This window comes from Anomalospiza imberbis, chromosome 6 (assembly GCF_031753505.1).
Source record: "Anomalospiza imberbis isolate Cuckoo-Finch-1a 21T00152 chromosome 6, ASM3175350v1, whole genome shotgun sequence".
Classification (NCBI taxonomy): domain Eukaryota; kingdom Metazoa; phylum Chordata; class Aves; order Passeriformes; family Viduidae; genus Anomalospiza; species Anomalospiza imberbis.
Genome location: NC_089686.1, coordinates 4,824,841 through 4,969,019, shown reverse-complemented (window position 1 = coordinate 4,969,019; position 144,179 = coordinate 4,824,841). Strand labels below are relative to the sequence as shown.

At 44.0% G+C, this 144,179-nt stretch overlaps 2 protein-coding genes and 2 long non-coding RNA genes across 7 annotated transcripts; 1 reads left to right on the top strand and 3 right to left on the bottom strand.

Annotated features, from left to right (window-relative positions):
• Positions 1–22,812: 22,812 nt before the first annotated feature.
• On the top strand, positions 22,813–26,294 carry LOC137475127 (uncharacterized). The gene is made up of 2 exons (XR_010999701.1): positions 22,813–24,140; positions 24,185–26,294. It is a non-coding gene; the product is annotated as an uncharacterized lncRNA (long non-coding RNA).
• DACT1 (dishevelled binding antagonist of beta catenin 1) lies at positions 25,486–35,339 on the bottom strand. 4 transcript variants are annotated; one of them, XM_068192106.1, is made up of 4 exons: positions 34,782–35,339; positions 32,282–32,414; positions 30,546–30,701; positions 25,486–28,254 (listed from the first exon to the last, which is right to left on the bottom strand). In XM_068192106.1, the coding sequence occupies exons 1-4, from the start codon at positions 35,334–35,336 to the stop codon at positions 26,396–26,398; spliced, it is 2,703 nt and encodes a 900-aa protein (XP_068048207.1). In that variant the 5' UTR covers positions 35,337–35,339; the 3' UTR covers positions 25,486–26,395. The 4 variants fall into 4 exon arrangements, with proteins under 4 accessions (XP_068048207.1, XP_068048209.1, XP_068048208.1 ...); XM_068192108.1 differs by having other exon boundaries at positions 25,486–28,140; XM_068192107.1 differs by having other exon boundaries at positions 30,639–30,701.
• A 26,307-nt stretch (positions 35,340–61,646) lies between these two features.
• Positions 61,647–62,261, bottom strand: LOC137475133 (uncharacterized). The gene is made up of 2 exons (XR_010999703.1): positions 62,182–62,261; positions 61,647–61,827 (listed from the first exon to the last, which is right to left on the bottom strand). It is a non-coding gene; the product is annotated as an uncharacterized lncRNA (long non-coding RNA).
• A 12,421-nt stretch (positions 62,262–74,682) lies between these two features.
• Positions 74,683–141,588, bottom strand: KIAA0586 (KIAA0586 ortholog). Its single transcript, XM_068192113.1, has 30 exons — positions 141,470–141,588; positions 140,834–140,903; positions 139,682–139,748; positions 139,287–139,476; positions 138,660–138,893; positions 137,853–138,021; positions 136,887–137,066; positions 135,975–136,095; positions 134,881–135,010; positions 133,466–133,507; positions 131,930–132,156; positions 130,966–131,038; positions 130,345–130,596; positions 129,996–130,170; positions 124,206–124,388; positions 123,145–123,332; positions 121,940–122,047; positions 120,720–120,800; positions 116,325–116,521; positions 116,009–116,130; positions 115,240–115,421; positions 112,296–112,455; positions 111,499–111,715; positions 110,661–110,902; positions 110,171–110,247; positions 108,384–108,518; positions 106,601–106,781; positions 103,121–103,257; positions 99,441–99,528; positions 74,683–75,091 (listed from the first exon to the last, which is right to left on the bottom strand). Exons 1-30 carry the CDS (start codon positions 141,485–141,487, stop codon positions 74,946–74,948), a joined length of 4,392 nt encoding a protein of 1,463 aa, XP_068048214.1. The 5' UTR covers positions 141,488–141,588; the 3' UTR covers positions 74,683–74,945.
• Positions 141,589–144,179: the final 2,591 nt, after the last annotated feature.

Sequence of the window (144,179 nt, the reverse complement as noted above, 5' to 3'; positions counted from 1 at the left end):
GTGTGATAAAAAAGATGTGATCCGCGACAATTTAATGCCCTAGCTAGCTGCTGTTAGACAATGGAAATTTCTGAGTTATACCTTAAAAAAGCCACACCCAGCTCACAAAGGCTCCAGCAGCTGACAAGCATCTTCTCCAAACTATTCAGTGGAAACATTTTTTGAGAGCTCTTTTGGTTTTTTTTTTTTTTTGGTTTTTTTTTTTTTTTTTGGTTTTTTTTTGTTTTGTTTTGTTTGGGTTTTTTTGTTGCTTTAAACTTGGCCCCAAATATCAGCTGCAAAAGAACAAAGCCTCAAACTTGTGCAGTTGGTTCGATGAGTTCCAGAAGCTGTTGAATTTCTCACGGCGTTATCAGCGATCTTGGGAGACCCACGGAGGTGAATTTCATACAGCGATTGCTGTTAACGTGCTCCGCTCCCCTCTGACATGCATTCCTCCTCCCATTCCCCTCTGACATGCATTCCTCTCCCATTCCCCTCTGACATGCATTCCTCGAGATCCCGGCGGTGGTTTGACAGTCAGCATCTCTCCAGACAGCTCCATCCCATCTCAATCACTCCCTTAGAAGTTAACAACCCTGCGATGGCCAGCGTCGATATTGGCTGCCCATAACAAAGCTATTAGAGCGGCATTTCGGTAGGAAATGGTGGGAATGCTGCAGTAATCAGACAGAGTTATAAAAGGTTAATGAAGATGAAAGGAAAGAAAATACAGAGGAAAAACCCAGGCAGCCAGAGAGATTTTGGCAAGATTCGCTAAGCTGCTGCCTAGCCACACACTACTTCCTTCATTTCCCAATCCAGCTGCACATTTCCAGTAGCCTCAGCAAATCTGTATCGCTGGGAGAAACGCTGAGCTAAGTGTGTAGCTGGCCACATTCATGTCCATTATTGAGGAAAATGTTCAAGTTCCCTAGAGGAATTTGGGAAGAAAGTTCATTTCATCTAAATACGGTGTCCCTGAGGAGGGTAAATTCAGAAGTGCTCCAGCTCAGGCTGGAAACGCATAACTGAAGTATTATCCATGCGTTGCTCACCAAAATAAGAGGTCTTTCCAAGTCACCTCAGTATTTTTGGAAGGAAAATTTTTCACTTAGAATTATCAGAGACCTGTTAAGGACAAGAAATCCTCCAGTACTGGTGGGTAGGACAGGATGTTGCCAGGCACTCCTTCAAAGCAGGGGGAAAGAAGTGTCTTCATTTCTTTCCACCCTCATCACGGGACAATTCCGACAATACAGTTGTACTGTAATACCCCGATTTCACACTATGGAATGCACCCTTCGCCTTAGAAAGCGATTGAACGCCTAATAGGTGTCCTCATCACACTTTTTTTTTTTATTTTTTCTTTTTTTTTTTTTTTAATCCGCTGTGTCCCTCACAACCTAAAATATCTCTTCCTCCTCACCGGCACGTCAGGCTTTCAAATGACTGCGGGCTGTTGCCTAATCTTTGCCCTATTCCTCATCCGATGTCGAGACGGGTGCTTAGCTAAGCTATGCACATCGCTCGCCATCAGCATCGCCACGTCAATCAGCCTCCCCAGCTCCAGCCGCTGCCGGTGCTGTTTTCTGAATTCCTGACACTGTTTTCTGAATTCCTGACACTCGTCAGCCTGTCGCAGTGCCAGGAAGGGGACAAGGACCTGCCGGGTGGCATCAGCTGGGCTCAGCAGAGAGGGACTTGCAGCCCGGCACACACAGCCCAGCCCATCACCCTGCAGGTTTGCTGCTCTGTCCTTGCTGCTCATCCTTCATTCATGATCTTCCACGCAAATTTCTCCACGCTTTTTCCAACTTCCCCATCTCATCAATGAGAAGGTTCTTTTTAGCCATGTTGTTCGGTTTATGAATTTCCAAAGCAAGCTTTGATCTCCTCTGCTGCTCGTTTCTCCTGGTTCCTCCCAGTTCCACAGTGACTGCAGCTCTAACTACATAGAATTTAGCTCTGAGATCATTTATGAAAGTACCACATTTGGCCAGATTTACCATTTATAACCCAAGAGACACCTCCTGCAACACAGCCACACATCCATCCCCCTGTAGTTATGACTGTCATTACTGATGGTAACTGTACAAGGAGGCAAGCAGAGTTTGCTCCAAACTTAGTCTCCACACAGCGTGGAGACTTTTGGGTCTCCTACATCTCATCCTCTAGGGATTTTTTGGCTGTGACAAACTTTGAGCTGGCTTTCAATTTATTGCAACTGCTGTATTTGTGCTGCTCTGAACCTCCTTCATGAGCAAACCACTCTGACAAGCCAGAGTTCTTGAGGTCTGCAGTCCATGACAGATTTAAATGCAGATTAAAAATTCCGTAGCAAAAATATTACAGAAGACTCGAGATCCTAATTGTTTCCTGCGTAAGGCAGAAGCTTAATTTTTATTTTTAAACTCTCAAGTGCTGACAGCCAATATTTTGGTGTGAAAAAGCTGAAGATGCAACTGCTTCCTCACTGTGAGCAGGTAGCAACTTCCAGAGTTTAATCTTACACCTTAATTTGTTCTTAATATTCAGATCGTGGCAGCAGCCAGGAGGCATTATCAAGCTAAGTGCTCTTTTGTGTCAATTCACAGCGGTAGAAAAATTCCCCGCCCAAATGAGCCGTGATTTTTGTATCGTCTGGAAGAAAGCCACCCTCCCTCTAGTGCTGCACTAATGCACTTCTAGCGACAGAACTGATTAGGATTCCTGCTTTGGATTTGCTCAGATCTAGCCTGGTTGGGTTTTTAATCTTTGGGATAAGCTGTGGATAGAGAATTAGCCATTTAGATATAAGTGCATCTCTGGGAAATGCTTCGCCGCACCCGACGTGAAATGACTTCAGAGTCAGATCTGGCAAGTGCTGCTTGATAATAAAGTGATAACCTGGGGTGTGGGGGCACAGGGGGATTTTTTGCTTTCAAGAAGCACCAGACATATTTGCCTGATTCTGTCTCTACTAGCACAGAAAGTAGAAGAGTGCTGAGGAATGTGTGCTAGGAGTGAAAATAAGCACCTGTCACTCATCTCAGATTTGAAATGATGCCTGACAGGGGAATTACAGAGCCATCACTGACAAGGGAGGCATGGGGCATTGCTTGGGCTGTTTGAGCCCCATGGCTCTCTGGTGCTGTATTTTGGTACAGCTGCCCAGTGAAGCCTGGCAGGATGTGTGTCCTTCCCATCTGGGTGAGGCTGAGAAGCAGCCCTGCACGTGTGAGAGACGCCACGGTCAGGTTTCATCCAATGGTGAGCTTCTGCCCCTCTGAATCTCCAGCGTCTGGCAAAGAGCAGTGCTCCCCATCACATTCTTCTCTTGCAAACAGCAAGAATGTCAGGTATTCTTCCAGAAGGCTTCTTTCTCCAAAGCCATTATTTTTCCTCCAAAAGCCTTTCCCCTAAAAATCTTATTCACCTCCCTCTGGTTGTCCATCGCATAATAGCAAGGCCTCATGAAGCTGAGAAGGACTCAGGAGTGACACAACACCACAATGGACCCTGCCACAGCACCCAAGCACCAGGAACTGCTGGGACCCCTCTCCCACACACTTATCACCCCACTTGCTCTAGGGCTTGCCTCGAATTTGGCAGCAGTATAGACACAGACATGCAGACTGCAGCCTAAAGATCTCAGATCCAGAAGCACTGGCCAAACTCAGCCTGAAATCGTTGTCCTTTCTGATTCTCATGGATGTCAGAGAGATTTATCCAGAGAGATCTTCTTTTACAGCCTGTGTCTTCTGGTGTGTTTGCTCTTTCAGCGCCCTGGGTACGGAAGCTGCTGCCTCCTCCCCAAACCCTCTGTCACCCGTGCTGGAGGGATATAAATTATAGCAGCCTGCAATGCATTCAGCTACGGTCCTGTCCATCATCTGTGCGTGGCATTAACCCTCTGAAATTTGGTCACCCAGATCTGCATTTCCCAAGCTTTGAATCCTTATCCATTGCTAAAGCTGCTCAGACAGCCAAAGAATGAGGCGCGTACGGCAGCCGGCATTTCTAAAGAAAACTTGATGGCTTTCTGACACCCGACACATGCAATTCCCAACAGAGTTAATTGAAGCTAATTCCTCAAAGGCTGAGATGAGAATATCCCCATAAATTATGTTCCTGCTTCATTCCAGACAAGGACGGCATGAATGCATTACACGCAATCCCCCAATTTACAGCATTAAAACCAGCAAGTCAATCAAGGAGACTGAATATAGTCACTCGAAAGCTGAAATTCATTTTCATCCTCTCTCCATCTGTACTGTAACCTGAAAGGTTGATTTTTGAGGGCATATTTCCACGCACAGCCTGACCCATTCCATGAGAGAGAAGCCTTCTCCATGGATGTGACATGTGGTGGGTACACCACAGCTCCTGCTTGGGAGATTGTGCTGGGGTGCAGATTTTCAAGGCTGTTATTGAGGCAACTTTCAAAGCTGTCTCCAGAGACCTTTGGGTTTCCAAGACAGAGAGAAAAGCACCACAGGACCGAGGGCATCATGTCCCTGCTGTTGTCTCAGAAAGCCAGAGCTGGTTATGGTGGAGGGCACACACAGAGACACGCAGGCATAAATCTAACCTATAACACTGCTACTGCCAATCTGCTCTCATTAAAAGAGAGTTATTTTTAAATCCTGAGTTTTTTTTTTGGACACAGTCCTAATGACAAGTTATTTTTAAATGGTACTTTAAAAATATAGGCACATTTTGTGTGCCATTCATGTCACTTTTAGGGTCTGAAATATCACTGAATTGTTCTGTAGAGATTATGCAAATTAAAGCCAGATTCAGTGAAAGAGTGCCCAGCTTCTGTGCTGCTCAAAATCAGAAGGACTGAAAATATATTTCTGGGAATTTTTGCTGCCTTGCAGAAGCTCTAGAGATGTAAAAGTTGGAAACTACTTGAGATATGGTCTATATGCAGTTGGTTATCTGTTGGAAGAGGCAAGAGTGTTTCATGTTGGATACTGGGAAAATAAATACCCAGGTGAAACCAAGGTGAAAAGTTTAGCTCAGAACAAATAGAAACCCTGAGACAGAACCAGGATCTTGAGTCCTACCATGGCTTAACCCCAAAGTCATGCTATAAACTGGAACAGACTAAAAAACAAGACTTCAGCACCATATATCATGCTATATATGACTCTACTATGTACTTTTTCATTTATAAGGTACTTCAGACATGCAGTATTTGGCAATTAAAGTTTGCACCAAGTTCAAGCCCTGCTGTGGTGAACCTGCAGTAATTCTCACTGGAATCTATAGACTTCAAGGGCCCAGGAAGATCTTAACAACTGCCTTGTCTGACCTTCTGCACAAGATGTATCACAGTTCCTGCCTCAAGTCTGTAACTCCTGACTGAGCTATGACCCATCCCCAGGGAAATATGCACACTCAACATAAAGGCTTAGAGGATGGAAAATCCACCTTGTCCTTGAATTGCTGTTCCAAGGTGAGCTGCCTTCCTTGTTCCAAGTCCTCCAGCTCTAATTGACTCTCATTTCCATTGTAACCTTTCCTGCTAACATGCAGCATCACCTCCCATTAGAAATTTCTTCCACACACAGGTACTCCAAGACCACAATAAGTCGTGTCCCAACCTCTTGGATCAGCTAAACCAGGGGGGGTTACTCCACAATTCACTCCTGGCTGCACATGCAAGGATGTTGCTGCCCTGTAATGAGTAGCAGTTACCACAGGTCAGCTGAGGTTCAGGAAATGTCCACACAAATGCCCTTCGCCCAGAGCTAACACGGGATTATCTCTAAAACACAGCTCAGGAACCTGATGAACTCATTTGTATTCTTTTCCTTTCATCTAATTGCTTTGGAGAGAATAATTCATGAATGAAACACCCAACTTGAGAAGTGTTAAATGCATTGAGACAGTATCCCAAGTACATTTAAATAAAGTAATATTTACCCATAAGAAAACACACTGCTGATTTAAACACAGTTTTTAATGATTAAATGGTAAAAACTGTGGTACCAGTTTGAAAATACAGAAAAGCACTCACTTTAGGGAAACACATTTTCATTTCTATAAACAAAAGGTTGGGAAAATATTCTTCATCAATGATGCATGAGCAATATAATGTTCTGTTCCTCTATTCTACCCGAGAGATCATGTTAATCCTTTTGATTTATGCACAGCTCCTTAACTAATACTGTAACAAATGGTATTGACAATTAAACTCGCTTCTGCAAGAAATTCATTGTATTTGCAGCACCTACAGTAAGAAATGCCTTCACGGTTCTGACAGGAGATCTAAATAAAATTAAAGAGCTAAGAACAAAGGCTGCAGAAAAATCAGAAAGGCATAGCTGATAAGAGAATGTGACTTGCTTATGGGGGGATTTTTGTATTTATCTAAGGCAGTATATTACACATAAAAAAAAAGAAGGGTTTATATTCTTCAGTTTAAACACATAAATCTTTAATTCTTTGCTTCCCAATGCAGAGCTGCCTGAAATAGTGACCATCATACAGCACTGGCTTTGAAAAGGCTGGCAAAGACCCAAAGCAATTTAATCTTATTAAAATACAGAGCATTTTAAAGATATTATCCCCAGTGGCTTACTGATGGCTCAATTGCTGCTACAACCTGTGCAAAGGCTTGGAGTGATGAAACTCTATTAGTTCCTGCCTTGTCTCTCCTTTTCAAAACGGTTTCAGAGGCTACTGCTATCACTGGCTCATCAGTGCTTAAAGGAAATACTTTCAGAAGCAGAACTAGAAATGTCTCCTCTTGCATTACCAGTATGTAATTAGGGGAAAGCTGCATTCCTTTCAGCTGTACACACACAGTCACACAAAGCGTTTTCTAGAAATGGACTTAACTAGGGTCAGACAGCAGCAATCAGCAATAACTCACTCTGGAGCATTCAAAGGAATTAATACTGATTACAGGTTATTTAGTCATTCTGAACAAAAAAAAAGAAAAAAAAAGAAAAAAAAAGAAAAAAAAAAAAGAAACAACAACAAAACAAGAAAAACCCCCACTCTTTTTAGAAACAGGCACCTGGCACAGCAGAGCGCTGCCAGCCTGGCCATTACACCCTGTGGAGCCTGTGCAGCAAATCCATGGAATCAGCAATAGCTCAGGATGAGGCACCAGCCCAGAACCAAGCTCGTGCCACTTAAAAACCGACCTATGATTATTCTCAGGCACCAGTGCCCAAAGCAGCCTAAGGTTTGATTGCTGAAAGAACATTATGTCACACAGCTGTGTGACGATGATTATAATGGTCACGAGTTCCCAGGGCTGTGGCAACTTCCCGCTGAGCAAAGTGCTTTAGGAAGAGGCAAAATATAGACTATATCATAAAAAATGAACTCCTCTCCTGCTTGGGGAGTGCAGGGAAGGGAGAGGAGCCTGTGCTGTGCTCTACAGCTGCTGTTCCCTTGATCTGGTGACACCAAGCACGCACAGGGCAGCAGCTCAGCGAGCACAATCAGCTGTGGAAATTGTCAGCTCACAGGATTTTGAAGTATCCCCCAGGCAAACTACCTCATAATGAAGCTATACTTGCTCTCAGCTCAACTCACAGTCCCACACCATGGGGCCAGCAGCAGCTCAAAGTGAAACCCATGGCGGTGGCTTAGCTTTTTAAAGGCATTTCTTCAGTTGTCCCTCAACAAGCACTCAGCAATTCGTGTTCATACCCTGTTATTTATTAAAGCTGGATCAGGAAGGAGGAGGATTCAATGCCTGCTTCCAATCAGTCCCCCTAGAAATGCTAATTTTTACTCATAATGGAAATAGAGGATTCCCACTGCCAGGAGGGCATAGCTCAAGTCAGAGTACTCCCTCCTGGTATCAGCCTGTGAGGTGATGAAAAAGCAGGAGTTTTTCTGAGAAAAGCTGGGGATTCCCAGCATCTCTCTGCCCCATGGAAGACTTTCTAGTCTGCAAGGAGAGGAACAGTTCAGCACAAACAGCATGACAAGGAGCAGTGGGGTTGGAACTAGATAATCTTTAAGGTCCTTTCTGACCTAAACCATTCTGTGATTTTGTGATTCCATACTCACTCCCAGCACATCATGCCTAAAAAACTTGCAAAGGAAGGTTCTCTTACAGAAAATGTTCATGTTTTAGTGAAAGCAAATGTCAGTGCTCACAAATTAAGACCTGCCCAAATTTTTTCAGTCCTTCAGTTTTATTTTGGAAGGGCTGGGATGTTGCAGAAGGCGTGTTGCTGTTTCTAAGGATTGCTACCCGTCCTGCTGAGATGCAAATCAAAATTAAAAAGGAGAGTGAAGAAATATTTTCAGCCACCCATGGGATTTCTCCCTTTGACTTTCCTCAGAGTTCAATAGTCAAGAGAGGGAACAAACCTGGACAGAGAAACTGGGAGATATTTTATCAGGAAAAGTAAGCACAAGCAGCATATGGTTGGGAATTAGATGGTCTGAGGTGTGAAAAACGTGTCTGTGAAGCTAAGAACATCTGTGCTGGGGTCCACTGATCAGCCTGGAGGATGTAACACTTCCAAGTGAGGGGGAATGGCAGGAAATTAAGTCCAGAGAGTTTCCTGGCCACGCCACTGTCACCTCCACACTCAGAGAATGACCTGACCCAGATGTGAGCAGTCACCTTGGGACTAAGTAATGAGTTTACCAGTGATACACAGTGGCAGGTAAAGGCAAAAGCATACCTGTGACTTGTGAGACTTAAAAAAAATAAGAGGGTTGGGAGGAAATAGAGATTATGGTGCTTCAGGTGGAAATATGTTTTGTGGAGCATCAGAAAAAGGGGTCTTGCTTTATGAGGGCTGCAGTCTGCTCATCTCCCCATATTCCAGAAGCCTTAACTCATCTTCTTTCCTGATTTTCATTGGCATCTCAAGGTCAGAGTCAGCCTGTTCCAGTCCTCTGCTGCCACATGCACCCACAGGGTGATTCTGCAGCCAGAGTTCTGACTGCATTACAGTCCCTAGAAAGATTTAGATCATTCCCTACTTTACCTCTGTGAGAATGTGGCAGGCTCTGCTGAGAGGAAGTCTTCAAAGGACTCTGCTTAATGTCACAGGGAAGTTGCAGCAACCAAACAGACCTGGACTGGGGATGGCCCTTGGTGATCTGCGCTGTGTGAGCAGCCCCTGGTTACTCCTCTTCTCTGGGGCTCCATGTGCAGGACCCTGCACTCCTGTCTCTGCTTTTGCTGCAGAAGAGTGCTTGAGAAAACGAGCTGTAGGGTGCCCCAGACCTCCCAGTTCCCAGTCCCATGCCTTCCACAAAAATCTGGAATTTCCAGATGCGTCGTGAAGTGAAGCTGCTGCAACATCCTTTTGCAAGACAAGCACACAAACTCAGATCTGAGGCAGATCAAGGAATCACCCTGCACAGATGCCTCTTTCCAAATACCTGCTGCTATCGTCCAAGCCTTTCAACTGAGTCCAGCGTCCTCCTGGTGATTACCCAAGGCTTTGTTAGACATGCAAATGAGACACTCATCTGGGATCTTCTTAGATGAGGACTTCAGGATGCGCTGCTGCCTTGCAGTGACAATGAAAGACTTTTCTTTTGCTCATGCTGGAAACTTGCTGAGTGTGCACAGGAGAGCAAGCGCTCAGAAACCAAGGTTTTGGGGAGCTGACAGCATTCCCAGCTGACAGCACACCAGCTCGCCTGTTCAGCGAAACCTCGGTGGAGAGCAGAGAGGAGCAGGCAGGCAGCCAGCAGGGATTGCTGCCTCCTGTGCTCAACTTCACCTTCCTTTCATCCTGCAGCCTCACTTGCCCTCCTGGACAAAGCCATAGGCTTCAGTCTGAGGCTGCCTGTCTGTTTCATCATTATTTCTCTGACCTCCTAAAAGGGCCTTTGGACACAGGTACAGCCCAGAGTAAGAAAGTGCAGTCACCATTTAGAATCAGCATCCAACACACCCAGCGGTAGCTCAAACGCTGAATTATCCCAGCACTCCTGCTAAGAACTTGTTTTCCAGGTAATTGCTGATAAATGTTGGCATTTTGAAATACACTCCCTGATGGATTATTGCAATCAAGTTAGGGGCATGGCACTATTTAGTAGCATTTATAAGGTGCTGCAATTTTAAATAGTTTAAACATAACCAATGAATGAAGCAAGTGGTTATTAGGTAACAGTCTGGACACACTAAATAATCATTCTGCCTACAATATTCATTCTCCTGCACTAATATTTTGTGATTCTAAACTTTTTTTTTTTTTAATAAGGGAATGGGAAAAGCATGGATCAAGAGATGTAAGTGGGATAGTAAAGGAGGAGTGAGAGCTCAGTATAATTCAAGTAATTGGCAGATCAAAGTCTGCCAGTTCCATCATGAAGTGAACTTTTGCAAAACAGATTCCTGGGATAGAGCCTTCTCAAGGGCAAACATCACTGGAGAATCCACTGACCTGCCAGCAGCCAAGGAGATGCAGCTCTGGCCCGAGGTGATGAGAGAGCCTGAAATCCCAGTCCTGCATGGGCAGCAAGAGCCACATACCCAGCAGCTCATTTCGGCCCCCAAAGTGGCACAGCCTGGTCAACACGGTTCTGTAATTCGTTATTAGTGGGGAGTAATGAACCTTTCTTGATGGCAGCCCTATTCTGCTCATTCAAGGGCCATTGTCACCACCCCACAGTGCAGCATCTTGCTCCAAAAGACCAAGACTGAAATGCTTACACTTCAGGAGTCCAGGATGGGTTCCCCCATTGTGCATTTGAGCATTATTTCCACATGCTGCTGTGTTTTGCTAAGCCCTTCTGCTCATTTCCAGGAGGATCCCACAGGGTTTAGGAATTAGCCTGGGGCATGGGAAAGTTGAGCTTCATTCCTTGATCTGCCACAGAAACCCCAAGTGCCAGTGGGCATATCACTCAGCACCTCCACTTGGGTCTCCTAACTGTAAAATAGGGATAGGAACCTTAGGAGGGTGTTGGCAAGAAGATAAAACATATTAACCATCTGGGAGGTGCTGCGATGCTGTGATAAGAGGGGCCACGCAAGAAACTTAGATAAACAGTTTCAAAACCCTCAGCTTTTTGTGCTTTCTCTTCCACACTCTGCATGCTCTGTGATTTCACACAGCCAGCTTCAGTCCTGTTTGCTCAACAGCTTCCTGAGCATTAGAGGTTTCCAAAATCCCAAATCACAGGCCTTCCCTCAAATTACAAAAGTTCGTGATCTTCCCAGTTTCCAGCCTGTGTTTTCAAGGGGGTGAGCAGAAATCTCCACAGTGCTTTGACACCCGCTGACATGGGGTTTTACACTTTTTACACTTTGAGCATGAGGACATCTGGGTCGTTTCCCAGTTGGATCTCATCGACCACAACATTCACCCTCAGAGCACACCACCAAGTCAAGCCTTCTCCAGAAATGTCACAGCTCTAATGACTGCGAGCTCTGTTTTGCCCATCAGCACTCCAGTGGATGTTTTAGGAGCATGAGGGAGCATTAAAGATAAATCATCCCCCAAAAGCATGAGAAAAAGAAACCCAGTCCTGCAAATACTTTCTAGGATCAGTGGTTGAAGCTTTCATAGGCACCGAAGAACTAGGAGGTGACATGAAGTCACTGCAGGGAGATGTAAACAACCCATGAAAAAAACATTGCATTTCAAAAGATAGGGCACTTCTAAGGCCACAGCATTCTAAACAGAATTATCTGATGCCAGCAGTGTTTATTTGCTGTCTGAGGTCTCACATGTAGGGCAGCCACAGCTTCTCAGAGCAGAGTTGTCACCTATTTAGAGAAAAGCTTTAAGCTAACAAATTCTTGTGCTCTGGAGATACCAACCACATGTGAGGATGGGGATGACCATACTCATTTTCCACTCGGGAGAACAGTTACCAGCACCACCTTCCTTGGGATTAATGCCAATCAAACTGCACAGGGAAGGAAGAGATAATCCTGGCAGGATCCTGACATCTGTATTCCAGCTGTATCCAATGCACTTATATATACACAACTAAACACTTAATAGATTGAGCAACTTCAAAGCAACACATTACCTGCTGAATTAACCCCCACTTCCACCCTATCACAGGATGCTTAACAAAGTAAGAAGCTTTCAGCAATTCCGTGTTCATACACACTGGGAGGCACTGCAGAAAAAAATCAGGCAAGAAAACGGTGTGAATTATTTTTTCAGTGTCTGAAATGACTTTACTGATGGGTCAGTGTGTTCGGCAGGTCCAGATGACATAAAATTCCCTCCTGGCCCTTTGAGAACCTGTGAATTACTGTCAAACAAGTCCTGATAGCTTGTTGCTTAACATTAACTACAGAATTGTGTTGACACACGAAGAGTGGAAGAGTCAACTCATGTTGTGTTGCTCAGCATTTACCCTGTGCCAGCCGGGAGCATGCTCAGATAATTCTTTCTAAGTAGTTACAAAAACAGCAGAAGTCGGGAGAAAAAAAAGCTCCTGTGAAATTTGGCATCGTTCCAGCTCACCAGCTTAATGATTCCATTTGATATTCAAAACAGGCAGGTGGAAAATTATCCAGAGACACACCACCATGTTCTGCCTGAATAAATGCAAGAGGGACTCAAATACCACTTTGGACAGCAAGTCAATTTAAATCTAAGTGTTTTCCTATCGATCCTCCAATTTTTTCCTGGAAAATGCACATGCTGTTTTGCTGTGGAAGAGACCTGTGTGTCTGAGGGCTTGGAAGGGGGTGTTAATTTAGGTTTTCCTTCTCACTCAGTGGGATTCAAAGGGCGTCCAGCTTGTTTTGCCATGCCAGCCTGTCGTTTTATTCCACCTGGCCTCTTGTGCAAATAAAATCACCCAGTGGGTCTGCAAGGTCTGCTCACAACAGTGTTATAGCTAATTACTCACAGGGGCCATGGTGATGCTAAGCAGAGCATGCCCAGAACTGCATCTCACCTGACATCCAAAGAACAAGCACACATTACAAACCCTGATCCTTGAGCTCACCTCCTCCTGAAGCAAGGTGGGTTTTCCTCAGTACATCCAACGCAGTCCCTGCCTGGTGTGACCTCCAGACCCAACACACCACCGGCCTCACAGGCTGCACAGGGCCAGGGGTCGTGTCAGTGCTTCTGACACTGCAGTGTCCATTAGAAAGATGCATTAGGCTTTATTGTAAACAAACAGGCTGTGGTACAAGGAGCCGTATTTCAATGACTTAAACCCTAATGCCAAACTTGTTCTGTTTCAGAAGCAAGGATAATACAGCACTGACAAAGTATATTATCCTTGCTTTTCAGTAGCCACAGATAAGTATCACTATGTCACTGTGAAAAAATGCGCTCAATTATCCTATGTTGTTATTACTTAATCTGTGTTTCAAAAAAAGCTTTAGACTGAAAAGATGTTAGATAAAGGCTAAGTATGGCAGATAAAGGCATTGCTTCACTGAATATGTGCTGTAAAAGCATGAGCTGTGGTTCCACACATTTAAATGAACCAGGCTCCTCTCAGCACGTTCCAGTACTGGAAGAGTCACAGGCAGGACTGGCTGCTTGCACAAGAAGGTGGTTTTGGAGCCCCAAGAGCAAAATGCAGAGGTAGGCTGGGGAAGGAGCCTGGTCCATGTCAGGGAGAACCTTTTCAAAGACTTCCAGAAGGCTTGGTATGAATCTCCTCCCCAGCTCATGGAGACTGGGTCCCTGCTGGGGTCTGTGCTGGCACCACACTTACAACCAAGCTGTAAATGGCACAGCAGAAGGGGATGGCCCAGCCTGAGGCTTTCTTGAATGAGTAAAGGAACTTTTTGCAGAAGACCCTGGCCACCAGATTCTCATTCTCTACGCAGTCACCAGCAAGAGGTAGCAGGGCTCTGGATGCCCATGTTTGGATTCCAGCTGCAGCCCCCTGTCAGTGCTGTGTACTTTAATGGTCCTAGAAAATGAGTCCAGCACACTGAATTGACGACAAATTGATTGAAACCAGATGTCGTGAGAAAAGCCTTTTCCAAGTTCAATGGCACATGAATGGTCTCAGCCTGCCCCTGGATAATCCGACTTCTGTGCCCCAGCCTGCCACAATAAACTAATTGGGAGGTTAATATTTTGTCTCTGCGCTGTGAACTCCTTGGGGAAAGGAGCTTTTTAATTGCATACACAATCCATGAGCTGGTAGGCTCTAAATCTCATTGGGTGATGGGCCGAGTTATAGTGGGACCTCAGCTGAACACCCTGAGCTCATGTTACTGTCTGGATTAGCAGAACTCCAGACTATTACATCGTCTGTAGTCTTCAGGCATTGCTGGGAGTTTGGTTTCCCCACTGAGCTAAGCTCTTTTTTGGCATAGTCAAAGGAAGACAAACAAAACACTGCAGGTACAAAGACACAGGAGGAAAAGCAGCACCAAGCTGTTGTTTGGCCAAGCCAGCAGATACATGGTGGCAATATTGGCTTTGTAGGAGAGCAGAGGTGGCCAGAGCCTGCACGCCCAGGTCTCACTGCTTTGCAGACCTCATCACAACAGATATATTTACTCTGGATACGCCTAATTAACACACCCTGCCAGACCCAAACTTGCACTCTTCAGCCTGCACATGCAGAGCAAGACCACAGTTTGGTCAGCTTGTGCTCCCCAAGGCAGATAAAAATGACCTCAAAAGCCAAGCTTGATTCATGGACTGCCATCAGAGGGTCCCTGGGAGGATGAGTGATTGATCCTGTTTACCTTTGGCACAGCAAGGCATTTAACATCAGGTTGGGAGAAGCTTTGTAGTTGTTATTCTAATGGGCTTCAAGACAGAACTATTTGTTTTGGAGCATGATAAGAATTTTCAGACCACTGGCTCCCTGGGCAAGGCTCTGAAAGTCTATCACAGCACATGTGAAGCCACAGCACTAAACATGCTCTGCAGAGCATTACCAAGAAAACCTGCCCCTGTTATATTTCCTTGTCGAAATTACAAAAAGCCCAACAAATCCTACAGTGCTCAGCTCACATCTCTTCCAAAAGCTGGGGGAAGAAGCCTGCAGCTGAGGTATGGCAGAGGAAAGGTTGAGAGCAGAGTCTCCTGGTGACTAATGCAGCCGAGATAAGCATCTAGATGCTCGCTAAAACATACAGTATCACACGCAATTAAAGGCTCCTTCCGAGATTTTGCAAGCAGCCAGTAACTCCTACCCAGCCATCTGCCCAGAGAGGGCCTCCGACTTGTCAACCAATCCATTTCCCCCAGTGCCACAGGCTGGGTGATACGGATCTCTGCTGTTTTCTTATGAGAGCTTTGATGTACAATCTCCTCGCAGCAGCAGCCCCCTTTAGGGAACAAAGCCCTGCTCTAGCCGGGCTCCTCACCAGTTGTCCAGGTATTAGGTTCTTTTTTCCAGCTTCGGGGCAGCCCTATCACTAACCTTTTCCACTGACCTTTTGCAGGGAACCTTCTGCTCGTGGCCATCTGCATCCTTTTCTTTTCAAGCATTCACCTGAGCATTTGCAGCAAGCAATTACACACACACACTCTGGTTTGCATCAGTCACAAAAGCTGTGAGCCTCCAATTAACCACCTCATGCCTTTTAATGATACAACGCTGAACAAGGAAGAGAATTAGAGGGAACATCCTCAGAAGTGGTTTGCAGCCGGACAGAGCCGTCTTTATTATTGTTTGTATGAGGGTAGCACCTAGGAAACTCAGCTAGAGGCTGTGAAAACAAATGGAGAACTTGGGGAATTAATTTAATACGGAGAATTTACAGTCTACAGGACAAGACAGAGTAGGTGGATGAGGTGTAGTGCAATGAGAACACAATGATTTTCTAAAGATCAGAATAACCTGTCAGCATCCTTTACTCATCAGTGCCAAGTTCCTGTGTCCTCCCTCCTTGACACCACTTCAAGAATGCTGGCAGAGGGCTCAGTAGCAAAGGCACATGTGCCTTTGACTCCCAAAGCCCCACGCTGGAAGCACAGGGCAATGCTTTGTCTCTGTCTTCAAGAGATATCTGGAGATACTGCACCTGCTCAGAAGGTTTCAGGCAAAACAGCATTTCAGAGGAATTCACCAATTCAGCAAAATCTCAGCAAGGTGAGTCAATTTTGCCCAGGTTCCCATGAAACTTGCACAGGGCTCCAAACATCAGAAACCTGCTGAGTTTCCTGCCTGGTCACCCATCTGGTTCCTCCACCGTTCAGGTTTCCAGGGCCCTGGGGCACCCTGCTGCCAAATAGACTGCTTAGCAAGAGGGGATTTCACTGCTCCTACACTTCTCAGCTTGAGGTGTCTCAGACATTAGACCATCTCAGGCAGGAGAACCAATGAAACCCAGTGGAGAGGCTGAGAGATCCATGGATCAGCTCTTGAGACAACCCACAGTGCAAGCTGCTGCACTATTCCCTTCTGCAGAATTTCTACCTGGTTGTGTTCTGCTCTGCTTTGGCAGGAATTCAGCCTAATTTCATCAAAATTAAACTTTTATCCAAACCATAATCTCCTATTTAAGCCCCTTCCTAGCAGACACCCTCTCAGAACAGCTCATTTTCCTCTCAACAGCAGCCTCTGCACATCAGTCCAGTTCCAGCTGCTCTCAGGTCAGAGGCAGAGAGTTGTACATCCTGTACAGCCCACCAGGAACATTGCAGGGATATACAAATCAGCCAAATCTAAATCATCTGCTCTGGAAGACAGATGATATGAACAATCTTACAGTCCCATGAGCTCACCGTGGGAGGAGAATGAGGTAAAATCTCTGTATTTATCCATCTAATGGAAATATTTGATCTGCCTGAGGACTGCACACCTGATATTGTAACTACAGTGTCATGGGGCTCAGAGCAGTTCAGCAAACTCAGACAAAGGAAATGGGGCAAAAAGAAGGGATTCACTTGGACAAATCACCGCCTAAGTGAAATTTATTCTCTGATTTGCTAGAAAATACGGGGACAGATTCTGGAAAGATTGATATGAAGCAATACCAAAACAAAAGGGACTGAAAGTACTTTAAAGTGTCTTGTTCTGCTTCATGTAACACCAAACATTTCTCACTGCTCGCAGACCAAGTGGCAGCAGCAGCAGCCACTGCGCCAAGGCACCTTTGCTTACCCTGTTCAGCCACCAACAGGCTCCACCGGGAGCCTAAATTTATCTATACTGTGAGAAACATGTTTCTGGAAGCCTGTTGTTCCCAAGACATACCTGCAACGTGTTGAACAAGCACCGAGGCTTCTCCTTGGGATGCAGCCGGACGTGCTGTGAAAGCTGAGAGCTCCTGAGCACGCCGTGGGGAAGTTCTCCTGGGAAACATCTGTGGGAGACTCTGACACCAGCTGAAGGGTTATGTAGGGCTTGAGCAACAAACCATCTGTCAGGACCTGCTTATTAGGATGTTTACTCACAAAAGTGGTCTTTTCATCAGTGCACCAGAAGCAGTTTCTGAAAGCAGCCCTGACCACCAAGAAAACGGCCTCAGAATCAGTCAGCAGGAACAGAAGTGGATCCAGCAGCCAGAGGAATCAGTTTCTAGCACAGGGACATTTTGTCCATTTTGCCATCTCTCCTAGCTCTAGATCAGTAAGTTATTTGGGTTTTTAGATCAATGTCAGTGAGGATATTTTGCTGGGACAAAAGGACTTTTGTTTCCGTGCCCCACACAAATCCATTAACTCTGATATACATTTAGGGAGAGTGATTTATTATTTTCACTTTGCTGTGTTTCCTGTCCATATTATGATGCTTGCTTTGAGTAGCTAATAAAGGGTGGGAACACAACAGAAAGAAAACACAGCTCTCCACTTGCCTTTTTATTTGTTGTAAATATGAAATTAATTGTTTGTTTCGTATTTCTGTAATGAATAATTGCCATCTTCATGAGCCCAAGAAACCTACCCAGGGTGGCAGTGGGCATCTGCAATGGGCCCAGGGGAAGACACATGCTCTGAATCAAGTGTCAGTGGCTCAGCAGCAAAAGCCTCTCTCAGGGCTGAGACCATCCTTCAAAGGCAGCAAGTCTCACTGTGGATCAACACAGGAAAAAGAAAGCAGCAGGAACCACAGCAGAGATCCCTATCTCCATGGCAGGGAAGGGGAGGGGAAGGAAAGGGAGCTTGTCTTTAACAGCAATAATAAACACTTCTGAGTGTGCTTCCTCCTCTCCCTGCATGAGCATCTTCACCCTAAGCCCTGATGGACTTCAGGTGGGATCAGTCAGATCCAAACCTCTCAATCCGACATTCCTGTCAGAGAAGAATATTTCGGGGTAGCTGTGGATTGTGCAGCTATTGGGCTGCTGCAGGGTGTCCCACAGTGTTGAAGACAGTGATGTGTTACCTCCATGTGTTTGTTGTCCCATACAAAGCACTCAGAAGACACCTGTAAAAAAACATGGATATGTTGCAGATGAGAAGAGGATCACATCTCTTCCTTCCAAGCAACTGAACATCAAGGAAAACACTCTCGTGAGGTGTTTGACAGGAGAAACAAGCCAGAGCTTCACTTTCATTCAGTACTCGGGCTTTAATGCCAAGCCACAATTTATTTCACAAGGAAGAAAAAAAAGCAGTAAAGGAAATACTTACCAGGATGAACATGCTGTCTGCTGTGGCCTGGAGGCAGGAAGGTGGCTTAAGCAAAGGCAGGGATCAGGAAATCCAGGTCAGTGGCCAACACTGCCCTTGACCTCACTGCCCACCAGGTGGGATGGCCGCTCGCCTGGCACAGCTCCTGTGGCTCCTGCCATGGCCTCTGCAAGCTGCTCCAACAGGATTTACAGACCTCTCTCTTATCAAACCTGATAGATTTCCTCTCCCACTCCTTTCCCAGCCTTTGCCCTGCACTGGGAGATACAGAGAATTATGCAGCACTGAGGATTGACCTTAGGTCTAGAATGAGGAGACCATCACCATGATTCTGCTCTCCAAGACTCTGGATTTTTAGCAAACACCTACTCTTTCCTGAGTTCACCTTCCCGAGAGAAGAGCAAGTCCAGGAAATCGTGTCAGTCAAGAGTCCAGGAAAGAAAACTGTAATGTGATACAAGTCTAACCCGCAGAAACGCTGGGAACGTCTCCTTTTACAGAGGGCCCTTCCAAAAGAAAACCAAACCACTGTAAATAATGTGTCTGGGAAGAGAAGGCAAACCTCTAACCATTCCCTTGCTCAGTTAAACTGCTTGCTCAGTTAAACTGCATCATTCCTTTGAAGCCAGACAAAGTTACCCTCTCTGCTTTCTTGTTCTGCTCTCTAGCCCAGAGATCCTGCTGTTTTGCTAATCTCACTGCCTGAAACTGGGATTAAAGTTGGATTAGCCAGGCAGATGAATGAGTGGGGCTCCAGACCCTCCACATTTGGTGTCTGCGCTTGTCTCATTTTCCCAGCTCTCCCTGGGCATCCAGGGGAAGGGAAAGGAGCAGATACAGAAAGGGTCATTCTGTCACTTCCCAAGTGCCATTCCCAGGGTTTACAAAAAGTCCTGCTACTGATACAGAGCACAAAGCACATTTATTCATATAATTGAAGTGGTTTTAGCTCTATGTCCTCAAATACAACAAAATTAATTTCTTCCTTTAAAAGCTCTCCTTGCTATTACTGCTTAAATCAAGGACTCAAGGCAGTGCTTCTCCCAAATTCAAATTAACAGTTTGAATCCAGTTTCACCATGGGTGAAACTGGATTTTCAGTCTGGATTTTAAGGAAGAGCAGGGAGTTCCTTCCAACATGAGCCAAAAAAATCATTGGGACAGTTTGTACAAACAGGCATGGGACTCTTGGAAGGTTTAGTGACCTTGATCCAGCATTCCTGAGCACATGCTCAATTCACCCCAAAGCGTGTGCTGAAATGCTTCGCTGACTAAGAATGGGCTTAATCACATGCTTAAACACTTACTGCATGAGCACTTCAGAGATTAAGATTGATTAGGTCCTTCTCCTACCTGTACCTCATACCTCCCCTCTTTGTGAAAATCTCATTTCTGAGGGCATGAAGCTCATAAGAAGACACAGGGAACACATTTTTCAACAGGTTGCAAATTTTCCAGCTTCCTGCCCCTTGACCACAGAAGACTTGACCTTTTAAAGGGGGGATAAAACAATTTACTTCCAAAGCCTGATGGCATGAACCCCATCACGAGGTCAGAGTCCAAGTCATACAGGTTTTCCTTTAGTATTGTCAAGGAAGCCTTAATTCCAGGACTTACAATTCCTTTAGAACAAACAAAATCCAGATTTTCAGAGCTTGGCTCAGTGAAATCAAGTTGTTAATGTTAATACACTTTATTGATCTTAATGGAATACAGCATGGAAACAAAGGCCATTAACTGAGAGAGAGGCTCTGTTTACATCAACAAGTCACACAGCATGAAAGGAATGAAAGGAGCAGATCCAAACTGAGGTCCCCACAAAAACAATGTCCCCAGTGTCACTTGGACTAAGCTTGCCCATTTTTGACTGGAAGCTACTCCAGGCAGCCAGCACTGGGTCATATCCCCAGATCCCTGCTCAGGGGGAAGCACATTTGTCCTGCCTCTGGGTCAGTGTTCTACCAGTGTGCTCCAAAACTGCTCTGCTGCCCCAACCAACACTGGTCAAGTGGAGATGACCATGAGACACACTTCCAGACTGCTCTGTTTCTCCAAAGCAAGACACAAGTGGAGACACAGTGAGATGAAGAGAAAAACTCCCCAAGGACAGCAAATTCCCAAGGCAAAGAGCAGTGGAAGCACTCGGGCTCTAGGATGGTTCATTTGGTTTGTAGGTCAGCAGCTTTCCTGCAGTTTATAAGCAACTGCAGGGTGTAAAACTGCTGCCCAACAGTGACTCCCAAGGTAGATTCATTTATGGGCTGAACTCATGAGGAACACACACAGATTGTGTCCATAACCGTATTTGTGGTACAGGGGATGATGTTCACCATAAGAGAGGATTCAGAGTGCCTGCCTGAAAGGGTGGATGAATTTATCGTGCCAGAGGACAAGAGTGAACAAAACCATGTGTCCATAGTCTGGATAAATGCATGTCACCATCAGCCAAGCGTGGAAAGTGAACTTCTTGGCAAAGCAATGCAAAACTCGCCTTCAGTAGAAGTTGGGAGGGCAAAAACTAATAAATATTAGAGTGAGGAAAATTCAGTTGCAAAGACAACTCCCATTAGTTACTTCAAGATCAGAGGAGCACAGGAAATGGTCTGCTGGATCAGCAGGATGGTGCATCTCCCCCAGCTAATGGTGCTTCAGCAGCTGCAGGAAAAGACAGTCTTGAGGAGGAGCACACAAGCCTGGCCACTGTTTGCAGTCCAGTCACCTCACACTCTTCCTAGCATCCACCATCATTGGTAGAGCACATCCATCCCTACCTTCTCTTTCCCTCTGAACTTGCTGATGTTACATCCATCTCACTATTTCCAGCAGAAACAAATTCCCTGCTGTGTAAAAAAGCACTTTCTAGTATCCCTTTTAAATAGATCCCTCTGTTTTTTATGTGTCTTCCTTCATTCCAGAACTGAGAATTTTCAAACCCCAAAGCAACTCATAGAATCATAGAACAGTTAAGGTTGGAAAAGACCTCTACGATCAAGTCCAACTTTTAACTCAAGCACCACCTTGTTCACCACTAAATCAAGTCCCCAAGTGCCACTTTTTTTGAACACTTCCAGGGATGGTCACTCCATCACTTCCCTGGGATGCTTGTTCCAATGCCTGAACATCCTTTCAGTGAAGAATTTTCTCCTAATATCCAATCCAAACCTCCCCTGGTGCATCTTGAGGCCATTTCCTCATGTCCTATTGCATGTTAATTGGGAGAAGAGATCTTTCAGGGAGTTGTAGAGGGTGATGAGGTCCCCCCTAAGCCTCCTTTTCTCCAGGCTGAAGCTCCCAGCCCAGTCAGCCACTTCTCTCAATACTTCTGCTCTAGTCCAGTCTTTTCATCCATTCCATTGCCCTTCTCTGGATAAGCTCCAGCATCAATTATTTCTCACCACAGTTCTCCATCTGTAATGTTAACCTGAGAAAGGTTCACTTTTTTGTATTAGCAGCTCAGTCATATTTATTTCTGTTTGCTACTCCAAAGGTACATACTCTGAAGGTAGCTACTAAAAATGTATTTAGCTGTTTCTGCTTCCTCAAAAATGCCCTTGTTCCCTCTTGTAAGAAGAACCACGAGCCTGGGGAAAGCCATGCCCAGTGTGGTGAGTCACCTGCCAAATGGCCACCACTGCTCATCAAAGCCTTTTCTGCCCTTTGTGACAGGAAGGGGTGCAGGTCCCTCAGGGATGGCTTTGTTGGGTCCCACCTGAGGAGTGCCTGACCTTCCTCTGAGCCAACAAACAGATTTGGCATTACTGAAGGCACAGGACTGTTGTGAAGAATCTGTTTTCGGTGCTTATCCAGCATGAACCCCAAGCCATGAGAAAAGCAGAACACTTGTAAGGGATGGACAGATTCCTGCTGAAGCCCCAGGACCAGGAAAGCTGCAGAGGGCTGGGACCTACAGGCTCTCTGCAAGCAGGGGCTGTGGAAGGCCAAACCCAGTCCTGGGGAATGGAAGCTCATCTTGTCCCCAGTTCCTACAGGACTTGGTCCGATTGTTTTTCTGGAAGAAATGAGGCAGAGTCCCTAGGAGGACTCCATTTAATCCAGTCTAACTTACTGAGTGAGGTGTTAGGCTGAAAACACCTCCTCTTCCCACTTCTTCTGGAAATGCAGATGAACCAGGATCAGACCACTCTATTTATGGGAATCTCCACTCCTCCTTTCCCTCAGAGCCAGCTGTCTGAGCCCTTGCTCCACAGGCACATTGGATTTCTCACGGCAAGCAGGAGGTCCACAGCAGGGGCCCCACGCAGTTGGGACGTCTGGGCACCACGCCAGAGCCTCTCCCTGACCCCGCACACACCAGACACAGCTTGATTCTTTATTTGCTGACCCACAGCTGCTGGCTGGGGTGAGGGAGCAGAGGATAGACCCAGAAAGCCTGCTGGAAGGCAGACAGCCCAGGGACACACTCAACCCCTCAGTGTGTGGTGCTGATGCCCTCAGTGGGAGTGATGGTTACTCCAGAGGTGTGCAGAAACACTGCATTATCTGAACCACAAGGAATCCAGCTCAAAGGGCTCTGCTCGTGTTCCTTTATGCTCCTGTACTTTCCTGCACATAAGGAGTATAGGGATACCTAATCCCAATCCCTCTACCACCTACCCCCACCTTGAAACAGCTCCCAGTGCAATGAAATGTTCCTGCTTCAGGCTTCCAAAAACAACCATAAACTCCAGGGATAATTAAAAAGCGAAAATCATGAAAAATACACTGGCAAGCTGTGAAGCTGGAAAGCCAGGTAGCTTAAAGAAGTGCCAGATATTCAACTGGTCTCCAAGACAAGCAGATGTTTTTCAACCTAACATTGCAAAAACCTACTGACTCAGATGTGTTTCCTAAATCAGAACCAGAGATGAGAATGTGTGTTGTGTATTGGGACCATATCAAGTACTTTTCCAGCATGTTAAGATCTGTTATTTAAAAAAGGAAAAAAAAAAAGAAAAAAAATGAGGGGATTGGGTGTTGACCGAAAAAACTAGGCCTGGATAAAGGATTCTGAATGCTTACCTAAATCACGTAAGAAAAGGAAAATTCCTTCCCCAAACTGAAAAGACTTGGATGCAATTAAGAGGGAGATACCATCAGCCCATTTCCAAGCAGAATACAGTGGCTGCAGCTGATCCAGTCTTAGTGCTATTTAGGCAGTTATTTTATTTTCTTTTTTTACTCAATTATCTGAAAAGAAACCATTCAGCAGCTCACTACTGGAAGGCAGCCTCCCTCACTCGGTACAAGGCAATCTGCTACAGCACTGCAATTAAAAACTCATCAGCCCAATGCCACTGGGTGTTGGTTTGTCTTTCCACCAGCAGCTCCTTTACAGCCAGAGACAGTGCACGGCTGAGGATCCTCTCTGCTGCTGTTCCACACCTTTGAGGAGATTTACAGGGATTTGCACATGTTTTTCTCGCTCAAAGAGAGATTATGTGGCATGATAAAGAGATCTTCTAGGAAAGAAACTACCAGCTTCCACAAGACATTCTCTTTGTTTGATATAACACCCATCAGTTATTAATGGGATGGCTTTAAGCTGTTGCTTAGCCTCAGTAATGCCATATTTAACAACAAACATTACTTCTCTCCTCTCTCTGTAGTGACAGCCTCCATCCAGCAATTTCTGGATTAATAATTCCAAACCAATATATAATTTTTTATACATACACACACACACACATATATATATGTGTATGTATATATATATATATATATATATATATATACACACACAGGCTGCCTTTCCATGTATAAATTAATAGAGGAGTTATAAGCAGATAATGGGAGTTACAGCTTTTGCTGTTTCATAGGAGGTGGAAGTGCAAAGACTTTCTGGGTCACTGAATCTACAGCCTGGTGATGTACTGCAAAACCCTTACAGAAACTGATTTTCCACTCCTTATAAAAACAAACAAACAAACCACAAATAGGAAAATAATAATATGCGACCTTATAAATAGGGATTTACTACACTGAAGATTAAAAAATAAAATGTGCCTCTTAGGAAAAGTGTTCCCACTGTCTCAGAAGCTGCTCCCTGAGATGTTTAATTCTGAGTGGATCATTCCTTCCCACATTTGTGATGCAAGGAGACCTGGGGGAAAAAATAACCTGCTCTGCCTTTCAGGTGGGTGACAGCAGGAAGGACACAGAGGAACCACAAAGGAAAGCTCTGCTCAGACCTTGCTATGGAATGGACAGGCTGCACACATATCCCTGAAATCCACACCAGCCACAGCACCCACTCCAGTTGTTTGTCCACTGCTTTGTGGATGCCAAACCAGAAGATGAACCTGCAGCAACCAGCTCAACCTGCCCAAAACCTCCAACCTTCCCACCAGGCAGCTCCAAAGCTTTTGTTGTGAATGGAAGCAGTGCTGCCTATGGAGGGCTCCTTTCTTCTTTGCTGCCAGACTCCACTCCAGTCCCATGGGAACAACCTGAGACAGAGATCAGTGGGTGACCCAATTGTCATATTCCATGACCCTGCTAGGGCTATAACAGAGCCAACAGCCAAAGCTACAGAGGGCACCATGGACAGGCAGCCTACGCTCTCCTCCACCCAGCCCAGCTCCCAGAGCACACAGCTCTTGGGGATTCACTTACTGGACATTCCATGGGGACACCTGTTGTGTCCCACAGATCGATTTGGTAACAGAAACCAACCATCTGCCCCCGTGTTGTACTAACCAAAGTCTGCAAGCACCCAGACAGAGAGCAGGATTAATGTTCTACTTCCATCTGCTCTGAAACATGAGCTGCCTATCAGCAACAACCTGATGCCTCAAGATGCCTCTGAGCTCCTAAATCCCACCTTGCCTCGGAAAAATGCAAGCGACAAGAAGAACAAGAGAAGCTGTGACAAGCCAATTCCCTCAAAGCACAAGTCACATCCACAGCAGCATTTTAAACTTGCCCCTTTCCTGCATGGCTAAATGCAAGGAACGGTATCAGGTCACATCAGGTAACATCTAAGTGTCTCCAACACCAATATAAAAGCACTGACTGGGTCTGCACCAACGTAACGAACTTTAAAAAGTATTAAAACAGACTGTTTATTACAGCATATGATGTGTTATATTAATTTACACAATGATATATATATATATATATATATATAAAAACAGCCATTGATGATGTACAGTAAATTGGACATCAACAGGAATATTAAAACTACTGATACTCATGCACGTGACATGCATATGGATTTTTTTTTCTTTTTCAAAAGCAGTTTTACACAATATAATGAAGTTACTAAGCCTTGGTCAGCTGCTCCAGCTGCAGTTTACTCTGGACACCACCGCCGTCCACAATGGGACTCCCAGGAGATCGGAGCAGAGTGCACTCCAGGGAAGGAGACTTAACCTCAAACACAGATTGAACAGCAGCCCTTTCCTGGTGGGGGAAGGCTGGGGGAGGACAGGAGTGAGTTTCAAGAAAAGAATCAACAAGAAAAGAAAAATAAACCAGACCAGAGTACCAGAAGGAAAAAGTTCAAGATGTGGCAACAGCAGCAGCAGAAAGGGACAAGCAAAAACATGAAGAACCACCCTCACTCCCTCCCCTTTATTCCCTAGACACTTATGACCTTAAGGTGTTGATATCCCACGTAAGACCCAGAAGTGGAAAAACTAGGCAAGGAAGATCCATTCCCAGAAACATTTTAGCCTTTTCTCAAAGCCTTCTGACACCACACGCTGGAGGCTGCTCACCACTGAAATGGCAGTGTTGTGTTGTTGGGTTTTTTTAAACAAGTGTAACGGGCTTTTATTTCCACATAAAAGGCACTAGTATCCACCCAAGTTCTGAAGACAAGTGACATAATTTACCTTAAGTTTTAAATATTTGTATTATTAAAAAAAAAAAAAAAATCTGTGGAAATATGTACAAAAAAAAGCACCTTGCTTCCAAAAGCAGAAGCAGATACATTCCACCAAGTCACCTCACTAGACGGTCGTCATGAGCTTCAGGGAGCCTGACCGAAAGCGGAGGATCTTCTTCTTGAGGTTATGGGAGGCTTTGATTTTGACAAAGGCCTTGGCTGCATTTTCATGCAGCTCCGGCGCCGTGACTGTTTGGATGGGGAGCGTCTGGACAAACTGGGACCAAATCAGGCCCCCGCTCTCATCAGAGTCGCTGGTGGTCGTGCTCTCCCCTACAAACTCCACCTCGCTCAGGCTTGACTCGCTGTCGCCAAAGCAGTTCGTGGTGTAGTTGCTCTGCTCATCCTCGCTCGTGTCCACCACGGTGGAGTGGAACAAGGACTCGCACTCGGCAGAGTACTCCGAGTCGCTGGCCACGTAGGCGTAGGGGCTGACATAGGGCAGGGGCACCTGCGAGTAGACCCCCACACCCTCCCGCCGGTTCCTCCTCGCCCTCCGCAGGGCCTCCTCGTAGGAGATCTCCGCTGAGGACTTCCAGCGGCGGTAGTCGGCACGCTTGTGTTTGGGCTTGGCCACCACAACCTCCCGGCCATGCCCATGGGAGCGGAGGGCGGATCTGTGCAGGCCGGCCTGCCGGCCCGGGAGGCTCGGCTCCAGCGGCAGGCCGCTGCCTCTCTTCCCCCGCGACGAGGGCTTTTTCAGTTTCTTATTTGTATCCAATTCCTCAGGAAAGCGGCACTTCTTGCCGACCAGTTTGGCTTTTTCCCTCAAGGTCTGTGAGCTGTTTTCCACCCCGCTGGCAAGGTGGGACCTGTGTTTCAATGCAGAGCTTTTCAAAATCTTGACATTCCGGGTGCCTTTGTGAAGCTTCATGCTTTGCTGCTGGGCCGGGATGTACTGGGCGTTCACCAGCAGCCCATCATCCAGGCTCTGCGAGGAAGAGCCCTCGCTTTTGAAATCCAGCGCAGGCCTCTCCTCGACAGCCGGTGACGAGGAGCGAGCTGCCTGCAAGCTGCTCTTCAACAGGATCTTTTTGGGAGGCTGACTGACCCTGTTCTCTGGCTGCAGCACCACCGCCTTCCCGGGGGTCTCTTTGGGAGATGCAGCAAAGAGCTGGCCGTTCTCCTTGGGGGCATCCCCGGCTGTGGCCGCGGTGGTGCGGCCCAGCTCCGGTGGTGCCGGTTTGACACCCCGTGGCAGGTGCTTGCTCTGGAGTTCCGTTGTTGTGCTGGGTGGGAAAGCTGCTGGCAAAGGGGCCTTCCTACTCTCCAGCTGCTCCCCAGCCAGCTCCCTTGGCCTCTGCTTTAACGGGGAGGGAGCGGTGTGGTCCGGAGCGGGGGCCCCACTGGGAGGCAAACACACCGGCTTGGAGCCCTTCAGGTTCACCACGTTGCCGTGGGCCACCATTGCTGCCGGCTGCCGGACGCACATGCTCCCATGCCTCAAGATCCCTTTGGTGGCATCAGCGTTGAGACTCGTCCGGGGTTTGTTAGTCCTTACTGCGTGAGTCTTTTTCTGAACCAGGCTTAAGATGTAGCTGTCTATCCTCTTGCTGGTGGAAGGGCAGGGAGCCGGCCAGGAGCTCTGTGGGGGGAAGGCATTGGCGGATTGTCCCGAGTCCGTTTCAGATGGGGTGCAAACGTCGCTCATATCGCAAGCCAGCCTCTCCTCTTCTCGCTGGGGGTTCTCAGTCACGGGGAGAAGGAACATGGGGCTCTGCACAGCCACGGCGTGGAGCGGGCTGGGGTAGCGGTAGATGTCGTTCCCGTTTTTAGACACCAGATCGCACTGGTATTTGGGATGTACATCTGCAACGACATCGAGGGAATTTGAGTGCGGTGTGGATAAAGAGCGACAGACAGAGCCTGCGGTCTGGTCCTCATGCTGGCCTTCCTTATTATAGTCCATCCAGCCTATGAGATCTGAAAGGCATTTTAGGAGAGTTTAGAGAGCCTGCCAGGGACAGCTGTGCTACGTTTTTAATGTGCTGCCAAGGACACCGGTCCATCTAGGCACACGATGCAAAGCTTTAACTACAGCGGCAGCAATTTTGCAGCCAGGGGTCCTGTTCAAGCAATACAAAAAGCAGCACTATCCTTCTGTGGGTCTCCCTGTCACTGCATCTATGTGGGATTTACCCCACTAGGACCACATAGTTCAAACAATAAAAATCACAGCCCTAATGAGAACGTGTACATTGATTTCAAACCTGTGCCCAGGTTGTTAAGATCTTCCTATCTTCCTTTCAAGACACCCAGAAGTCAGCAAGGGTCTCTTATTTGTTACACAGTCACCTGTGAAACTCTCTGCAGGCCTCAGCACATATGAATTTTAAATCCAAAGAGAAGCATAAAAAATACAGACAAGAGAACAATTAATTCCTATAGCTTGTTGACAAATTTCACTTCCGGATTCTTTCAAGCATGTGTCAGGTCAGGAAAAAAAATCCAGACATAATTTTATTGTTGTTTTTATTATTGTTACTACTATTAATTTATAGCAATGCTAATAGTAATAACAGATGCCCCTCTTGAATGATAATGATAAGGGGTTAAAGAATGGGAAACAAGCTCATGTTTTCACACAAGTACAAGGGGTGCAGGTCAATCCAGCTGACATCCTAGCCTTGGCTCTGCAAAGAGAGTTCTGCCAGAGAAATCCAGTGCGTTTCATGATGCATGAGTCAGATTTAATGGCTAAGGAGCTTACTAGAGAGGTAAGCAACCTTAAGAGCAGGTCTTCCATCCAAGCACCTAAGATTATTATTATTTTTTAAGCTTAAGTTGCCCTTGTCTTCTTGGGTAGGGGTACAATCTAAATGATCCTCTGCCAGTCCTGTTTTCTGCCCTTGGGCTGGAAACTTCAGCCAGGGTACTCCAATTGGAATGCTCAGTGCTCATCATTTATCTAAGGCTTATTTCAAAGAGGTCTCATGGGCTTTGATGAAATTTGCTGATAGAGATGATGTTCCTGTGTGAGCAGGAGAGGAAGAACAGGGAAGTTAAGACCATAAACTTCCTCCAGATAACCTCTCAGTTTCCCTACATTTCCTAAACTCTGTGTTGGCTTCAAGAAATGTTGACAAAAAGATATTTTTGAAATTTGTAAGTTTGTGAAATTTCATCCACAAAAGTGAGACTGTATGAATAATGAGCGCTTTAGGTTTCTGTGGTGGATACAGAAAAAACAGCAATGCAATCAGCTGGAATTCCTTGTGAGGGTTTTTTTTTCTTTTTTTAATGTATGGCCCATGAAGATCACATACACCTTACAACAGGGAGCCTTAAATTACCTCGAGCTGCTCACAGGAAAACTTAGAGGACTTGTCAGCATCTCAGAATGAATATATTCCAGGCTGCATTTTCTCAGTTCAGAAACAGAAGAGCATGAATTATTCCATCCTTGATTCACAACAAATCACTGTAAGTTAACCTTAAAGAGCAGAATGCAAAGTGGAAATACTGTGGTTGGAATCATCCTCCTCAGCCCAGAATGAGCTAAAGCTTCAGAAAATGTCTGCAGTAACACTGGATCACAACAGCCCTATTGAAGAGTCTCTTCTGGAGAAGAGAGGAGGCTTTCCTATTGAACCATCCCACAAATCAAGGCTTGCATCTTTAGACTGGTGTCCAAGGAAAGTTCACAGCTCTCTGCCAAAGAGACAAAATGTACCTGGCCTGTTCATGATGTCTATCTGTCTATACTACATAAATACAGAACACACCTCACCATGCTCACCCAGGGGTTGAGGACCATCAGAACTGATAAAATGACTGCTAAACGTATGTGCCCTGACCCCCTAAAACCTGTAGCCAGCTCCTTACTCTGTGACTTTAATGATGGCATGGCTAAGAGCTATCGTTAATTATTGCTATTCATTAAAAATGCATTTCTAAAGCAAGAGAAATCAGCTGATTGACGTGTTTCTGTGTACAGGTACCACTGCCCTCTGCTGGGTAGAGCAGCTGTCAGATCTTCACATGCCATTTTTATGTGTTTAGAGTGACACATGAATGTGCAAAGCTGGAGCAGTGGAGAGCAAACAGCCCTGCCTCATGACCCATGTACGTGAGAGGCACTGGGATCTTTTCAGAGCATAATATGGCACATGAAAGGAAGAAGGGTTAATCCAACCCAGGTTCTCCTGAGGCAGTATTTCCAAAGCCAAAGCCACCTCCTGGAGTATGGTGTATTCGACCTGCTTTTACTATACCTGCAGATTTAGGGCGTCCATCTGAGATATTCAGTGTTGCCTCCAAAGGGCTGCAAAAGCAAGTGCTAGAATGGCAACTGGATAAACACTCACTGAAGACAGAGTTAGATGAATTGGAAAGCGATCCGGAAGCTCCATCACTCAGCTCATAAAACCCTATAAAAACAAGAGTTTGGATTTATATTAGTTATGTCTACACAAAGTTACTATTTGTGTCCCTAGAAAGGCAGTCAAGCTGGTGTTTGAGTTGGCTTACTCTAACACAAGTAGTTATGGGATTTCATTCAGTCACCCCAAAAACAGCCAACAATTTAGTAATATCCTTATTGCCATGAATCTACTTTGTGTAAAAGTAAAGCACTTAAAACAGCAGAACTTATCTGCGCATATGGATTTTTTTTTTTTTTTTAACTTTACACGGGTTGGGGTTCTCACCTTTACAGGGATTTTCAGATTTTAGCAACAAGGATCCAGGCCGTGTTTGGCAGCTCACTCATTTAATAGAGTGTTATACTTCCAAGACAGACTCTCCAACTATTACTTAACTACAAAAGTCTTGGGCCCAATGCTATCCATTACTTTCCTCAAAGGAAAGAAGAAAAATGGCAAATAATGTGCAGACACATCAAATTAAATTTCCTGGTAAACTGGGACTACTCAAGGAAAAATGACACACCACAACCAAAATTTAAATTGTTCATTTAGGAATAAGGAATGCAGAGCATGCCTACAGAATGGGGATGCATCCTGGAAAACAATAATCCTGGAAAGGGCTTAGTCAGCGTGGAAAAGCAGCTCAATCAAGCTTAATGATATGGCAAAAAAAAAAAAAACAAAAAAAAAGCTAATGAGATTGTTGGATGTACAAAGAGGCTAATGAATAGCAGCAGGGAAATGACTTCAGCAGTCTACATGGCCCTAGTAAGAAACACTGGAACGGTGAGCCCAGTGCTTGAATCCAGCGTGCTTAAAACAAAGCTAAAAATTGGAAAGAGGCCACCAAGCTATTTAGGAGCTTGGAAAAATGCCCTAAAATGAATGACTTCAAGAACTTGACCTGTTTAGCTCATCAAATAAAAGCCAAGAATTATACCAAGAGAAGGAAAAGCTGGGTATTAGAAAAGACCTTTCTTTAGGGGAGAAAAGGATATAAAAATATCAGTGCTGGAACAAGTCAGATTCAGACTAGAAATTAGCAATGGCTTTAACAATTGCTACTTGGAGGATTCTCCACATTTTAGTGTGTTCAGAACAAGTCTTGGGGTCTCTAGGAAAGGCTCCCCATAGTTAAATACCACTTACTGGCTTCAACACAGTTAGAATGAGATGAAATTCAATATTTGGAGGATTGAATTGTTTGATTCCATGCTCCTTTCTGGCTGACCACTTTTGATACCTTCCTCCTGATGGTGGTGCTTCTTTTCACCATTTTTCCTTCAGCCTCCTCCCTAATATATAGGACAATTAGAATTTTTTGGACTAATGTGAGGGTGGCCTTGAAAAAACAAATGCCCCAAACACTAAAAATCTAATTAAGCTTGAAATGCTCCTCTGAAAGAAGCAAACAGCAGCCTTTCCAGTGGTCAGTGAACTCTGTTAGTAGGAATTAATTATCAGAGTGTGAACGAGATGTAGACGTTTACTGCTGCAGTACTGAAAACTCCAGCACTAAAATCTACAGCCAGTTTAATTCCAGGTCCTGAGGGAGGCTGCATTTTGCTGAGCACTGCCCTTACCTGAACTTGGACGACTGTCTGTCTCCAGGTGTTCATCTGTCGTTTTTTCCACGTCCAGGCGGAGATCACTTATTTGCTTATCCAGCTCTTGCAACTGATTTAATAACCCAGCATCCCTCCTCCTCAAGCAGTTCTGCAAAAGAAGAGGACAAAGAACATCAGCTCCTTCAGTGGGGCAGATGTGAAGGAGTCCCAAAGACCAAGAGACTTCTCTGTCTGAGCCTTGTGAAACACCTCATCGATATTCTTTTAAATAAAAACCAAACAAAGCCCTGACATTTTAGATGGATGCTCTGGATAAATACTTCAGGGAAAAATTATGCAGGCACTTCATCCCAGCCTGCTCCAGCCAGTTCTGCATGAGGAGCATGTTCCAGGGTTCAGGAAGACCAACGGGCTGTGCTGACCACAGCTGGAAGAACAAAGCTAGATTGTGTGATACGGCCCAACCAGACCTGTGCACATGGAACGGGCAAGGACGGCTGTGCCAGCCTAGCAGGGCACGTTCCCCACCACACTGGGGTTACTCAGAGATCACATCTGCTCACACAATGGCACCAAACAGCTCTGCCAACAAGTGCCTGTGGTGTGGGAACCGCCTTGTTCTGCTGCACATGATGAGCTTAGAGTCCACCATCCAGACAGCAAGATTCCCAGGGCTGGGATCACAGCCCTTTTATTAGTTTTGCAGTGCAGCAGGAAGGAAGAGTAATTCTTCCTCTTCTCCCATTATAATTGTATGAAATTGCTGCGAGATGAATTTTAAGGCTATTTATGAAGGTAATTTGATGGCATAAAATAAGCAATAAGAAATTATTTTGCAAGGCACTCATTAACCCACGGTCAACACAATCAGTTTCCCCCTGTGCATTATAATGTTGCTTATCCATCATCTATTCAGCTTCATACCCTTTAATTGCTCTGGCTTTGGGGAAAGGGGAAGAGGCAGGAGGAAGGTTCATCTACTTTTGTTTCTTCGAGTGCATCATTTGACTGGCACCTGGGGTGCTCTGATACATTCATTGCAATGAGTTTTGCTGCTCATAGCTGGACTAGTTCTGAGCCCATTAAATCCAGGATAATCTTTTCCATGGAGTGGACCAGTCATATAGAATCATAGATTCATAGCAGGGTTTGGGTTGGAAGGAACCCTAGCGATCATCTCGTTCCAACCTCCTTGTCATGGGCAGGGACAGCTTCAACCTAGACCAAGTTGCTCAGATCCCTGTCCAGCCTGGCCTTGGGCAACGGGAGAGCAAATGCTAAAAGCACTGGCAAGTACTGGCTGAAGATGTGCTGGCGTTTAAGGCCATCCTTTGGAGAAGCAAAGGGGTGATCCCAAGCCTTCTCCCCCATTCCTGCAGGAGCCAGGGCTGGCTGGCAGCCAGGCTGGAGGAGGTGATGGGTTCAAGGGATGACTTCGCTGCGCCACCTACTGCCACCAGCGCCCCCTCCCCCAGTCAGCACCGCATCTGGTTCCAATCTGCAATGTCAAGTGCACAAATTAAAGCGCTACCACAAATCTCCGACTATTTTTTTTCTTTTTTGAGTAATGATTCCGTGGTCCTTCACTACGGCTCTCGGCTGCCAGCCAGCCCCTTTTCAGCAGAAAAAAAAAAATTCTTTTTATCTTTTTAAAAGGGAAATAGCCCTAACCTAACTAAACCAAAAGAGTAATAAGAAAAAAAAAAAAAAAAAAAAAAAAAAAGGGGGGTGGGGAAAAGAAAAAATCAAGGAAATCAATCACGCAATCCAACTTCTCCCTGGGTGAAAGCAAATGCTGAGCCGCGCACAAAGAGCGCCAGGCACAGCTGTACGCTATTTTCATTGAAAAATGATCTGCCGCTTCATGCCGCCCTCCATCTCTTCCCACACCAGCTCCAAAGCGCGTCCTCCAACAAAAGCATCCCTTCTTCACGGGCCCGATCCTGCCGGTGCCCGAGCGCCCGCTGCCTCCTCTCGGGGCTGGACCCGGGAGCTGGCTCCCAACTTCCATTCATGGCAACGGCGGCGCCTCTCTTGCCATGAATGGAAGTGGGACCGCCGGCCAGGCTCCGGGACCCGAAAGGAACTGTGCGGCCACCGGCACAACGCCGGCCCGACCCGTCCGCCTCCGAGCTGTCACCGGCCCGCCGCCTCACCTGCGCGCCGTGCCGGGTGACAGCGGGCCGGGGGTGCCGCCCGCGGGGGTTCCCAGCTCCTTTCTCGACTCTCCGCCGGCAGGACCCGCGGGTCACAGCGACACGGGGGCACCGAGCGGGCGCGCATCCCTCCCCGGCGGTCCCTGTCCGCATCCCTCCCCGGCGGTCCCTGTCCGCATCCCTCCCCGGCGCTCCCCGTCCGCATCCCTCCCCGGCGGTCCCTGTCCGCATCCCTCCCCGGCGGTCCCTGTCCGCATCCCTCCCCGGCGCTCCCCGTCCGCATCCCTCCCCGGCGCTCCCCGTCCGCATCCCGCGGCGTCCGCCACTCGCATCCCGCGGCGCCCCCCGCCCCCGCTCACCAGCTGCCTCCGCAGGAGGAGGATGTTCTCCTCCAGGAACTTCTCCTCCAGGCTGCGCGGCGGCGGCCCCTCTCCCGGCGGCTCCCCGCGGCCGCCCTGCGCCCCGGGTCCCGCTCCCGCCGGCCGCCGCAGCAGGAGGCTCTTCACCAGCAGCTCCTGCCGCTGCCGCAGGTACTCCAGCTCGCCCAGCCCGGCCAGCGTGGCCTCCAGCCGCTCCCGGGTGCGCTGCCGCTCCGCCTCCGCTTCGCCCTTCTCCCGCCAGCGCGCATCGGGCTCCCGCGGCGCCCCCGCGGGTCCCCCCGCCGCCTGCCCCGGCCCCGCCGCCGCCGCGGCGCTCGCCACGGGGCTCGCCTTCATCGCCGGGGAGGGGGCGGCCGCCGCTGCCAGCCCTGCCCGCGGGGACACCGCGCCGAGCCCCGCGCCGATGCCGCCGCTGCCGCCGCCGGTCGCGAATGGTCCGCGGGGCGCCCGGCTGCCTCCCCGGCTGCCACCGCCCCGTGCCCGCCCACCGCCCGCCTCCATCCCTCCTCCATCCCTCCTCCATCCCTCCTCCATCCCTCCTCCATCCCTCCTTCCTGCCCGCCTTCCTCCCCGCCCGGCCGCGGCTCCACGCCCGTGGTCGCCTCGCTCCTTCTTCATCTTCCTCCTCCTCCTCCTCTCACCTCCGTCGCCCGCTCGCCGCGGGGTGCGGGAAGGTGGAGGATGCGGGAGTGCAAACCGCTGACCTTCCCAAAAACTCCATCCGAGACCTCTGGAGCCCTGCACGGCGTAGTCACGGACCATCAGAGAGTGATGACGGAATTATTATTATAGAATCGCAGAACGGTTTGAGTTGGGATATTAAAAACCACCTCCTTCCAACTGCCCCATGCCATGGGCAGGGATACCTCCACTAGACCTGGCTGCTCCAAGCCCAGTCCAAGCTGGCCTGGAACACTGCCAGGGATGGAGCATCCACAGCTTCTCTGGGCAACCTATGCCTCACATCCTCACAGGGAAGAATTTCTTCCTAATTCCTAATCTAAACCTGCCCACTGTCAGTTTAAAGCCAAATCCTGCTTATACAGACCAGCACATCCAAACCAGGAGCAAAAATTATGCATCTGGGAAAAAAAAAAAAATCCAGGCATAAAGAGATGAGGGTGTAAGGAGAGAGAGAATTGGAGAGCAGAGGAGAACATGGAAATCCTTGCACTGGGGTGTTGACTATGGCATGGGCAGCGGGATCGAAGCACTGGTGAGCAGTTGCTTCAAAGCTTGTGTGAGTAAACCAGTCCAAAAAAGCCATAATGAAGTGAACTTCGCAGCAGCATGCAGACTAATTGCAGCAAAGGATCTGCAATTAGGTTTTCAATGGGCATGTGGTGGAAAGAGGCGGAGAGTGGAATGCAGATGCTGAAGGGGAAAAAAAAAGAAAATGTTAGTTTCAAAATAGAGTGAAAATTGAGTTGCAGGCATGTACTAAGGGGAGAAAATGGAAGAGGAGGAAACAGGCATCAAGGGAGTCCTCCACAATATGGGGTTTGTTTGGGAAAATGTGAGCCCACTGTACAGCAGCTCTCATGGACATTATGAGCATAATGAATGCTCTTTCTCACTATCCATCAGAAGATTATGAATGCTTGTGGTACTGGAAGGTCTCAGATGGAATTTGGCTCCTCACTCCCATGCTGTTTGCAGCACACAACACACAGTGGTGTGCCATACCCCTGCTTTACCTGGTGGGTCCTTGTCCTGAGAGCCCACAGCTGGCAAAATCCTTACTTCACAGTCTTCTTAAACCACTGTAAAGTGCTTTCAAAAAAGGACATCTACTTCCTCTTGCAGCTTAAAACCAGCCCTCCCAAATCCTGGCCCAGATGCAGGTGAGGGCACATGTTCGGAGGATGGTTGAAGCTAAAGCTAACTCTGTTTCTTTTTGCAGCTTCAGCCCACAGCTGTGGGAGTGCAGGGCATCTATGGTCATCTTTTAGTTTGAATTGGGAGTGACTTTTCAAAGGGTCTCTCCACATCATCCCAGGTCACCTGAGGTTGCTAGGAAAAACTGGAAATAAAAAGAAGCCACATGCTGGACCTCTGTCTCTCTATTCCTTTTATGTATCTGGGCCCATAAAAGGCCCAGAAGTAGGTTCAACCCCCACCCCACAGCATTTAGGCCACCCCTGTTGACCTAAAAATCCTCTCCATGGCTTTCCCTCTTGCGTGGATCTTGGCTCACAGCATCCCTGAGCGTGTTGATGCTGAAACTTGTATTGCAATGCAGAGTGACTTTTCCAAGGGCACCAGAAGCTCTCCAGATATGGAAGCAAAGGCTTCCACATTTTCCTTCACCCTTTGTAGCCAGGTTTTGCATATAGCTCTGTGCCTCATATGTGTTTGCACACAAAGCTTCATGCAATATTTATGCAAAGCTATTTCAGCTCCTTCTGAGCTGTTGTGCACTGTACAATGTGTACGTCGCTTCAAAAATAAAATACAGCTGAATAAAATCTGTCTTAATTATATGTTTTTTTTAATTTTGCCACTTAACATCTTGTAGATTTCAGCCCAATTCCTCCCTCCCAAGTCACCTCTTCCACTCTGAGGAGTATAAGGTGCTGTCTCCAGGACACTCTACTGACATTTCTGTGTTCATCCTTCACAGTGCATTAGTTCCAGGAAGGAAAAGAAACACAGGAACTGCCAGAACAGTCAACTTCCTACATCACACAGGAACACACCTAGGGAACCAGATTCACCGTGTGGTTATAGGATCAGCAAAGAGGAAGGGAAGGAGGATCTGATGGAGAGAAACCGAGGTTTTTCTCCATAGAGGAAGCAGTGGGACTGGAGAGGCTGGACAGCATGGGAGGAGGAGATGTGCAATTGAGCAGCCAGCAAGAAATGACAATTTTTGTGAATAACAGAAGGAAAACAAGGCATCACCTAAGACAAAACAAGGGAGGGGAGGGCCACAGACACCCTTTGAGAGCTAGGATGCAGCTCAGCAGAGTGTAGGTCATGGAGACAAGGGAGGAGAGAGCCTGGAAAGGCAGGGTATGAAGGTAGGAGAAAGAGCAAAGAAAATGAGCATAAAATACAGGCCTTTTAATTTACTCAAGAAGCCACTCAAAAAACAGCAAAATGAAGGGCTCATAAGCAGCAAGAGAGGACAATAAGGTGAGAAGATGGAGAACGGGCTAGGTGCCATTCTTTAATGAAATGGGGATTTTAAGCACATGAGAAACAAAAGACTGAGATTGGTTTCTCTCCTCTCAGTTACACTGCAGTCGATCATTCCAATGAAAAAACAATCTGAGAGAAGAGAGAGGCCCCAGTCCCCATATTAGCTCTGACTGGACCTTTGGAGGCCTCTGTCTCAGCAAACCAAACATCTCAAAACTTTTAGCAAGGGCTGAATAATAGGACTCTCAAACGAAAATACATTTGAGTCCAAAATTGTCTTCCATTCATCTCCCGGCTTATGGCAACAGCTGAAGGACTCGCTCTTTCACTCCTTTGGAAAGGTGCTATCTCTTCACCGGGGTATTCAGATTAAATTCTCCACAAATAATCCCAGATTCCTCACTGAATGTGGAAACAGCAAGGAGTGAGGCAGTGAGATGTCTGCAGGTAAGGAGAAGAGCAGATGATTGAGGAGCTCTGTTGCTAGGATGTTATGAGAGATGTAATTCCGTCTGCTACAGAGGCGGTTATGAAATGGTTCATCTCTTATGATTATCCTGCCTCATCTCCTGTGCTTGTATTATTAAGTAGTAGAAATGCTGTGTTCCTTCAGGAGTCATAGATGGGGATGGAGAGATGGTCTCTGCCCCACAGAGCTTACAAGACAAGAAAGAGCTGCCTCTGGTAATATAAAAGGAGTCCTCGGAAAGTAGTGGTTGGCACAGTGAATTCCCAACACACAGGCAAGGGGTGAGAGATTCTGACCCCCATCTCCTGGTCATTTCCTTCCCACTGGGAGCAAACCCCTACATCCCAACCCACACATTTGTCTTTCATCCTGCTGATCATCAAATTCAATTTAGATTGAATGAGGCCAATTAACACTTGTTGCTTTTCCTAGGTTCATTTCTGACCTGTTACACTAAAATGAGTGTAGGGAATTGGAAAAAATTAGGAACATGACAATTCCCTGTTGGTGAAATAAAAGCAAATGCTTTCCTTGCTCATTGAAACACAGCAGGGTGACACAAACACTTGAGGACTATGCCTAAGACCCACAGCTGTCTGATCCTTTATTTTAATCTATTCTAATGTTAATTGTCTAAGTATTTCTTAATTGCATTGGATAATATAATAGGGCATAAATCTTATCAGCAAAAGCCTGGCATCAGCCTGTGTTATCATATTACCATGGTTACATTATTATTACAAGTGAACCTTGTGCTCATTACCAACCACAAACAATTCTAGCAAACAAGCTAAACTGGAGCAAAATATCCTGGCGGTGTTTCCATTTTTTGTCAAACAAAACTAATTTCTCTGGGTGCTAGGTAACAGCAGCATACCTACAATGCATTTTCAACCCACTGCATTTATTTACTTACATTTGTACAGCACTGAAACATTTCCCTGCTGTCAACAAGGTGCAGAGGCCAGATTCTTGGAAAGTGGAATAGAATCTTTAACACAAACTCAGGGTATTCAGATGACAAGCACTGCCCCAGCCTGTCAAAACACTACCACGTTTGTACTGTTGTGACAAAAACTGCTGCATTGGGAACCCCTGCCAGCTTGATTAGGTCCCTCTAAGGCCCAGTTTCTCAAGGGCTGGCTCTCATCTGCTGTGGCTGTGGTCTCCCATCAAAAGACATTTCTCAGGGAGTCACTGTGAGGGTCCAACTCCCCTCAGCTGATGCAGGAGAGGAGATGTGATGGATCCAGCGAAGGCAGAACTGCCCTTCCCTGTTCCAGACTGTTCATTTGGGCATTTTCTGCTGATCCTCTGCTGCAGAGCATTGTTCCACCAGCTGTGCTGGGACTGTGACTGGAAAACAGATCTCTATTCTGGTCTGAGTTAAAAAAAAAAAAACAAAACAACAAAGTAACAACTTCTTTCCTTTTTTGCTGATATTTCAGTGATCCACTTTTAAGGGTGAGCAATTGCACTGGCACGATTGAGAAAGCAGAGCTGTGCAGGAATGGGGAGACAAGAGCAGGAAACCCTCCAGCAAAAACCTCCATCCAGACGGAATGTGGAAGGAAAGATGGACTGTTTTCAAAATAAGAAGTCACCCAGGAGGCCATGGAAGAGGATGCAGACAACAGCTGCTTGTGGGGAAGCAACATTAGAGCTTCTCCAGACATTCCTGTCAGACTACAAGCCATGCAATGACATTCATTTCCTTTTCACAGCAGCAGCCCATCTGTTGTGTCAGGGAAAGGGCTGATTTTGGATCACCCACTGCTGCCTCCAGCACTGTGCAGCTCCCCAAGGCCATGAGAGAGCCACTTCATGCAGACACTGTGGAGTGGTGAGCCCCGAGCCCAGCGAGGTGTCAGTGCTGCTCAGCAATGCCCAGTGCCTGTCAGGTGTCACACTGGCAAAGGTGATGCAAAACTTGCTTCTAGACCCTTGATTAGGGAAGATCTGTGAGAAAATTTGATGGAAAAGTGGTAAAGACTCAAGGGTGACCTTCTTACTCTCTACAACCACCTTAAAGGAGGCTGTAGCCAGGCCACAGGAAATGGCCTCATGTTGCACCAAGGTAGGTTTAGATTGGATATTGGGAAAGATTTCTTCATTGACAGGGTGCCCAGGGCAGCATGGGGTGCTGGAAGTGTTCAGAAGGCATTGTGGATGTGGCACTTGGGGACACGGGATAGTGGTGAACACCATGGTGCTCTGTTCATGGTTGGACTCGAAGATCTTACAGATCTTTTCCAACCTTAACCATTCTGTGATTCTATGAAAGCCAGGCAAGATCAGTTCCATTTTAACCTGTTTTCTAAGGATAAGAGAAGGTCTGATAAGGACAGCACGGGGAGGGAGAAAATGGAGTTCAACAAACCGGTGTCACTTATGATGTTCTCAGCTGACAAGAACCAGAGCTTGAAGCTACCACCCTCGTTGTTCACCATAAAGAAACTTCACCAGCATTTCAGCAAACCACCTAATTCATCATGCCCTGATGCTAACTGATGGGACTGCATTCCCTCCTCAGGCTCATGGGCATTTCAAATAAGTCAGAGCTGGACTATTCCAAGTGACACTTCCTTTCTCCCTTTTTTAAAATTTTTTTTCCTCATCACTAAGCAGACAATGCCAGTTGAGTTCTGCTCCAGTTAGTTTCAATTCATCCTTACAATATCATATTCTTGTGTTTCAACTCCTTTTCTTGTCCTGGACTGGGTTTCATATGTATGTTTTAAAGTGTCTAAATTTGGAGGCATGAACTTCTGCTTAGTTTAATGCCTTCTTACACCCATGCTGCCAGTGTTCATTGAGCACCTTGGGCTGGGGACAGCCCTCAGCAGCATGGATTTTGTGGAAGAATACCTATTAAACTGAACAATCAGCCACTGGGACTTAAATTACAACTTGAGATTTAGACAGCCTGGGAGAAATTCCCAACAGAAGGAACATTTTCAGGGAAAAAAAGACATAACCTGCAGTACAATTTGCATTCAAATTGTGAAGAAGGCACAGGTGGCTGAAGCTGTGCTCTTTGGATGGCCTAGGGACCCCTCAGCTGAAGCTGGCACATGATGGGAGCTTGGAGCTGGGCAAAATACTCAGAGGAAATAACAGGAGTAAGTCTCTTTAGTGTATAACACCAGCAGGTCAAGGAACCACTACAAAAGCCCAAAAGCCATAAATCATTTTGCATGAAAAAGTTCCTTTTCCACTGCTCTGAGGACAACAAACACAGACCTCTTGCTGGGCTTAAGAGACAGGAAGGTGTCCCTGGCCCCAGGCTTTGCATCAGTGAGTCCCATGAAGCTGGGAAGGTCAGGTGTGCAGCCACAGAGCCCAGGGCACAAAAACAGCAGGGGCTGAAAGGGCTCTGGAGGTTCTTGCTGCCAGCCTCTGAGCCTTAACTTAAAATCTGAGCTGAAGAGCTGCAGGTTTTAGCAGGATGACCCACAAGTCTGCTCCATTCTCCTTTGAGAAACCTGTGCAACTCTTTTCCCACCCTGCAGGATGGGAGCAGCTCTGGTCCCTGCTGTGGGAACATTTATTCCTGCAATTCTTCTGTGTGTTGGTGTCACTCCATCCTCCTGTTTGCCTGACTCCTTAGAAGTCTTTTCCAACCTAAATGATTCTATGATTCTGTGGAAGGCTGGGTTTGAAGTCAGGGGCAAACTGACACACAGAGGTACCTGAATTTCTGCTGGTTTTTGGTTTTTTTCAGTATTGACCCTCTTATCAATCTTGGCATAAGAGGGAATAACATTTTTTAATCTTCTCTAATGAAAGCTTTTGTCCTGGTAGAATGCATTTTCTATCAAGCCAGGCACATGCAAACCTGCAAGAGGAAAGAATGGTATTTCAATTTCCAGAAATTATTGGCCCAAAAACTTTGATCTGATTCTCACAGCTGAACTGTTCATTCAGGGCACGCTGCATCTTTTACATTACTGTTTGCTGCATTGCCATCAGATGTGCAGACAGAACTGTTTCTTCATAGAAAAATAGCCTGGTACAGCAAGGCAGCACTGGGGATGTTATTCCACTTCAAAATTGCCAAGCAAAGCCTCTCATATGGCATTGCTTGTCATGGGACAGCAGTGTCCTGGACTGAGCCAGGAGCCCTCCAGACCTCGGAGAGGACATGGGGGAAGGAGGGTCTGGTTTGCCCAGAGAAGGCCACTCCAGCCCTGCAATTTCAGCTCCTTCCAAAGGCAGTTCCTGGGAACCTTTTGGGTGCCCCTGCAATGGGCTGGTATTGTTGCCCAGAACTGTTCCCACTTTTCAGATGATTACCTCCCAGTGCTTCTCAGATTCCAGCTGTTAGTCTCATGCATAATGTATTTCATTTCAAGCCTTTCTTCTGTGCATAAGTTTTCCATCTATTTCCATCCTGGTCTCAGATACTCTTCTACCTGTAAAGCAGGAAAAGTTCTACTTTTCCCACTTATTTTCTGGAGTCTCATTCCTCTCAAACACAGCTCCAGCTTTTTTTGCCACCAAAAGGCTGTTTCAGGGGACGAGGTTCACATCCTCTTGCTGCAGATTTTTGGGGACACCTTCTTTCCAGCAGCATCTCTGCTGGCTGCAAAGCCCGCTGCCTGCAGCTACTCCCAGTTCCCTGCTGCTGGTGAGGGATCAACTGCATTCCTGGGATCACGCCCTCAGCCACAGCGAGCCAGCTTAGCTCATGTCACCCACTCCTTGTAGCCACCCTGACTTCAGGGTCTCCCACAACAAGGGGAAGCTGGTTACCAGCACCAAAAGAGGCCATCAGGAGGCCTGCAGGTTCTCTTCAGCTGGGCCACTACAACAGACATCACAGAATCCCAAAATGGCTTGGAAGGGGTCGGAAGGGACCTTAAAAATCATCTCGTTCCAAACCCTCAGCCATGAGCAGGGACATCTTCCACTAGAACAGGTGACACTACAGAGTTGTTTTGGTTTTAGCTATGCTTTTTCTTTTTTTTTTTTTATTTAAACATTTTGGTTTATAAATTTAAACCTTTACCTTCAGGCAGGTGCCTTAAAAACAGACACAGCTCACACAGCAAATAGATGTTTGATGAAGGAATCCTAGGTGAGTTTTTTCTTGGTCTGAGCTACAGAGAAAGTTAAACTGACCTCTAACAGTCCCTGCTGGGATTGAAGAGGGTCCTGGAGACAAGCAAGCCCCTCAGGCACCAATCCTGGTGTTAAAACGCTGCCTTGGGATCACTGATGGAAACTGCAGGACATCCAGACTTCTCCAGGAGTTGTGCCAGGGCCTGTGTTAAATGTCCATAACCCTCTGTGTTTTCTCCTTAGTCACCTGATGGCAGGGACAAGCCGTGGAGATGGTTTGGAATAGCAACGAGAGCAGATTCAGAGGAGCCAGCCTTCAAAGCAGGAATGCAGGGCTCAGCAGTCAAACACCCAGCAGTATCTGGATGCCACTTCTTTTCCAAATCCTTTTTTCCTATTCAACAAAGCACTTAAGCACATACTTCGCCCCTCTTAGATGGCCCAGAACCAAAACACTGAGTTCTCAGAATATCTTCTTAATTTTGGAGGGACAGGAATTCGAACCTTGATCCATGTTTTAGAGGGTCCCTGTTTGCAAATGAGTCAGACTCCAGCTCCAGAACTACACACCCAAGTGCTGGCACATTCATATTTTGGACTGTGACCTGAATTTTTCAGCTTGTGTCTCACTCTGATCGATGCTTGTGTTGATCATAGAGGTTGAAGTGCAGGCAGGGAGCTGTTAAACCCTGTTTCTATGCAAGGTTTGAGTTGATGATGCTTTCCCCAACTGCACCTCACTGGGATGCAAAGCTGAGGCACCACCCCAGTGTTCAGTGGGTGGATGCTCAGCCCAGGAGTGTGCAGGACTTGCAAAGCTCCTCCAGTTTGGCTGCTCCTCCGAAAATTTCAAGCCTCTGCAGCACAGCTCCCAGAACTGAGTGAAATCCTCAGGTCTGGTTACTATCCAAATGCCATCCAGCACCCACTTAGCTGCAGGGGGAAAGAGCAAAGAGAGTGAGCCCAGCCCACCGGGAGATGCAGCAGAGAAAGGGATGGCAGCCAAGAGGGAGATCCTCCATCTTCCTCCAAGCTGTTGTCTCAAGCTTTCAGCAGACTGAAGCAAACATCACCACGTTGCCTCGTGTACATTTCCAAATGTCACTGCTTCCTCCAACACTTTCTGTTCTTCTTTTTTCCCTGTTGTGTTTTTTCTTTTATTATTCATTTTAATTTGCTTCTAACAAAAGCTGAGATCCTCCAGAGCAGAGCAGCAGGCATCAGGAAAAGTAGCAAACAAATAAATCAAACCCAGAACATCTGGGCCACTTGGCCAAATCCAGGCCTGCTTCCCATCTCACACCAGTGCCGGTGTGTGGAGCGTAACTCTTCTCCTCTCCTGCTTTGACAAGGGAGCTTCAGGGCTGCTGGCAGGGCAGAAGAGAGCTAGGAAATAAAAGGTTAGGCATGTTCCAGGGAGACTGGAAACAAATGGACTGCCAGTTGTCTGGGTGAGCAGGGCAAGTGGCAGTCAGATGTCTGAGGCAGCAGGAAGAGTCAGGAGTCCCTCCACAGGCATTACCAATGGTCTTGAGGGGGAAGAAAATGAACCTGGTTAAAAACAAAAGGCAGAATTCAAATAGCTGCATCTTGGGCCTGCCAATAAGAGCATCACTGAAGGATTTGCCAGAAGATGAGAGGAGGAAGGAGCATCCAAGGGCTATAGGGCCCAGGAGGAGCTGTCACTTGGAGCAAAAAGAGGCCCAGGGAACCAGCAGGCCTTTCCTTGCTGGTCATGATACTGAAAGTGGCTAGAAACCAAACTTTCTGATACAATTTGAAGTCTTAGAAAGCAAGCTTTCTCTATTTTCAGCATGCTGGACATCCAGGGGCTATTTCCTCTAATCAGGTGTATTGTGACATTTACAACAGGGTATTTATTCCATCATGATCCCACACACTCACTACAGCACACTTCCTAGCTAATCCATAAACAGCCTTTCCTAGAACTCATTTGCATGCATCTGTGCCTTACTGGAAGCCCTTTTGTGGTCTTGGAGGGTTATCTACAGGGGTTTCTGGTGGTGGTACTCACTGAGTGTCCCCAATGTGACAGATGACTCTGCCTTGAACGTCTCTTAGGGCATGTGCTGTTGCTTTCTGTTACATGGCTTTGCCACAACAGCCACAAGGTTCCTCACATATCCATGCTCTGGTCCTTCCCAGAGAGCCAGAGCCAAAGGGACTCTGGCACAGAGACTGACCAGTGATGAGGAGAGGCAGGAATGACAACTGCCTTGGGCAACACCTGCCTCAAACTTGCCCTGTGAATGTGCTTTCCACTGTATCTGCCCTGAACCAAAGCACGTGGGCTGCAGACACCAAGAATCCTTCATTCCCGAGGCAGATGAAGAGGGAATGCCCCATCTGACCAAGTGGGAAACAGGGATGGGGAGACCTGCCTGAGCTGAGGCACAGAGATGAGAGCAGAGCTGGCGTCTCACCAGCCACCATCTGGCACTACTGACACAAAATCAGGCTCCTTCACACCCCTGGATGACACAGTGGCACTAGGATTACTCCTGGGAAGGAGCAGACTCGGAAAAGGTAATAAATAATTCAGAGAAGTCAAGCAGCAGCTCCTGGCAGCCCAGCAGAGCTGTGAGAGCTGTCAGGCTGGGCTGGGCACTGTGGGGCTGTCAGACTCTGCCTCTCTGCCTTTGAGGTGGTGATGCTGAGGCCTGCTGGTCCCACAGAAGTTTTCCCAGCTTTGCAAATGGGCCACATCCTGGAGCAAGAAGCTCTCAAAATAACCTCACTGCTCTGCAAGAGACACCAGGCACTGCTGTGATGAGGCAAGAGCTTCACCTTGCATGGGCAGGCCCACGAAGGCACCAACCACAGAGGGCTGCAGTGCTGGGCAGGGCTGGGTGGCAAGTGTTGGTACAACAACAAGGGTTTGGCTCCTGGGTGTCACTCTGTGCCCTACAGGCCATTCCCTGTCCTCTCTCAGCCTCCCTGGAGCTGGAGCAAGATAAAAGGAACAGGCTCCCCAGGAAAGTGGTCACAGCAGCAAGCCTGCCAGAGGTCAAGAAGTGTTTGGACAACACTGCCAGGCACAGGGTGGGATTCTTGGGGCTGTCCTGTGCAAGGCCAGGCATCGATGGTCCTTGTGGGTCCCTTTCGAATTAGGATATTCTATGAAGAGGTGAGGAGAGGTTGGACCCAACCCAAGAGCAACATCCAGCCTGCAGGGTGCTGGCTGGATTGTGCTGATCCCTCAGACCCTCCCCAGCTGTCCCCAGACCCCAGGTCATGTCCAAGGGAGTGCCCCGAGCCCCAGTGTGGGTGGAACCCCGGGTTTACCACAGCAGGGGCTTTGCCAGCACTTCCAGCTTAAGGCACAAAGCCCTGGTGACCCACGCTGGATTAACCACGAAGGAGGGGAAAGCTCCAAAGGCTGTTACCCTTTTTACCCTCTGCTGCCTTTCCCAGCAGCTTATCCAGGTAACCTTTTAACTAAAGGGACCAAAACCATCTTTCCTTCTTTTCCTTAGTGCATACATTGGCTTATTTTCTATCCCACAGCTGCACTGGGAACCTGCAGCTCTCAGAGAGCACTGCAGCAGCCACCCAGGGAGATTTATTGGGGCAGCCAGCTCTTGGTTTCCCTGGTCACCCACTGAGGATTTACAGCCCCTGTGCACTGAGAGTGAACAAAGCCCTGCTGTTCCTCATCAGAGACCTCATGATTGTGTCCATGGGGAGGAGGCTCCAAACCTAGATAACCTTTGGGAGGAGAAATGGCCATTCCTGGATGTAACAGGAGAGACAGGCGGGAAGAAAAGAATCCGCAGTGCTCTGGGAAATCTCAGAAAACGAAGCCGGCGGTTTGCAATATTTGTAAGGGTGGAGAGGAAAGATCATGGGGCAGCAGGAGCAGGTTGGTAGCAGAGTTTGTTCATGTAAATTTGGCTTCTGGGCCGATTTTCTCTTGGTTGTGACACAATTAAAAGTGCTTCTGCACAGGATCCAAGTTCCAGCTCCTTCTTCTATCTACAGAGCCTGGGGTGCCTTGAGACCTGCACCAGCAGCTCCTGTTTTGAGTGGGCTGCACTCTGTGACACACAGCTATGAGGCACCTACAGGCATCTTTTGGAGTAGAAGGGCTGATAAACGTTCAAAGGATTCTCTGGAGCCCGTGCACTTTGCCCTTCCATCTGTGCAGGGGCTCTGATCTCCCTGGAACCAAGAGCACTACCAGCAACACTTCTAACAGACTCTGTGATCTCTGTGGTTTTCCTCTCAGCTTGCCCTGAACGACTGGCATGAGACTTGCACTCAGCCACTGCTTCATCCTGCAGATGGGTCTGACCATGAATGCCACACAGCTGTTTGCTGTACCCTTGGTGTTGGAGTCATCAGCGATGGAGAAAGGAGGGTAAACAATCATTACTATGCAGATTTCAAAGAGAGCTGCATCTGTGCCTGGCTTTCTGCTTTGTTTGGTGACATCTTCACAGGACAAAGTGGAGGTTTTTTTTTTTTTTCCTTAACTCTTACATTAGCAGGGGAAGTATGAATTTGTTGTGATAGCAGTTGTCATATGCACACACACAAAAAAAAGAAGGAAAAAAAAAAAAAAAAAAAACCAAAAAAAACCCCCCAAAAAGCTCCCAAACAAACAGTAACACAATTCCCAGGGACTGAAGATTCTGCATCTCAGCAAGTGGCTTCCTGGAGGAATATATCCACAAAGGATTAAACTCCCATCCTAATTAGAAGGGAATCTCTGAGACAACCTTTTCCACAAAGGAATCAAAAAGGCAGCGCTGACACGTCTAATGCATATATTAACACTAAAGACATGGAAATTAATTGGATTTATTACTCTCACAGCTGCAAAGATGGCTCATTTCTAAGTTTATTTTACAGAAAGTGGCGGGAGGAGTGGGATTTAATAGTCAGCTCAGTTAAGCTAATGAGCCAAAACTAATGGTCTCTTCTTGTTTAGAGAGGCCCCAGCTCAGTGGAGCACCTGAGCTTGTGTGTGGCGCTCAGCTCAGCGTGGTGAGAGTCCAGGGGATGCTTGGCATCTGCTGGAATGTTGTATGAGTAGGACATTCACAGATGCTTAAGGTCTGGGAGGAGGAGGAGGAAGCATCTTTCCCAATGGCAGCCAAAATCAGTGGGATGATCTGTGGGGATCAATCCACGATATCATTTCTGTCCTGAAGAAATGCTCCGGAGACAAAAAGACAAGAAGAAACTCTGTGCATTTCCAGCCAGGTTAGTTTTCTGCTAATTTACCAAGCACAACCATCTTTCCAAGAGGTTGGATCCATTCCAAAAGAAAGCCACAGCTCCTTTGTGATGGCTCCAGCAGGTAGCACACCGAGACAGGAAGGCAGGAGCTCAGCTGCAGCTCAACAACATCCCTAAATCTCAGCCTCTCTCATGTTTTCTAGGCTGCATCACTTGAAAGGATGTTAAAAAGGTTTCTAAAGGAGCTCTCAGAGATCTGTCCTCTCCTGTAGATGAAGAAAAACAGAAGGTTTTTGATGGGAAAACTGAGCGTGGAAATGTCAAGATGAGTGTCGTTTGCAGAGCACTTACCTCAACCCTCCATGAGAGGATTTGGTAGCTTCCTTCCCAAATTAGAAACCAATTTTCTGTGGCAAAGGCAGGCTGCCTTGGGCAGGGAGGTGTTAAACTAACGACAAAAGGGAAAGGTGCAAAGAGGGAACAAATGGAAACTCATTTAACACATAATGTAAGGTGCTGAGAACAAAATTAATCAAAGCAAAGAAGGAAGTGGAGAAAAACGCTTTCATCACCCATTCACCAAAGGTAGGTCCTGGCTAATAAACAGGAATATCTGTTGTACAGCAAAAATTTGGCCTAGATGGAAACCTGATGGGAAGCTCATTGGAGTGTTAAAACCATGGCTTTTAGGGAGGCTGAAGTGAGGATAAGATAGGGACCTGTTAGAAATGGGATCATGAGCATCCAGGTCAATGGACTCAGTAGTAAATGAATCTGAAAATTGATGGCTCAATCATCTAAAATAGAAAGTACAAAATAGACCAGCCAGTGTCTGCAGTGGAGCACAAAATCAAACCCGTGAACCATCTGAACATCCCCCCAAGCAGCTGCCAAAGGCAAGGAGGGGAAAAGGGCCAGATTGTCACAGGGAAACTTCAAATGGAGCAAATCTGCAGGAAAGCTGCCTCCAGCACCGAGACAGGCGCCTGCTTGTGAGGGATGATGGTGATTATTTGCTATCTCAAAAGAACTCACACATCCAACAGGGGAGAACTGTGGATCAGACCTTTTTTCTTGGCAGATACAGAGAATTTGATCACAGCACTGAAAACACACAGTAGCTTAGGTGGGAAGTGATTGCCACTCGAAAACATTTGTTATGTGCAGATGGAATAAAATCAAACCCAGTCAGACATTGCCTTGCTGCTCTCTCAGGCTGCTGTTACCAACCTGAAAACAATCATGGGCTAACTGAATTCAGAGTAAGAATTTAAACAGAAAAAAAAAAAACAACAAAACAACACCAAAAAAAAATCAAAAAAATCCCAAGAATGATAATAGGGAATATTGAAGAACGTTTCTCTATACTGACCAAAAACCACAATCTAACAAGTGAGGGACTGTTCTAGTGGTTAAAACAATAACTCTTCATCAAGAGGAGAACAGAGATATCCTTTATAAACAAATGGGGAACAGAGATGTTGAAGGCAGTGAGTACAAATCCAAAGGTAGGATCTATAGTTCATCCATATGGGAAACAAAATTCCCATAGGATAAAAAAGGGTAGGAGACAGCCAAGAGAATTAGGGCAATTGCAGCAATTTTTTTTTTTTTTAAGTACAGGGAAACTTCTTGTTTTCCATGTGGGGGGCAATAGCCCTGCAGAAAAGGCAGCAGCAGAAAAGCACCAATTTTTGTGTGTGTTCTTTGAAAACAGCCAGAGGGTAAAGTGACATCACCTGGGGCTGATGACAGAGCTTTCCCCCCAGTGGGCAATAGGGTGATCATTAGGCAGAGATTAGATATTTTTAAATAAAAGGGTTTGTGCAACCTGCAGCAAGGCAGAACTGTCTGTGCTGGGCTTTTGCCTTCCAATTTCCCGTTTCTGCTTTGCTAACAGAGGCAGCTCTGGGAATTCCCATGCAGAGGAGAGGCCAGAAAGTGTGTGAGGTAACACTGGGTAACAACAACATGGGTGCAACACCTAAAACACTGGGAGTAGCCTTCCAGTAAATCTCTCCCCCATCTCCACTGGTAGTTATGAGCCAGCTGTGCCATTGGCAAACAGATCTTTCCTGTCCTCCTAAAGAGCAGCGGGATTGGCCTCCTGGATCCCGGAGATTAAATCTCAGGAGGAGCGTGCTGTTGTTGCTGGATACTGCCCTTGGAGCAGCAAGAAGGACCAGGGCATTGGGTGGGACAGGATCTTGGAGACACTCCCCTACAGCTCCTGGGCTTGAGACTCACTGTGGGATCAAGAGTTTGCCTTTCCAGCTGGACACTCCCAAACCCACCTCATCTGGGTTTGTTAACAGATTGTTTATTGCCAATCCAGTTTAGAAACTCCATACAAATCCTGCTCAGCCCCTTCCCTGCTCTTAGGCAGAGCTGCAGCCCTTCAGGGAGCTCCCCAAACATCCTCAGAATTACCAGAAAGGCAGAGTTAGTCATGAAACCTTTTACTGATGGAGACAGATCCAGAGCACGGATGAGCCCAGGGCAGCTCAGTGAGCACACGGCCAGGCTCTGCCAGGACAAGGCACCACTGTGCTCCCTATCTCCCTGCCTGGAGCCACCTTGCCAAGAGGGAATGGCAGATCCTCTTGTCAAAGTGGGGGACTGATGCCTCGTGTCACCTATGTGGAGGATAGTGGCCATCCTGCTATTGTCCCACAAAGCTGTTCCCATTTCCACTGCAGCTGCATGGAAATCAGCTCATCTAAACACATCCCACGGGCACTGTTGGCTCAGCTGTCAGGAGCTGAGCTGCCCCACTCGTGGCACATGTGGAGAGGCATCACCAGTTGGTATCTTCACCTTCCAGTGCCTTAAAAAAATAAGGAAATCTACAGAGAGAGGCACAGGTCTGCTTTATTTGTGGCAAGACAAGGCTCTAAGCAATGTCCACAAACACCCACCCCACTTTCCCAGAAAACGCCTGTTACACCACTACAAAAACCCTCATTTATTGACTGTTAATGAAGGTATTCTTCCAAGAGGTGGGAAGGAGCAGGAAAGCTGACGAGCCCAGCCCAGCTTACCAGAGCCAGGGACATGGGCCGTGCAGTGCCAAGCAGAGATTGATGCAACAAGAGCCAGCAAACTCAGGGGATGGGGAAAGGGGAGTGTAAATCCCTGCAGTGCATAGCCAGGGCCTGGAAAAAAAAAATCAGGACAAAAAGCGAAGGGCAAAGCTTGAGTCACAAAATTCACAGAATTCACAGAATGACCAGGTTGGAAGAGACCTTAAAGATCATCGAGTCCAACCCAGCCCCAGCACCCCAACTCAACCCTGGCAGCCAGTGCCACATCCAGGCTTTGTTAAACACACCCAGGGATGGTGGCTCCACCACCTCCCCGGGCAGCCATTCCAGAACTTTATCACCCTTTCTGTAAAAAACTTTTTCCTGATATCCAACCTGTATTTCCCTTGGCTCAGCTTGAGACTGTGTGCTCTGGTTGTGTCAGTGCTGCCTGGAGAAAGAGCCCAACCCCACCTGAGCACAGGCACCTTTCAGGAGCTGTAGAGAATGATAAGGTCACCCCTGAGTCTCCTTTTCTCCAGGCTGAACACTCCCAGCTCCCTCAGTTATTCCTTACAGAGTTTGTGTTCCCAACCCCTCACCAGCCTTGAATCCACCATGAACCCACCATAAAGAGTCCACCCTGGACCCACCACACTCCTAATGCTGCTGGCCCTGGTGCATCAGCCTTTTTTACCCCAGACTGTTATTTAGCAAGGAAACAAGTCAATGGAATAACCTACTCCACATTCATTACTGTCAGCTCACTCAGAATTATGTGTATTAATGACCAGATTATATCTGTTTATATAATACAAATTACCATAGAGCGACTGCAGGCATTGAAACGCTCCTTGTGTGTTTGACACACATAAATAATGGAGGAGCTCACACTGCATTTGGTACACATCACTAACCTTTTATCCCTGGCACCCCAGTGCAGGCTGCAGAGAGACTCGGGTTTCACATTCCTCACTCCAGCTGTCATTAGCCTCTCTGAGTGCTGGCGAATTGGCAGCTAATTGATGTCCTTGTTGGACATTATTTTATTAGTCAGGCCTGGTGAGCATCAAGTGGCATTTTAATGCCCTTCTACCCTTGGCTCCACGTGGCCCTAAGTGTTCAGGCTTGTAAATAATTAACTGCACTCCAAGAGTTTTAGGAAAAGGTGAATATGTTGTCCTGGGGGTTTGGGCTGCTCCAGCCCTCTCTGGTGCTATGACTAATGTGGGTTCCTGGCAGGACCATGGGCTATGAAGAACCATCCAGACCTCAGGCCTTCAGTGATGGTTCACACCATCCTTGGAGGTGTATGGACCTTTGGGAATCTGCCATGGGGAAGAGGGAGAAGCAGGAGTGTGCAGACAGCCCTGGGAGAAGGTTTAAATGAGGGTTTGGTGCATAAAGCTGTGCCACGCTGCCCAGTGCTTGTTGCTGCACCAAAAACCCGTCACTGCATCGAGCTGTGCCCGACATGTGGTGAGGAAGAAAGGATTTTCACAACCTGCTGTGAGCTTCTGGATTGTCTGAAACCCCACGTGCCGGGTCACCCAGGGGTTGGGGCTCAGTGGTCACATCACTGCTGGGCCAGGGCACTGAGCAGCATCCCCAGCTGGGGACCCAGGGCACAGTCAGGCCCCTCTGGGACTGTGGGCAGGGAGGTTCTGCTGTTGCATGTTGCCTCAAAAATACTGACCTTTTTTCTTCTTTTCTTCTTCTGCTTTTTGCTTTAAAACTGTCTAAATAAACTGAAATTTGAGATTTGCAAATCAGGGACCAAAATGAAAAAAAAAAGTGAAACATTGTGAATCACTTACTTTTTAATTTTTTTTTTTAATGATTTTTAGCAGCACTGGGAAGTCCACCCTAAGCTCAGACCTCCTGAGCTCACTGCTGGCAGACCATTCCCCATTGATCTCTTGGGATTTCTCCCCTTCCTTTCCCTCCTCTACCTATGGCTTTGTTGGTCTTATGTTGGGCTTCTCTTTGGGGACTCTCCTGACAGGGGAAGCCCTTTTGGAGTAGTTCTGTATTAGGAATGAGAGATGTATTTGACTTTTTTGGTTTTTAGCTTATGTTTATTGTTATTTTATCAAAACTTTAGTATGTTGTTTATACTAGACTTTGTATGTAGGAAAAACAGTACAAAAATGCTCTTAGATGTATAGTTTTAAAGTTTTTTAAGGCTGAACTAAAATTAACTACTTAATTAAGAAATGATACTTAGATTATTTTCTCTTTTAACTTAATAACTGATCTTTTGAAGCTTGTAATGTGGACTTTTTTGTCTAATTACAAAACATTACCCAAACCCATGAAGAAGAAGGAAGAAGAGAAAGGAACTCGAGACAACACCCTATACTCTCCATCTTGTTTTATATCCATTACTATATTCTAAAAACCTAAACTCTAAGTTTTCCACCTTGTGATACTACACACTTCTAACCAACTACATACTCAGTAATCTTAGTGCTATCAATCAATTTTTAAAGTCTTCTCCACAGCTTCAGGTTAAATGCAGTGCTCTCTTGTGAGTCCGTGCCTTTAAGCAGAGAAAGTTTAAAATTCTCAGCATCCAGGATTCCAACATCTACCCATCACTCTGTAACCCCTCTGGGACAGGAATTTTCTGTTCCTACATGAGTACTCTGCATTTGTCCTCAAATAGAGCCCCTGGGGCAACAGCATGATGCAAAAAATAAATAATTTAAAATCAAACCTTGATCAATCTCACGAGATCCCTTCTCCAGCCCTGCTTGGGTACTGCATGGGCTTTTCCAGGAGCTGAGTAAAAATGAACAGGCAACTTGAGCACACCAGGCTATTCATACATTAGGCAATAATTATAATGTATATTAACTGCCTGGGTGTTGAAAGAGTCCCAGCATGAGATTGCTTCCCTAATAGGAGACAGGAGTGATAAAAGACAGTAATAGATTGCCTTTCAGATGTGGAATTAAAAGCAGCAGCTCATTAGATTATTTTTTTTTCACAGCCTCTAATTGCAAGTAGTTTCTTTTCAAGCCAGATTTCCATTTCCAAGGCTAAGCTCAGCAACACAAACAGAAATTAAAGAGGATAGGGGGTCCTATTCTGACCTCTCCAGGATCACAGGAAGGGAGAGTAACTGAGCTCAGCTCAGCAGTGCTGCCCAGCCCACCTAGGCAGCCTTCTGAAGAGACTATCATCAAAAGATCTGGATTTGGCAGCTTTTTTTTTTTTTACTTTTTTCTCCTTTTAAAAGGAGCTGCAGCCCCTAAATTTCCTTTCTTTTTCTTTTTTTTTTTTTTTTTTGTTTTTTTGTTTTTTGTTTTTTGAGATAGCCTAGAAGATAAAGCTTTTGAATTAGAACAATCAAACAAAAAAAATTAAGTTACTTCAAAGCAGTGGTGGAGATTCTTAAAAAACTGACATTTCCACTTACTGATCCAATTTGTCTCTAGCAAGAAATGGTTTCCAGACAACTTTGGCTGCTGTTTTAAAAAGTAAAGTATAGAAAGCAAGAGAAGAAAGAGCTGGATTTTTTGCTGAGCTGGGAAGCACAGTAAATAACATTCATTAGGTTCTCCCAGACAGTTTTAATGACTCAGAATTTTAAACTGTTCATTCAACATCTTTACAAGCCAAAATACAGTAAGCTTTCAAACTCAAATCCTTTGGCAGGAGCTGCATAATCCATAAAACATTTTAAGGGCAGGAATACAGGGGAAGAGTCAAAAAGGTATAAAATTAGGCTGAGAATGGTGTTGCTGGTCAAATTTCATCTAAATCAGCAGTGAAATCTGATTTTATCTTTACTGATGGCACCTAAAAATAAAGAAGTCTGGAGCACCTCTGTCTTCCCACCCCCAGAGCCAGGACAGGCACAGCCACATGCAGATTTTGGCTGCCAGGCATGGGTTAACCAGGTTTCCCCATCCCTGTTTTTAGTAGCCAAGCCCTTACACACAGATGGAGACTTGGATCCAGCAGCACAAAAGCTGCATTTTTTTTTTTCCACTGTTCTGTCCACTTCACCCTGGATGGGAAATGAGCTCTTCAGCAGAGGAGGGTTTACACAAGATTATTCATGCAGGAATCCAGACCCGGGGTTTAGGTCTAGCTTAAGTGGCACGATCCATGTCCCTTGGGAGCAATCCTGCTGTGTCCTTCCAAGTGGGGTGCCAGTGCTGCTGGTCCTGGCAAGCAGAGGAGCTTGGGCAGCTGGGAATTGTCTGTGGAAAGTGAAGGCAAAACCCTGCAGCCTGGTCCCAGCTCTCCTTGAGGAGCATGAGGATGCAGGGAGTGCCTGGGAGCTTCTCTGGAGCCAAGGGGCTGTTTCTGGGTGCATCCCTATGGGGTATGGGCCATCCCCTTGCCCAGCTCACCAGCTTGAGGTTGGTTATGGTGTTTTTTCCTGCCTCAGCACGCTGTGGGGCCAGTTAAAAAGAGTTTTCAGGGTGGTTTAGCACCTGAACAGGGGGAAAAGTGAAGCCCAGAGCCCAGCAGGGCCATCACCCACAGGAGCCCCTCTGGGAGACGTGAGCTCTCGTGGTGCAGAGCCTGGACCAGGTGACACCAGCTCTGCCACAGGCCAGAGCCACCCAGGCTGCCCAGGATGCCACAGGCAAGCTGAGCCATGCCTGATCCCAAGCTGTGCTGCTGCTGGGGGACACAGAGACCTGCAGCAGCTGAGCTGGGCTGCTCCCAGGGCAGGATTTGCACCCCCAAACCCACCTGCAGCACCTGGCAGGGAGGGAGCAGCGAGGGAGCAGGGGATGGCTGAAGCTGAGCTGACTTTTGTCATTTTGGTGTGAAAGCGCTTGGGGTGAGCACGGTGAGGGCCCAGCTCTCACCTCCAAGGGTGTAAATCAGGAGCGCACTCAGAGCCTCCATCTGCAGGGCAGGGTTTGCCCAGAGAAGCCCAGGGAAGCAGGGAAGGTGCTTTTCTGTGTGCTGGTTTGACAAACACGGTGTTGTGGTTAAGGAGACATCCAGGAGGGGAAGGAAGGGAACCCGCAGGATTTCCCGTTTATCAGCCACAACCACCTCCTCCATCTCTGCTGTCAGACAAGAAAGGGTTTGCAGGAAGGTGCTGTGGTCTGGGCAGGAAGGGGATTTCATCCCTATCACCCCACACCACGGCACATGTTGATGGTTTCCCTGCATCAGAGGTGCTCTGCCTGGATCAGGTTTGCAGCTGTGTGCGTTTATCCAGTGCTCACCAGCTGCAGATCAAACCTGGGGTCAAAACCAAAAGCCCCCAAACCTAGAGCCACACTCCAGCCTGGCTCTGCTTCCCAGCAAAAGGCTCAAACCTTTGGCCATTTACTTCCCAGAAATAAGATCAGGACCTAAAAGTAGCCATTAACTCCCCTCCAAAATGTCCCCATAGATTACTTTTGTTGCTAAATGTTCTCTCCCTGCTTCCCCTTTCTCCTGGAATCTTGCTGCACAGAGAGCTTGAGCACAAAAAAATGCACAGCTGAAAATGAAGCATCCCCCTGAGAAAACCAGGAAACCAACCCAGGAGTGAGCCTTTCCCTTCACTGTTCCATGTGCTAAATCCATTGGAGATGAGCAGCTCAGACACAGAAACCCCAGGACTTCCCACTCCCTCTCTCTTTTATGATAACCCAACCCCGCTACAAGCAGGTAATAAAATCCTGCAGCCACATCAACAAAATTAGATCAATTCCATGGCTTCACTTCCTCTTTAAATCTTATCAAATTACTCCTCATCCTAAGGATCCTGGGGAATAGCTCTTTACGGGGAGAGCACAAAATCAAATTAAAGATTCATTCAAATTAAAAGGTTCAATTTTAAAAGAGGCAGGGCCAGGCCAGAAGGAGCTGAGGAAAGTATTTTTTAATGAGCTCAGTGGCAGGAGTATCTTTAATAATAGATCTGATGGGGGGACTCTGGAACCTGGCAGCACATGAGGCCTTTCCCTCCACACTGGGATAAATCAAAGGCACAGGTGCCCTCACACACTGGTGTTAATGGTCCCTCTGAGCCCCAGATTAAATTTTGGTGACCAGAAGAAAAATGTGGCATTGGTCTTATGGATAGGCTGAGCCAACAGCAGAAGGGGGAAAGCATCTAAGAGAGGAAGGCAAGGTAAGAGTTATGAAAGAAAATTCATTCTCTGGTAGGATTAGACCTCTGGTAACTTAGCTATGATCATTCCTGGTTCTGCTTTGAAAACAAACTCAGCAAGAGAATCAGAGAATCACAGAATGGTTGGGGTTGGAAGGGACCTTCAAGAACATTTAGTTTCAACCCCCTGCCATGGACAGGGACACCTTCCACTGTCCCAGGTTGTTCCAAGCCTTGTCCAGCCTGGCCTAGAACACTGCCAGCGATCCAGAGGCAGCCACAGCTTCTCTGAGCAACCTGTGCCAGGGCCTCCCCACCCTCACAGTCAAGAATTTCTTACCAATATCCAATCTAAACCTACACTCTTTGAGTTTAAAGGAATTTCTCCTTTTCCAGTCACTCCATGCCCTTGTCCAAAATCCCTCTCCAGCTCTCCTGGAGCCCCTTTAAGCACTGCAAGAGGCTCCGAGGTCTCCCCAGAGCCTTCTCCAGGCTGAACAACCCCAACCCTCAGCCTGTCTCCAAAGCAGAGGCTCCCCAGCCCTCTGGTCACATCTTTGCTCCATCAGGTCCATGTCCTTCTGATGTTTGGGTCCCCAGAGTTGGATGCAGCACTCAAAGCATTTTCTTCTCTTAAATCAACCATCCACATCCATGGCAGAACTTCCCTATTCCCAGAGCAGAGATAGGCTTCAATTTTCCTGCTGTTCAAAAGGTAATGTTGAAACTCCACTGCTGCAGGTCAGGGCTCTTCCCAAATCCTGCCTGTCCATAAATGGGCTGTCACATTTTTCACTGTACAATTCTTGTACCAGGATCTGAGTCGGGGTGAGCAGAGCTTGTGGATGCCAGGACTGCAGTGCCTCAATGGAGGTGCTGATTCCAGCAGCAGGGAAGTTTTCCAAGGAAGTGCAGAAATGGAAGACCTTCCACCTCACTTTGAAACGCTTTCCAGTCTGGGGTAAGGCAGGGAGAAGTTTGAGGGGGGTTGGTGATGTGGGACCGTGCCCTTGGATAGTCTCAGAGAGTCTCAGGGCAGCACCTATATATAGATGTGCATATAAATACACCTATACATATGCATGTGTGACACATTGCAATCAGCCTGTCTGCAGCTGCTGGCAGGGGCAGTCCAGTCCTTCCCCAGGCGGGAAAAATGAGCTGGACTCTGCTGAGAAAAGGGAGGAGGATGCAGAAGTCATCTCAGAAAATTAAGATTAAAAAAAAGGACTGATCTGCAGCTTGAGGTTTTGCTTTTCTCTTTGTTTTTCTCCTCTTTCCCCACTTGCCTCTCTGCCTGGCTGAGCTCTTGCCTCTTCCTGCTGCCAGTTTGCTTTCCTGCAGCCCTTTGCAATTGGCAGAGGCTCCTGGAAAGCCCCTGCATGGCTGGGGCAGGAGGTGATGAGTTTGATGGTGCTGCCCACACAAGAGAGGGAGCCAGGGATGCAAGAAAAACCATTTGCAGATTTTTCTTAAGGCCCAAAGCCCTCCCTCTCTTCCCTCCCACAAGAGTTCCTGGCTCACAGAGAGTGTCTGTCTCCTCTGGCTGTCCCCTCCTCATTCCCCCACCAGCCCAGGAAGATGGGATGAAGCCCTCCCTCTGTCAGGATGGAATATTGGATGGTAAATTTTGATGCAATTGACTGAAAAAAAAAAAAAAAAAAAAAGCCTGGAGAGCTGAGAAGCATCCTCTGGGCAGGCTTGAGGCCACAGAGAAAAGCTCCAAAGTGCTTCAGAACACCTTCTCCCTGCAGGGGTTAGAAACAGGTGGTTTAATAATTTTCTTTTTCTCAGGGGCTGTTTCCCTGCCTTGCCTTGCCCTGGGGTGAGGTGTGGCTGCTCTCAGAGCTGGGCAAGGAGGGGTTTGAGGGGTGTGAGGGCTCAGAGCTGGCAGAGGGGCTGTGAGGCTGCTGGGCTGTTCATTCCTGATGTGGGGCAGGGAGAGGAGTCACCCCCCCCAGCCCTGGCTGTCAGCTCAGAGCCCCCTCACCAGGAATTTAAACGAAATTCTTTATTCAAAAAGTGGGGGTGGGGGAGATAGAAGGGCATGTAGTGATAGGACAGGGGGTAATGGCTTTAAACTAATCCAGAATCCCTTGGGATGGCTGGGTCTCAGAAGTGCCAACATCTGACCAGAGCATCAAGGGAACAACTTTCCCTGCTGATGCTTCAGTTTTCCAGCATGGCTATCCACTAAATCCTTGAGCTAAAGGGGATTTTTGTACTTGCTTAAGACATTTTTGTCCTCAGCAAAGCACTGTTCAGGGCCCCCAAATGGGGAATAGTCAAATCCCCTGAGCTGGAATAGCCTGTTCCCTTGTGCTGAAATTGCTGCACTCTAAAAACACATTTTTAAATGTTTCTGCTGGCACATGGCAAATGCCCTCAATCCCCACTTGGAACATGTCCCTTGGAAAGCAATTTATGATGAGTTTTGTTTCTTAATTAGAATGTGGCTGCATAAAAAGTTATAAAGAGGCCACTGAGGTTTTCTTTTTTTTTTTTTTTTTTTGCTGTTTTTTTACTTTTTAGCAGCTCCTTGGGGAAAAATGCCTTACTTTAAACCATGAGAAGGAATCCAGAGGGCTCTGGCACTCTCCTGATGAACTCAGGGAAGCTGATCCTGGGGGAAGTGGCCAAACAGGCAGCTCAGGTCCATCACTCTTACCTTCACCCACCCCAAAATCCCCACCATCCCCTCTGCAAAGGACCTGCTGCAGGTTGACTTGCACTCAAGGATGGTTTCAAAAGGCTCAATTTAGCAACAGATGCAGGAGCACCTGCATCAGTGGTGGCATCACTGCCAGTCACACCCCAAACACTTCCCCTCTCTCTTTCCAGCTGTGTTGGCCAAGAGTGAATGGAAGAATTGGAATGAAAAAAAAAAAAAGGCAGCAATTATTTGTTTCCATTTTACATGGGGTCTGGAGGGGTTCAGGGACTTCCATGATGGTGCAGCACTGCCATTGAGACCAAGCTGGTTGAAGACAGACTTTGCTAGGAGTCAAAAAAAGCTCCAGGAGAACAGCCCAGGTGCATTTTTCCATTGCTGCTCACAGAAGTGTCATTGAAAGGTCTGCAAAATTTCTCCCAGCATTTTGATTTTCTCATTTTTTAGCCTCATAAATACTTAAAACCACTTCTTCTGGAGGAGCAGGGGGCCTCCAAAACAGGGAAGATCATAGTTATGAAAGGAAATAATTCTACAGTAGGATGAGACCCCCAGTACTCAGCTGGGCTCCTGCCTAGTCTGGATCTGAAACAATCTCAGAAGGAGATTCATGGAATCACAGAATGGTTTGGATTGGAAGGGACCTTCAAGAACATCCAGTTCTGCCCCCTGCCATGGGCAGGGACACTTTCCACTATCCCAGGTTGCTCCAAGCCCCAGTGTCCAACCTGGCCTGGAACGCTGCTGGGTTGGGGCAGCCACAGCTTCTGTGGGCAACCTGTGCCAGGGCCTCAGCACCCTCACAGGGAAGAATGTCTTCCTTAAATCTAATCTAAATCTGCCCTGTTTCATCTTAAGGCCATTCCCCCTTGTGAAAATGCCTGGATCTACAGATGATGGAGGCAGAAGTCTTTCCCTGCTGGCTCCCTTTGCAGAAATACACACAGCAAATACAATCTACACAGCAGCTGCCATGCTAAACAAAAGGCAGGCAACAGTTCAGCAGCTTCCCTGCTCCTGAAGGTGGAAAATCTGTTTGGCTACACTCACCCACTCCTCGAGTTGTTGGCATATCCCAAAGAGAGCATGATATTCCCGTGTTTCGTAGGAGCAGCATAACAAAACAGACAGAGCCAGAAATCCAGGAGCAGCACAAAAGCCATAAATACCAACCACAGTGCTGAGCCAATTAGTGAAACAAGAGAAATCCAATTCAGCCTTGGGTTTTCACTCAGAGGCAGGAATGTCTCTGCTGCAGCCTGGGAAGTTCGCCGGCGCTGGCAGCTCTGAGAATTCACCTCGTGTAAACTCAGCAGAGATGAAAAATACTCTCCTGCTCTAGGCAAAGCTGCTGAGGAGCTGCAAAGAGGCTGAAAGAGGAGTCTGTGGAAAGATTAATTTGGGGATCAATGGAGTAGCCAGAGCAGCCAAAGGAGCTCAGCTGGACACGTGAGTGGGTCAGTGGGGCTGCGTGAGCAGTGGCCATTTAATGAGAGCCATGGGCTGCCTGGGTCACAACCAGCACTTGGGAAATAAGGCTGGAATCAATGGTGATCTCGTCTCCTCGCCGAGTGAGGAGTAAGCCCACACAAAAATTACAGCAACCACACTGCTGGGGTAGTTGGAAGGTGCTTGAATGGCAGAGAGCACAGGGAGCACCAAAATGTCCTGGAAAAGACACACACAAAAGCAGGGACAGAGTGATTTGTGGCAGTAGCTCTCACCCCTGATGGAGAGATGTCTTCCAATCTGGGATTTAAATTCAGTTCCCGAGTTCCTACTGGTTTAAAGTCAATGTGTGAAGCCCTAAGGAGCAGCATTGTTTTGCCTTTATTAATCTGTAACCAAAGAAAAGGTTTAAATCAGCTCTTCCACAAAGTTCCTGTATCACTGTCACTACTTTTTGGCTGCAGGAACCATGGCTTTCTGAAATTCTCTTTACAAACAGAAGGCACCAGGAACAGGCTCTGCTATTTTAGTTCATACAGACATTTTGGCATTGCAGCCAGTCCTCATCAGTAAGAGCACATGTAACACTGGTGACTTCAATGCCGAAGAGCAGACTTTGAAACTCCTCATAATGCTGCTGTTTGAACACTCATCACCCTCAAAAATGGGGATATTTGGGATTTAAAGGAGGTGGTGCTGCAGCAGTGAACTGCAGTGCCAGTTCACAGAGGACAGAGCAGCCCAGCCCAGCTCAGTCCAGCTCAGCCCAGCTCAGCCCAGCCCAGCCCAGCCCCAGCTGAGGGGATGCAGGAGCACAAAGCTGAGGCACTGTGAGGTCTGAGCACCCCAAGTCTGGGTGCATCACCCAGGGAGCACCAGCACAGGAGAGCAGAGGCAATGGAAAGCAGCAGTGAAATGGGCTAAGCTGGGCACCTCACCGTGACCTTGCAAGAGCCAAACCCACCCATGTCCCCAAGTGCCACATCCAGGGGTCTTTTACATCCCTCCAGGATGGTGATTCCCCCACATTCCTGGGCAGCCTGTTCCAGTGTTTGACAAGGCATTCTATGAAGAAATCTTCTCTAATATCCAATCTAAACTTCTCCAGGTGCAACTTGAGGTTGTTTCCTCTGGTCCTCCATGCTGTAGATGGATGGTTTGCTCCCTCCTCTAGCACAAACCCGGGAATTTTCAGTCATTTCCTGCTACCTATGGTGATTCCCGGAGGATGCAGGGAAGGGTCAGATGATGTTGGCAGGGAGACAGGAGCAGGAGATCCTTCTGCAGCCCCATCTCAGCTCAGCTGGAGCAGAGGGTGGTGGGGTTTGGCACGTTCATCCTTTGGACATCAGCTGTGAGGGGTGCACAGGGGACAGAGCACACCTCCCTCCTCACCCAGCAGCATCTGGAACAAATCCCTCAGCAGGGACAGGAACAGATGACAGGGAGCAGCAAGAGAAATTATTTTATTTAATCTTCGCTGCAAGCATCAGGAACCTGTGTGTAAGCTGGCTTTGCAGCACCAGCACCTCTAAAGCAGCATTTTCTGGATGAGTGAGAAAGCTCTCTGTTAAAGAATAAACTTAACAAAAGACAGATTAAAAACTGTCTATATTCCTAATTTCTGCATGCTCTGGCTGCCCTGAGGCACAACATGTAAATCCACACACACCAGCACAGTCTGAGGGCTGAAATCCTACACCCACCAGTTTGTCTGAGGGAGGAAAAGTTATCAGATTAAAGATCAGCAAGATTTAAGGACTGCTAGAGCATTTATCACAGTGGTTTTTGCACTCATCTGCTTTATGTACTCAACCAAGATTTACTTGGAGTTGTCACTATTTGGGCTCTGAGGAGGAAATATGCTGACTCCTTCTCCTTTCTCTTCCACTGAGACATCTGAGTGAGCCTATGCCTAAATTTACCCAAGAGAAGGGGCTCATTGAAGCTGGTACAAGTATTCTTGTATTTAAATGCAGGGATGTGCTTGAAATATCTTGTGAAATTGAAGCTTGGGCACAGTAACTCAAAATACTTCCACGTTTCTAAGCTTGTCCCCAGCCCTGCTACTTTCAGAGCTTCTTTCATGTTACTCAAAATGTTTGCACACTTAAGTTTTCCATTTGGTGTGGATAAATTTTCCATTTGGTGTCAGTTTTACCAGCAGCAGCAGCCACCCAAACAATTCAAATACTCCCAGGGACGTGGAAAACCAGTATTTGATCAGGTGCTTGGGTTGCATCAGAAATTTTTATATTACTTTTACCTAACCCTAAACTATCCAATATCCAAGCACTGTTTTCTTCAGACTGTAGAACCATGGAATATTCTGAGATGCAAGGGACCCACAAGGATCATACAGTCCAGCTCCTGGCCCTGTACAGGACAACCCCAACAATCCCACCCTGTGCCTGAGAACATTGTCCAAATGTTCCTTGAGCTCTGTCAGGCTCTGCTGTGACCACTGCTCTAGGGAGACTGTTCCAGTGCCCAACCACCCTCTGAGTGAGAAACGTTTTCCTCATATTCAAGTCCAAGCCTTTCCCTAAGATCCAAAAATCCTTATCCTATTATCCAGATGTTTCATTTGCCATGTGAAAATTAACTATCACAGTTCAATTTCCATTACATCAAACACTTTTTGGAAAAAAAAAAAAGTAATCCAAGATGGTCTTTTCCCTAAGAAAGACACCTAGCAGGATGCAGAAATAGCTGTACAAATAACAGAAGAAGCACAACAAGTGTCCTGCCTCCATCCAAGTTCGTGCCGTGTTTCTGGTGGTGACCACGGCTCAGAGAAAATCCAACCTGTGACAACTGTCTTGCATTTCCTGAAAACCACATGAATTCCCAGCTAATTTCTTCACTTTGTGAGCACTTCCTTTCCAAGCCATCTCAGAGCTTACAAAATGCTCTCACAGAGAGGAACGGGCAAGGAACTTTTTAAAGGCTTTGCAAGAGGACCAGCCCTGGAAACCCAGACTGGTTCTTCTCTGCTTCTGTTTAGGAGCAGCATTCCCAGGCTTGCATTTCCAAGAGGTTTTTGGTTTTACAGCTGTCATGACAGCAATTTTCTCAGCTTTGCAAGGTTCCCTCATATCCTGTTTGAGCTGGCTTATCTCTGTTTAGAAGCCATGTTCCTACATGGCGTTTTTCAGGAACAGATGTTCCAGCTGATCCCACATTGCAGCACTCAACGTATTTCACAGCCCCATTTTGAAACAATTAGCCTGTCACTGCTGAAAGAAACCTAATGCTTGGCTACTTGTTCACTTTGGAAATAAAAAAAAAAGGAAAAAAAAAAGGAAATCAGGAGTAACCTATGATTTATACTTTTCCCAAATATGCCAAGATGCTCTAAATTTACAGCTCGTTAAAATGGCAGCATGTCATGGTTCAGCTGCTGGTCCCAAGATTTGTTATCTGGAGAAAAATTTCTGTGGGCAGAGCAGCTGGCAAAGAGCTCTCCAGCCCCAAAAGTGACAAAAAAGAAAAAAAAAAAAAAAAAGAAAAATAAAGAAGAAGTAAGGAGAAACTTTATTTACACAAATTAAAAGCTAATGGGTTAGTGAAGAGTGTTCAGAGCAGTGGCATCTGTATATTTTGGACCACAGGCTGCTGTCAACACACCCAATTTACTGTGCAATACAAGGCAGCCTAATTAATAAGTCCTTAATGGAATCATAGAATCCTAGAATGGTTGGGTTGGAAGAGACCTTAAAGCTCATCCAGTTCCAAGCCTCTGCTGTGGGCAGGGACACCTTGCACTATCCCAGGGTGCTCCAATCCCATCCAGCCTGGCCTTGGACACTGCCAGGGATGCAGGGGCAGCCACAGCTTCCCTGGGCTCTGGATTGCAAACACCCAGCAGACACCTTGGACCCATGGCTGTGATTCCAGTCATCTGCAGCAATGGCTTGGGATCCATCCAGGCACAGACCCAGTGAATAACAAGGTGCAGTAAATGGCTTTGGTGCCATAAAAGCCAAAGGAGCCACGAGCAGATTTATATCAGGGAAGAATTTGATCCCCAACATTAAGCAGCAGTTATTCCCACAAAAAAGGAACTTGCAAGCCATTGTAATAAAATTATTCCCTTTTTATCTCATGGAGATTACTCCAGCCTGTTTCTACTTGGAGGAAGAGATCTCATGGTCATACAGATCCAGACCAAAGGAGTGAGCACCCAGCACAGAGTCCATCTGCCACCAACACACACCTCCAGCTTGTCCCTACCTGCTTGGCACCTTCTGGTGCCATTTGTAACCTTGTGTACACCTTTGTAATCTGCTCCTGCTTAACTCCTCTTTTTCCCTTGGAGCAACCTGGTCTAGCGGGAGGTATCCCTGCCCAGGGCAGGGGGTTGGAATGAGATGATCTTTAAGGTCCCTTTCAACCCAACCCATTCCATGATTCCCTATGTCTGCCTTTCCCTTCAGAGGGATGAGGGGGGATGAGCCAAGCCCGAGCTGGCAGCCCCATGGCTGACATTTCCTGGCCAGCACAGGGTGCCGTAACAAGGAAAACGACAACAGCCGAGCTTCCAGCATGGAGCAGCTGCCAGGCCACGTGTCCCTGCTGACACACAGCCTGGCAAGGACAGGTCCAGTCTGCCAGGACCAGGCTGAGCAGGAACAGCATCTCCAGGAGCAGGCTGAGAGCCCAGGCAGGAAGAGCATCTCCGGTGACAGCTCACTAGCGGCAGACAGAGATAGGAGACGAGACGAGGGTCAGGAGAGGCACTGCTACAACCACGAGCTTCAATTAACTGAAAACAGCAGAGGCTGCCTGAAATAAAGCTCTTTCTCATATCAGCTGACACTCAAGGCAGCTGCATTTTTGATCATCAAAGCAAAACCAAAAAGCTTTCGCTCTCTGCGATTGCTCACAGACCTTCTCTGGGAAGGCATCCTGCCACTCACAAGTTCAGGGAGAGAAATGCTTTCTGAGGCTCCTGGAAGCATCACACAGCCCAGACATGCCAGAGCCATTCCCTGGTATTATATATGTGTATCAGATGCAAAACTCATTCCATAAGTGTATTTTACTCTCAAGCAAGGGTAGCTGAACTAAGGACAAGAGTGGAGCAGTAATTCTTGCATCGAGCCCTCTGGGCCACTGCTCATTCCAAATACAGATTTAACAGCCAACACTCCTCAAAGAAAGGTTGGAAGATGAGGTTTGCTCACATAGAGGCTCTCAGAACAACGGTCCTAGTGGAAAATGACCACTGGGGTGGGCTCATTTCTACCAGCCCTGATCCCAGCCATCCAGGGATGTGGGGAATGAACAGAAAAACCCACCTTACCCCAAAGGAGTCTCCAAGAGCAGAGGTGGCTCATGTCCTAGAGAGCCTGTTCCAAAAACCATTAGGAGGTACAGAGGGATAGCAGAGGTGTGGACACCTTCACTGCCCACCAAACAGAATCCCACTCTCAGCAGAGTCACGGCAACAGGACCCCTGTCTGGCCTTACCTGTTACACACAGAAAAATAGTTGTTCTGCACTGAAAGGCAAAGCATGGATCCAGCACTTATTCCCCAAGGAGTATTTCTACAACATTCATCACTGATTAAAGTGAATTTGGGTGCCACCACCACCCCCTTCCCCTCAGACTGGCCTTTCTGCCTCTGGGTTCTTGCACACGTCTGGGGGTGCAGCAGGCAAGGACTGAACTACCAGGGTTATAATTCTTGGCTGGGTACTTCTAACTCTGGTGAGGCACTGGCAGAGCTCAGCTCACTAATTCACCTCCATGTAAACATGATTATTTTAAATGAACTCCAGACGAGGCTTAACTGTAAAAACATCTCCAGTTTTCGTAGCATTTTTAAGTGTTCAGCTCCAAGTTGTTTTTGTTAGGGCAAGAACTTACCCTTTCTTCAGCTTACAAAGAATATTTTCAGAATTAATGATGCCCAACACCCCCCAACTCTAACACGAAAAGTCACAAGTCTGAAAATGAAGCTGCAGCGCGATTTCACAGTCAGGATTTTCCCTTTCTTAGCCAACCATTCCTTTCCTCACAAACAGGAATGCTTTCAGCATTCAGAGCCAAGCTGAAGAGAAGTGAAAACAGTAAGAGGTATTCACTTGGCCGCATTTCTTTGAGTGTTTCTGGTGCAGGGTTCCCATTACAGCTTGTGAGGAGAAGTGGCAGAAAACCACTGTGTGTACATGGGAAGGGTTGTACTTTCTCTGAACAGACACGTTTCCAGGAGGCGGCAGATGAAAGAACTGGTGGTACTTCAGACAGGGGAAAATAACATCTTGCCAGTTGTGTTTATTTGTAGGGCCCTGTGATTTATGCCTTCCCATTTATAGAGGGGTTGAGAGAGATGGATCACGCGGGCTCTGTTTAGATAATCCCCGAGGAAATTCAGAGTACATCAAGCAGGGAGAGATGGGGTTTGTTCTCCTAGATGAGAGGGGCTGGGAAATGGCAGGGAGATGTGAGATTTCCTCAAGATCCTGGAATGAAGTTCAAGGCTCTGATTTTCTGAGAAGACTGAGTGTGGGTTGTGAGAATCAAGCAATTAAGATAAGAACACAAGTAGTTCAGGGTAGGCAGGGATGATCAGTTCTTTGCTGTTATTTACTGGCCCAGTGCAGAGAAAAACAAGGAGTTACTCCCTAAAAGACCTTTACTTGTCAAACAGTACAAGGAGAAGATGCAGAACTGTTGCTACAAGCAGAATCTGTCACCCTCTGACTCACACTCCTGCTCTTTTTATTTTCCATAAGAATGCCTCTTTGCGGTATGGTCCCCATCTCAACCCTTCGGAGCCTCCTGGATTTAGCAGGACTTACAGAAATCAGCCACTATTGTCTGTATAAATAACCTAAACTGGCATTTCACACCCTGGAAAACATCCTTACCACAGTTAGAGGAGGCAAGAATGCAACTGCTTTTAAAAAGAAAACCCTTATGGCAAAGAGGAGTTTAGTTAATTGTTCTGGGGAAACAAAACAAAGCAAAAGGCCAGGCTGGATGGGGCTTGCAGCAACCTGGGCTAGTGGAAGGTGTCCCTAGATTGGAACTGGATGGTCTTTAAGGTCCCTTTGAATTCTGTGACTCAAAAGCAGCTGCACAAAGAGGCAAGAGCTCAGCAGCCCCAGCACAGGAAATCCCCCCTCAGCCTTGAGCTGCAGAGCTTAAGGGCCAGAGGAATCCCTGAGTCTCCAGCACCTGGCAGGTGCTGCCTGAAAGCTGCTTTAAACAGCCGGCATTAGCAGCCCTGAGTGCTCCTGAAGCAGTTCTGGGTGACACAGCAGGGAAGGAGGGAGGAAGATGTGATTCTGGTGTTTGTTTGTGTGATGTGCAGGATGCTGAACGCCCTTGGCCAAGGGCACATCGCACCGGAGCAGAGATTTCCCAGACTGTCAGGATAAAAGGAAGGGAGGGGAAAAAAATGACAGGATGCCACTCACCCAGCCAAATCCCCCATCGCTGCAAGAAGCAGCTCCCAGAACCCATTAAAAATAAGCTCTAAGTCCTCATTTCAGTGGCAAGATTTTTCCATGGTGATCACACACTCAGCTCTCTAGGTGATAACAGGCTGCAGGGAAGTACAACTGCACCTGCAGTAAGGAACAGGCACCGACCAGGGGAGACTTTTTCACCTGGCAGTAACAAATTGGAGTGCTGAGACCTCGAGAAGACCCCACTGCATCCCTGCCTGCAGCCAGGTCAAGGCAATAGGAAGTGTTAGCAACCCTAATTTGCAGGGCTGGGCACCCATGCCAGGAGAGAACAGAGCTGAGAGTGGTCTGAGGAGTCCAAGCTGTTGCCAGGGCAGGCAGGATGAAGACTGGCACTGCTGGGATTTCACTGCCTTCCTCCCAAACCTCCCTCCTGGAAGCTGGTTGGGATTCCAGCTCATCAGCAGAGTAGGCAGGATTGCTGCTTCCCAGCTGGTTTTTGGGTTGTAGTGAAGTTCTTTGCTCAGCACCTGCTCAGCTCTTCATGTGAGTGATTTTTGTATCTCTTCCCAACTGTTTTTTGGGAGCTGCCTAGACCATGGGCAAGAGCCCCACTGGCTTTTAGTTCAAGAAATTTCAGGGGCTTCACATCTCCCTTCTCCTCAACAACTTTGGTGCAGGATCTGCCTGCCTGGGGCCTTTGAGATTAAGTCTGACCAGAAGGACAATGATTCTCTGCCCCAAGTAAATCCTACAGAGGGGGTGAAAAAGCACCTCTTCCCCTTCTTGCACTGGAAATATTGGGGAATTACCTCCCCCATGATCAAGGCACCTCACAGGCTTCTGATTCCACATCTTACTTGACTTTTCTTTCCTTTCTCTATTTTAACCTAAATAGGAAGTAAAGAATAGAAAGAACCTAAAGAACCTAAATAGGAATAAAGAACAAAATAACCCCAGTGCTATAAGAATCCCCTTTCTGTACTTTGCTCTCAAGGCAAAGAATGAGAGTAAAAGACAAAACCAGGCCTCCCCTTCTACCCAAAATACAACAAAAGCTGCAGACATGGATACAGGACTGTGGGTTTGTGTTATTGACATTACAGGAACAAAGCCCAGGCCTTATTCTGGCCTCTGCTCAGCTGGCCACAGCACCACAGTGAGATTTCCATAATTTTATTTGGGATTTCTGGAAAAACCTTTTGTGGCAGTCCCCTGACCTGGCTCAAGGATGCCACAGCACTGAGATTTGGATAAGGGATCTGGCCACATTCACAAGAGCAAGGAACCAAAATCCCATCCAAGTCCTGGAGGGTTGGGGGAGGCATCAACACACAATCAAAATAATGAATATTTTGAGGTAACTTATGAAAGACATGCATCTAAATCAGGAATGCAGCAGAAAAGGGAGAATAAAAAAGAGATCTCCATAGGAACAATCCTGCCAAGAAGGCAACTATCTCAATGCTTATACAGAAGCTTTCAGTTCCACATACAAAACACCACTGGGACACCTCTGGGAAGGCTGGATTTCCCAAGCTGTAACAATCCCACAGGATGCAATCCTGCCCCCAGTGCTTGTGCCAAGTGTTCACAGTGAGCTGTTAAACAGTTGCAGGGTTCCAGCTCTTCCGTGGCTGCATTTCAGACTGGAATCCAACAGAATTTTTGCACATGTGTCATTTTACACATCTGAGTGCTTAATCCACTGGGAGGAGGTTGGCACACACATCTTTCCTCCATCAGAACAGAAATGTTATCCTGCAGCGATTCATAAAGCACCTGGGAAGGTCAGCTCATGTTTTTAGCAGTTAATTTTGACAACTTCCATCTCTGAGCTATGAACAGGAGTAACAAAAACCTCACTTTTATCCTATTTCCCACAATTCAGATAAGATGGAAGTGTGCACATGAAATTTTCTGCTTCTGATATTGAAAACCAGATAAGCGGAGCAGGGAAGGGTGACACCAGCTGGAGTCCTGTCCCAGAGCCAGGGCTGGCCTGGGAGCTGGGATCTCCCCCTATGCCAGGAATCTCATGTCCTTCCACTCTCACCATACAGCAGCTCTCTTTTATCTTCAGCAAGGGGAGAAAAGGGGAAAAAAGCCTTGGATTCTTGAGCACCTCACTTCCAAAATGCCAGATTTTCCTCATCAAAGTCAGAAAAAGATTCTCTGCAAATATAAAAGTTTCTGACATTTCAGTTTCATGCCTTCCAAGCACTGCCACTCCAATCCATGAACAAACAGCCTCGTTCCAGAGCTTTCCCAACATAAGACACGAGCAAACTTCACCAGGAATTCAAACAAACCCAAAAATAAAGCCAGGGGTTTGGTTTCCATGCTACAACCCTGAAATCCAATAACATCCTCCCTACCCCCTCACCTCTCTGCTGCTGAGATTTAACTGAAAAATAGAGCTGTGTAGAGGTGGTTTTTTAATACTTCTCCTGGATGGAATTCTATTTGATGCTGTTAAGCTTTGATGACATACCCCAATGACTGGCTTGGAAGAAATCCATTTAGCAAGCTTGCAAATCACGCTGTTTCAGTTCCGTGAGTGCCCATGAGAAATGTGCATTTTCAATCATAAAAGCTGTAGAAACAAAATGGAACTTGGAGATGCAGACAGAAAAATTCCTTATCAAGGCTTGGCTGTGCTCACAGAACATGTGTTTACCATTTCCAACTCTGGAAAACTACTTACAGGAACCTGAAATACGAGACTGAATCCAAAAGTAAGAAATAGATAAATTTCTAGAAGATACGTTTAGGGTTTGTTTTTTTTTTCCATTTCAAAGTCAAAATGGAGACAGATAAAAACTAAAGCAACCCTCCTTGCTCCCCCTGGCTTTTCCTAGGAATATAAAGAATTGAAATATGATCCATGCATGGAGTGCCAGATTTACATAGGTTCCCTTATGTTTATGTGGCAGGACACATTGTTTTGGGGAAGCCTGGAGGAAGGAAAAGCCAAGAGTTTGCACTTTTTTCACCTCTCCAAAATGCTCTTTGAATAGGAACAGCAGAGGTTGCAGTGGGGATAAGGATTAGCAGTTCCCACTGCCATCCATGGTGTAATCCTCACCAGCAGCACATCTTGAAAGCTCAGTGCCAGGAACCCAGAAGCTTCCAAACAGATCAGTCAGTCACGACAAGCTGGGAGAGAACACAGCCCTGTGGGGAATTTTAAAAACTGACTGAAAATGGTATTCATTGGGCATTTCCTGACATATTTTCCTCAAAAAAATTCCACAATTCTGTCAATGACAATGACAACACCTCTGATTAATTGCAAGAGAAGATAATTGGAACAAAATGTGAGATGCTCAGCATTGCAGACAATAAAACCCCACGCAGTAATTTTGCTGGGATTATGAACTGATGGCCTCTCCCACTGGTTGGGCTGCCTCATCCTTTCCTAAACAGTCTCCTTGCCTGTGTATCCATCTGCTGCCTCCCATCCCATCCCCATCCCTCATCTGTCAGCTCTCTGCATGTTCTCAATTCATTTACTGCACTTTGTTTAGCAAAGCACAGTCCTGACCCAGCCTTGCAGCCCTGGGCACAGGAACAGCTCAACTGCTCTTTACACTGCAACAAAGGGCACCTAAATTATACATCAGCACCCTGAGCCATGCAGGAGACTGACAGAGCCCTTGGAACACAGCTCCAGGAAGGTTTGCTCTTGCAGGAAAGCTTTAAGTTTAAGAAGCTCTTGCCCTCTCCACTGCCTTTCCTTATCCTCTCACTTGTTTTAGTGCAATCGCTTGTTGCAGCAACTTTTACTGCAGAGTAAAAGAAGACATCCGTCCTCCCCAGAGAAGCGGTTGTTAATACAAAGCATTGATTGGGTCAATAGTGGGATTTAAAGTGCAGTTCCACAGAGAGCAGCAATGAACAGAACTGTGCAGATCCGTGTCACAGCACCACAACATTGAGAAGCAGCTCCCTGCTGGTGCCAGGGGTTGTGGCATCAGGTGCTGGAACCCAGCTCCCAGAGATGCCATCCCATAGACTGGATCTTAGGAAGAAATTCTTGATGGTGAGGCCCTGGCACAGGGTGCCCAGAGCAGCTGTGGCTGCCCCGTCCCTGGCAGTGTCCAAGGCCAGGTTGGATGGGGCTTGGAGCAGCCTGGGATAGTGGAAGATGTCCCTGCCCTTGGCAGGGGAGTTGGAACTGGATGGTCTTTAAGGTTCCTTCCAGCTTACACCATTCCATGGTTCTGTAATTCTCATTTGTGCTTTTCCTTTTTTTTAAAGTGATGTTCATTTTGCACAAAGCCTGACACTCTTACCCCCACCCAAATCTGCTATTTATGTGTCTGTCACAACAGAAAAGAGCACAACTCTGCAAGGTGCTTAAGAGACACCCTTGAAACCTGAATCCTGGGGATATTACTGACCTTGGAGGCTGAAGCTCTCTCTCTTTTTCCATTTACCCTTGCAGAGGCTGCAGCAAATTACCTGAACCTTGTGGTCAATGAGATCAACATAAAGCCAAAAGGAACTGTGAATATTTGTCTGTTAAGGAGAGATTAAATCAGTGCAGGCTCCAGAAAATAAAAGTCATGGGAACTGTTCAGGGTTATGAGTACTTGCAACAACTGCAGTATGAGTATCTGCAACTCTCGTAAGTGATGAGGAGCAGAGCAAAAAGCTGTGTTTGCCCTGCTTAGAAAACAGCTTCTTTCCCAGTTTTTCTACTGGAACATATCTGAATTCCTGTTTTTCACTTTGCTTGGATGCTGTTTGGGACAGGTGATCCCACCTTCCTCCTGGATCAATCACCTTGTCCTGACAGAGGCTCCACAAAGGTGGAGCAGTCCCTGGAAGAGTGGCACTGTGTCCATACACTTGCTGTTAACCATTACTGTGGCATTCCCAACTGAGATTGTCATGATTCTGAAGGGCTGAGACTGTAGGAATTGATTCTGTCACATGAGAAGGAAAAAAAATTACATTAAAAGTGTAAAGAAATAGCCTTACTTACACAATCTCTCATTCACAGGCTTCAAGATGGGAAAAAATCTTTAGGGAAGCAAATATGAAATGCTGAGAAATTCTTGTAAGTCTAAAAAAATTGATTCTTCATAATAACAATACAAATTCTAGAGGTCTTTTTCACACACAGTTTTGAATTACTGGCTTGTCACAGTGGTCTTCTAAGGATGAACAACCTCTGGTGATACCTAGAAAGAGAAATTTCTCTTGCAGACTTTGGTTCCAAATGCATTTCCCTTTGGCTCAACATTTTGACAGTATTGATGTGATATTGAGCCAAGAGGTTTTTCATAAGTGAGACACATTTTTGTTGTGGATTTTAATAACAACCACCTCCACATTCACCTATTATAATAAATATTTAAAAGGTCTTTATTGACTTCAACTCACGACGATTCTGGAAAAAACTGAATTTTATTTGCTTAAAAATAATTGATATATTCACAGACAGAATCATTTAAAATAATAACAAAATTATAAGAAAAAAATAGTAGAAAATAAACAGTACTGGGAGACTGTTATTTTGATGGAACAGCCAGACTATCACACTAGACAGACAAACATACCAGCCACAACATCTTCAGACAGAGGCTGCCATAAACAGCCCTAAGCTTTAAAATGTGTCTGTCCCTGAAGAATCAGAATCTCCACGTGCACTGCTCAGACTCTGTGTTTCATTAGCTGTGCTCGTGCCAGGCAGCTGCACTGACACCCTTGCTGCAGAAAGATGTGGATTCAGATGAGGGGCAGCATCCTCTCCTAAAAGAAAAAAAAAAAAAAAGAAAAAGGAAAACTGAAGTCATTATTTGCAGTCTGTGACAAATGACTGAACTCTGCTGAAGTCATCTCCATTTTTCCATTTTCCATGGCAATACAGGTACACAGACACCCCTGCTGCCCACAGTTCTGAGGCATTTCAGAGGGTGCTGCTTTAGCCAGCAGAACTCTCCTTACCAGGAAACAAAGGGATGAATTTCTGTGCACATACAGAATCCCAGAATGGTTTGGGTTGGAAGGGACCTTCAAGACCATCTCATTCCAAGCCCCTGCCATGGCAGGGACACCTTCCACTATCCCAGGTTGCTCCAAGCCCCATCCAACCTGGCCTGGAACACTGCCACAGCTTCTCTGGGCAACCTGTGCCAGGGCCTCCCCACCTTCACAGGGAAAAATTTCTTCCCAATCTCCAATTTAACCTTACTCTCTGTTGGTTTCAAGCCATCCCCCTTCATCCTGTCAGTCCATGCCCTTGTATAAAGTCCCTTTCCAGATTTTTGGATGCCCTTTAAGTACTGGAAAGAGTTGAGTTTTATATATACACTGGGTTGTATTTACGTACAGATACACCACACACACACATGGATCTATAATCTCCAGTAGGCCCAGAATAATTTCAAATATATATACTGGTGTTTCTGGTGTTTTCCACAGCATTGGAATGGGATCCATAGAAAAGTCATGGGCAAAAGTTAATGTATTTAGCCAAAGGAAGGAGACAGCTGAATCAATTCATGGAGCAAGGAGAGGAAGTCATGGATCAGGGCAGAAACAAAGAATTAAGGAACTCAGGAGAAACAGCACCGGCACTCAAGCACAGAAAGAGCATTTTGAGATTTCTTGTCCTGGGGGCATTTAAGTGCAGCAGCTACAAGCAAAACAAACATATCTGAGTCCATGTACAACAGCAAAGTCTTGGAGTTTGTTCTTATTCCAATAAGCTGTAACAATTCTTCCTTCCTCTGTGATAGACTAGGTAATTAAAACACTATTTTCCCAGTAAAACAAAAAAGTTAGGCTTTCTTTCACCCCAGTTAATTATCTCCTATGTCATTGAAGCAGTCATCTGCATTCATCTGACTGGCAGCAAAGCACACTTCGAATGGCTAATTAAAACAAAACCCCACTGCTAAAATAAAATTCCATCGGTGATTTTCCTGCTAGAACAGCAGCCAACAGCCTGGGAAATCAAACATGAGTGAGGCCAAAGACAGTAAAGGCAGGACAGGCAGCGACCTGTGCCAGCACAGCCTCTTGCTAGTCAGGAAGGGAGCAGGAGCACAGGAGCATTTCTTGTGTCCTCAGGGAATCAGCACATCACCTGAATGTGAGAGGAAAAAGATTTGGGGAGATCTTAGAGCAGCCTTCCAGCACCTAAGTGGAAGAGAGCTGGAAAGGGATTTTCCACAAGGGTATGAAGTGATGGAACAAGGGGGAGTGGCTTTAAAATAAAAAAGAGCGGAGTTAAATGGAATATTGGGAAGAGGGTCTTGGCTGTGAGGGTGGGGAGGCCCTGGCACAGGGTGCCCACAGAAGCTGTGGCTGCCCCTGGATCCCTGGAAGTGTCCCAGGCCAGGCTGGACGGGGCTTGGAGCAACCTGGGATAGTGGAAGGTCCATGCCCATGGCAGGGGGTTGGAAGGAGATGGGCTTTAAATTCCCTTCCAACCCAAACCATTCTGGGATTTTGGGATTCCAGTCTGTAGCTGTGTTTGTGTGATACAAAAAGGCTGCTGAGAAGAAAAGCCAAGGGTTTGTTTGGTCAGACATGAAAACGACACAGTGAAAACGTGACTGTGCAGTGCCCAAGGAAGCCTGGCAAATCATCCTCCACCAAAGCCCCTCTCCAACACTAGACATAGTTTGATGCTTTCAAAGCTTGACTTTCTTAATAATTTCCACAGTCATGTCACATTCCATGATGTCATTGTTTCAACAGCTGTTTTCAGGTTTGTTAAAAAAAAAAAAAAAAAAAAGGGAAAAAAGGGAAAAAAGAAAAAATGAAAGGAAAAAAGAAAGTAGTATTCCCTTATCCCAAGGCTCTGTCGGAACTTCTCAAGTCTTTGATTCTGGGAGTGCTAAAAGAAAGTATCATATTAGTCTGCATTCCTCCAACACATCCTCTAATAAATTTTACAGATATACTACAGATTATTTTTGCAATAGTTATAAAGTGCTAAAAGACAGAAAAAAACCAAAAAGAATATTTCCATCTCTGTGCTCAACAGAAAATTTACCAGTTCCTGAGCTAGCAAAATGTCTTTAACTTAAAAATACCCAAAGTCAACACTGCTCTTTTTTGAAGGCAGAAATCTGAAGTGTCTGATTTTGTTAAATTCACACAGAAAATACAGAACGTGGATTTTCAGCATTTTAACTGTGAAAAAACTGTGGCTATCCTATTTCAGTTAAATGGGAGATTCTGCTCCATGACTGTAACTTCCCAGGACTGAAAGCTGCTAGTCCTGAAACTCTACATTGGCTCCAAAAATACAACTACCAAGTTACTCTCACATGTGTTTTATCATTATTACCTTTTGCTGAGTGTAACCCCGTGCACACACGGTGCATAAAACACTTTATATACACATCCAGGGAGGGGTTTGGGAATAAAGACACAAACAGAGGCAGACTGGTTTAAATCCTTGTATAGCCCCTGGTCTGCTCCTTCTTTAATAATGTGATATTCCATTTCATGTCTTCCCCTCATCAGAGAGCAGCTCATAACCAATATTAAGATGGTTTCCTCTTTAACACTGAGTTCCTTACCAGAATGGTTAAAATCATTTGATACACCATAAAAATGGAAATGAATTTTTTTTCCTTTACAAAGCACGAAAGGGCGAGCAGGCAGGTAATCTTCATGGTTTCCCCCCCACCACCTCCTTTTTTAGAGGCTCTGGGAGTACAATTTTGTAATCATGTAGTTAGGTGCATTTATAAAAATTTTCCTTGTTAAAATCCAATAAATGGAGCGTGTGACCTTAGGTGACCTCCAGTTTTCCAAATTCATTGTCACCATCTAATAGAATAAATTCCTATGAACTGTGAAAACTGACGCTCTTGGTAAGAGAGTCCTTGGCTGGTAGAAACTCATCAGTGACTGAAAACATCTTGGTGACCCACGGATGGAAAAGGTCACATTTCAGATCAGAGATTTTTCCCTGTTCTTGGCACTCTGTAACAAATTCATGTACAGTGCTTAATTTCCAGACCTTTGTTTAACAGAAGCATAAAAATTAATGGAGTGTCAACCATGCAGTGACCTGTGAAGGGAGTTTTTCTCTAAGAGGTACTGTCACACTCAGAATGTGCCATATACAAAAGGTGTCAGGAATGTGTGCCAAGGGAAAAAGGAATTAACCACACTGAAGGGAGGTTTGGTTACTCACACTGTATAGCAACAGCAAGAACAAAGAAAAATGGTTAAAATCTTTCTTTTTGAATTTTTCTATTTGGCAAAATAAAAAGACTAAACAAGTCTGACTTTCAAGCCAAATGAAAACCATGTGCTTTAACTCCTCTGACTGTATATATGGTGTACATATATTAAATAAAACTATTTTAAAACTATCTAGGGATGAAAGAGAGCCATCTCTTGCAAGTGAAATTGTAATCATGGAATCACAAAATGGTTTGGGTTGGAAGGGACTTTAAAGACAATCCAGTTCCAACCCCTGCCAAGGGCAGGGACACCTTCCACTATCCCAGGGTGCTCCAAGCCTCAATGTCCAACCTGGCCTGGAACACTGCAAGGGATGGAGCAGCCACAGCTCCTCTGGGCAACCTGTGCCAGTGTCCCACCACCCTCACAGTTCTGGATTTTTTTCCAATATCTAATCTAAACCTACTCTCTTTCATTTTGAAGCCATTCCCCCTTGCACTGTCAGTCCATGTTCCTGTAAATCATCTCTCCCCATCAAGACAATAAATAGGGAGGGTTTGAAGGATCAGGACCCAGGTTATTTTTCAGTATAAAACCAGAACCATAATTACTGTAATTACCTACATATTGCTTCCTAAAATTTCAAAACAATCCTCCTTCTATTCCCCAACTGAAGCAGCTCTCTTCAAGAGCAAGAATAAACTTCCAAGATTGTAAAAACAACTCCAGTGCAGTGCTCTCATTCCTTTAATAGCAGGGGCTGATAGGAATGGCTTGTTTCTTCTTCTGCCAGATTCCAGCTGCTTCTTCTTTGCTTATTCCTGACTTCAAAGTTTCAAACACTGTCCTTCCTGTCCCAACAAATAACTTCCTCCAGATGGCATTAGCTCAAGTGCTCTGAGCACTGGGATAGCACAGCACCTGCGGATCTAACTCAGCATCTTAAAATCTTCATTGAAGGTGCCTTTTTTTTTTCTGTCATTTCCCCATTTTGCTTTTTCCCTACATAAAAAGATTTACATCTGGCATACAGTTATAAAGACTATTAGAAGGGAAAGAGAGTTGTCAGAAATTCTTTACACTAATGGCTAAAGCTAAGTAGAAGAACAAATGTCTACGGGCTCAAAGGTAACAGAGCCACTGGCATTAGGAACGTTTTATAGAGTCACAGAATGGTTTGGGTTGGGAGGGACCTTCAAGACCATCCAGCTCCACCCCCTGCCATGGGCAGGGAACCTTCCACTATCCCAGGTTGCTCCAGGTTCCATTCAGCCTGTCCTGGAACAATTGAATGGATAGGGCAGCCACAGCTTCTCTGGCAACCTGTTCCAGGGCCTCACCACCCTCACAGGGAAGAATTTTTTTCTAAGATCTCGCCTAACTCTGCCCTCTGTCAGTTTGAAGCCATTGTCCATTGTTCTGTCACTCCAGGCCCTTGTCCAAAGTCCCTCTCCAGCTCTCCTGGAGCCCCTTTAGACACTGGAAGGGCCTTTAAGATCTCCCTGGAGTCTTCTCTAGGCCAAACATCCCCAGCTCTCAGGCTGTCAGCCTCTCTTATCTGCACCTCAATTCTCCTCTCTTATCTGTTCCTCTCTTTTCTCTCTCAGCCTCTGCTATCTGCTCCTTTTACCTGTAAGCAAACCTGTGAGGTACATTTTGGACCAATATGTGTCCTGGCCATGTCTCCATGGGTTTGTGTGGTACCACAAGCAGAGAACCCAAGAAGTGGCATTTTTGGCAAAATCAAAATTATTCCAGGCTTGCTGGGCTAGCTAACACATTCTTGGATAAGAAACATCCATATTTTGATGTAAGTAATTCTGAAGGCTGCACTGAAAAAAGAAATTACACTGCAATGTCAGTCATGCTGCTAATTATAATGATATTTAGCATTTCCAGTTCGGAGTCACATTTAGCTGTATTGTGCATACTGGCTATTGAATGTTTCTGGATTCAATGGTTTATAAAGATGAAAGTGGGTAGGTTATACAACTAAATGAACACAATCTTTTCAGGAATAAGCAGGACCATCAACAAGTTCTCAAATAATCCAAATTTTTGGGCAAATTATTCTCCATTTATTAGAAATGAGAGTTCCTCCTACAGACCTTTTCTTGCTCTTGTCACCTTGAGTCCATGGGCTTGTTTAGGTTATTGTGGAGAAGCTGGCCTTTCTCAGCTCTGCCAGAAATGTGCTTTTTAGGGCAGGGGCTCTCTCGTTGTTGTGTAAATGCTTTGCCACTTACCTGGCTGCAGGTGAGAGCTCTGCCTTCCACTGGGACAGAAAAGAAGAACAAGATATTCTGCAAATGCCTGCAGCTCTCTTTTTTCACCCCAACCCACACTGCCCCAACTTACAAACAGAAAAGACTCAAGGCAAAACAAGGCCAAATTTCTAGGGCTGAGTTACATGAAAGGGGTACATTTACAATTAAAACACTTGAGCTGTTTTCCAGAAATGGACAGACATCTGGAGGAATTGAGCCAAAAATGTCTGGATTTAAAAGCACGAGTCTACTGCTGGAGCTGAAAAAACATGGTTTCATTCTCAAAGGCTGCAGCCAAGTCATAAACTTCCATAAGTGGGCCACAGACACCAGTGGAGACAGAAAACTATATAATATGAGTTCAGTTCAAGTTCTGACCTAAACTTGGCAAATTCCACCTTCCCCTCGGTGTCATGTACTTACAAAAACCCAGCACACAGAAAATAAACACGTGTATACACACACTGTGCTTTGCTGTTTGTTTGTGTAACCCCCAATGTATAGCCCAGCTATAAATATTTCCAAAAAGAAAATAAATGCAGATCCCCAGCCAGTAAAGGAGGGTGGGGCCAGGCTCAGCAGCTAACAAATATTTCATAGCAGAATATTTGAAAATGGTTTTCTCCTCCTCTCAAGTTGGAGTTCAGGGTTCAGTGGTTTTTCCAAAACACTATATTCCCACCAACAGCAACACTAAACAGAACAAAAACTAGAAATACATTAAATAAACTAGAACCAGATTTTTCAAAATCCTAACACAGAGACCAGCAGGGAAGGGCAGACAGAAAGCAGCTCCAAAAACATCTAGAAATGAGATTGCAGAGTTTACTAAATAAATATTTCCTTTTGGTGCCTAAAATCTACTCTGCTCCTTTAGATCTGGCATCTTGTGCTCTGTAGAACCTCTCACAGCTTAACAAATTCACTCCCTGGCCACATCTCTTGCTGCTGTTTCCCACAAATCCCTTCCAAAACACGTGTAATGATCTTTCCAAATAACTACAATAATTACTAACACTAAGAAGAAATATTAAAAGTGAATTTGATTTTTCCATACAGATGGCTGTGATTTTTGGATGTGCAGTTGGCTCAGAACAAATAGTTTAACATTTAAGCACTGCTCTCTCTAGGCAGCAACCATTTTCCTGAGGAAAACTCAGATGAGGCTCTGTGGCAAATATTGAAGTTGCAGCTTTTCTTTCAAAATAAAAAAAAGGAGAAGGAGTTGGTTCCTTACTGGTCCAGAGTCTTTGAAAAACCACCAGGAAAATGTGTATCTTGTTCAAGGGCTAGGGGGAGGAGTAATCCCTAAATCCACAAGAGATAACCTAGGTAAACAGCTGGTGGAATCAGGAGAATCTGACAAGTGATAATTAAAAATCTGCAGATCTAATAGTGTAATTAATATTTTACTTATTCAGTAAAATTAAATATCACCTACATACCATTTTTTTTCTAATTTTATGCAAAATCTGACCAGCAAGGGGACAGAAAGGTAATTTCAAAAGCATATTTCTAGAATATATTCGGCTCTGTTATTCACACCTTCATGTTTGGGGCTCCAAAAGATATTTTAATGCCTGTATCTGAAACAAAATAAAGAAGCTAAAAAAAAAAAAAAGGAACTGGAATGATCAATTGTGGGAATTCACACTTAATTCTACGATAAAGTTCTGCTGAATTCCCTTAGGATGCAGAGTCAGTCAGTGCAAAGCCAGCAGTAGGACTGGCTCCACTGAGACCTCCTATCTTAATGATATTAATTGCAGCAATACTGCCTCCAGCTTATCTGCATCGTGCCACAGTGCCAGACATAACAGCATTCACAGCCTTCTTGGGGAGTGGCAAGGAAAATAAATAAAAATCAAAGCATCTTTTTAATTCTTAGAAGTTACATGGCCTCCTTTTATTGAACAACAATTTAAAAATAATTTTACACGAATAATTAAAGTTGAGCGACCAAAGTCAAGTGCTGCTTCACCATCAATTAAGATCTGAAAATTAACATCTTCCCAGTTCAGAGCTAAAATGCAGGTGGGATGTCCCTGTGAGGCTGTGGATCTCCATCTTTTGAAGTGCCCAAGGCCAGGCTGGATCCTGGGGGGATAGTGGAAGGTGTCCCTGTCCATGACAGGGGGATGGAACTGGACAATTCCAAGCTGTCCTGCCAGATCCCCCGATACCAAACACCCAAAAAAATCCTTAGGAATCTTAGAGGACAAGTTTCAGTGAACCCCTGTAAGAAGTCACAAGTAATTTTCACCACTAAGAAGTTCAGTAAAAGACCTTGATGAGCTCTCCCTCAAACAGGCAAGAGGATTTCCTGGGCAAGGAGGTTTTATCCCATGGCTGCAATCTGCACCCAGATTTGACTGAAAGTCAGAGAATGGACATCAGAAAGAAAAGAGAAAACTTTCTGCCTGAAGGGCAGTGCTGCAGGGCAGAATTTTCTCAATGCAAGTCACTCCTCACATATAATGGAGTCACTAAATGCATTCTTAAAATAAAAAATTAAATAAGGTATACACAGTATAAGGAACTTCAAATAAAAAGTGTTTTTCTAGATGACCACAAGCAAAATAGCTTTTTTTCTCTACTCTGAATACTAAAATATTCACATGATCCTGTGATTTGTTTTGATGATTTTCACTAACAAAGTCATGGGATTCCCCATATGGAAACAGTTTGCCAAGCCTCCCATTACTGTACTACCATTACCATCACCTGGCATATTAAAAATGCTTATACCTACAGCACAATTACCCCAAATTTTTGTAATTACACCTTTTCAAAAGAAAATTATGAACATTTTCCCCAGGAACCAAACAAAACAAGACAGAACAAAACCCAGCCCGATAGAGTTTGCATTTTCCAATGGTCAGTCTAATAAATTCCAGAACATCTCCATGCACATTTCTAGTACATGGACAAACAAATTTGTAAGAAATACATCTTTGCCAGCCTTTTGTTTAGCAGTAGAGGGTGGCCACTACAGGTCTTACCATTTGTAGATATCAATGACCTTTGGAAAACGGGTAGGAATAAGCATTTCTAGGAAGCTTAGAGAGGCAAACAACTTTTCTCTTAGCTCAGAAAGAAGATTAAGTAAGCACATGTTCAAACAAGGAAAACATTAAATGTCTTTACTGGATGATCTGGGAGCTCATTGTTCTAGAAACATAAAATCATTTAAGTTAGAAAACACTTCTAATATCATCAAGTCCAACCATTAACCCACCACCACCATGTTCACTCTTAAACCATGTTCCCAATACCACATCCAACATATTTTTTCAACATTTTCAGGAATGGTGACTCCAACACTCCCCTGGGCAGCCTGTTCCAATGTCTGACCACCCTTTCAGTGCAGAAATTTTTCTTAATATCCGATCTAAACCTCCCTTGGTGCAACTTGAGACCATTTCCTCTGGTCCTGTCTGTGTCCAGATCCTATTTTGACCTGCTCATGAAATGAGCACTCAGTGTGATGACAAGTAACTCTGCCTTCACAATCTAATGCCTGGGACCAGAAACTTGGAAAGGTCGGAGAGTAAATATATGATTTTATCTTGTGCTATTTTAAAGTTTGTTAAAATCTAAAAGTATTAAACTTTGTGCAATAGAGATAAGAATTCCTCCTTAAAGAAAAAAAAATACAAAAGCCTTGGCTTGTTACATGGGAAAGAGTAAAACCAAAATTCCTTTGCAATACTTGGGTGAATCTTAGCTTTAAAACAGTAGAATAAATGAGCTGGAGAAATGCATTGCTCTACATTTACGTTGCACATGAAGCACAGTGCACCACCTTCTCTACTCTCTCTTAGCCACATCAGTGATTTTAATAACACCACACCCCCTCCATCTGTGCTAAGTGGTACAAAACACAGGGGAACTGCAGCTCCCACCAGCACTGTGCCTTTCAAAGGATTCTCTGCCAGTGAACAGTTTCCAGCAGCACCAGAGAAACCAACAGCTCTTGTCAGGAGCTGCTCTGCACAAGCCTTGGAGCTGGTGTCAAGCAGAGCCTTGAACAGACCCTTTTCCATCAGGTTCTCATTTGGGCAGATGCTCTTTGCCTCTGAAGCTGCAGCCACACACACACAAGTTGAAATTTGGGATGCTGGCTGCATCAATTTCCTCCAGGAAGCTCTGCAGCTCTTTGACTCTTCCCAGCTCAAACCTGGTGAGCACCCACATCATCCCTCAGTGCTTTAGGTCACGAGCAGGATTAACAGAGCTTGTTGGCATCTGAGGGAAAATCATTTATCAGTTCTCTGGGTTTAAATATCCCTGACCAAAATACAGGGAGGTCTGCACTGCAGAGGAGCATAGATGGAAATCCAGTCTGCATGTGTGGGAGCACAGTGTGGGCTCTGCCTGATGATGGACACAACTTGGAATTATCCAACCACTGAGGCTGGAAAAGTCCTCTAAGGTGGAGGGCACAGACACCTGGCTCTGTGCATCATTACAGAGCACACACCTGAATTCAGGAGCTGTTATAGGAACAGCAATTACACAAAGCTCCTCAGGAAAGTGGCTTTTGCCAACCCTCCACACACCTGACAATGCCACAGACTCAGTTATTCAGCACAGTCCTGATCTGACATGATGACACCCAGCGTGTGCCGGCAGGAAAAGCACAATGGCCAAGGGAGTCTTAGCTCCTGTGCCTCATGGAATTTAATGGCTCCCAATATGTTACCTGAAGCAAATTCATTCACATTATACACACAACACACTCCCAAGTTCAGGAACGCTTTCTCTGCAAGCATCAGACAAAGCAGTCTGTTTTCTGGCAATTTCTCTCACATGCTACAATAAGACCAGGATTTTAAGAAATGTTATCCATTATTTTCTTTCTTTCTGCCTCTTAAATATCAGGGAAGAACTCAGTCTGGAATATACTTAAAATTCAATACATCTGCAAGTTGGGGAATATGTTTTCTCTCGTTACTACTCTGTCACTGAGCATTATGCTGCCTACACAAGAGCAGGAGAGAACAAACACTTAAAGATCATCTTTCTTTAAACACAACATTTAAGTGTCACTGTTATTTAATGCAATATTGGGGTTTTTTTAAATCTTGGAGGCAGAGAAGACACGTGTTGCAAAATCTCTTGCAACAGGACTGTCTCCGACATTGCTGGAAGCCTGGAAAGGGTCTGGATCATGGCTGGGGCCTCTCTCACTAATTCTGCAATGCCAACTGCAATGTAGTTTTAACTCTACTATTTCAGAGTTCTCCATTCCTTCAGATGAGAAGTAAACAGGTTAATGCAGACTCATTGTGCATTGCTCTGTATTTTTAGAGAGCTACTTGGAAAGGGAGTAGTGGAGTATCCAAGGTGTAGTTTTATTCACACAACCTATAGTTATCACACACAGAAAGTTTCCTGGAAACCTATTCTAAATCTGATAAGTAAAATCCTCATTAAGAATCATTTGCTTGTTTAATTTCCACTTATTGAGCTTTAATGCACCATAAAAGTAATAACAACAGTGCCTTAACTAAATACTGCTTGTCTTGTATTCATTAATTTCAGAAGAACACAAAATTGCCTGTAGATACAGGAAGCTGCTGGAAAATAAAAAGGAACCGATTGCATAAACTCAAACGAGAGAATTTTTTTTTTTTTTTGTGGAACATGGAGTTCAACAAAAATGTATTCTGTTCACTGTACACACGACACCAATGGGAATAAGAGCCAGTTCAAGTTCTAAGTTACCATTACTTGGGTAATGGCTTCAAGCTGCAAGGCACAGCTGTATGGGCCCAGCCAGACAGGCTATCACAGCAATGCTTTGATAGCATGGGGCCCTTAAGTGTCAGGATATAGAAAAGGCAGCAGTTGTTGGCTGTGAAAACAGTCTGATACAAACCAGATGGGGACTCGCTTCATGGGCAACACAAAGGAAAACAATTGGCTCATTCAACAAAGTCAGGCCACTGCCCCAGAGAATTAACAGAAGACAATAACAGTCAACCAGAGTTGATGCAAACAAGAAACAGCCATGTGGTTAGGGTTTAAGGAATTGTTTCTCCTCAGACTAAACATAAAGTTTTGATTTCTAATTCTCATATTCATTAATTTCAGTCTCGTTTACAAGCCCCTTCTTCCTCCAAAGTCTTCCGTGTAATTCATTTATGTAGCACCAGCCTTCACACACCTACTTAAACAAGAAAAAAAAATCTATGACAAAGGCAGCTGTATTAATCTAATGTTTCCTGAGGAATGCCAAGACCAGAGACAACTTTCTGAACCGTGGCAGAACAACATTACAGACACACAGAGCATTATTAGACATATTTGCATGCATATGGCAATATATTTACTGATTCTTTTTGATTTGAAATGCATAAAGCCCAATAGGTCACATGCTGGGTTACCAGAGTACAGATGTCCTCCAGTTTTGTGAAGAGTTCTTCTGGTTTCTTACTTACTTTTTTTTTTTTTTTAAGCAAACTTCAGATCAATTATGTTGCCACATAAGAGTTTTGTCAGGCTACAGTTAAAAAATCTATTAAAATAGCTATTACCAAACCTTTTTTGAAGCAATCAAAAATTTTAAAACTGCCTATTTCAGCCATGATTCAAAAAATCCCCAGCCCACTCATTTTTAGAAGCTTGTAGCAGATTATGGTCCAAAATCTTAATTGCTCTTGCTGTTTTATTACAGGAAATATGAAAGTGACATGTGCAAAGGTATTTTGATTACAAATTACTTACAGAGATTGCACAATAACTCAGACCTCTAAGGGCCTTCTGCAATTTCACTCTCAGACTGAAAACATCTGAACTTTCTTTTCATTTACTTCAGACTATTCCCTCTGGCAGGCCCTGCACTGTGGAGCTGCACACGAGTGTGAGCACTTGGATGGCACCAAGGAAGCCACACCTGGAAACCCAAGCGAGGACCTGGGCTTGGAGATGTCCTGGATACCTTGTGACATCAGTGTCCCGCACATCATGAAATCACAGAATGGTTTGGGATGGAAGGAACCTAAAAAAACATCTTGTTTTAACCCCCTGCCATGGCAGGGACACCTTCCATCATCCCAGGTTGCTCCAAGCTCCAATGTCCAACCTGGCCTTGGACACTTCCAGGGATCCAGGGGCAGCCACAGCTTCTGTGGGCAGCCTGTGTCAGGGCCTCCCCACCCTCACAGGGAACATTTTTTTTTCCTAATACCTAATCTAAACCCACTCTGAATGTATGCCTCTTATTGAACAGGCTGACTCTGGAATGACAGAGGGAGTTTGTCCTTTAGGAAAGTGAAAAAAACCCTCTCTGAATTAATGAATCAGAGATTCAGAGGCCCTAATCATCCCCTTAAGTGGTTCTTGCCTTCAGCTGCTGTGGTTCTCCAGCCTTTGAGCATGGCTTCACTTCAAAAAAAGGCCAAAAACAACAAACTACCACAAACTGTAGGTAGAAAAACCAGGTTTTACCTCAGTGTCCTGCCATAAACACAGAGCCAACAAAGCCATTGTGTGCTGTGCACCCTCTGAGCTAAAACATCTCCCCGGCAGAACCACAGGGCTGATTTCCAAAAGCGCAGCCAAATTCTTGAACCCTCTGCTGCAGGGCTGGGCTGTCACATCATAGCAAGAGAAGACTTTGCCTGCAGTGCTGCTATTATTCATTTTTCACATCATATATATTGAGGTCAGACCACATTTTCTACGTGCAGCTGAAGTTTTGGGTTGAGTCCCTCTGTTCGGTCGTTACCAGAAGATGCCGAAGCTTAGGAACAGAACAGCCTTTATTTATCAAGCCTGAAAACCTCAGAGATACTGGCAGTCATAGTCCTGCATTAAAAGCAGATGAGAGAAGAGCAGAAACCTCTTTAAACGCCAGGTCTGCCTGCAGAGGCAAACCCCAATTGCTGTTATAAAAAGGGTTTTGGACATGGTCTGTCAGAGAACGCCTGCACATGAAGGGCAGCTGGAGCAGGGGGAGGCACGGCTGCCCAGGCTCCCTCAAAGTGAGGATTCCAACAAGAAACTGCTCCCCCCTTTCTCTCTCTCTTTTTTTTTTTTCTTCTTTTTAATCAGGAAGGAAGCTTCATCTTCAGAAACAAGCATTCCCTGTGTAATCTCCCTGCCTGGCTGTGTCTAGGAGCAGGTCCAATTACTGAAATAAGCAACGTGCGCTTCTGAGAAGTCACTGGTGCATTTACACTGTAACTCAAGCTAGTAAATATTTCCCATTTATAACTCTGATTTATGTAACAGGGCACAATGGCAGCTGTTAAGTAAATTAAACAATTTTCTCAAGATCTGTAATTATGGTTTCAGGATAATAAAAACACACTAAAAGAAAAAGTCAGAAATTAGGCAATTTGCAATGAATTCCGTGCTTTTTATTTCTCCTGAAGATACAATGGCCTGACAAGGACAGACACTGCAGCTGTTTTACTGTCTTTAAACAAACACAGCTCTGCCTAACTCTTGCAATATGCACAGTGCCTAAAATGAGGTCATGATATGCAACCCTGAGATTATTACTTTAGTGTATCAACCTGAATTAGGATGGAGAGCAGCAGATAACATAATAAATCTAAGCCACCTTGACTGGCTAATTTTGAGCCAAAATATAAACATAATTCTATCAGATCTAGAAAAGGTGAGATACATTTTCATTGTTCACACCTGGTTGATGATTTATTAATTTGTATTAAAAATACAGGCCTATATGATATTAAAAAAGACTTAACTGGAAGGCAAAGTCATGCTGTACACAAAGAGGAACGGTTACTGCTCTGCAGCTAAATCACTGGGGAAAAAAAATGCATTTCACAGACCTGCTTCATATTTTGTGTCCCACTCAACAACCTTCACTCAGGTTGTTTAGAACTGTGCTTAAAACCAGCTCTTCCTTCTTTAAAAGCTAAACATAAGTTTTAGATTAGAGCAGAACGACAGGACATACAAAGGTTCTAAATTAAGTTTTTCTAGGTGTAGGGTTTTTTTTCTCTCCCGAATGACAGAACTATGATAAAAACCAGAGCACAGTAGTCAACAGACAAAGTTTAACCCATCTCCATCATTTACTACTGTTCCTTGCAAAGGCAGTCACCAAAAGCACATTTGCAAGTGGTATTTCAGAGATGAGATGAGGATTTGTTGTATTTCACATACAGAATCAGTTGCATGGAAGATGAAGAGGATTTTACTCCAACTTTATGTTAGGAAATGTTATTCCACAGAGTTACAAAACACAGCCCCATGTGCAGCCTCAGCCCTGAGCAATAGGTCATGCATGACAATTTTAATCTTCACTCACCAGTCCTTACCCTATTTTTTAACAAAAATGCTGCTTTGGCAGCCTGCATTTCTCAAAATCAGCATATTATCAGAGAGGAGCATTACTGCTATCTACATAGTGTTCTTCATTTGGAAGACATCCTAGATAACATTTACTCCATGCTGTTGCCTTAGTTGAAAATTTCATGGGCTCCTATTCTTAAGAAATTAATCCTGAGGGCTTGGGAACCCTATATTTATATTTAATTATAAGCAGCCTCTGTATCACTGTATTGAGAAGGTGGAGCTGCACAAACCTGGCTTCTCTTTGGTGCATGAAGTCGAAGGTCTGTTTACTCCCAAGCATGTAGAAAAACAAGAAATAAAGTACCTAGGAACAACACTGGTCACCAGCATGAAAAGTACCTGTAAGTGAAGCCCTTTCACAATCTAATAAGCAGTAGAATTTTAAAAATACAATTTGATTGTGGACACAAATTGTCTAAATATCCATCTTTATTGGCCACTTTGGTTATAAGCATAACTTTACAGCCTTGCCTTTCCTTAGCAGTGCCAAAAATTTACAAAACATTAAAAAAGAAAAAGAAAAAGAAGTTTATCGTCAGAGAATGACAGCTTCTGTCTGTTTTGTAGAAGAGGTCTGGGGGCAGACAGTCAGAATTTGTGAGTTATTCATCACTCACCTCATACACACTCATGTCCTGGGATTTCTCTCCTACTCACCCCCACACTAACAGCTGGCTCCTTCCAGCTTTTATGTAGTGCTTAAAAAAGCTGAGTTGAGAGCAATTTAAGAACAGGTAAAGCTGAAGGGAGTCCAGCTGCCTCTGCCCAGGGCTCAGCAAACCCAGCCAGCCCAGTGGGGAGAGCAGAAGCTGCTCCTTCTGTTGTGCTGCTCTCAGACTTGCACGAGCCACTGAATTATAAAAGGCAACATCTGCCTTCCCTACCAACCAGAAAAATGTAACCAACTCAGCACATGCTGAAGACATAAAGCCTGCATTTCTCCTATCACGGTGCTATATATGTTTCTCCAAGTTGAAATATGTGTTTGTAATACTCCTTGTCTTCACCTGCCACCAAACAGTATCCAGGCAATGTGCTGCCAGCACCCAAAAGCATCAAGACTTCCTGCTCTGATACTGATGCCTTTTATAAAAAAAAAGAAAAATGGGAGATAAGAGACCTACTTAAATGAATGTTAATCCAAGTAAGGATGGTCATCCTAGGAGATCGTGTGGTGTGTGTGCCAACTGAACTAACCCAGCCAGCAGCAGATCTGCCTGAGACCTGGGATGGTTCCTGACACAGCTCAGCTGGTCTGGATGCCTCAGGCTGTACACAGAGAGTGGCTGAGAAGTGGAAATGTATCTTATTCAGAAAATTGCCTTTGTAGGCTGTAATCTGTGTGAGAAGCTGCAGCATAATTCTGGATGCAGTAACTCCAATCAAATGCCCTGCTGGAAAAGGAATGCTCTTTCTCTGAACCATGGAATCACAAAATGGTTTGGGTTGGAAGGGACCTTTAAAGATCATCCAGTTCCAAACCTCTGCCATATGGACAGGAACACCTTCCACTACCCCAGGCTGCTCCAAGCCCCACACAACCTGGCCTTGGACACTTCCAGGGATCCAGGGGCAGCCACAGCTTCTGTGGCCAACCTGTGCCAGGGCCTCCTCACCCTCACAGCAAAAATATTATTCTTCACATCGAATCTAAACCTGACTCTTTTCAGTTTTAAACCATTGTCACTCTCTATCTATAAAAAGTCCATCTCCCTCCTTTTTATGACTCCTCTAAGGTACTGGAAGGCCACAGTGAGGTGTCCCTGGAGCCTTCTCCAGGCTGAACAATCCCAGTTCTCTCAGCCTGTCTCCACAGCAGAGGTGCTCCAGCCCTCTGGTCACATCTTGTTGCAGTGACACACTGAGGCACATCCTTTAGAACAACCAGGAATCCCAACTTACATTCTTTTACCATCACTGCTAACAAACAGGCATGTGAATTAGGCTAGTACAAGACCACAAAAATCAAATGCCTCTTCACAGCATTACGACAGCAGATGATTTGCAAAGGGACTTCAGACTCAATTATTTGCCTACAAATGAGCAACAGGTTCAGGAGAGACTGTTCAGATTCTTTTCCACGACCCACCACAACACACAGGCCACAGAACAGCTAAACATGCTTACTTTCTAGTTGCACATCAGTTCTTTCTTGTTAAACCATGGGCTCAGAGCTGTGGAACCACTAATTTGTGAGAAACTTCTCCCTCCAGAGAAGAACTAACTGGAAACAGCCCTGGGGCTGATGTAAGCATTAAGTACATGGGGAGTCTCTGTCCTTAGGTGGCTTGCCCAAGCCCATTAATTTTTTGTGTGTGTCCCCCATTTATATAAGCAATGTTTGCATGAAAGGGGAAAGCAGGTCAGCCTAGTCAGCCTGCCACCATCTGCTTTTATTCAGAGTTGCTCAAGATCAGTGCCAGTGGGATCAGTGCCCATTAAAGGGGTTTATTGTGTGTGTTTATTTTTTGCTCTTTACAATGAAGGCGACAGCAATTACTGTAAGTTTGTAAAAGTGCATACAAATCATATTCCTCAATACAAAGCTGCTTCAGTCAGACCCCAGTGTGTTTACAAATCCTAGATAGGCTGTGAGAAAAGCTGTCCTGGCACAACAACTTCCACAGACTGGGGAGGAGTGTGGTAGTGTCCAGGAGATCAGAGACTTGTATTCAATAGTTGTTATCAATTCCATCCCCTGCTTGCAATCCACAGCAACTCCAGCTGATTCACCACCACGAGAGTCTTCGACAAAAGAAAAAGCCTCACACTGGAGCTTCACCCCCAGACAGGCTGACAATAGATGGATTTATACAACTACAACTGGAACTGGTGAGACATCAAAGGTAGGCTGCCAAAGTGGAAATAGCAATTTAGAGCTTTCACCTAGCACATTCCAACTCCTAAGAGTGGATATGCAGCAGCAAGAGGTAGCCTTTCCTTTAAGGAGAATTCTGCCTAGGATATGCCAGGCCACTAAAGACACAAGCTACCAAAACTCCTGAAATGAAACAAAGTATCAAAAGCCCCCAAACAATTAAACAATTGTAAAAACCCCACCCTAACTGGCAAAAATATGGAGGAAAAAAAGGAAAATACACAGAATATCAGTGGTAGAACTGTGCTGCTTTGATTCCAGGTTGTCACAAGTGTTTGAGAAGTAAATCCAATTATGAATCTTTTTTAAAAAAAAAACAAATTCCAATTAATTTGGATGTGAAATCCTTTACGTTTTTATGATATACTTCAGAACAGAAGATCCTCTGAACCTTCTGGTGTCTGGGTGATGTGATGTAGGCAGCTCAGCACTAGGCACCACATGATATTTTGCGGTAAAAAGGATATAAAGTGATAGGAAAAGGGGAAATGTCCTTAAGCTGAAGGAGGGTAGATTTAACTTAGATACTGGGATAAAACTCTTTTTATGGGTGCTGAGGCCCTGGCACAGATTTCCCAGAGGAGCTGTGGCTGCCCCTGGATCCCTGGAATTGTCCAAGGCCAGGTTGGACACTGGGACTTGGAGCAGCCTGGGATGGTGGAAGGCGTCCCTGCCATGGCAGGGGTGGAACTGGGTAATCTTTAAGGTCCTTTCCAACCCAGACCTGTCTGTGATTCCACACTTCCACGAAAAAGTTCAAAATCCCAATGTACATTGGGTGCTCTGTGCAGCAGTGCCACAGGTTTTCAGCTTATCTGCATGAAAAAGGGACTGGACCCTCAACATTTTCACATTGCAGCCCCCATATATGACTGAAATACCACTTTAACTGAAGTTTAACTTGTGATCTGTACAACACACTTAGAGGGATGCCACAGGTCACTGGATTACATCACCTGGAATCCTTTAAAATCTAAGCCTGAAGAGGGAATCGGATGACATTTTGGAATATTTACTTTTGAGCTCCTGAAAATGTGAATAAAGACAAGCAAAAAATCTAAATATTTGACAGCCTCCATAGGAAGTAATGCTTTCAGGAGTGATCACGTCACTTTGAAGGAGTTTTTCTTTCCCTTTCTGCACAAAGAACCCCCATCTGGTGCTAGAATTTCACTGAAAATCCCTGCTGCTGTGTTCAGAGCAGAGGAGAGGCTTGGTACAGGAACACACCCTGAAATTCAGCAAAATAAATATATTTAAACACAAAGATCTTCTCAAAAGGGAGGCTTTTTTTTTCTTTTTACTGTATGAAAAGTGCAAAATGGTTCCCTCCAGAGATCACCCAAACACACACGCAGCAGGCTGGCATGGATGAGGGAGGTGTGAGGATACAGAAAGCTGTGCAGATTTGGTGATGGGTGTAAAGCACCAGGACACAGGCACCAAGGGAAGGTAAAAAGGGAAATTTCCTGCCGGTGCACATGGCAAAAGCCTCAGCCCAAGGTCACAGCAATGCCACTGCAGCAGGGAGAGCTGTGACACTTAAGGAGGGCTGCAGGAAGAGAAGAACAAACTCTCAGGTTCTTAGAAGTTGAAGGAAATTGCCAAGGGAAAGATTGGCAATACATGGTGTGGAACTGGCCTCCAGAGGAGAATCCCTTCTCCCTGAGCACAGCACTCGGCAGCAAACCCTCAGACTGCAGGGCAATATGACACTGCTTGGTACAGTTTTCTTCAAGTATGAACTGTGTTGTCTTGTTTTTTTAATTTCTCCATCTGACCACTTGTGTTTCAATTCATTGAGGCGCCTCAAAAAATCAAATTACATTCTAGGAATCCAAAAAACAAATAGAGTTGTGCTTCACCTGCTTGTAGTTACTATTCTTCACACCTTTAGGACAAGTGAGGGGAAAAAAATGACAACTGTATGAGACCAGAGATGCATTTCCCAGGAAGAGATCTTTTGGAAATGGCTACAAAGATATGCACAGCCCCATGAAATTCCAGCAATTCCTGCTGTTTGGTTCCTCATGACTCAAACCTGAAGCAGCAGAACATACCCACAGCAGGTCATCATCATCCACAGTGACAAATTTACACAAGATTTTGCCTTAAGCTATGAAAAATCCAACTTCTGGTTTAACATTTTGTCTGAAAAACAACTGAAGTAACACAGAGGGAAAAGAAGCAGCCACAGATATGACACTTGTTAATAGATAAATAATATTTACAAAAGCCAAGAAATTAAAAGCTCCTGTTCCAAATGTACCATAACACAGCTCAATATTTACTTAGAGGAATTCACAGTAGAAACTCTCAAGTGTGGCTACTGAGGATTTTATGGGGGATATTATTCAGAATGCACACTTTATTACTAACATGCATGCTTTCTACTGCATGGGCTATTGTGTAGCTCCTATGGACACGTGCAGAATAAACAAAACCTCCCTGAGAACTGGCATTCTAAACCACTTGGAGCACCTAAAAGCTGATGACTACTTATAGAAAAGCCAGAGCCTCTGTAGGAAATGCAGCCCTGCATTTCCTGACTTGCCCAAATGTAAAATACATTGACTGAGTGATGTCAGTGAGCCACCTCATAGCACAGAGAGTTAACTGGATAGGAAAACCAGAGGAAAAATAGATTAGAGACAACCCTGGAAGAGTTCAAGGCCAGGCTGGATGGGGCTTGGAGCAACCTGGTCTAGTGGAAGTGTCCCTGCCCATGGCAGGGGGTGGAACTAAATGATCTTTGAGGTCCTTCACAACCCCCACCATCCTGTGAGTCTGTGACAAGAATTCTGAAGAAGCCCTGAAAAAAACTTACATGAAACACTTGCCTGGAAAATGCCTTAATTATAGCCAAGTGATTTCATTCCTCCAATTTGCAAGATCTTCTCTCAGAAATCAGGCAAATTCAAGGAGCAATACAGGCTACACAAACTATTTCAGCCTCTCAGGTTGTGGTGGTTCTCCCTACTCTGTGGAAGAAGAGCTCTGCTTTGCTTCACTGGCTGATATTTCCAGGGTGCTGTGGAGAGTCTTTAGCAAAAGCCTTCAGTGAAATTCAGGCCAAAAAAAGAAACAGCAGGATATTAAAGGAGAAGTAAGCTTTCAGTAGAATAGTCACTGAGTTTGACCAAAACAGTTCCAGTTCTAAGAAAAAAAAGAAAGACCTTTAGCCTTATCCTAATCTTCTTCCTTCCTTGAAGCATCTGTTACAGATTTGCCTCACTCCACAATAGTTTTAAGAAAAAATAACCCAAAACCTAACTCAGAGCAATTCCTGGCTGAAGAAGAAAGACAAAGAAGTATTTAGTTATAGCCATATTTTTAGTATTACAGCTTTTAATACAGCCTAATGTCAATGTTAACACAGAAGCAGCCCATTTTCAATACTGAACAAGGACTATGGAATTTTTGGGTTTTTATACAGATTGTTTTAAGGGCCTCTTGTCATCTTATTCATTTATTGCACATATCATCTCCTCCCACAAGCAGTTGTGCAATCTCTCCGTGGCAACAAAGCCAGTTGCTTAGTGTCCCAATATTCCTTTCCCATGTATTTACACTGCCTGAACATAATTCACTAGCTGGAGATAAAAAAGGAATTACTATCATCAAGTTGTGCTCTCTAGGTCACATTTTGAGAGTCTATGCTATAGGAAAATAATTAAGTGAAGATACATCTACCTCTGAGCTGCTCATATTAAAGTTTAAAATTGCTCTGCACTCAAGCATTGCCACCTGTTCTTTCATTTCAGTTTTAAAAATTCTGAATCCCTTTAATGTAAGCCTGAAAATGCTTAAATCCTGGAAATATGAGCATTCACCAACCACAACAATTACTCTCCTATTAAATTCATGAAGATATATGAAAGAATGGTACAAAGATTAAAGGGTATTATAAAGCCAAAATATATATGCATGTATATTATGTACTACAACTCTGTGTTTTCCAACCACTGTCTCCACTGTGTCTAGAGAAGGCACACATTTCAATTAATAATACATCCAGGCTTGATTTTCAGTTGTAACTTTTCAGGAGACTTTACCCTTTCAGGCATGATATTGTAGCAGTCCTGAACTTCAACTTTCATTAGAAGCCATCAATCAACTTTCTTTCAGTAAAAACACATGTTCACTGCAGACCACAGAAATTTTTAAACAACAAAAGAAAGCTCTAATGTGTATATATGTTTATGGCCACCGAAAGATGAATCAAATCTTGTCACGTACTTATCAATTATATAAAAATGGCTTTTCAACATCCAGCTTGAAGTCCAAAACAATTTTCCTTTTCTCCCAACGCTGCGAATTCACACTTCATCTCAGGGCTCTGGATTTCCTAAAGTCTAATACCAACCCAACCACTTACCCTTTAAAACTCTGAGAAGGTACCTAAATGTTCCTGCCTCCAGAACGCTTCTCCATTTCCAGGCAAGCATTCCTTGTCCCTTGCTATCCCAGGCAAGACAACCATCTGACATGAAGCTTTTATAAACAAGGTGCTTTGAACTTACAGTAACAGATGTGCTTAATTTTAAAATGTTGTATTTACTTAAACCCACGTACACTTATCATGTTGCAAGCTTTCCTTTTTCTTTCAAATGCTTCTTATTAATTTTTACCCTCAACTTTTGGCCTGATTAAGGTCTCTGTGGTGAAGCTTAGAGAGAGAAGACATTCTGGTTAAAAGTGACAGACAGTTGTTTCCATTCTCTAATCCTTGAGATTTTTATTGGCTTATTAAATATGTATACTTCGAATGAGATTTCCATTATCCTGGTATATAAATCATCCTTTTTTTTTTCCCCTCTCAAAGAAAATTGACTACTGCCATCTCCTGGTCACACGTTTCCAGCTCACAGACACAGCTGGACGGTGCCCAAATTCCTTGTGTTACACTACAGATAAATGCAGAGGTAAAAACAGGTAAACACAGACCTGCACTAAGTTGTGCCACTTCAGCTGTGGAAGCTTTCCCACTAATTATCCATTGATAATTTTTACATTATTCATAACTTTCTTCATATGCAAACCACGGTTTTGAAATTAGGTTCCAAGTCCCAAGACCAATAACATTGGCCTGGGGCTTTTCTTACCACTTATAAATATTTGAAGCACAATAATTCCCTCAGAATTCGATGAAATGTTTTTTTAAAAATTAAATGGAAGAAGTTCAAAGAATTATTTTTAAAAGGGCTTGAAGGAAGAATTTCTCAGTGCTAGGGTGGAGCAATTATAATTGCATATATTGTAGACAGGCAGGTTTTTAGATTCTTGTTCATAAAATGTGAGATTAAAACTGCTGCACATCTCACTGTAGCACCTCCACAGACTTCTTATCTGCTAAAACAATTACCCATGGCAGTCATGTGCACAGTTTATGCTATTCCCACACTGACTTGAACTACAATAAACAAAAGATATTCTCTCCCTTTCTTTCATCATCCTGAACACCTTTACAAACACTGTTAAGCAACCTCCAAAAATAGCAGAGATAACACTTAGTGTCCTTCAGAACAGAAAATCTTTATCTGTTACACACCAGCTTGAAGCCCATCTCAAACCAGGCCATTTTAACATTGAAAATATCTTTTTTTATTCCACATTTGCATGATCTTAACTTCACATTATCACCCTAGGACACTTTCAGTTCTTCTGCAGCACTCCTGTGTTTTCTCAAGCATATGAGCCACTCCCTTTATCACAACATTATGAACATCTCCTTTGCTGAACAGCCCTCTAAAAAGCAATTAAGATTCAGTTAACTACAGAAAATGCACGTTGCAATGCTCTTGGCAAAACCAAATTTAAATAAATACTTAATTGCCAAGATTCTCATGACTTCCATACAGATACAGTTCATAGAATCATAGAATGCACTGGGTTGGAAAGGAACTCAAAGCTCATCCTGTTCCACCTCCTGCTATGGGCAGGGACACCTTCCACTACCCCAGGCTGCTCCAAACCCCACACAACCTGGCCTGGAACACTTCCAGGGATCCAGGGGCAGCCACAGCTTCTCTGGGCACCCTGTGCCAGGGCCTCCTCACCCTCATAGGGAAGAATTTCTTCCCAGTATTTCATCTGACCCTGCCCTCTGTCAGTGTGAAGCCACTGCCCACTGTCCTGCCACTCCTTCCCTTGTCCCAGGTCCCTCTCAAGATCTCTTGGAACCCATTTGAGCACTGGAAGGGACTCTAAGGTCTCCCTGGAGCCTTCTCTTCTCCTGGATGAATTTTCAATCCTTTCAGTGCACCCCAACAATGACATAACTGTGTACCCATACAGCCGTAACTTTGTGCACATGTATAACCTCTGTATAGAGAAATGTCTGGAAATGTAGCAATGAAAACCAAATTAAAAAAAAAAAATCAGCACTAATATGTCAGTATACAACAATACTTAGAAGTGATGTGCTTAAATGAGAGAACTCTGCATATTGACACTGATTTACCTTCTTGTTGCACCTCCTCAGATTTCCTTCTCACAAAGATACCTCGGGGTCTCACAGTCTGACCATGTGCAGCTCCTTGGCTTTCCTCCTAGGTATCATGCATTAAAATCACATTACAAATCTCACTTTTGTTGTGAAAGCACAGCAAAATTACATTCAGCTTCAAGAAACATCCAAAGAAGTTTTTAAAGGTTCATTAAACATGTGCACTTGTTCTCCCTACATCTGATTTCAAGAGAATTCAGCTCTCAATTAGCCTATTACAGCTATTCCCTCCAGACAAACATCCTGGGAGCAGCAGGAATGGATGGAAAAGTGCCATTTTAGACCTGAAGACACAGGAGACTTCCAATTTATACTCAAAGCATGTAGTGGAAAGAACATAAAATTTCCCTGGCTTTCTTCAATACCCAGGATATCTCCTTAGGTATTACCCTCCTGACTAGTAAGAGAAAGATGAAAGAGAAAAGAAATATAAAAATTTCAGCACACAGGTTGGAAAACCCAAACCAAATCTAAAATTTATTTCCTTGGCCATGTTTTTAGAACTGGCTGCTCCAAGCCCATTCCAGGCTGGTCGTGGACACTTCCAGGGATGGGGCAGCCACAGCTTCTGTGAGCACCCTGTGCCAGGGCCTCCCCACCCTCACAGGGAAGAATTCCTTCCTTATCTCTAATCTAACCCTGCCCTCTGGCAGTTTAAAATCACTTGTCCTATCACTATGTGTCTATCTGGAAGACTTAAGCTTTCTCTTAAAACAGCAAAATTTAAAACAGACAAGATGAGAAAGAGTTGAGATTATTTTCTGAGAGCGTGAAGGTCTCATGGACACTGACTGAAGGACACCAACATATTAAATGAATATTAAATGTCAGCAGCATAAGAGTTCTCATGGGTCCATCTGAAGTGTTTTGTTTTTTATTTTCTATTGGATTTGTAATACATCAAAATTCAGTTTAAACTGAACTAAGCTGCAAACAAAAGTAGAGAGATAAAACAGATTCATAACCTACAATTCTGCATTCCTAAAGATTAAAATAACATGTTTTTTGAAATACTAAAAAATGAAAGCTAATGAGAATACCAAAGTGACAATCCCACTTGAAAAATGCAGACTGTATAAAAACATCCATACTTACAAAGGAATATTATGGAAATATTTTGCAACCAAGTGATTTTCTAAGATTTTAACAATGCATTTGGGACTTGAAATTATTTAGATTTACCATCTCTGGAATGTGTAGCCACGCAAATATGACTTCAATGTTCCTGTCCCTCCCATGATCAAAATGATTTATTTAGAATAGGAAGAGCTCAGCTTCCTCCAAGTCATTCTCTTGCTTCTTAGAGCTAAGACCATGGGGGCAAAGTGGCCACAAATAACAGTCAATTCCTGTATTGTTGCACAAGAATGGACTGGAGGGGTCAAAGTAAAGAAGCATTTAGTCTGGCTTTCTGTCTAACAGTGGCTAAAAGCATATATAAATCTTAAAACAAACAAAAAAAAATCTAATGCCAGAAATGGAAGAGCAGCCAAGGAATTTGGGTAGATAAGAAAATTCCTGTATGACTTAAGCCATTTGTTTTGGACTGAGTGACCACACAGACTTCACTCTTCATGACTAAAAGGCATTTGCTCCTGCCCTGTGTGAAAACTCAGTGCTCTTTCTGCTGGTGAAAACCTGACTTACACACCAGTGCCAGAAATGGAGCAAACAAATCTGGCAGCTCCACATCCCTGCCAAACCTCCCTGACAGGAGGATCCTGCTCACCCAGGCTGCAGAAACCACCCAGGCTGTGCCACCACCTCCCATGGCCAAGGCCCAGCAGGACACCATCTGAAATCCTGCATTTTCTCAGGTCTCTCAGCAAACTTTGCTCCTAAATAGATTTGTCTTCTGCCTTTGTATGTGTGTGATACAGTTTGATTTCATTGAAGGCAAACACTGTCTGGAGATGAAGAACAAGATTTGAGAGTCAGTGACTAAGTTGTGAGGAAATCCTTCAAGAAATCTGCAGTGATTGCTCCCTTAAACATTGCACAGAATGAATGAATCATCCTGAAAAAGCCTCAGTAGCTCTCGCTCTCTTAGCTGGTGTAATGTTACCAAAAAATCTGTCTCCTGCAGGCAGGTGACAAGGCAGATCCAATGGCAGAGCTGAACACAGATGCCATCCTTAATTAAAGCAGGGAAAAGGTTCATCCTTGTCACAAGTGCTGTCACAACAAGCTTTCAAATCACCTGGTACAGGGGTTATTTTTTAATTTCAGAGAAGGATGTAAAGATCTAGTAGAGGATCTTACAGAATATGGCTTAACCACAGTGAACATCTCTCCTGGATGGGGCAATCACTTGTAAGTATGATCACTTCATAGAACAGATAGAAAGTTATCCTGTGAGAAAGTGATGTAGAGTTAAATCAGGAATAACCACACCGAGGAATAAAACAAACCCAACAAAACCACACGAAGTTCTGGGGTTTGGTTGGGTGGTTTGAATGGAGGGTGAGTTTTACATGCCAGCAGGCAAAAAAAAAACCACAAAAAAACCCCAAAAAAAAACCACACTAAGGGTTCAGATGCAAGAAAAAGTTTCTAAAGGTAAGATAATGCATAACTACCTACAGATAAAGGATAAGATCATAGACAACTATCTGTATATCTTCTGTGAAAGGCACATGTGTTACCTTCTCTGTCCCTATTACTTTTGGCTAGAATCCACTTTTGCCTGTGAACAGTAATTCCAAGAAAGTCTGTTGTGGTGAGCTCAAAGTGAAAGAGCTGTAACATTAAAAATCTTCTCTGAAGATGCAACACATCACTTCAGGTGACAAATTTAAGAACTGCTCAGACACCAATGGCACATCAAGGCTCAAAAATATAAAGCCAAAAGCAGTTTAATGCAAGACAATATAGATTATTTTTAATACAAATAATAAAAAAAAAAAAACCCACAAAAAACATCAGGGAAGGACAGAATTTATCCATGAATACAGCAGCCATGGTAAGTATACAATGCTTTCAAACACACTGTGAAGCCTCACATATTAGAGAGCAGTCTGCCACCTCAGTTTTAGCTTTTGCCACTTGTTATTTGCATTTGGTTAGCAAGTAAACCATCATCTCTAGGTAACAGCACATACTAATAAAGTAGCAAAAAATTAACTGTCTAGGCTTGAAGCAGAGATCAATAGGATGCTCCTCTAGCTCTCAGTGCATCATCCTCACTGCCTTTCCAACCCTGCCCCTGCTAGGACAAATGAAGCTCCTGGAATGCTGAGTGGGTTACAGCTCATGAGGCCACCTCTCTGTTGTCACTTCTCAGCCATACATCCAGGATCTCATCCTGCACTTGAAGGACTGTGCCCCTAAAACACGGGAATGCCCCAGTGAGTGTTCTATAGGACTGGATCCCGTGAGACCACTGAAGCTGTGAGGAAGTGCAGAAAAGCTAAAAAAGAAGGTCAGAGCTTTAAAGAAGGGATTTTGTAAGGATTTGTCACAAGAAACACAGCCACATTTACTGCACACATGCACTTCACTCTTCTCAGCTGAATGTGTCACTTTAATGCACCAGTTCTGGGATGTCAGGCAGGATAGTGAGACAGGAAAATTTATTTTCCCAGGTTTCAGTTTGCTCTTTCTAACTAGGCACAGGAAAAATCCTTTCAGCTCACCTGGGACAGATCCTCTGGGAGTGGTGTCATTCTGCAGCTTGGCTGGGCTGCTGGCAGGGCAGGATTTGAGCCTGGCTGTGACTCCAGTTCAGCCAAAAGCATTGGACTAGGACTTGCATCTGCATCTCCCAGAATTTCTGCTGAGAGAAAAAAATTCCTTCATGAGCTGGAGCCATAATCTCCTGGTCAACTCATGTGACAGAATGTGCAGCCTTTCAAACTTCCAACAGGGGGACATGCAATGTTAAAGAGAATGATTTCCTCCTTACATGGCTCATTGTATATCCCTTATATTGCTCTTGAGGGGATAAAAATGAAATAAGAAATACATGTCTGTGGAAATTGAAAAAATAAATCAGCTTTATCATCTGTAGATTTCTAACGTGGAAGCATTTGAGAAAGCTTCAGAGCTGTACAGTTCATCATACCATTATATGCTTAATGAGCTTTATCACCCTTACTGGAAAGAAATTGGAAAAGCTTCTTCTTTAAATGTTTTACTCCTGTATGAACTAAAATAAACCTATATATAGTCTCTTTTAAAGGGGCTATTTGCTCTCTAATCCAACATTTATCATGGTTTTGCAGCCTCCAAGTGTGTAAAACATCTTTATGAAAAATGTACTGACAGCTCATGAACTAACTTTAGCCTTCTGCTATCATACAGAGCCAAAGAATGAATTTTAAGCCTAATTAACTATAATCATTGCTTAATTAACTATAATTATTGTTCACTTTAAGACTGCATGTGCCACATTTCATTTGCATGTTGGCTTTTATATCCCTGACTTTTAGCATTGAAAACAAGGATTTATAAATGACTGATCATCAAGATGCTGTTATGTACCCACATGAGCAACACCTGCTCCATCCTACAAATGGACACTGTGTTCCCATAATACAAATAAAAACTGGTCACAAACCTGAAAACAACCCACAGACACACAATCCCCAAAATTCCTAGACTCTTCTGTGTGTGACTCATTCTGACAGAAGAAATGAGTATCCACTGCAAGGTTTCATGTGCAGAGATGCACACCCTGAAATATGTGAAGTCTGACACCCATGGTGTAACTATTATTGAGTATTTGCCCTGAAAATAATCACCAAATAAAATGATAGCCCTGCGTTGCAGCTGTTGTGGCTATCAGGAAATAGTTGACTTGCACTGAAGGACAGGCAATGACATCCCAGTGCAGAGAGAAAAAAGGTTTGGAAGGAAAGTGGAAACAATCACAGATCATTCCTTTCACCCTTCACCTGACCCTCCCTCCAAAACCAGATTGTTTTCTGTTCAGTGTTGACTTCAGTAACAAAAGGACTTAGAAACAAGGATTTCTGTTCCTCCTTGATATGAAAACAACTCTTGTCTTGAAAGCAGATCCAAGCTTTTATACAATGCTGTTTCCTTAGCAATGCAACAAATTACTGTGCTGTGTTCAGAGGTGGGGAGGGAGGGAAGCTAAATTAAAAATCATCAGAATGCAAAAGAACTCAGTCTGGGATTATAAAGATTATGTAAAAGCACAGGGCATTGCCGTATGGTAGGTAGTCCAGGGCACTTGCCTCCTTTCAAAAATATGCTGCAATAAAGACTAAAAACAACACTACAAGATTTAGAGATAAGCTTAAAAACCAGTAGAGAAATACACTGCTGGTGGATTATCATCACATGCAGGAGCTGGTTTGAAAAGTGCTAAGATATTTACAGGACAGCCAAAGGGCATCCTAAATTGAATTAAATACATTTTAAAAATTACTTTTAAAGATACAAGGAGATACAATCCTGTTGTGCCAGATACAGCCATGGACAGTCAGCAGGACAGACAGACACAGGGACAGGTTCTGCCATTAACAGGCATCGTCCAGCTCCATGGTCCTGAGCACCACTACAGACTTACAGAACCAGAGAAATCCCAGAATGGCTTGAGCTGGAAGGGACCTTAATCCTCATCCTGTTCCACCCCTCTGCCACGGGCAGGGACATCTTCCACTGTCCCAGGCTGCTGCAATCCCCATCCAGCCTGGCCTGGAACACTGCCAGGGATCCAGGGGCAGCCACAGCTTCTCTGTGCCAGGGCCTCCTCACCCTCACAGGGAAGAGTTTCTTCATCACATTTAATCTAAATCTCTCCTCTTGGGAAGAGTTTCTTCACCACATTTAATCTAAATATCTCCTCTTTAGTTAAAACCATTCCCCCTTGTCCTGCACTATCTGCAGATGATCTGATCACTGATTTATTGCTACATCAGTGTCCTTAGTGCTGACTGACCTCTACCAGCACAGAGTCAAACAAGTGACTTGGAGAAATCTCTTATCTCAGGAAACCTCACGCAACCAATTTCCAAACAACCTTCAACAAACTACTTTAAAGGAAGAGCTTGATAATATATAAAGTACCAGAATATATTTTCAAGGCTGACACTGCTGTAGTTGTCCAAAATGTCAGGTCACAGCTGGTTTAAAAGGTTACTCTCTGTGTGACCAACTCAAATGTTAATCACTCCAAAACCAAGCAAATATTTTATTTTCTCCAAGATTGTTTTTGCCATGTGTTATACACATTTAATTTCAATGCACTTCCTACTGGTCAAGGGTTAATAATGTGAGATAAGCTTTTCTTGTCGAATTCATAAATGTGAAAATTAAAAGGACAGAAAGACAGCTGTTTGATCACTTTAATTTACACAACATTTGATGAATCAGCGCAACCATGTTTGTGTTGCAACAGCTTAGTAATTATTTCAGTTTAGTTTAAAGATATTTAAAACCACAGTCAACAAAATAAAGACTTTCTACATGCTTGCAGCAGCTACATTAAACAATTATAGAAGCACATTTTCAGATAACAACGGAGAACCTGGGATAAAAAATAAGGAAAAGAAAGGATGGACCACTGCTTTCAGCACTTTCAACTGAAATAAAAAATTTCCCTGCTTTACCAACAGCAACTCCCTGCTTTGTACAAGAAGTTTCTGCCTCTGCTATCCATCTGGGAAAAAAATCAATTTCCACATCATCAGAGGAATATATGAAGCTAAAATATATTGTATGAGCCACTGCAGTACCACCACGATGGAGTGATAAAAGCAAAGAGGAGCAGCGCTCAGCAAGGGGACAGAGAGAAGCAGCTTGCAGCGCTGGTGCTAACACCTGTCCAATGGAAACTGCCTCCATCTGTTACTCAGAACCGAATTTGACTTAAAAGAATAAGATAGCCACTTCACAAGTTAACTTTTGTACAGGCAAGTGGGTATTTGCCATGATTTTTATTCCAATTGTAGGAAATTGCTAAGAAGAGTGAAAATGTTTGAATTAAGTCCAGCTCTTGAAAGAGGAACACTAATAATGTCATTGTAGGAATTGCCTGTAAATACTGGATTTTGAACGTATGCTCAGAAATTATTTCAGATTCTGTTATGGAAAATCCTCAGAATCCACCTGAATATCCTAGAGAAGAAATAAGAATCTAATTGTACCTCCAGCTTGGACAAGCTGCCCTGGAGATGCAGAACGGAGACCCTGGCGTGGTCTGTTTCCAGAGCTCTGAGCAGATGGATGCTTCATAAAAATGGAATTTCCCATCAGGATTCTCTCCTGTGCTCTGGACAGCCTTGGCCTCTGGCCTTCACTGAGCTCCCCAATGCTGCCATCGGAATCCTGCAGAGAACATCAAAACCACAGCACATATGAAAACCCAGTAAGTCTTCCAAACCCAGACACTGTTTTCTAATTACATTAACCCTGAAAGCATTTATAAACTTAAGTTTATTCTATTTGCATTGGATGAAGAAAACAAGCCATGGAGATACCATCTGGGTTTGAAATGAAGATCTCCATTTATCAGAAGGATAGGAAAGAAACACTTGCAGCCAAACTTCATTTATTTTGTTAGTGGTATCTCTACATGATCAGAACCTAAGTTACATTTTTAGCACATGAAGCCTTTGATATAATAGATTTGGCCACTGTTGACTGCCTGACCTTGAAACACAGGCAGCATCTAAAAGCTATTGACTCTCTGCACTGCATGTCAGATAAAAGCTTCAATTTTCAAGTAGGTTTGGAGGGAACTAAAAATAGGGATGATTCCCTGGATCCTGATTTTTAAAGCTGCAAGTTAAACCTAGCTTGTTTCCATGTCAGAAAATAGGTGGAATACACACACACACACATGTGCACAGTATCACTCTAAGGCCATACAGGGAACATCCAGGAGAATGTTGTTTCTCCTCTGAAGGACAAGGAACACCTGCACACACCTTGCCAGAATCTGGGGGGAGTTTATGAATGCCTTGGATGGGCAGACTGAGAGGTCTGTGATTATGGGAAAGGGAAAAAGCAAAGCAGAGCTCTATTTGTAACTGGCAGTGCTGATGAGAAAATGGCACTGCAATTACAGGCAGACTTGGGAGGTAACACTGGAGAAAGCTTTTCACCAAGTCCAGCCACCAGAGCTCATTAGCAGAATAAAGACAAAGGAACAGCCAAGGAGGTGAGTCACGTTGGTAATTATTTAGACTAAACTGACCAAGACAGAAGGAAGAAACTGCATATGCATCAGTAGCATCACAAAAAAGCAAGATCTGCTGTAAATAAATGTGTTCACAAACCATTGCTGCAGCATTCAAAGTTCATTTCCTTCAAACGTTCCTCCAGCTATGTCAGTTCGAATGAACACCAAACAGCCCAAACTGCTGTTTTCCAACACAGAAATAACTCAAGATGTGTGACAAAAAAATGTGATGCAGATAATTACATTTTTCTGTGAGTCTCTTTTTTTTCTGCCAACTGAATAGGAATTTTTGAGGTTTTGTTCCAAGATCAGTATCAACAGCATGTGCAAAGTACATGTAAACACTTGCTGAGTTGTTCTTCATAGCTCCCTAAAACACTCCTGTGGCTGTTAAATGCAGTATACTTGTATTGTTGAACATTCCACCTGTATTGCTGAAGTGACAGAAAATTCCCTGGTCCTCCAAGTGACAGGACAAACCTGGGACATGGGGACAGTCACACACCTGGAAAATCAGGTACACATGATGTACAGTTTGTGTATAACACTGAGACTTCAGTGTTTCTTAAAGAGTTTTACACAAGAATGAAGCCAACAGAAGTGGGATCGCTTGCAGCAGGGGATGAAGTGTATGAAGCTGTTCTACAGCCAACAGGAAACATAAATTTGGGATATTTTATCTACTTTTGAGTAGGAAAGAATCACTTCAAAACTACTGTACTGGAAAGCCAAGGACTATAAGTTACCTCTGAGTGGTCTATTGCTTCTTGTATAAAAACAGGTGCTTGATTTAATTTGGTCAAAAAAGCCAGGACAGGATCCCTGTGACAGCCTTTATCCATTCTTCTCACCACCTGCCCTTCACTTGGAGGATCATAATCCTAGAAGAATTAAAAAAAAAAAATCCATATAATACATGCTTCAAAACTGGTTTTTGGTAGGAATTTGAATCATTCTTACTTTAGTGCACAACTAAGCTTTTTTTAACAGTAAGTTTCCACACTGAAAAATTATGTGAAAATTATTATGAAAATTCAAGCATTTAAAAATAAGCAAACAGATGACACACTGCTTTCTTTTACCCACAGACATGCACATTCTTTATTTGGTACAAAAGACTGCAATACTTAAAGAGGAACAAGGCCCTTCAGGCCTCCAAAGATCAGGGAAATAACTAGTTAAATCCTCCCACATCCTTTGCTAGCAACAATCTGGCTGCAGAGCTGCTCTCACCAGCAAGGAATTACCTTCCTCAACCAAACAGCCAGGTCTGAGGATGGAGAAATACTAGAAGGAGCTACAATCCAGCTGACAAAGAGAGGGAAGAACATCTCAGCAGGCCAATGTTCCTCTGATGAAGAGAACTTTAATTTAGGTTCATCTGTTATCAGAGTTTTAAGCCCAGAGTTTAGGGGAGAAGTGTGGCTGACAGAGGAGGCACCTGAAGATCTGCCAGTCCAGGACAGTCTCACAACTGTGGTGGTTGTTTTGGGGGGGTTCTGTGCAGAGCCAGGAGTTGGACCTGATCACTCCTATGGGTCCCTTGCGGCTGAGGATGTTCTCTGATGCTATGACCTGAATGAAATCATGGATGTTCATGGGAAGCTCTGTACAGGGAGGTGTGCCCAAGAGCGTGCAGAAATGGGTAGGAAGGATAGGCCAGGAGAAGAGGACTCCTGCTCCAGAACATTAAACTTGCCTTGTGGAGCTTGGTAAGGACCTCTGGAGGTTGTCTAGCCCAACCCAGCTGTCCAAGGCAGCCCTTCTTCCAGCGCTTGGCCACTCCACAGTAAAAATATCTTCTATGTTTAAACCAAATTTCCTGAATTTCATCCTGTGTCCACTCCCTCTCATCTTTCACTGGCTCTTTCTTCCTTACTTCTTTCCACCACATATTTATACAATGATAAGGTCCCCCCAGAGCTTTCTCTTCTCCATATGTCTCCTATTATTTATGTCACAGCTACATCTTACCAAGAGGCTATACACAAAGTCAGAGAGGGAAAGTCCAGGCATTTGAGGAATAGCAAAAGAGAAAGGGAATGGAGAATATCTTGACTTGGGAGGCTTCCAGAACCATGGACTACAGCAGACATTGGACAAGAAACTATTCTGATGTTTTAAGCAGCTTTAACTAACTCCAGCCTCAGCTAACCCACTTTAATAATTTAATCATGCAAGCAATTAAAAGATGGCTCAAAGCTGCAAGAGCTCAGAGCATAGCAATGTTCTATTCTGTTTAGGATGCCTTAAAACTAGAAACAATAAAGAAATGAAATTGCATAATAGCTATCTCTCACCTACAGAAGTATATGAATTATCCAACTTTTTTAAAACTTAAATTAGTTTGTATAATGTGGTTTTTTTTTTTTCCTTTGGTGCTCTGAAATTCCAACACTCTTTGTGAGTATGCAGTTTAAAAGTGTGAATTTAGAAAGCTGGTGAAGGAAGATGTTTAAAGCAGATCCAATTCAGCAGGATACCCAAGGTGGAACCCACATCATCTGTGATTCTTTATGAAAGAGTTCCTTACCATTTCATTGGCATCTCGGAGAGTACTGGATAAGCTCTCAGTGAGGTTTGGAAGACACAATCCTCCTTCTGCTAAGGCTGAAAAATATTTTATGTTACAACTATTAAAAACATTCAAGTTACATGACAGAAAACCCAAGCCACATTCTTTGAGTGCAACACTGTGCTTTAGTAAATTTGGAAACTCCTATTGCTGGATGTCTATTATAAAGACATATTTTCATATTTCTTTTCATATTTCTTACACTTTGCTTTCAAAAGCAACTTAGTACCACATGGTACTTAAGCAAGGCAAGCCCCAATTATTTTCCAAGTTGATCTCATGACAAAAGAGCAGATTGAATCCCTTTTCTTTAATAAACAGCAGCATTTTGTTCAGCGACGGGAAAAATAACAACGAGGTCTTGTCAATCTTCACAAACTGCAAGTTAAGGCTTGCAGCTTCGTAAGAATAAGAAATAATTCAAATTCTAATTGCCACAGTTGGTTACCTGCTGCAGGCAGTGGCTGTCCATAGGGGAAGAGCACCTCCCCTTCTGAGAGGGGTCTGTCCGTGGTCTCAGTCCCTGTGGGGGTGAGGCTGCTCTCCTGGCTGGACACCCCAGAGCTCACCGTGGGCACAGGTGAGGGCAGCTGGGCAGGGCAGGGAAGGGGCTCAAAGGGCCTCCCTGGCAGCGGCTGAGATGGGAAAAGCAAGGCCTCTGGTTCCTCATCATTGGCCACTGACATCTCCCTGCAAGGACAGAACGTGCACTGTGAATACACCAAGATGCACTCAACAGTGCAGACCAACATCTTAATTCAATACTGAAAAGAAACTAATTCTAGTCCTTTACTGAAAAGAACTAATTCTGAAGAGAAACTAATTTGGAACTATTTTTTCCAATGCAAGAGCACAGCACTTTACAGAATAGTTCAAGAGTTAACATGGTTAAATAATGTTATCTGTGAGTTTCTGGTTATAAATAAAATTACCATGTGTATTCCCAAGGAGGCAACACAAAAATTTAAATGCTAATAACACAATATTTGACTGTCACTCTATGTGTTACTGGCAGGTGTACCAATACAAATTTCCTAAGTACAGTGTTCAGCAGGGCAGGACTAAGGGCTGATAAACCCTGAGAAAGGCCCTGATTTCATATTTTTCTCTAAACTGCCCTTCAAGCAATTCAAAAAAATGAAAACCCAATCCTGGCTTATCTCAAATGCCTCCTCATACACACATTCAGCATTTCTTTCTGCTGACTTTTTGAGCATATATGTAGAAAGAATACAGGTATTTCAGTTTTTAACAAATGAGAAAATTGTGCAGCCTGTTGAACTCACAGAGTCTTATGTTCTTCAGGGACAGGACTGGGGTTCTCTTCTTCCAGAGGAAGTTCTGCACCATCCCATGGATTTGGAAGCTTTGGACTTCGCCTTTTTTCAGCTTGGGAGCCCCATTCTGAGGCAGGAGGGCTGGGTGTGGCTGCTGGGGAAGGTGTGGTCACAGGGGTGACCACAGGAGTGACCACAGGGTCCATGGCAGCTGCAATCTCAACTCCTGCACGTGGGAAGCCAAATTTCAGATCAGAAAGAAAAGCAGAAAGTATATCTGAGACAGAGAGACTCAGTTCTACCAAGTACTTTCAGTTTTGTGATACCTTTTGATAGTTAAAAAGACTAGATTAAGAATTGCTTCTTTTAAGTACTGTGCTGGCACCTGAAGAAGATAGAATAAAACCTCAATTTCTTCCTCAAGGGAGACTGCTCTGCATTTTAAAAAAATCAAGCTGCTTTACTTGAAGAGTGTACATTTGATTAAATTAACATTACAAGCACAGGAAGGAGCAAAAGACAGCTATTTTTCTGATGTGAGAAATTGTGGAGGGGTTGGGAGGGGTGGAAATCACACAGACCATAGAAATGTGCATTAATTTTGGAAATAGAACTGTTACCAAATAAAAGATGTTTGCTTTCTATATAAATTAGCCCATAAATTTTTGTAGAACATGAGTTTCCACTTGAATTATAGCCTCAAGAATATTTATCTTGAGAGATAACATTTCTTTGAAGAAGAAAATTAAAGGCAGTAGATTAAAGCATATTTGCTACTTCTAAACTTCAATTATTATTTTCAATACCTGTTTCTTTAATTTTTTCATGTCCACGAACATCCCCACTCATCTCTGGAGGAGATGGAGATGAATCTGGAGTTTTGACCTGAGGCAATTCTTTTTCTGAAGGTGGTGTTGGTGGTGGTGTGGCCTGGGGTGTTGGCACTGGAGTAGGCACAGGAGCCTCCTGAGGGCAAGAAAAATCATAACCACAGTTAGGATCTCCGTGCAGAATTCCTGCCTGCCCAGGAGCCCCAGAGAGAGCTGAGGAAGAGAGGGAAAGGCAGCTGATCACAGAACAGGAACAGCTGCTGCTTCCATGCATCTAACTCCTCCAGGAAGCTGCACCAGGGCAAAATTAATTAAAACCAGCGAATGAAGCATTAAAATGATTAAATTGGGAAATCATTATGTATAGAACAGAACAGACTATTTCAGTTGGAAGGGAACTACAATCAACATCCAGTCCAACTGCCTGACCAATTCAGGGCTGACCAAAACCTGGAATTTGTTGTTAAAGGTGTTGTCCAAATGCCTCTGAAATACTGACAGGTTTGGGATACCAATTGTTGGAACCCTGGATGCTGAGAATTTTAAACTTTCTGTGCTGAAGAGCACAGACCCACAAGAGAATACTGTATTTGACCTGAGGCCATGGAGAAGGCTTCCAAAATTGATTGATAGCACTGGGACTGTGGGTGTGCAGTTTGAATAAAAGTGTGTAATATCACAGGGTGGAAAACTTAAGAGTTTAAAGTTTTAGAATATAGCAATATATATAAAGAAAGACAGAAGTTTTAAGGCAGTGGCTAGTTGTTCTTCACCTTCTTCTTCATGGCTTTGGGTGGTTTTATGTAATTAGTTAGAAAAGTCCACATTGCAGCCTTCAGGTGATTAGTTATTGAGTTAAAGAAAAGTTATTGAGAAAATAATTTAGGTGTCATTTCTTAGTTAGATAGTTTAACCTTAAAAACCTTATAAAAAAAGATAGTTAACCATTTTGTAGCTTGTAAGTAGAATGCTGTACAACTTACAACTTGTAAACTGTAATACAAATAAGAAATAATAAACATTTAAGTCTGAACACAAAGTATCATCTCAAACACTTTCAATCCCAACTTTAACAGAGGCAAAAAAAAAAAACCCAGAACCAACATTTAATGGTACCAACCACCTCTCCAGGAAGCCTATCCCACATTTAACCACCCTTTTGGTAAAGAAATGCTTCCTAATGGCCAGTCTAAATATGAATTCTGTTATTATATAGATTTTAATAAAGCATTTGAGACAATGTTAAGCAAAAAATATTTCATGACATAGATAAAACTGAGTTATAAAATTGATTTTATTGTAAGAAGAACCAGATGAAAGAAGATTACAAAGAAAGTAATACGAAGACAGCAAAGCACTTAAAGAAGCACAAACAGAATTGGGATGTTTCTTAAAAAGATGACAGCAAGGGACATAAATCTGACAAGCAAATATGATGGCTGTTGTTAGGCCTGCTGTGGAAAAATATGCTGGACCTTTGCAGGTTTCTTCCAGCCTTTTTTTCCATCATTTCATAAAAAAAAAACCAAGGTAATGGGGCTATAGGAAGACTTCCAGGCTAGTTTCTGAAGAGTATCTCCTCAGGCTGATGATTTTTATTAAAATTTCTCACGCAGAAACATTTGGCAGCTCACACTCAATCGTGTGACATTGTGAACACCAACGAACTCAATAACCAAAGAACTCAGTAACAGCTGAAATTCAGTTCTAGATAGGAAAATTCACAGTGGGAAGGGAGAAAACAAGGATGCATAAACTACATATTCAAGAACTTCTGCTATGAGCTGAATACAAATGGAAAAAGAAGAATTCAAAAACTTTGCTAGCTGTCCTTTAACTTGTGCTATCATGCTGCAAAATGGGGAAAGACTTTGAAAAACATAATTAACTTCCTGGGATTCCAATAAAGGCAGGAGAGAATCACTACTACAGCTCAAGGCATTGAGGAAACCCCATCTTGGAGACCACACTATTATTAAAAATGTCAATTAGCATTTTAGTGTGTTACCTCTGCTTCAAACCAAGCTAAACTGGAAAACATCAAAGTGCTGCCCAACAGCAAGAGTCAAAAAATGGATGAGTGCTTTCTTTAGGCTAATCAAAAAAAGGCCAAAGATGAGAAAACTCATTTCTTCAAGTGCACAAACATATATAGCAAGGAAAACCCAACCACTTCAGCTAAAGGATATTTCAGTTTAAGCTGATAGAGAAACAAAGAAAGGACAACAGAAGAGGTTTCTGAGCATCAGAAGAACAAGCTGAGAGGAACATCAGGCCCTCCTCAATCTGTAATGGAGTAGAAAAGATGCTGTGGTGGGGCTGAGGTTGAGCCCTCAGCAGTGAAGCCTTTACTTTTGCCTACAGAATCACCTCTTAGTCCCTTGCAGCAGGCAGGAGGAGATCTTTCAGGCTAACTGCACTGCAGCAGAACAGAATGACTGATCCCCTTTTCAACAAAGCCTTCCATAGCTGGATTTCTAAGCACAGCAATTTCCACAAGCATCCCAAAGACATTACACAACCCCAGATTGCAGCACAGTCGTGTTGTTATCAAAGTAAGAGCCAGCTGTCATTTGATTATCAAAGGGAACACAGGAAATTATCTTGTGTTACAGGAAGCTCTACTCATCAATTAAGCATTTATTCAAAACTACTGAAGTCAAAACTCAGGAAGAATTAATAGTCATTTTAACAGATATGAAAGAATGGCTGCAAGCCCATAAGACCAAAAATAATATTGCTCTCAGCTTCCATTCCTTATTAGATGAGGAAATTAATTTCTTCATCTCTCATCTGTTTGCAAGAAAGCAGAATAACTATTTTTGGTTGAAAATAACATGAGCTATCATTCAACAACATGAAATTAAGTACCAAGTCCATCAGAACTTCGGCAGAAAAGCTTGAATAAAACAGATCTTACCATCACTGAGGTTGTGTTGGGAGGAAGAGGATCAGGAACTGCTCTCTGAGCCTGGCTGTCTCCCAGCATGGTTGCAATGGTTTCACTGAGAGCTTCCTTTACAAAATGATTTATCATTTCTGAGTCCACAGGGACACCAGCATTGACAAAGAGCTGAAATCCTCCACCACCTGCAACTTCAACTGAAAATGAAGGAATGTGAAGCACACAGCCAGGTCTCACTTCCTAAAATCCATATACTGTACTGCAGCCACTCACTCTCTACAGAATTTTAAACATTCCTTTGCAAAAAGTGATTTTTTTTTAACCTTCCAGATAAACAACAGAAGAGAAACAAATCAGGAGCATAAAAAAAGGCAACAGCAAAGGGCAGTGACATCTCAGGCAGTGACATCTCAGGAGAAATGCTTTTCTCTCCATTCTCACACATTCATAAGAGAAGTAACTTTTGATAGATCTATTAAAAAAAAAGGCAAACAAACATTACAGACTCAGCAAAAAGCCAAATGTGATTTAGGTGTCCAATAACAGAAGGTGATTTGTACAGTGCTGTTATTCTAAGTCTTCTTTCTCTTTTGATTTTAGATAATTTCTTTCACTGGCCTTGTAACAGTGGCTCTGTCTCCACATAAATTCAGGTGTGCACTTGTGCTTTTCACAGTTTCATTGGTTCAGGATTTAGGCTGAGGCAACAGCCACCTACACAGCTTGTTAAAATTAGCCAAAAATTGATATAATCCATCTGCAGAGAACAATAATTCCTACTTACCAATGCCAGGGGTTACAACCTCACTGTCTTCACTCTTTATGGAGCTGCTAATGCTGGGCACCCTCTCTGTCTGAGCTGGGCACATCTCACTGATAATTTTTGCCATTATTTCTTGTTCCACCCTGGCAGAATAAAACCCATTTAAGTATCAGCAAACACCAAGACACATAAAAGCACACAAAAGAGCATTCTTGACATAAAATGCAAGGCAGCTCAAAGGAAAATGGATAAGGGAATGGAGGCAAGAAAAAAAGGGGAGGGTAATTAGGGAATCATTCCTTCTTCCATATATATTCTTTGTTAAATTGCAACTCACCAATTTATCAACTTGTTTTCTATAGTTTCTCTCCTTTGGATCAGTTCATCCAAAATATCAGCAGGCTGCTGAGGAGCAGAAGCCACTGGAGGAAACACAGGACCATTGTATTGTGGTGAGGCAACTTTAAACTGGCCATTAAGCTCCAGAAGAGGCTCAAAGAATTCTGGAATTTCATCCTTCTCCTCTTCCTGATCCTAATAAATAAGCAGTAAATTAAGTTATGGTACATTTCTGGAAGGCAATGTCATTGAAGTAGCTATCAGGTTTTTGCTTTAAGAATAAAATCCACATTTGTGGATGTATGACAGCACACAAACCACATTCTCCCTCCTCAGTGTGTTGTAGTTAATTGATACAACTCTAAGCTTAGCAAATCATAAATCTGTAGAGGTATAAAGCCATAGAACTGCTCAGTAAAACACGATTTGGCTCATATTTCCTGCCTGTGCAGCACAGGGCAGGGAGCCAGTGGCAATGCTAATACTTAAAAAATTTACTTGTGACCTACGTCACGTTTCTTTATCACCCCAGTAATGTTCCTCTTCTGAACAAAAAACTTCAGGAAACATTCTACAGTCACTTGTTGGGTTAGGGCTTTTTTTGTTTGTTTGGGTTGGGTTTTGGTGTTTTGGTAGTTTTTCTTAAAATAAATCAAACTGGTTCTTTAAAGTCTCCAGTCTGAAAAAACAAATTCACAAAAGTTAACGAGCATGTAGTCAATCAAAACTCTAATGAACTTGCCAGCACGGAAAACTAGACATTAATAGTTTACACATATGTCACACGTGTGTTTACACTTCCATTGACTTCAGCTGCTGAAAGGTAGAAGGTATTTCTGGGCAATAATTCAGACACCCCTCACAGACATCTTCATTTAATGTTAAAGTTCTATTCCTAAGAAGTCAGAGAAGTGACTTGGTGAGTTAAAATGCTTGGGTTTTCCCCAAAGATGCCTCCTTCCTTTTCCCCTGGAGCACAAACACAGCACCAAGTCCCAAAAAGCAGGCACTAAGCCAAAGTACTGTAATGTCTCCTGATGAATGAGAACCTGCAACCTCCACTTCTAATATTAAAAACAAATGTCTCTAATAGTAATATGACTCTCTAAGAAGAAAATTTGGCATGCCAAATGAAAGCAATGAGGAGCTGAGCCCTGAATTACCAGTGACAAATATGTGATGGTACATAAAAGCTCACTGTAAATCCATATTTACTAAGATTAATCTCCAACACAGTGAAAGGAGAAAAAAGTCTCCTTTTCCCTTATATAAATTAAACTTACTTTCAACCCATAAAATATGGGGTTTTAAATTTTTTGTTGTATTATCTATGAAAAAAAAAAGAAAAAAGTGAAAAGAAAAAAGAAAACAGTGAAAAGGGAAAGAACAGAGAAAGGGAGGGGGAAAAAGTAACATTTCCCTGTATCCTTCCCCACCCCAGCATTAACACTTCTCCTACCTTAACACATTTTAAAACTGCAGAGTCAGAGAGGACCCTGATGGGTGTTACACAAAGAACTACTGAGCCTTTCAATAGTGATAATCTTCAAAGCAGGGAGAAAGCCAGAAGATGTGTATTTGGGTGATAAACGAAGATTTTTAAAGCATTCTAGGCATAGAAATGAGCAGAGAAGTTGAAGTCAGAAGGCCCTGGGTGCCTTGCAAGCTGCTCAGCAGCTCGAGCTGTTGGGATATGTGTATTGAGAACAAGAATTCATTCTGACAGCAAATGTAAAGATGTCTTTGTCCAGCATATCATTATGTATTTTCCTCTGCCTGCATTACTCCATAAATTTTCTTTGATGTTGCCTATTTAATACCTCTGAAAGCATGCAAAATACAAACATCTGGGTTGAATAAAGCAAGTACATACAATACATCTTACATCTATTTAGTAACTCTGACAAACTTTTACAGCTCTACTGCATTTCTAAAATATTTTATGTTTTATAGCACACAAATCCACAATAATGCACAAAACTATATTCATTTGGGGGTGATATATTATCTCTGCTGAAATAAAAAAATAATGTAATAGTCAGTATTTAATTATACAGATTGAACTTGAACATATATCAACTTGTAGACCAATCTTGAATAGTCTGCACTCAATTCTGCATTTTGCTTCCCTGGAGGCTGTTGAAAATATCTCTATCACAATCCCCAATCAAAATATGGCATAAATTAGAAAGTCTTTCAGATATGATTGGAATATTAATCACTGTACTTTTTAATAAAGTATCAGGCCAAAATTCTATTTCCCAAATTACATTCAGATAATTAAAAAAAAAAAAAAGTTTGAAATTATTAGATGTTATAGGTTAGTTTTGTTCCATCACCAAACATGTACATGCAGAGTTTTATTAAAGACTCCTGAAACAAAAGCCATGGATTTCTTCTTGATGGATTTCTAAAGCAATTCTCAGGAGCAAGGTCAGGCTGCCTTGCAGGTGTCACCTGTGAGCTTTTGTCTGAAGAGTGAAGTGTGAAAATATCAATGTCCTGCCCAAGAGCATCAATGGGAAATGAGGGTTGAGGAACAAACATTTACATTTATAACACCTGAGCTCTGCAGGTTTCATATTTTGCTGTGGCATTCAAACTGGAAGCAAAAATGCTGAGAAAAAAATCCCCTACCTTGCAATTAAGGGCATATTCAAAGAGAGCAAAAAGTGCATTTAATCTGAAATCCCAGGGAGTTTGCTAAAGGAACTGCAGGATGTGGCTGCTTGTAAGAATTTGAGAGCAGACTCAGTAAATCTGAGCAAGTTTCTCACTCTGAAATAATCCCAGAGTGGTTTGGGTGGGAAGGGACCTTAAAGACCATTTTGTCCCACACCCCTGCCATGGGCAGGGACACTTCCACCAGACCCAAGCCCTGTCCAACCTGGCCTGGAACACTGCCAGGCAAAATGAACACAGAAAAAGGAAACAGAAACAAACAAAAAAGGCAGATATTTCACACAAATACTTATCCTCCTCAGTTCTAACAGATTTAAGCTTTCATAATAAAAGGGGAGTGGGGAGAAAACAACAAAAGCTATTTTTTGTATAGCATTTTATGCACATACTTTCATGAATCTGAAGGCTTTTTAATAACTTTGCTTTCTTTTGATGTCTTAAATACCCCTGCCACTCCAGAGACTGATTTTATGCTTCCCCATTGTGTTTGCCTTGCACATTTTTAAGAATATTGTCTGTGTGGTCATAGGCCAAACATATGTTTCACTTGGAACATTTTTGGTATTGTGGTTAAAATACATCCCATTGCCAATGCTAAAAGATAAAAAGAATCCAGGGAAAAAAAAAAGAAAAAAAGAAATTATGAGTAACTATTATTCACATAATAAAAATTTAACATTGCAGCATTTTTTGATAGTTCCTAAAATGATTTCTTTAAAGCTTTTTTCTTGGGCTAACAGAAGAACAATGTCCACTGAGATTTAACTCCTCCCCTCCAGTAACATAAGGTAATTTTGAAACTATAAATGAATAAAGCATTTACACACTTTTGATAGACAAGCCATCAAATTAGAGCTGTTTTAATGGACTGATAATGTTAAATGATTAACTCATTTTAAAAATAAATCTATCTGTAAGCACTAGGGCTAATATCTGTACATTCAATACTGGGATCAGGAATACATAGAAGAAGCAAAAGGAATACATTTTTGGGTAAATTTTGATTACACACAGTAAGTTTTGCTCAGTAAAGTGAAATACAGGCTGGTTCACCAACCTTGTGTTTCTCAAGAACCCCCAGACAAGAGGTCAGCTAACCAAAGAAAGGATTTGCTACCAAAAAAAATTAAACTGTGAAATAGGATCTCAAATAAACCTGTGTGACCATAAACCAAAAACAACAACATTGTCAAGAATTTGTTCTAAAGGTCTAATTCTACCCCTGCCCTCTATCAGTTTGAAGCCATTCCCCCTTGTCCTGCCACTCCAGGTCCTTGTCCCAAGTCCCTCTCCAGCTCTCCTAGAGCCCCTTTAGGCACTGGAAGGTGCTCCAAGGTCTCCTCAGAACCTTCTCTTCTCCAGGATGAAGAACCCCAGCTCTCTCAGCCTGTCACTATATTCGTTACATGCAGAGTTTGAAATTGTAAAGTCCAAGTGCTATAATCACTGCTGATTTTAGAGAAATACTTGTATTTCTAGTGGATTCTAACATACCCAAATTAAAAGCTAATTTTTCAAAAGCTTCTGTACTCACCAACACACAGTAAATTCTAATATCCTCTACAAAACTGTGAACAGTTGAGTATTGCTCACAAAGTGCACTTTTAAAGCTGCTAGGAAAGCAAAATAGCTTATTTACACTGTGTTTCCAATTTTGACAGAATAATATAAAAATCATTAAAAGGAAAAGACACCTTTGCAATGGGATTACCTGTGTGACATCAGTAACATCAATGAAGTTAGCTCCTGGAAGCTTTGTGTCTTCCTCTTCACTGCGTATTTCTTCTGGAGCCTTACAAAGGCAGATTGCAGTTGTTAGGTATTTCATCTTGGAGGGGTGGAAATGCATTAGCAAGAATCCTTCATGACAAGAAGCAACTAAATCACACCTTCCACTATCCCAGGTTGCTCCAAGCCCTGTCCAACCTGACCTGGGACACTTCCAGGGATGGGGCAGCCACAGCTTCTGTGGGCACCCTTTGCCAGGGCCTCAGCACCCTCACAATCAAAGATTTCCTCCTGCTATCCAGTCTAAACCCACTCTCTGTCAGTTTGAAGCCATTCCCCCTTGTCCTTACTCCTGTAAATAGTCTCTCTCTTTCTTGTAGGGTCCCTTCAGGTACTGGAAGGCTGCCATGAGGTCACCCCAAAGACTTCTCTTCTCCAGGCTGAACAATCCCAATTCTCCCAGCTTTCCTCATAGGAGAGGTGCTCCATCTCTCTAATCAGCTTGCTGGGATGGAGTAATAGAATTTGAAATACAAATCACTATTTTTGTCCACAATCTCTGTCTGATTCAGTGAATACCTGCATCACAGGACTCTGGAGAACCTAACTCCTGAAGTCAGGGAAATGGAATGTACAATACCCACACAAAAATAATCACTGCCTCACCAAGCCTTCACACACTCTGTCCTGATCACTCAGCACACAGCAGTTACCCTTAGAGCTGCACAAAAACCTTCCTTGCTGCTCACATCAAGATTAAAAACACTTCTGAAAAGTTGTAGGGAAAGAGAATAGAGTGGCTACTCCAACACCACAGGCTCCTGGGGCTCAGTGCCCACACCCCTGACCACTCCAGAAGAGCCAAGCAGCAGAGGGAGGGATGAGGAACATCCTCAGAGCACTGAAGCCAGTGAAAACAGGACAGGCATGGGCCAACAGGGATTATAATTCTTTACAGGATACAGGAACACTGTTTTTCTTAAGAGTTTTACCACAGTGATCATTTAATCTTGGCAGAAGGCATCATTCTACAATTTTTCTTGTTTTTAAACAAATACCTTGTACTATAAATTCTTTAGAATAATTACTCCATTTTTTTCTAGAACAGTCTCATTTCTCTAACTAAAGAAAGACAATGAGAACTTTGCAGCAATTTAACATATTTTCCTTTAGAGTAAGTGTGAATTCCCAGACAATCAGTACCTGTATTACAGCATTGACAGGAGGGAGCAGAGGCTCAGAGCCTGGAGGAACAGGACTTACACTCCCACTGGCACTTGAAACACTGTCAATATCAACATTTGGTAACACCTAGGACAGAAAAAAAAAGCATCAATAGAAAAATCTATATTATTAGCTTGGCTATTATCATTGAACTTTTTTGATTTTTTTTCTTCCACCTGCTTCTGAGCCACTAAAATTCAGTGCTCTCCTTTTCTCATGCCTGAATCTGATATCAGTATTGGTTCTGAAAATCAAATTACTGTAATGTCAGAAACTAACACGAGAAATAGTCACCTCTCCTCTTGCAGTACCTGATTTCTCCTGTTCTCTAATTCCCTGACACTGTTTTGCATGGAACAGAATGTGAATGTATCTGTAATAATTACCTGAAATAGTCAGAGCAGAGGTGTGTTGGACCTGCAAGTAGTTTAGAAAATTACAATAATCAAGGCACGTCCATTACAGCATTAAAATGTGTTGTATTTCTGTTAAGAACAAAGATTTCAATGCTTCATTCCTTTGGGAAAAGAAAAATCACCTTAAATATTTAAGAACTGGGTGGGTGGAATGAAGTGACACAGCAAGGGAACAAAGCACAGAACACCCTCCTGTGTTTAACTCTGAGTTCCATTAATCATTTATGTCTGAAAGATGTGGGGGGAGTGGGTGCAGTCTCAACAATTGGAATCCAAAACAAGGAACATCTCAGAAACATTCACTTCCTTGACAACAGACTCATGTAAAAAATGAAAACAAACCCCAACCCACAAGGTAAGGACTGCAAGGGTTGATTAATCAGGAGTGAAACCCTTGGGCTGACAATCATGCTTGAAACAGAAATCTTAAAGGCCAAAGCAATCATCCAAGAAAACTGACATTTATATTTATAATTCCTTTATTCCAAGTTTGTTCTGGCTCAAAAATTTCATTAAAAAAAAAGTGACATAGATTTTACAAATGCCCTGCATAGGTGACTTTGTTTTCTATTTTCTAATAAAGATAATTGTTAAAATATGAATAAATATATTACTATAGCATGAGAACTGCTTGGTCCCTCCATTCCATATTTTTCTAATTTTTACTGGAAACCATCTACTGATGTCCAAGTCTGTTACTGATGGATCAGGCTGCCTGTAGTTAGCAGTCATTAAAATAAACAAATCATCATCACTCTTGACATGTACCTGCACAGAGAGCTGAGGTGGGTCCTTTTTCTCTGATCTCATCTCTATCACAGCTATATTTGGTTTTTTTACCTCGACTGGAGGCTTTGGTGGCACTTGAGGAAGGGAGGTTGTAACTGTGACAGGGTGTGGTTTATCTATGATTACTCCAGCAGGCTGCAGTAATGTGCTGCTGCTTTGGATTTGACCTGAAGACAGTTGAAAAACAATTAAAACTTCATATATCCATCTCCAAAGGCAGTAAATTAATAAATTAATTTAAATTATATTCTGTGTGTTTCGAGATTCTGTGTGCAATTGCAGACCAATTAAAAAGCCCCCTATGAACATTAGCTAAACTACAGTAATTCACCAGCTAATTTTAAGCTTTCCCAGCAGAAATTGTCAACTCAACACTACCTGTTTTAAAAATTATTCACTTTTCTTGACTCTGGTGACATCTACTGCTGAAAACAAGAATTGTGTTTGCCATTCAAAAACTACAGACTATCACAATCCAAGTACTATTAGACTTGGTATAACAACCCACAAATTTTTGTCTGAGACAGCCTTTTAAAAATATAATCACCTTATTTCAATGCCTATATAATACTAACCCTTCTCAAAACAAGCCCTATATAAAGGTTCTATTGAAAGTGAAAAAATCCAGAAGTCATGACAAGGAATTTACTGTGCTTGGCACAGCCCTACTGAAATTATTGGGCTGAAGTCATTGCAAATGTTGAATCCAAGGGTGAGTGATTCAGTTCTTGAATACCAAACTGAAAGAAGAACATGAAGCCTAAAACAAAAATCAACCAAAACAGGTACAGCTAAGCAAGTAATTGCTCTGTCAGGGTGTCACCAGCCATCCAGCATGAAGGATGAGGAAAACCAGAACATTTTCAACTAATCCCTGAGATTTTCTGTGGGAAGGGCAGGTGCAAACCTCATGGAATGATGTGGATGGGAAGAGACCTGAGAGATCATCTAATCCCAACCCCAAAAGCACTGACTTAAGAAGATGAAAGTTGTATTTCCATGAAATAGCAGCAGTTAACCTGCACACAATCTGCTCCTACCTAGTGGAACAGCCATGGGAATGAGGTGGCCTTCCAGAGGACCAGAGGCAGCAGGGACATCCTGGCTGGGGCTGAAAAGGTACTGGCTCTGCTGGGCATACACAGGATTCTTCTTCCTGGGGCTGCTGATGATCACCTGTGTGTGAGAGCAGGTCTGGGTCTTTGCTGACTTCACCTTTGTGCCTGAAACAAGAGCACACAAACTGGAAAGGTCACAAAGCATGCACAAACCCAGCGACAACACTCTACTGAGCCAAGCCTTCCTACTGAATCCACTGCAAATTTTTGCTGTGACATGGAGGGAATGAGGGAGGGAGTCCCAAAGGGCAGAACCTGAAAGATGTCTCGGTATTGGCAGCAATGAAGGAGTTAAAATTGCAATTTTTAAGTTGAATCTACCAGATAAGGGCAGAGAAATATGAAAAGGACCAAAGGACAGCAGTAAGTTGGAACAAAATGTGTGATTTAGGAGCTAAGAAGAAATCCATGATTTAAGTTTGAAATTTGGAACTGAATGTGTGATTTAGGAACTAAGAAGAAATCCATGATTTAAGTTTGAAATTTGGAACTGAATGTGTGATTTAGCAGCTAAGAAGAAATCCAGGATGTAGGTTTGAAATGCAGCCACAAAACTGACAGGTACTCAGAGGAACAGGTATAATCTGTAAATTCCTGCTTTAACAACTCAGTGCTACTGTAAAATCAAGCCATAGCTAAAACCCAAAAATCTTGACTTCCATCTTGATTTTTTGGCCCAGCTTTTCAATTTTATTGTAAATAGCCAGCCAGAAGTAATTTATATGCAAAAATGTCTTAAGCAAAGAGCAGAGGAGAGCATTTACTGCAATGTGCATTTCTCACCACACAGTCATGCAAGGTCTTACTCAACTTACAGCAAACAATGAATATTATTAGGGAAATTATTAACTTTAATATAAATGAATAAAACTGCCTGAAAATTCCCCCCCAAAAGGTGTCAACAACTGTCAATCAGGCAGAAGTGCTTCTAATGTTATTTTGGAGGTGTTAGAATAATGAATTTGGAAAGAAACATGCTGATAACCAACTCCATACCTTTATTACAGCCAAAAAAAAGTCATTTTACTCCTCTGTTGTTTCTAATAATCACCTCCCTGTACCTGCAGCCAGTTAACACGTGGCAACAGGCACTTCTTAGCTCTGTTCATATTTAAGAGCCTCCTAATTAATTAAAGAATGAAAGTCAATGATTATAAAATATAGGGATAATAAAGATTGATAATGTGAGTTTTGTAAGATGCAGACAAGCAAATAAAGTGGTATTTTTGTACAGACAAATTATGGGTTGTAAGCCTGGAAACAAGAACAAGTCATAACTCCTCAGTGAGCAAACACAGGTCAGAGAGAATCACCTCTAGAAAAGGGTTTATGCTCATGTTGGGTAAGCAACGGAATGAGAAATCACAACACAATGCCCTGGTCAACAGGATAAATGTAACCCCCAGATGTCTCGGCAGAATGTCTGAGATGGAGCAGGAGAAGACTTCCAGAGATGATAACACTGCATTCAGCATTAATCCTGTATCTCTGCAAATATTAAAATAAATTAGCCATTAATAGGCACTCTTCCTTTTTTAAGGAAAAGTCACCTGGAAAGTGAAGTAGCTGTAAACTGAAGCCAAAACCTCACTACAAACCAGATAATAAATCTGAAGTGTCCTGTTTGCTTTTGAAGCACAAGGTATTTTGCCATGGGAAGAAGCAGAATTTCTTCTGTCTTTAAATGATGAGCCTGTGCCTTTCTGCAAAGCACAGGTTAGCCAAAAAAACTGCTCTGCAGTCAAACAAACTACTGGACTCTGTAACATAAACAGATACAGTTCAGAGGCTTGTGATTTAGAAGAGGTCATACTACATGATCTAACAGTCCCCCTTGGCCTTGAACTTTTGAGTAAAAGCAGAAATTGGCAGCATATCTGTAATGCTGCCAACTTGTAAAAACAAGGTTTTCACAGTGAGAATGATTAAGTACTGTATACACACAGCACCTCATTTTAATTGCTTGCAACTTTTCATTTTTCCCTGCTAAGTTTATTTGCACTGGGCAGAAACTAGACATTTAATTAAACTTAGCTTTAGAAAAACAGTGTTTTACATGTATTTATCAGTTCATATTATGCAAGAAAATAATTCCAGCTTTTTTTTAGAAATGATCTCTTACTCATAAAAGTGCTAGTTGAATTTTTTTCCTAACTTCCCATAAGAAACTAACCATTAGTCACCATAGTTTATTTGCAAAGAAAATGGTTGAGAGTTATAAAATGACTGAAAAGAGACTCTCCAGATGGCCATTTCAGTCTTAAATAAACATCCTTATTCTAACACTAATTTAAAACAAGCTCAGTGGACTGCTCTAACAAAATAGAGTCATTTAATGAGTCTGGAATTTTCAGCCAACCAAACCCAAGGCCAAAGACTTCCAATCATTTTGAAGCCTTTATCACTTGGTACATCAAGGCCAGGAAGGGAATCTGTGAAGGGAAGAACTCACCATGCCTAAGGTGAAAGAGATTTGTTTATTTCCTTTGTTTTTTTAAGAACCTGGTGCTTTGAAGTGCTCATTCAACCTTGGTGCATTTTATTTACACTCCTCCTATAGAGGAGCACAGAAGTGTTCCTGATTTTATTATTTATACTTTGCTTTGCCATAACAGCTTCTTCCAGAAGAGCAGCCCCCAGAATGATTGAACTGCTTTGTCTTTGTGAGACCCACGTGAAACACCACAGATTATTTTTCCATTTTATTGGCAAGGTAAGGAAAGGACAAAAATGAAGCAGTTTGACCAACAGTCTAACCAAGAGGCAAAGATAAATAATGCCAGTATCAAACAAACCTCAGTCTCAGGTAAATCAGAAAGCTTGGGAATAAGACACACTCACTGGAGTGCTGCTCCTTTACACAACGTGCAAAAAATTCCATTTTGCCCTCAGATAAGAACACAAGGAGGTGTCTTATTTTATTTACTGCCAGGATAGAGACAAAACCATAACTTCCCATTACTCCAGCCTGATATTAAATAGAGAAACAAATTTTATGGTGGCTTTACTGTTGCGAACACGCGTTTTTCTCTGCAGCATGATTTCATGGCTTGGAAGGGAACCACTGTGGGAAAAGGCTATCCAGAGTTCACTCTTTTCCAGCAAAGAGCTTTGAAGCTGTTTGTCACACACAGGAGTTCTGTAAGATTGAAGGCAGCATTGATCCAGTGTAGTTTTCCCTTTCATTTCTATTTGCCCCCAACAGAAAAAAGCTGAAGCACAGGAGCAGCTCCTTCCAGCTGCACAGAAGCTGCACCTTTCCATGTCACCGAATTTCAGCTGGTGGTTTCAAATGATCAAGTGGCCTATTTGTTATAATTAGATTGAGGAGGGGGGCACTCTTTCTGCCACTTTACAAGATATTGTTTCTGGAATTATGAAATTGGCCTTCCTGGAAAGGTTATAACCTTCTGTAAAGGACAAGAGCCCAATAAATAGAGAAGAAAATTCATTTAGGACTCAGCAAAAGCAGAACTGCTGATTAAATATTTTTAAAGAAGTGCCTGTTCTCAGTCCAAATCTTAGTGGTCACTGTGTCACTGTTATTATTACCCTAAGTGCTTACCAGCACACATTTCACCCAAGCAGATCTATACAGAATAAATTAAATTATGGGTGCACAGCACAGCCAATAGTCAAAACCAGTGTTGTATCATGCTTCAAGTGAATATACCAGAGGATACACTATTTTCACCAAAGAAAAGACATCCAAGAGAGGGCAAACACAACACCTAAGTCATAAGGCTGGCAGTTTTCATGTGACCTTTTAAGAAATGGTGAGTTTTGAAAAGTTTTCTAGGTTTTTGCCAGGACTACAACCCACATTTTCCAGGAGGGTGCTGAGAATTGTGAATAATTTCTACCAATAACACTTCCTCTTCACAGATCACAACTGGGCTCCAGAGCACAGGAAAGGAAAGTGCCATAAAGACCAGGTTCAGGCCAAATAAGAGATTCTTGTACTATTTTGAAGACTTGCCACTGTGGATGTACATCATAACCACAGAATCACAGAAGGGTTTGGGTTGGAAGGAACCTTCAGGATCAAGCAGCTCCAACCCCCTGCCATGGGCAAGGACACCTTCCACTAGACCAGGTTACTCAATAATATTTAAATAAATAAATAAATAACAATAAAAATAAATATAATAATGTTTTGATATATCCAGCCAATATTATTATTATTATTATTATTATTATTATTATGTTTTAAAATCCCCAGCCTCAAACCCCAGCACTGCCTGTCTTCAGAAACACAGATATGTTTTACACCACCCATTGCAATGGCCTAAAAACATGATTTCATCAAGTGAGTGGCTGCCTTCTGATGTTAATAACTCATATTTCACACAGAATGTAATGTTTTGACAGCTGTAATAAAAACCCAGGCAGCATTTTTAAACATGGCATTTAAGACTGCATCAAGTAGATTTTCCCTGCATGGGTAAAAACAGCCTAAGTGCAAGAAGCATGGAGGGAGCCAGTTAATATTTTTCCATGGGTGCACATCTTATTAACTCCATTGTGCCCACCACCACCTTAACCACCTCTTCCTCTTAAGCCTCTCTCCCATCTCCACACTTTCCCTTCATCCTTATCTTTTTTCACGGCATTTCTCCCCAGTAAAATGATCCACACTGGTTTTTTTTAGTACCAGTTAAAAGATTATTCTCAGTTTTTGCATCGAGAATCAGTTAAGTTTTGAAAAGGTACTTAAGAAATAAAACAGATCTAATTAAAACATTACTAACTCTAGATGAAGTTTATCTACACTGCCCTATGTGAGATATCATCTAGTCTCCCTTTGTAATTATTCTTACACATTTTTATTAGTTAGAAAATTAGGACCCTCTTATCCTAACACTTTGCCAACAAAACTAAGGAATAGAATTCATTATTAACCAACTAATAACCTTTATCAATTAAATACCTTAACAAGCTATCACAGAAAGGATTTCTACTCCACTTATAACTCTAACTGGATGAAGAAAAAGGAGTTACTTGCACTTAGTGAACATAACCAATTATTCTGATTACATCTTCGATATTGTCATCTTCGTGCCCATATATTTAATTGTTCATATTTCAGTCGATGCATTTGAAACAAGAAATTAAATATCAGACTTCCTTCAGTTTTCAAGTCTCAGTATATTTCTGAACTCTGAGTTAAATATTTAAATGAAGAATCACTGGGTAAACCAGACACAAAAATACATCTCCCAGTTACCTTTATCAAAAATTAAGTTCATTTTTCAACATACTCACTTGTGATTAATTTTAGCAATTCAGCTCATTAAATCCTGGACAACAATAAATGCATATTAATGCATTTATCATATTTAGAAATAAATATTTATTTGACAATCTAAAATAAGTGAGAGACACATTAAGCAAAGCTGAAAAAATTCTGATATTTTTTAGTTTTGAAAGGAGGATCTTAACTAGAAATAAACTATTTCAAATGGACAGGACCTACAACAACCATCTAGTCCAACTGCCTGACCACTTCAGGGCTGACCAAAAATTAAATTAGAGGCATTTTCCAAATGCCTCTTAAGCCCTGACCAACCTGAGGCAGTAACCACCTCTCTGAAAAGCCACTGCAGTTGCTTAAGCTTTATATTGAAGAGCAGATGAACTAAAATTAACAGATTCGTTTTCACAAGGAATTCCTGGTAAAAAACACCTTGTTCCCATCAAAGAATCACTTACCTCTGACAGTCTCTATCAGCTTGGGTCTGGGCAGTTTAGATTTGGGAGAGGGAGAGTTGAATCTCAGGAAAGGTCCTTTTTTAAGCGTGCTCCGGTGGCCCTGGTAAATGGGTTTTCCATAAACTCGAGACAGATAATCTTCATCTTGGACCAGTGTAGTTCCACCTACAGCTCCCTGATGGACACCAAAAAGGAAAAAAAAAGTAGTTTACAATTCTTCATTTATGTAAATTGGAGCAGGACAGAGCTATCACTTTCATTTTGAACTAGTACACCTGCACACACCATTTTTCATGTCAATGCTGAACAGTTTTTTCCCAGAAAAGAAACCAACTACTTGGCAACTCACATCTGCCCTTCTTTCTTTGCTCTGCACATTTTCTGAAAAGTAAGTTCTAAACTTCTGTTTCCTTGTGTTATCTTCCACTTGCTTCTGCAATGGCTTAGCTGCAGCTGAAAGCTTTTTTGTCAAGCATCCTTGGATGTTTTGAGTTTTCTCTTTAGTTTCTTTCTTTGTCTTCATTGCCCTGAGGTTTTGGGCTCTCTTGTTACATTTCTGTTCATGTTTCCCTTGTTCTGAATAATTTCTTGCCATTTCAGCCTAGATATAAAACATAAATTTAATAAATGGAGATTTTTGTCTTCAAGGTTATCAGCAGTGTGTGGATAACTTTGAAGCTATGAGAAAGGGCCTGTTTTTCATGTTAGCCAGCAAGTGAGACCAGGGGTTTTCATTACACAACTACAGTTTTAAAACAGAGGTAAATATTTTATTTATTATTTATCCATTATTATTATTTTTATTTATTTGTTATATTTATTTTACTATAGCTTACTGCATGCTAGCAATAATAGGCAGCTTTCTCATGTTTTTAAGAGGTGACTAAACCACTTTACTGTGGACATGAAAGAACAATGCAAGGTGAAAAAAACCCAGCACAAAAATCTGAACTCATTTTTCCAGCCCTACCTGGATTTCCTCACTGATTGCCTTGATCCTCTCATCCACAGTCCTTCGGATACGAATCTCTTCCAGGACATCTCTGAAACAGAAGAAAGAACCATTTTAGGTCAATGCTTCTCAAATTGCACAGATTTGTTCCTGGCAAAGTAGTGACCTTTAAATGCTCTAAAAACAGAAGCCCAGAAGACAGACAGAGATTCTGCACCTCTGCACTCCCCAAAAGGCAGCAAGCAAAGCCCATCGAGAGTCCCAACCCCAAATCTGTTCCTGTATGGTGCCACCTGCAAACCCCACTCCCTGCTGGTGAATACTGACATCATTACAAATATTTTAGGAATAAGAGGCAGCCGTGTGTCACCTCCTACTTTGATCACAACTGAAAAACCAAGAAAACAAAAATATTCCAACTTAACAAAAAAGCAGATGACAAAAGACGACATCCCCTAAAAGATAATGAGGGCAGGTAACATGCCTGAAAAAGCCTTATGCATACAGAATAGCTACATTCCTCAGGAAAATGCAAATTTAGATTGCATTTTAATAGAAAATTTCCATTATGATTCAAGCACTAGTTTTTAATACAACTGACAAAGCAAAAGTTCAAAAGCCAAAGATCTGTTGCAAGATGATTAAATTCTGTAAATTTACAGGCTTATGAAGCCTCTTCTGCTCTGAATAATTAAATTAGGCTTCAATTTTCTTTTTAATGCAAGTTGGTATGGAAACAGTTCAATGCCCTGGCAGCAGAGCAGTTTGTCCAGCTGATAAAGCCTCAGAAATCAGATTTAGGCACCTGACAAAATCAATTCACACCATGAGGGTCAGGGTCGAAAAAAATCTGAATTTCAAGAATCAGACAACGATTGCTAGCAAGAGCCAATAAATCCTTTTTGCAGGGAAGAACACAAGTTCTTCAATGCCCAGATTTGGAAACATCAATCTCACAAAGCACTGAATTGTAGGGTCTGACCTGTTTGTAGTCAAGGAGTTAATGAAAGCATACATGGCATCTCCATCTTTGGCATGAGTAACAGCTTCCAGATTCTCCTCAAGGATTTTTTTATTGTTTTGCACTCTTCTCAAAATCCTTTCAGCTTCTGTCAGTATAGACCTTGGCACTTGGACATTTTGAAGGATGGATGGCTTGCTGGCTAGAAGATGTTCAGGAGGATCAGGTGCAACAGGAGGATTTTTTGCCTAAGATTGAAACAGAACCTCTAGCTTTTAATCAGAGATTATAATTTCCTATTAATCTGTTATCACATCGATGCCATCATATGAAATACTGCCCATGTGCACTATAAGCAACTTCAATTACTCAAGAACGTTCATTATGTTGCAAATATATTTAGAGAAGTGAAAGACATCCAAAAGATCTCAAATGGAAAATGATGTGAAGTATGAGAGGCAATGCTAATGAGGCTAATAAGCATGTGAAAAGATGGCAATTAGAGACATGAAGTATCACAAGCAAATCTCTCCATGTGACAGTAATTAAATATAATTAAGAGCCTAATAAAAGCCCAAGTCTTCTAAATATATGCACTTGTTTGGCATCAATCTACCCCCAAGAAACACCAAGCAATATGGGTAAGTTTTAACAAGATAAATCCCTCAGTAGGCCCTTGATCCTCTTCCACTTTTACTCATTTTCACTTTTCAGAAGGAACAATGAAACCTCTCACTTTGCAGAACCCTTTTACACAGATAAAAATCGAGCATAAATTAGCTGCTAAGTACAAAAGAAAGGGACACAAACACAGGAAACAAGTTCTTACATTCATTCTCACACTCCTGAGGAAAAACCCAGAGGCTCATGAGAAAACTTCATCAAACAGTAAAAAAAAACCAAAAAAAAACCAGAAAACAAAGCAATAAAGGTACATTAAAAAAAAAAAAACCAACTCAAACCGAAACCAAAATGCCCAGACTGTGGAAACATCAACTGAAAGAACAGAAAAAAAAATCTCACAGATCACAACTCAGTTTTGGCTTTAAGGTTACTTTTTTGTCAAATCAGAACTAAACTAAAGTTTATGTTCAAGACAATATACCAAATTATTTATCAATTTTATTTAGGCTTTCATTTTAAAATGAAACTTTCTGACAAATACTAACTCAGTAAGACAGGTAAAATCTGTGAGAAAAGGTAAGAAATACAGATGTATGATTGATTGTAAAATGGTGTGGACTTGCTAGTGAGACCCAGATCATGAAATGGTACCTGGATCTGCTAAATATGTAAAAAATGCTGGCAGAGCAGCCCACACTGTGCCAATCTGACACAGCAGCTTCCTCCCTGACATTATCTCCTCAAGGGATTTCCTAGGACTGAACCAGACAGGAGTAATGTGATCTGTCCAAGAGCAATCCTTTAACAAACATCCAGGTGTGCCGCAGGCAGGCACTGAGATTTCACTGCAAACACACTCAAAACTGCTCCAGCATTTGAGTAGAAAGCTCAAAACCCCACAAAAGAAACACACATAAAAAATTCAAGGTATACCTTAATAAGATCATTCATGTCAGATTTCCATGAACTTGCTTCCTGAAAAGACAGAAGAAGAGCTGTTGAAACTTCAAGGTAAAATCCACAGGAGATATTGGATCAGTTCCTCTGGCCACAATGAATTCCTTGGGTTAGAGCACCACCTTCTGTCCTCAGCTAATTCACACCTTTGCTTTGTGACAGAGCTGGCTTATCATCTACCCAAAAATGTATCATTCTCTCACTCTACAAACCTCTCAGTGATGAGGAGTCAGTAGCTAAGTGTTTAATTGACCCAACTCTCCATTTGTTAAGTCATCACATCTCTGTCTATTGACCTTTTTCATAAGAGAGATTTCAAATAATTTCTGTAACTGTGCCCTTCTTCCATTCCTTATCCCATCTCATCTTCCTCTGTTGCCTGTACTAAGGTATGTGATTTATTTAAGATTTTAGCAATAGTGGTAAGAAAATATTTGCAACCTCAGTGGCATCTGTTTCCATTCCTAGAAAGAACAGTTAAATGTAAAATCCACAAAGTGTTACAAAATCCATAAAAAATACATCAGATATGCTATATGACAGATGAATCTGCCTTTTCTACAGATAGAGCAACAAAAGCCAGACAGATAATACAAAATATTTTTTAGGGAAATATGCAAGTTGAAACTTCCAACCACAGAAATGAACCAGCAGAATCAGAGTTATTACATTTCAAGCCAATTCACAGAGGTGAATTTTCAAGCTTTTCTCCTTTCTCACTGTGTATATTGACAAGGACAGAAAGGACCATAGCAGACAGGTAGAGCCAGGAATGGCAACAGGGTAAGAGATAAAAGCCTCAGTTGTCAAAAGCTCCATGTTGCCAGCACAGAAGCAGATCTTGCACCCTCAAAGGAACAAAATCAGTAGCACAAGAAACAGCACAAGGATTCTGTGCCAGGCAATTCCTAGTGAACAGCACTCGAGACAAAAAACAAGTGACAAAATGAGAAAGGAAATGCTTAAATCAGGCCTAAAGCTGACTGGAGATAAATGGAATATTGTTCTTTTCCAAATGGGAAAATTACATCAGCTCTGTAGATCTGCAGAGAACAGGCACTGAAAATATCCAAAACCTTAAAACAAACAAATAAACAAACTTTTTTTTTTTTCTCTTTCTGTCCTTCCCTCTCTCACCTATTTTATGTCTGGGACAATGGCAGTCAGAGTCCACTGCACACCTAGAGTATTATTCAGGCTCAAAGCTCTTCCACACACAGAGACTCCAATATTTCAATTAATTGTAAACAGATGTGTAATTAACAGATGTTAATTTTACAGGTGTAGAAGCAAGAGCAACACTTTTATTAATATCAGACCTCTATGTTTTTCTCCACATTTTTTATTCCCCTTCTTCAAACCCCTGCTCATTGTGATTAGACTGACTTTACCTGCAGAATGTTGTGCATTTCTCTTCTCAACTTGCCAAGATCTTGAAGTAAATGATCTGCTTTTTGCACTGTTTTCTCAATTGAATTGCAGCTTTCAAAAGAAATTGAGTCTGCAGGCAAAGCATTGTGTCTGAGGGGAGAAACACTCCTGTTACACCTCTCGTGGCTCCTGAAGCGCCCCAAGAAAGGATTCAACTGTGAAACCAAGCAGGAATTTACAGTGCAAGTACCAAACCTTTAGTTAAACTGGAACTTGCTTTGGCATCTGAAGTAATAGAGAGGTTATTGGGTTTTCTCTGTTTACCACTTAACACCTTCAGCTCAATCCTTTTATTTTCAATAGTGAAATTACATCTAATAGAGCAACATTTAAACTCTGGATATCTTTCCATTTGAAGCAATTAACATCTTTGTGCACACTTTTCTAAATTAGGCAGCATATATGAGAAGTTTCTCACTGTATTAGTGAAATTATAACTTTAAATTATTGCCTGGGGAAAATATGCTTCAGAGTGCATGGCTAAGAACATTTTTTCACCCATTTTAAATCTTAGGAATTGTTAGGTGGATGCTGCTCCTGTAAAACACTCCAAGTGCAACCTGCTGACCTCTGAGAAAGGTGTTGTGAGCTATCCTTAGCAAAAAGGATAGACTTCATCTGCCTGCAGTTCAACAGGAACCACAGAATCCTGGACTATTAGAGCTGGAAGGGACCCACGAGGATCAGAGTCCAACTCCTGGCCCTGCACAGACACCCCAACCATGCCACCCTGTCCCTTAGAGTGTTGTCAAAACTCTGTCAAGCTTGGGGCTGTGCCCATTCCCTGGGGAGCCTGTTCAGTGGCCAGCACCCTCTGGGGAAAGAATCTTTTCCTGATATCCAACTTAAACCTGCCCTGGCACAGCTCCAGCCATTCCCTCAGGTCCTGCCAAAAGTAATGCCAACACAGAAATACTACAGCACAGCTGTGCCAGACTGCAGGGCCACACCAGGGACTGTCAGAGCATCAGTGTCTAATGCACCTCTCTCAATTTCATGGAAATTCATGGAAACACAAACTCTCCCTCCGTTTTGGATTGTTGTGTTTATCCACCTGTGTCTCTCAGAATGCCAGCTCCTTTCATTGCTGTTTAGCGCTGTCTTCTTGGAATATTCTACTTGCTTTAGTGGTGCTTCTTGAGAATTCAAAATGTGTTCCAGACCTTTCCCTTCACCTACAATGAAGTGAAATGAAGCAGAAAAAAAGAAAGTAAGTTAGTTCAATATATTTAATATTTTATTTTCCTTTCCAGGTATTTCACTATACTCACCAAGGAGAGTAAAATATTTTTAAAATTTAAATATACAGATCTATTTCAGATAAGGCAAGTCACTATAAACCACACACACTAATCTGTCTTGCTGACATTGCTTTAAATTAGCAAAGCTAGATGGAACTGGGATGGCAATGAACTGAGTCACTGAGAACAAATCTGTGACATTAGGGACAGCATGCTTCTTCTTTTGTCTTATTTCATTTATTCCTGGAGCCACTGAACAATAGGAATACCTGACAGCTTTGCAACAGAGACAGAACCTGATCAAAAGCAGTAAAAGAAAATCACATTTGCTTTACATCTGCTGCTTTCAATATAATAACCCAGAAGTCTTGTGGACCCACGTAAAAATAAAATGAAAATTCAGTTTAACCAATGATAATGACAAAGTTATTGAGTAGCTCACAAGTTTTACATTATTCTGTCTAATCTTCCTGAAACTTGACTTTGAAAAAATATTTCAGTGAGCAGTCCTGCTGAAACTCTATAAATTAAATCAGCACTCTCTTTAAGTTTTTAGTTACTTAAGAGTGACTTATACACAAAATTAACCCTTCCCAAATGTAGATTCCAAATATTCTGAACAGATGCATTTAAGTGCCAGCAACCCAAGGGAAAAGGTCAGAAAATGTGAGAAATACACAAAGTAACCACCAGGCCATACTAGTTAGGCCAGTGGAGGACAATACCATCTCTTGTAGGTTTGGGAATATTTTCTTTTTCTACTACAGAGTTTTCTTTCTCTGAGATTTTCCCATTTTTGGGTACAGGTTCTGGAGCATATCTTCGAGGAACTGGTGTCTTCAGAGTTGATTTTTGTGTATGAACTCCATGACTTGGAAAATTTCTTGAATATGCTTCAGGGAACACTGAAAAAATGAAGTTATTTAAATGTTGACAATTTTCTTCAAAGGAAATTATATCACAGAATCACAGAATGGTTTGGGAAGGAAGGGACTTTAAAGATCACCCAGTTCCAACCTCCTGCCATGGGCAGGGACACCTCCCACTATCCCAGGTCGCTCCAAGTCCTGTCCAACCTGGTTTGGAACACTGTCAGGGATGGGGTACCCACAGCATCTCTGGGCAACCTGTGCCAGGGCTTCACCACCCTCACAAGAATTTCTTCCTGGCATCTAATCTAAACCTACATTCCTTCAGTTTGGAGCCATTCCCCCTTGTCCTATCACTACCTGCCCTTGCAGACTCCAGGAAAAAAAAAAAAAAAAAACTAGGGAAAAAAACCCATGCCAGGTCTATAAATTCTGCAGAAAAATGCAAAGCATTTCTGCACTACTTAAGTAAAAGGATGAAAATTTCATACTTCTGACTGCTATCATAAGGGGATTTAAAAAAACCCAAAACCCCACTGTAGTTCATCACAGGCTTCCACAGAGATTATGTCTCAATAAGATTATTTTAAGTCCAGGCCCCTCCTGGTGCAGACTTCAGCAAATCAAAAGTCCCACTTTAATTTAAACTGGAAGATACTGGAACATCTTCAGAATGTCACAAAAATTACAAAGAGCATTGGGCAATAAAACAAATTACACAGAAGAAATGTTTACTACTCATTACTGATGTGATGCACAATCCAATATTAATGGACACAAAATGAATGCAGAACTAAGAGTGAAATAAGAATTTGTCTCCACCTTGGGCAGGTGCAGCAGTGGCAGGGAATAAACCCCTGTGAGATGAAGGTGCTTCATTAGTGAGTGATCTCTGCTCTGGCTTCTCCCAGTGCCCTGCCAGGGGCCCAGAGGCAGGCACAGGACCCTGCTGCAGCCCACGGGTGTTCACTGCAGAGCTGATGAGATGGGACTGGGAGACAAAAGTACAGAGTATTTCTGGTCATGGAATCACAGAATTGTTAAGGATGAAAAGACCTTTAAGATTACTGAGTCCAAGTCTTCTCCCAGCACCACCACGTTCCCCACCAAACCAAGACCTCCAGTGCCACATCCATGATTTCTGTAAACTTCCAGGGATGGTGACTCCACCACTGCCCTGTGCATGTTCCAATGCCTGACCACCCCTCAGTGAAGAATTTTCCCTAACACCCAACCAAAACTTACCCTGGTGCAGCGTGAGGCCATTTCCCCTTGTCCTGTCCCTGTTCCCTGGGAGCTGAGCCTGACCTGCACCAGCCCCACCCTCCTGGCAGGAGCTGTGCAGAGCCACAAGGTCTCCCCTGAGCCTCCTTTCCTCCAGGCTGAGCCCCTCCAGCTCCTCAATCATTCCTGGGGCTCCGGACCCTCCCCCAGCTCCATTCCCTTCTCTGGACATGTTCCAGCCCCTCAGTGCCTTTCTCATTGTTGAATGCTTTCACTTCTTTTGATCCATTTCTACTGAACTTTCTTTCTTTCTAATACTAAGAAACAATCCAAATTATTACAACATTAATACTGAGATACAGAAGAAATTATTAACCTGAAGTTTCTGCCTTGTGACTTAGATACCTGAATATTCATTTGTTGCTCCTGTAGCTTTTCCAGGTGCTGAATCCTTTGCACCATGAAAGCATTCATTTGCTTTTCAAGCTTGCTGACTCTCTGGTGGTAGTGGGGTTCCTCATGTTGAGCCTTCAGATTTTTTTGCTGTTCAGACAGTCGTTGCAGCTGCCTGTCTGTCTCCTGCAGTTTCTGAAGCAGCTCTGAAACTGAGTTCACTTTTGCTTCCAAATCATTTTGAACCTGCAAGAAAGGATTAAAAAAAAAATAAAAAAAGGGGAGCGGGGGGGAACCCATTATTGCAGAAGATGTGTGAGCATCAAAAGAACAAAACATCCTTCACAGAATCCTGGATTTGCATCCCAAAATAAACAAAATTCTGTTTAGCCTTAAACTTTTGGTGGTTTAGCAATATTGTGAATTTCTTATAGATAAATCAAATATTCTCTGTCTTCTGCTCATTTAGTTAAATTCAAATTCGTTCCCTCTGGTATATTGGTCAGTGAGTGTGAGATGACAAACACACAAAGCAGTGAGCAGACACATTCAGGCTCTCTGGAGCTACTGTCAACAATTTCAGGCTTGTTTGGAGCATTTACTATTTTAAGATGACAAAGAACTGCTACTCCCACTCACCTTGAGAAGGGGAGCTGTCGTGGCAATGGCAGCAGCAGTGGCTGCTGCAATGGTTGTTGCAATGGTTGTTGCAGTGTCAGCTTCCCTGGGTGCTGACCTGGTGTCACCCCCAGCACCTTCCCTTTTTTCTGTGGGGACACTTCCCAGGAGCTGTACCTTCACCTCCTTATGAACAGGAATAATCTGACTTCTAGAAAAATAAAAATGTGCCTGTAAACAGCATTTTCTTCATATCTCCTCCAAGCAAGTATTTCCCACACACAGCATTTCTCCTGGAAGTTTTGACATAAGATACTCCAGGGAATAAAATCAACTGAAAACACAGAAAAAGAACACTGACAGAGAACTGTAAAAAACCACTTCTCCCTCAGACACCAACAATAATTCACACCTACTTTTGCATTAATGCTGCTCTCAGAGCCTCCTTCTGGCCAGTAGCATAGTGAGAAATAAAAACATCATCTGTGGGGAAGGACAAACATCCTTTGTTGAGATAATTGGCACAAAATGTCTATTTCACAGGTAGAGACAAAGTATTATTTCAATACATTTAACTTTGCTGTGAAGAATCTGTTGCCTGCAGGAATTACATCATCTATTGCAACAACAAACTGTTTCCTTCAGTAAGTAGAAAACTTAAATAATGGTAAGAGCAAGAGCAGGCTTCAATTAACACAATTTTTATAGCACTGAATGCTGCTGTCAATAAAGTCCAGTAATGCTGAGTAAAGTCTCAATGGCAACTCGAGCTCAGACAACCCAGTCAATAAAATGCTGCAAATTCTGACTTGAAAAAAAGTTTCATTAAGAAAACCCCAGAAAGAGTATTTCCGTGCCATTATCATAAATTACAAGTTTTGTTAACAGGTGTAAATCGTGGTAAAAGCATTGCAGGTTCTCCCTCACCCACTGTTAGCTGGGCAGAGGAGGCAAATGCTGCTAAGTCAGGTAGCTGCAGCCTGTGAGTGTAAAAGTACTGATTTTTGGTCTTAACTAGGGGATTATTTGTGTATTTTCTCCTCTGCACAGCTCCAGATATCTAAGAAACCTGCATAAGTGTGTTTTCTTCAAAAAGCCTTCACTTCCCTAAATCTGACTGAAATTGGCAGAATCAGAAATTAAAGGAAAAGACACTGACATTGTGATTTCTAGGATTGCTAAGGATTAGAAAGACACTTCTTTGGTACAGGCTGCTTGAAGAAAAATATGCTCTTGTAGTACAATAATTCACAAGAGGAAAATGGATCAAAACAAGCCCCTTCCCCAAACTGCCTAGTCAGAGGCATGAATATCTGGTTAATAAAAGGAATCTCAACACTGGCACACTGGCAGAAGTCCCACTCAGTTCATTAAAAAAATGTAATGCCAGCAATGAGATAAAATTTACAAAATTAAAGAATGTTTGTTACAATTATTGCCTTTTTATCAAAGCAACCTTTGAATATTTTCACTCAGAAGTTTCTATAATGAAAAAAATACCTAAAAGCTCCTTTTTTCCTTTAATTAATCAGTCTCCTTACAAACAAAGGGTGATTGCTGTGTTTTACCTTCCGGTCCTCTGCTATCTTCCAGCAGCACCAAAAGATCATCTTGTGCTGCAGCTTCTCCAGGAGGATCCTTGAGGACAAGAGCAGAAAAAGCAGAGATCAAAGCCTCTGCAGCCAAAATTCTGGAGGCAGATGGAACTGCTGAGCACACAAATGGAACCATTTGCACAGAGCAACAGAAAGGTCTGGGCACAAAACATGTGAAGACCTCTGCCACAGAAGGGTCTGGACATTGCTGGCAAGAACTCACGTGGCATTTTAGGGACTAAAACTCCACAAACACAATTCAAATCAAGACCATATATTCTGTGTGCTAAGGGAGTTTATTCTTTTCATTTGTGGCCAAAGAAGCAGTAGTGAAACTGTACCTGCTGAAGTTTAGAGAAGCTGCTAACCTTGGACAAACCAGGATTGCTCACACACACAGAATTAAGCACTCAGTGTTAAATAAAGCCCCTCCAAAAGCACCAGCAGTAACACCACACTGGCAGCAACTCAAAGAGAAAAAGCAGCTGCACAGCTGTGATGCAGAGGCTGAGGAAAATCTTGTGCTGCTTTTAGAGGACCTGCAGCTTTTTGAGGAAAATGGTGTTATCTGGGCTCAGAATTGCAGGAAGGAGCAACAGCTTTTCTTACCATTTGGGATAAAAACATGGGCTTGGAATTTTCAACTGGAAGCAGGCATTCTGGATATGCTTTGGTGCTTAGGACTCCTAAAATAAAAGCAGTTTTTCTGTGGTCAGAATCATTTGTGGTGCATTTTCTGTACAGCTCCACATTCCCCTCATCTCTGAAGGCCTAGACATCATGACTCTCATAACACAAATGACCACAGAGATTGTGCTGAAGCCTAAAAACATCAAGGAATTCTGTGAGTCTGAATGAGAAATTCGATTTACAGCATGGGGAAACCTCTGAAAAACAGAACATTACTAAACAACTGATGCCTTGTGAAGGCTGACCTAGAACAGAAACTAGATGGAGTTAAAGAATAAAGCAGGGATATATTAAAAGTCCTCAAATAGATCCACCTTGGGCAGCACAACCCAAAATGGTCACAAAAATGGACCACAGGTCATGGGGTCTCACGCTTTTATAAGTTTTGGTCCATTTGCATATTGGAGTTCATTGTCCAATTCCAGCTTTAGCTTATGCAGTCCCATCCTGCTTGTTTTTCTCTCTTCACTCCATGCTGTTTGTGGTCTTGAGCCTGAGATTTGTCCTTGGTCCCCAGCTAGAGAAGGAATTGTTTTGTCTCCCTGCTCTGTGAAGAGAGCTCGCCATCCCCTAATATGAACCCACACACTAAAGCAGCACAGAATGCAAAAAATAGAAAAGCTAAAACCTGAGGCATCACATCCTTCAACCAGGGATGTTTAACAGGGATTGAGCATTCCTGCCTCCATGGAGAGGGACAACGTCCACTGTCCCAGGCTGCTCCAAGCCCCATCCAGCCTGGCCTGGAACACTGCCAGGGATCCAGGGGCAGCCACAGCTCCTGTGGGCACCCTCACCTCCCGCACAACTCACACTGCATGTGCAGAACAGTCCGGGAGAACAAGGAGTGCTGACAACTGCGGGACGAGAACGCAAAGATTCCTTAACTGCGCAACTCCTCCGCGGCTGCAATCGCCTCTCAGGCCAGCTCTGTGCCGAACCCGGCGGTCACTGACCTGGAGCGGCGCGGGGGCCGTCGCGGCTGGTCCCGGCCCTGCCCGGAGCCCGAGCTGGCACCGCGGCCGGGGCACCGCGGGCGGCTCCGTCCGCAGCCGAATCCGGCGGGCAGGGCGAGCCCCCGGCGCGGAGCTTCGGCACAGCCGCCGCCGGCCTCGGGCCGCGGCCGCCGGCCGGGGGCTGCTGCCGGCGCGCCGCCGTGCAGCGGACCAGCAGCTCGGCCGCCGGCAGGCTGCCCTGCGAGCCCGGGCTGCCCTGCGGGTCCCGGCTGCCCAGCGAGTCCCGGCTGCCCTGCGAGTCCCGGCTGCCCAGCGAGTCCCGGCTGCCCTGCGAGCCCGGGCTGCCCTGCGAGTCCGGGCTGCCCAGCGAGTCCCGGCTGCCCAGCGAGTCCCGGCTGCCCTGCGAGTCCCGGCTGCCCAGCGAGTCCGGGCTGCCCTGCGGGTCCGGGCTGCCCTGCGAGTCCCGGCTGCCCTGCGAGTCCCGGCTGCCCTGCGAGTCCCGGCTGCCCTGCGAGCCTGGGCTGCCCAGCGAGTCCCGGCTGCCGCCGGGGCCGCTCTCCGCGTCCATGGAGGGGGAGCCGCGGGGCTGCGGCCAGCGGCGCTCCTCAAAGCAGCGGCCGGGCGGGCCGGGCACGGCGGCGGCCGCGGCAGCAGCCCCGAGGCTCCGGGCCGCGGTTCGCGCCCACGCCGCGGGCACGGCTGCTGTCCTCGAGAGAGCAGCGCTCCCGCCGTCCCGGCCCCGTTCCCGCGGTCCCGGCCCCGATCTCTCTATCCTAGCCCCGTTCCCGCTGTCCCGGCCCCGATCTCTCTATCCTAGCCCCGTTCTCGCTGTCCCGGCCCCGATCTCTCTATCCTAGCCCCGTTCCCGCTGTCCCGGCCCCGATCTCTCTATCCTAGCCCCGTTCCCGCTGTCCCGGCCCCGTTCTCTCTATCCTAGCCCCGTTCCCGCTGTCCCGGCCCCGTTCTCTCTATCCTAGCCCCGTTCCCGCTGTCCCGGCCCCGTTCTCTCTATCCTAGCCCCGTTCCCGCTGTCCCGGCCCCGTTCTCTCTATCCTAGCCCCGTTCCCGCTGTCCCGGCCCCGTTCTCTCTATCCTAGCCCCGTTCCCGCTGTCCCGGCCCCGTTCTCTCTATCCTAGCCCCGTTCCCGCTGTCCCGGCCCCGTTCTCTCTATCCTAGCCCCGTTCCCGCTGTCCCGGCCCGGCCGGCGGCACCGGAAGCGCGCGGTACCATGGCCACGGCGTCCCCTTTACCGGCGTCCGGCGGGAAACGCGCGGGGTCCTCCCTTCACCAGCGTCCGGCGGGAAACGCGCGGCCCGGGAGGGTAAATCGGGCGGCGGGTCCGCGCGCGGCCGATTCGCCGCCCGTGGCGAATCTGCGGGGCCCGGCCCGGACCGGGGCCTCCGCGCGCGCGCGCGCGCGTGGCGAATCTGCGGGGCCGGCGCGCGGGCGGTGAGTGCGCGCGGGCCCGGAGCGCGTGAGGGAACGGGCGCGCGCTCCTGAGGGACCGGGAGGGACCGGGAGCGATCCCGTGGCCTGGGAGGGACCGGGAGCCTCCCCGTGAGGGCCCAGGGGACACCGGGAGCGTTCCCGTGGCCTGGGAGGGACCGGGAGCCTCCCCGTGAGGGCCCAGGGGACACCGGGAGCGTTCCCGTGGCCTGGGAGGGACCGGGAG

Bases quoted from the DNA above. Each gene is read 5' to 3' on its own strand.
- KIAA0586 (XM_068192113.1), bottom strand. The intron at 132,157-133,465 runs GTATACCTTGAA...TTTCAATCTTAG, and splicing joins ACATGAATGATCTTATTAAG to GCAAAAAATCCTCCTGTTGC. The intron at 103,258-106,600 runs GTACAATTAGAT...TTCTCTCAGCAG, and splicing joins GCAGCTTGTCCAAGCTGGAG to AAATTCTGGGAGATGCAGAT.
- DACT1 (XM_068192106.1), bottom strand. From the start codon at position 35,336: ATGGAGGAGGGATGGAGGAGGGATGGAGGAGGGATGGAGGCGGGCGGT. The intron at 32,415-34,781 runs GTGAGCGGGGGC...CTTCTTTTGCAG, and splicing joins TCCTCCTGCGGAGGCAGCTG to AACTGCTTGAGGAGGAGGGA. The intron at 30,702-32,281 runs GTAAGGGCAGTG...TTGTTTTTATAG, and splicing joins AGACAGTCGTCCAAGTTCAG to GGTTTTATGAGCTGAGTGAT.